We start from the raw sequence: 144,179 nt of genomic DNA on the forward strand, positions 1-144,179 counted from the left end.
TGTGAATCATCCAGATGCAGAAAGAAACGCAATTGATTTTGTTTTTGTCTATTGGCAACTTTTACCTGATTATAAAAACATTTTAAAACTAAATGGTGGCTTTATAATATTTTGCCTGCTGAGGAAAATCTAGGGAAAGTATAGGAAAGTTCATCAAAGTATGTTAACCACCCCCCTCCCCCCCCAACCCTGCTACCCTGAGTGACTTTATTTTTATGTAAAAAGAATAACTTTAGGGCGGGCCACGGTGGCTCAGCAGGCAGAGTTCTCGCTGGCAGACCGGGATTCAATTCCCCATGCCTGCCCATGCGGGGTGGGGGGAAAAAAAGAAGAAAGAAAGAAAAACTTCAACCACTAACTTAGCAGTGCCAGTTCAGGCAACCCTCCCCCAGTTCCTCTGTGAGCAGGTAAGAATCAATTGTTACTCTTAGGCAGACTGTTGGCATGAAAATAAATACAAAACTCTTTGTAAAGGTTTCTTGAGGACATTCTCACTAGCCTGTGAATTTCTTTAATCCCTTGTTTCATAGATGTCCTAAAGGTAAATGTAGTTCAACTCTTATTAAAATAATTTAAAAGTAATGGCTGTACAGATCCCAATATAAGTTCTATTATTTAAAAAACAGGCCTAAAGTTGCCCACTTAATTGGGGTGGAAAGGGTTGGGACCTAACTGCTAGGCCCCCTCTATGTCACCTGTCAACCAATAGGAGGGACATTTAAACTCTCGGAACCTCTTTCCCTTTCTGAAAAATAGAGGGCTCTCGCCTGAGGGTGAAGTACCTGGTGAGCGCTTTAAGATGTGCATGGGCAATGCTCGGTTTGGGGAATTCTCACGCAGTGGGCTCGGGCAGGTGGGGGCTGGGAAGACAGGGGGGTCTTTGGTATTTTCAGAAAGCTCCCCAGGCAGCGATGTGCTGGAACTAGCTTGTACCAACTCCACCCAGCTGTTCAATTTACAGGAATTCTGCGGGCAGGTTGTTTGACACAGCCATTGTTCAAAAATGAAAATACACAAATTTACAATCAAATTACATTAAAAACAAAAGTAGTAAATACTCAAAACTCATCACTTCCTAATTATTTGAATATAACTTTACTGTCCTGTCTGCTCTTGAGGTTATGTCTGTAGCATCTGTGAAGTGAAAATATAAGGCTGTGGTGTGGGAGTATTTGCACTACAGAAATCAGCAAATGCTACTGGTCAGAGTTAGTTTGTTTGTTTATTCCCCTGGGGATCAGGTTGTTAAACATTCCCCAGCACACCACTGTCCCTAGTGCTTGATGTCAGGTTAATTCAGAACAGAGAACAGTGGTCACCGGGCCACTTCTTAATATTTCCACCTCGGGATTAGGCTCTTAGGCTTTGGCTTCCTGAGAAGGTAGCGCCTTCTGGGGGGACTGGCTGTGAAACCCTGCTACAATGTTTCCTTCCTGCACAACTTGCTTTTAAAGGAGAAACATGTTTACTCTGCTCCCTCCTGGCACTGAAGGAGCAGGTGTGTTTGTGCAGGACTTTGAAGTATCCTTAAAGTAAATAGGCTTGATAAAATCTTTTCTTCTCTCTTTCCTCCATTCTTCGTAACTTATATTGATCCAGGTCTTTTCCCCAAGTACTGGGGCCGTGTTTGTACATTTCTGCAAATAGATAATCGTGGAAGCCTGCTGTATAGAAATGGGCTCTATTAGGATGAAGTGTCACCGAGGGGGTGGCCAGCTACTTCCTCTCCTTGGAGATTTTGGTGTTTAGAAGATTTTCACTTAAACTCCTTTCCAGGACTCACCCTTGCTCCTTTTGTTGCCTGGTGTGGAATGCAGTTTAGCTATTATGAAACAGTAAAACCAGAGAGAAATCAATTCCCTCCTTGGCCTTTTATGGGAAGTTCAAGCTTGTCTTGGGTTGGGCAGGCTCTTTTTCAGGTTAGGTATACCTTTTCACTTTTTTTTTTTCTTTCTCTCTTTTTTTTTTTTTTGCCCATTAAAGGGATGAGATTGCCAGGGATGGATTGCGTGTGAAGGGGTGAGTGTTATAAGTCAGCCCTGCGTGTCGCTGAGGTCTTTTAAGATGCCCAGTCAAGGACCTCCTCTTCCCTGCCTAAGTTCTGAACCAACTGAGAAATGAAATAAATGGGAAAGGCCGATGGAGTCCCAAAGATCACCTCTGTTACTATGAAGTCACAGTTGGTGGATGTGGCTTACACCCTTGAGCTAATCAGCTCCTTAATACAGAAGCACAGGTGTGGACACTGGGGGTGTGGAGCCCCCACTCCACCCACAGCCACAGGAGTCTCTCCTTGCTCTTGGTCTCCTCCTTTCCAAGGCCGCTATCAGGAAGGAGGAGAGAAGGATGGGCAGAGAGAGCCAGGGGTTAGGCCAATGGGTTCCAGAAGGAACCATTGGGTGCCCCACCACCACGTTCTCTGGCCCCAACCCACGCTGCTGACACGTGCCTGTCCTCATTTTGGAAAACTCCTTTGTTTGAAAGCCAAGCTCTGCCTGTGTCAGACTGGGTTTGCCGAAGGAAACGGGAAGGCCATGGTCACTCCAGAGTTCCAGAGTGCTTGGGGTGGGGCGGGGGCGACGGGGAGAGGATGTCATCATTAAAGTCGGTTATACCCACAAAGTCAAAGGTTCCGGCATTCTTCACCCTTAAGTTACTAAGGTGAGTTTTGAAAACTAAATGGGAAAGTATGAAATACTCAAAATTCAGGCAGGTTAAGAAACCAAAGCAAAAATCGGGACAAAGAGAAGAACCACACGAGCGTATGATTGGAAGATGGAAGGACAGGGATTTGGTGAGAAATGGGCTTTCAGAGGTTCTGGTCTAAAGATGGTTCTGTGCTGAGAATGACAAGGTCTGTCCGACATGTGATCGTACCTGTGGGGTGCTGGAGACCAGGGGAGTAGATTTTCTTTGGTGAAGAGAAGAAGGAACAGTAAGAGTGGGGTATTGGTCAGGGATGCCATGTCCCATGGTTCACCCTCTATTTAGACCACCCTCTAAAACTCCCAGACCCTGCAGCCTTGGCCAGCCCATTAGCCACCTCCCTGATGGCGGTGATTTGTCAGTGGAAATACCCAGAACCATCTTGGTTGCTGTGAGGTCACCAGGCAGGCCTCGAAGCTTGTTCAGGGCCCTTGTGGCTGCTTTATCTGCATTACACTTGCAGCGGGCAGGGTTTTCTTCCATCCGTCCCCCAGCCCTTCCAGGCTCAGTCTTTGGAGGGAACGAGCTGCTGGCTGAGACTTTGGTTGGGTAGCCACACATCGAAGGAGGGGCTGGAGGGGAGTGCTCTGTGAAGACCCGGCAGCCTCTGTGATTATGGATTATTATCGGTCCCTTTAGCATGTATTTGAGTCCTTCCAGATGCTGGTGCAGAACTGACAGCTCATGAAAGGCTTTGGACAGGTGCTCTGTCCATCTGTCTGTCTTGGAAGAGAGGAGGCTGGGATCTGTGAGCCTGAGCTACAGTTCTTGCTGCACATTTCCAAGTTCATTTTCTAGTGGATGGGAGTACATGTAAAGAGAAGCTTCTGGGTTTGGAAATTTAAAACCCTTTCTTTACGACAGGTCCACCTACCTGTGTGAATGCTGGGTCCATAATGGATAGAGACTAACCAAACATGTGGCAGGCTGCCGTGCTGCCTCATGTAACCTGGTCCTCGTGTGGAGGTGCCAGGCTGAAATTAGGAGACTGACTTTCACCTTGGGCATCAAACTCAGCTGCCAGTCCTGGCCTGGGAGACCCACGTCTGCCTTTGGCTTCTGTTATCCGACTTGCTGACCAATGAGATAGAGGCCATTGATTAGCTTTCCCCCCAAAATGTCTGACTCTGCTGCTAAAAATCTACCATGGTAATTCCCAAGCAGAATATAATCCTTTCTGTGAGTTCTTATCTCTTTTAGTTAAAGGGGAAGCTTTGCATTTTTTGATCCTGCTGTGAAAAGTTTCTTTTTTTTTTTCATTCATTCAGTAGTTTCAGTCAGGTAACAGCATTCAGGCTTCCCATTTCTTACTCCTAACACTTAATTTTGCTTTTCTGAGATTTATAACCTACATATGTACCCACCTCTTTCTTTAAACCAATTGTATTTCCTTGCTTTTGTTTCCTTGCACCCATGTCTCCTGCCCATGATGACTTGTAGGTAGAATCCAATTTATCAACACAGGCTCTGCAGTACGCTGCCTTCCCTTGCCCAGTACATGCCTTTTTTTCTGAATAAAATGTGTCATCTTCTAATATGTCTTTCCTCTGTTCAGAGATGATGTTCATTTTTTTCTATTTCTCAACTTCTGGCAATCAGTTGTAAACAAAGCATATTCTAACTCTCAATAAAGCTATTAGTTTAAAAATTATGTTGTTTTGTTCTAGGTCCACCAGAAAACAGAGTTTGAAGCAAAGGGTTTAGCATTACTTCTATCTTAAGTAGTGAATTCCGGGGCTAGAATAGCACAGTTGCAGCTGGAGTGGATGTCTCTGCTACCGACGGCCAGGCCCTTTGAGCTTGTTACATCCAGAAATGATGGTCTTTCTCCAAGGCCTCTCACAGAGGTCACAAAGAATATTGCAACATTCAACAATGCTTGAGACATACTTTTACTTTAAAAAAATTTGTTGTTTATCTGAAATTCAAATCTAACCCAATGTCCTGTATTTTCTTTGGCAACCCTGTTCCTTGCCAACCTTCAGATACATCTGTACTCACCTCCGGGCCTTTGCACATGCTGTTCCCCCGAGGCTGAGCTGCTCTTCCCCAGCATCATCACCGCTTAAGGCTTCAGGTCTTTGTCCTGACAGCAGCGTCTCAATGAGGCTGTCACTTGCCATCTCTGTGTGGTTTATGCACTTAGCCTGCTATTGTCTGTCTCTCCAACTAGAGGAAGAAGGGAGGACCGGGATTATTTTCCTGTTTTGTTCCCTGTTATATTCCCTGGGCCTTGAGCAGTGCCTGACCCATGTAAGTGCTCAGTAAATACTTGCTGGATGAGTGAATGAGCAGCCCAAACTGGACAACAGAGAAAGGCAAAGGGTGAATAGTTACACTTTTGTGCTTTTGTCTTTGCCACCAGTTTGTTAGCTAAGCTCCCTGCCCACCCCTGTTGTCCCTTTCAGCATTATCAAAATATCTCAGTGTTTTGCTGTCTGTTTGTTTTTCCCCCTACATTTTCTCTTTGGCTGGCCACCCTGTGTGAGCCATGGAATGATCGCCAGTTCTCCACTTTGAGCCGTGTTGTCTTGGGAAGACTGCACAGCAAGGAAATATGCCTCATCTTCTAACATCAACCTGAGTTATGCCCCCAGATCAAATGCCCAGTCTGCAGACTGTCCTGGGGCCTCCCTTTTTATAGACTGTTCTTAGACTTTCTTTGCTTTTCTGACTTTTCTTATCCTGCTTCCCCCTCCAGATTCCTCTAGATTCTCTAATCCTTGGCATTTACTTCTTGGTATTATTTCAGCCACTTATGTGGAAGTTGCCACCCTCTCCTCCTCGGGGCAGGGGATGCGGGGACTCTAAGTGGTTAAATGCATCGAATGCATCGCAGTGAGTGGAGACACGTGCCAGTTTAGTCTCCTCTCTTGGATAGTTGGCCCAAAGAATGGACCTTCACACTTTGGGGGAACCAGGCGTTTGTTGTGAGAATTCAGATTCAGGGAGGTGGCCCTGGAAGGAGCTCAGACATCAAGGCAATTTTAGGGACAGGATCCTTGGCTTTTGTCCCTTCAGCCTGTTGACTCTGTTACTGTTATGCTTTTCTGGCTTCTTCTGTGTTTCCATAGTTTCCATTTGGGTGTAGTTTTGGTCTGTGCTTGAACCATGCGGGTCCCTGGCCTGACGCCACTTGGTGACACGCCCCACCCACCCACCCACTGACCCATCTTCTCCTTTCCTTTTGGGGAGGACAGGGAACCTAACTGCCTGGGGTGCATCCTTCTGTGCCGGCCATAGGTCGTAGGTCACCAACCAGTCTACGGGCTGCCAGCCAAGACCGGGAAGGGGTAGATCCCTTGCTGAAAGATGCGTGTGGCTGTCTACTGAGGACTTTTAGTCAGTTTCCATCCTGAAGGCGGGGCTGTGGGGAGAAGTCACCCTAAACATGTCCAGTATACAAGGAGAAAGATCCTGGATGGCCAAGCTGTATCTCTGCCTAAAATGTAAAACGAGAGAAACGTAACTCTCATCCAGAAGCTTCTCACCCTCTGCCCTCTGGGGTCCTCCGTAGGCTGAGCCCAGGCCAGTCTCACCTTTACTGGCTCTCACCTGCTGCTGCACTTTAATGGAAAAATTCTTGATAATAAAAATCCTTTGATGTCCAAAAAAATGGAGCCATTCTAGTGGTCAGACTGGTCAAGAGGCTGATAACCACACCATGTGGGTGCCTCTTTCATCTTGTAATAAGACTAAGAAGAAAATATGAGAAAGTCACTGTTCTCTCCAGCCTCGTTTCGCTGATTGTGCTGGTTGGAAAGGATGTATGTCCCCTAGAAAAGCCATGTTTTAATCAAAATCTCATTTTGTGAAGGCAGAATAATCCCTGTTCAACACTATATGTTTGAATCTGTAATTGGATCATCTCCCAGGAGATGTGATTTAATCAAGAGTGGTTGTTAAACTGGATTAGGTGATGACATGCTTCCACCCATTTGGGTGGGTCTTGATTACTTTCTTGAGTCCTATAAAAGATGAAACATTTTGGAGAATGAAAGAGATTCAGAGAGAGCAGAGCAGAATGACATAGCCACGAGAAGCAGAGTCCACCAGCCAGCAACCTTTGGAGATGAAGAAGAAAAATGCCTCCCGGGGAGCTTCATGAAACAGGAAGCCAGGAGAAGCTAGCAGATGACGCCGTGTCCACCATATGCCCTTCCAGATGAGAGAGGAACCCTGACTGTGTTCACCATGTGCCTTTCCAGATGAGAGAGAAACTGAGTGTGTTCGCCATGTGCCTTCTCACTTGAGAGAGAAACCCTGGACTTCATCGGCCTTCTTGAACCAAGGTGTCTTTCCCTGGATGCCTTAGATCGGACATTTCTATAGACTTGTTGTAATTGGGACATTTTCTTGGCCTTAGAACTGTAAACTAGCAACTTATTAAATTCCCCTCTTTAAAAGCCATTCTCTTTCTGGTATATTGCATTCCCGTAGCTAGCAGACTAGAACACTGACCAACTGTTAGAATGGTTGTCAGAGGCAACTTTTGAAATGTACTATTGTTTCTACTATAAGGGAAGGATTGAGGATATTGTCACATCGCAAAATGTCCCTTTTATGAGAACGCCGGTGGTAACCCTGTCTGGACTTAGCACTGGCTACTGGGTTGTTCTGTTTCCCCTGAGTTTAAGGACATGAATTGTCTAGGGTTCTCTTTGGCTGTTGGGTGTGAAAAGCTTCAAGTAAACCGGTTTCCTACCCACAACCATTATCTAGTGTTTATGTTTGCTTTCGTTTTTTTACTGTGAACTTAGCTTAATTTTAACTTTCCTACTCTTTTGCTTTTCCTCTTTCACACCTACTTTTTAATTGATGCTACTTGATTACTTTCAAGTATCCCTTTAAGCTTTCTGGATTCAGACAAAGTAAAAATGATGATATTCACCGGCCCCCTATTGTGTATATGGTGTATAAAACTCTGTCCTGGGCCCCAGGGAGACGACCTGGTAGACTAGGAAGTCCCAGGCAGAGAACCTGGATCTCAATAGATCAGTCTTGATAAATGTTGGTTGTTGTGACAAGCTCTTGGTTGCTGTACCATTTAGCTTTTGCTGTGTAACAAACCACTCCAAATCTTCATGGCTTAAAAACAGGAAAAAAAATATGATTTCTCATGATTTTGTGGAGTAATTAAGTAATTTTTCTGGTCTGAGCTGGCTCGCCTGGGTAATGTAAGATGGCTTCTCACATGTGTCTGTGACCTCAGGTGCAAGGCTGGTATGTCTGGGTTGGCTGAAATAGCTGAAGGCCCTCTCCACATGGGCTCTGATCTCTCCAGGAGGCTAGCTTGAACCTGTACATGGTGGCTGAAGGATTCCCAGCTACAAGAGGGGACAAACCCTGATGCATGCACCTTTCAGATCTCTGCTTGGGTCACATTGTCTAATGTCCATTTGGCCAAAGTAAACCACATGGCCATGCCCAGATCAAAAGATGGAGAAATAAATTCCACTTTCTGATGGATCTGCCTGCCATGTTGCATTGCAAAGGTGTGGGTGCAGAGAACAGGGAGAACTGGGGCCATTTATACTCACTGAGCACTAGTCAACTTTACACGTGTTCTTTTATTCGTTCTGCAAGTGTGTCCAATCTCAGTTTAAAGATCAAAACAGAATTTCAGAGAGCATATGGCACTCATCCAAGGTCACACAGTTAATAAATAGCAGAGCTGGAACACAGACCCAGGCCTGTCCACCTCCAAGGCTGATGTGCTTCCTGGTCTGCCCTGCCCACTCTCCCTGGTGCCCAGGATGGACTATATTGTTGGTCAACCTTGAGTTAAATTGGAGGATAGACTCCGCAAAGTAAGAATGGACAATGACAAGGATGAGCACACTGAGCCTTACTCGAGCTCTAAAATCACATGTGACCTCACAACGTACAAGATACCCAGCCTTTTCTAGACCCCAGACTTCAGCTGAACAGTGAAGACCATATTACCTGCCTGGATTTGGGTCTGGAGGAAGAAGGAACACAGAGGAAGTTTCTTTTCTCCTCCATTTTCCCAGCAAAAAAAGCCATCTCAACTCTAATCTTTAAGTCTGATTTTTTTTTTACTGGTCTTGCTGTCTTTTCCTGGCATTCTTTCTTTAAGGAGTCACTTCCCAGGTGTTCTTCTCCTTGCCTCCTTGGAAGGCTTCACCCACTGGCCTGCCCCCTCCCAGACTCTCCCTTCCCCTCACTACTGGACCTTCTGTGGCGTGTATTTCTTCCATGGTGCCCTCTTCACGCCCTTGTTTTTCCTGTTTCCTAATGCCACACTCAGTCCTGGCTTTCTTCTGAGTCTGAACGCCAAGAGGCACCAGCGGTGACCAGCAACAATGAGGCCTAAGAAAACAGGTCATCTGAGCCGAGAGAGACGTCAGCGAAACCATCTCAGCACTCGATTGGCCTTTTGTTAGGAGAAGAGTGACCCTTTAAGCGAGGCCCGAGACAGACACTGGTCTCTTTTTAGAGTGGACAGAGCTGGGGTGGCCTGTACTGAAAGGGCAGTATTCGCAGCTGAAACTGGGGGTGCCGCAAGCCTGGAATTGTTGGGAGGCCAGAAAGACGTCTGTGCAGGAGTGAGCCGGGCGCCAGCCGACAGTCCAGCAGCGGCGGAAAGGATGAGCGGAGGGAGTCCCAGCTGGGAGGACATGATCAGTGGCGAGGCCAAGCGGGGAGACGCCACCGAGGCAGCCTGCAGCAAGCCAGCCGGGGGAAAGTCAAGGGGGACACCTGGGCCAGCGGCTGAATAAGATGCTCAAGAGTGACCCTGGCAGAGCCGTCACATGTATCAGATTCAGCTGTGAAGGCGCCAACACGGTGAGTTGCACTGGTCGTTTGGTAGATTATGTCAGCTTAATGTTATTTTGAAGTTTGAGTCTCCACCAACCATGGAGGGTTAAAATATAATTAGAGTCAGCACCCTACTAGCTGGGAGTAGGGTAAAGAAGGAGTTAAAGATGGAAGAAAGGAAAGAATGAGAACCATCTATACTTCTTTTTTTTTTTTTCTACAATGGTTTGTTTCGTCTTTATTATGTGCAAAGCACTGTTTTAGGTGCCAAGGGCATAGCAGCTCTCACAAATGGACTGTGCTGGTTTGAAAAGAAGTATGCCCCCTAGAAAAGCCACATTTTGATCAAAATCCCATTTCATAAAGGTGGAGTAGTCCCTATTCAATACTGTATGTTTGAAACTGTCATCAGATCATCTCCCTGGAGATGTGATTTAGTCAAGAGTGGCTGTTAAACGAGAACCATCTATACTTCTTAATGAGTAGGTTGTGGTCAATGATTAATTCATCTGTTTGTTTTATTAGGTGACTCTGCCTAAAAACTATGCATATATATGTGTATATACATTCACATATGCTATAAGCATGTCAGTAAAATATATTCCTATTCTTAACTCACTTTGCAGGAAGAGATGGCTTGTGTATATGCGTTTAATTATTGAATACATGGGCTTGGGATAATAATTTGGGGTTACGTAGACTTTGTCTCCATGTAGATTAATGACAAGACCAGTTTCCAAATGAAAGATAAAATCCAATGAGTTTCTGGACCGTGTGGGGTTCTTGGGATGAGTCGCCATAGAAATGCCATTATGTTCTCCAATAAGGAATTCCGGAGAGGCTCGTTCCCAGGGTCAAGGAGGATAGTGGGTGACACTCTCATTTATGTTCCAAAAGCAAGTGGAGTCATTCTACTCCTAGGCAGGCAGCAAAACCAGCCACACACGTGGGCCGACTTCATCACCAGTGCTAGAAAATTCATCCATGAAATCAGGAGGCTTGTTTGTGAGTGTCTGTGTCGCTAAACATTGTGTTTCCTGTGGACAATGTCCCCACTCCTGACTGTCTTTGTTATCAAATACCACACAGAGTAGCAGCACCTGTCTAGGGTTTCGTTCCTTCCCTTTGCCAAAGCATTCGGGAGGTAGCATGAAATCGTTGTGAGGAACATGGCTCTGGGGGCCGTCTCTCTGGACTCAAGCCCCAGCTCTGCCACTGACTAGATACCTGTTATTTGACCTTCCCGTACCTCAGTTTCCTTACCTGTAAAATGGGGATATTGATGGTCCTGCCTTGTGGGGTATTATGGAAGTGAAAATTAGTTAATATAGGTACATTACACAGACTAGCTCCTCGCATATAGTAAAGGCTCAATTAATGTTATTGATTATTATGGGCTGATTATAACGTTTGACATCACTAAGCATCAGGGTAGGTTAGAGTAGCTACAGTAACTAGATCTAAGGGGAAGTCAGAGTAGCTGGATCTAAGGAATAAACAAAGGCGCTCCCGAACTTTGCCTGCTGGCAAATGAGACAGCAATAACCTGCAAAACCAGCATTAATGACCTAGATTCATTTGCAAAAGTAGAAACTTTAATTTTATAAAAAGAGAACATGGTGAAGAGGATTCTATAAGAAATTAAACACGGAGACATAGCTCTAGTTTCTTTTTTAAACTTTTTTTGTTGTTAAATAGATTCAAAGAAAAGAAAGAAAGAAGCAATAGTTTTCAAAGCACTTCAACAAGTAGTTACAGAACAGATCCTAGAGTTGTCATGGGCTACCACTCCACCATCTTGGGTTTTTCCTTCTAGCAGCTCCAAAACACCATAGGCTAGAAGGGATATTAATAGAGTGATTCAGCAGCCATACTCGTTTGTTAAATCCCATGTTCTCTGCTATATCTCCTCCTTCCCCTTTGATCCTTCTTCCAATCCGCAGGGATCTTTGGGCAATGTCCCTTCTGACTTTTTCATGTTGAGAAGGACTGTCGACACTAAAGGATAGGGAGATGTAATCAGTTGATAATCTTGGAGAAGCTAGTCCCTCTGGATTTCAGGATTTATCTGACCTAGGACCCCTCCATGAATTATAGGTTCCAGGAAAGCAAACTTAGTGCCTGAAACCTTTATAGAATTTCAGTCCAAGCCCTAAGTGTTCTTAAGAATAAACAGGAATGGGTGGGCCACGGTGGCTCAGCAGGCAAGAATGCTTGCCTGCCATGCCAGAGGATCCGGATTTGATTCCCGGTGCCTGCCCATGTGAAAAAAAAAAAAAAAGAGAATAAACAGGAGTAACGTTGGTTTCGTTTTTATTCTTAAGGAGAGACAGAAATGTCTGTTTCTCAGTTTGTTCTTACTAACTGTGATTTTTATATTCTAATATTGTTCCTACCAGCAACCAAGGGTGAAGGCATGGGAGAAAAGTAGGGGAGGGAAGTGAAGCAGCAGGAGCTGGGTGGATGCTTAAAAGCCTCTGCCTTTTAAGACATTCATTCCCTGTGTTCTCAGGACATTTATCAGGAATGCAAAAAGAACTTGATCACAGCCTTATCAGTTAAGTTAAATGGAAAAGGTGTTTTTGTGAGTTAAGAAACTTTATTCCCCCCAAATTCTATATTCTGTTGTGTACTTATTGCTCAAAATAATTTCATATGAATAGAATTTTAAGAATTTCAAATAAGGTTATGATTTAAGAATTCATGCAATATACCCCATACCATCATAATATGTGTATTCTTTTCAAAAGCATTGTAGTAGAAAGTAAAACAGATAAAATATGAGAAAAGCTTGCTGATAAATATTTCCTCCTATAATCATTCTCATTAATTATTTTTAAAATTTTAATTCAAACAAAATTAAAATAAGTAAAAATATACATATTCAGTGTTCAGTTCAACAAGATTTGAGAATTGTATATACTTTTTTTTTTTTCCTTTTTAGCATGGGCTGGCTCCGGGAGTTGAACCCGGGTCTCCGGCATGGCAGGTGAGAATTCTGCAACTAAGCAACTGTTGCGCTGCCCAGAATTGTGTATATTTTAATAACCAACATTCAAAACAAGATATTCAACATTTTGGTCACACCAGAAAGTTCTTTCGAGTTCTTTCCAGTCAAACCGCTCTCTTGCCAATCACTTTCCAAGATTTATATCAAGATTATTTTGTCTTTATTTGGATTTCCTATAAATGGAATCAAACTGTATGAATTCTCTTGGGTTTAGTTTCTTTTGCTAGATATAATTTAGTTTTGGACTCTCATCCATATTGTTAGATACATCAGTAGTTTCTTCTTTTTACTGCTAAATAGTATTCCATTGATAGCTATAGCATATCCAGTTGGTCTAGCTATGTTTATTACAAAGACTTCCCTTTCTTCATTGAATTACTTTGACATCTTTGTCGAAAATCAATTGACGGTGTACATTTCGATCCATAGCCTGACTTTACTTCATTCAGTTGATCTATATATCTATCTTTCTGCCAATACCACACTGTCTTGACTACTGTGGCTTTAAAACAGGTCTTGAAAGCAGGCATTGTAGTCCAAATATGTGTCTCTTTTCTTAATATTGTTTTGGATATTCTAGATCCTTTGTATTTCCGTACACATTTTAGAACCCATTCATCTATTTCTTCACAAAAGCCTACTGGCATTTTGATATAGAATCAATAACTAAGTTGGGTAAAATAGATATTGTATAACAATATTAAGTTTTCCAATAGATGAACACGGAATATTCCTCCATTTATTTATGCTGCTTTAATTTCTTTCAGAAATTCTTGTTTTTTTAATGTAAAATTTGCATACATCTTTCACCAGATTTATTCCTTGGTGTTTGATTTTTTTTGATGCCACTGTAAATGGTACTGATTTTCATAATTCTATTTTCAAGAGTTTATTATATGTGTATAGAAATACAGTTGATTTTAACTGAATTGTGCTAAAATGAGCAAGTGCTAAATTCACATTAATTTTAGTGATTTTTGTAGAATTCTTCATGTAAAATAAACAGATTGAGACTGATTAGATAGTAAATACATTAAGAAACGTGGGCGGGCCGCGGTGGCTCAGCGGGCAAAGTGCTTGCCTGCTATGCCGGAGGACCTCGGTTCGATTCCCGGCCCCAGCCCATGTAACGAAAACGGAGAAACAAAATACAATAAAACAAGAAAATGTTTAAAAGATGTTTCCCTTTCTTCCTCTCTTCCTTCCTTCTATCCTTCCTTCCTTCTCTCTGTCTTTCCTTTAAAAAAAAAAAAAAAAAAAAAAAAAAAAGAAATGTAACTGTTATACTTTTAACCACATAGTAGTATTTCTTTGCTTCTAAAGATTTTGTTGCTATGGTGGTGGTTTGGGTGGGGATGATCGGGAGAGAGGAAAGTTCATAAAACAAATCATTTGCCCCAGTTGCAAAATTTCAAAACCATATGTTAAGCTTCTGTATAACAACCAGCCTTAAATTGGCCCCAACACTTTGTAACCATATATAATATACACTCTTGCCTATATGCCTTCTGAAGCTTAGTACATGCAGTCTTGATACCCAGAATATAATTTTTTCTCCAATTCTTAGAGCATATTTTCTCTACGTACTTAGGAGACTCTGTTTTGAAGTGCCCTCCAACTGTGATTTGGTAAACCACAGTCTCAGTTTTGGCTTGGAGCAGAGAGGTGCAAGATTAGAAAAAAAAGTTTGTTTTGAAATATTAACAGCTATCATTTAATGAGCACTTCCTACATTTCAAGAATAGAGCAACTTACATACATGGTCTCCTTCATTTCCTATCAAAGATCTTATGAAGCTAGTACCATCCTTAGACCTATTTTAGAGAGAAGGAACTGAGGCTTGGAAAGATGAGGTTGTTTGCTAGGTCATGCAATTAATAAGTAGCCGAGTGAACATTTGAATCAAAGTTTCTGACGTTGGAGCCCCAGTTTTGACCACTAAGTCAAAGTGTCTTCCAAAGTATCTGTTTAAAAAACAAAGAATTTCTTGCATTTCCTGGGTATAGAAAAGGAATTTAGTCAGGCTTGAAAATTCTTAGGCTGATAAGAAATGACACCAACTTTCATTTATTACCACATAATGGGATAAGGGATGGTTATAAATCTCTTAAGTCAGCCAGTGGTGGTGCTAAGAAGACCAAGCTCTCCCCTCAATCTCTGGTCACTATGGAGACCAAGGTGAGGGAAGCAGGTCTTGGCAGCTGGGGAAACAGCACCAGGCTCAGACTCTGCTGAAGGTGGGGCCTCGGGGTGCCACTTACTGTGGGTTCAATCACCTTCAATTAGAAGGCTGCATGAATGCACCCAGGGGTCCTCTGCCATATGTGAGGAGCTCATTCAGCAACCACACACACAACCCACAGGAGAACCCTGCACAGATTCAGATATACCAGGGCTGAAATTACAAGGCAACCCCCAAACAGAGCAAAACAAATCTAACCAGGGCAGTGAAAGCCTGGGATAATAAGCCCAAAGAGCTTCGGCACCAGAATTGCAAAAAAGGTGCCCCTGTATGCTACAGATGACAGAATCATAAAGAGCACACTTGTAAAATAAAGCCCGTTGTGTTTCAGAACAGGCTGAACTTGGCAATTCCATGGCTATATCTTATTTCAATTAAGGGGGAGGGAGTCCTTAAGAAAAGGGCTTGAGAAGGTTCGGACTCCATTCTTTGTGGATTATTCCCAGTTAAATCTACAGTGATGTTTTTCTGTCATTTAACTTTTCTATATGGTGACCTTTAATCTTCATTCCTTAGAAACATAGGAGTGGGGAAAGTACTTTATAACCCCTGGTGACATTCCAAGAAAATGTCACTCACCGGTACCAGCACTATCCTGGAATTTCCAGTCTGGAGAATGGAATTTGGCAGGGTCCTTGCACATCAATCAGAGCACCTGCTTCTTCAGCTCTAAGAGACATTCCATTCCATTCCAAGAAGCTTCATCTTTTCAGATTGCGGTTGAGCCTGCAGTTCACTCCTTCATAGGCATCTCCCTCCTTCTGCCCGCTGGGACTCTTCCAAACCTACACTCCGCTCTGAGACCAGGGGCCCATAACCTTGGAAGTGTTTCAAATACCGGAGGACATGTTCTCTTGGAGATTTTAATGCTGCCCTGAACACCGCTGACCGTGTTTGTGGGCAAAGAACGTAATACAAAAACCACATTAGCAAACCCTCACATTACACTGTGTGAGCTCTATGTTTCAAGAGTTATAGGTGGAGGTTTTAAAGGCCCTTTGATCAAACAACCTTACTTAATTTTAATTTCACATAGCACAGTTGCTTATATTTTTTCCGACTTGAATTGTTCCTAATCTAAGCCAGTTATATCGTTGTTTTCATAAAGCGACCAAGAATACGTGGCTTTCCATGCAGAGTCAATAAAATACGTCTTAGTTTGCCGGGCAGCTATGGCTAATATCACACAATGGCTTGGCTTAAATTCAAAGCATTTATTGTCTCATGGTTTCAGAGCCTAGAAGTCCAAAATCAAGGCATCAGCAAGTCTATGCTTCCCCCACCCCCAAGGTCTAGAGTTTCGGAGCTGGCTTGCTGCAATCCTTGGGGCTCCTAGGTGACTCTGCCTCCGGTGACCTGGCACTCTCTCTCTTTGGGTCTACTCTTCTGGGTTCTCCCTCTGGCTGTTACTGACTTCTGGCTAGCTCTGGTTTCTCTCTAAAAAGCTTTAGTAATCAGGATTAAAGCCCTCCCTGGTCCAGTTGGACCACACCAAAAAAGGATTTTAGAAGACCCTATTGACAAATGAGTCTACACCTTCACTGATTGCACATCATCAAAGGGTTCTATTTACAAATGAGTTCTTCACACTCACCGGAACATGGAGTAAGATTTAGAACACGTCTTAATGTGCCCCCAAAATACCTGTAAAAAGTCTGCATATTCTCTAAAAGATTTCATTTTTAAAAGTTTGTCTTTTACCATTCTCTCTTTTTTTTTTTACCTTATATTGTAAAAATGTTCAAACATACAGAAAAATGTACAATATGGGATGACAACCACCCTATACTTACGTTCCACATGTAACAATTGTCAGTATTTTGCCATATATATGATGATCTGTCTTTTGTTGTAATTTAAAATCAACGGCAGACATTGCTACAATAAAGTAGTGATACCATTAACATGACTATTTCTGTTGGTAAGCATCTTAAAATTTTTTTCCTTTTCTTTATTAGAGAAATCATGGGTTTATGGAACAAATTATACATGAAGAACCTTTAAAATTTAAGAATGCATTTCTTCATAGGCACACATTGAATTTATTGTTTTCACAGGCAATCTTCTATTCTCTGTTACTTCTAGTACACTGGAAGTTAGATCTTAAGGATTGGTTAATTCAGGTAAAACTTTTTTTTTTTTTTTTTAACCAAGAAGGCTTCACTGCTGATGCTGTTCACTTCATGTTATATCCCATCAATGACAGCCTACCTCAATCTTGGGGGTGCAAAAATGGGCCCATGGGTGGAAAGGGAGCTCACAGCTCTCTCTCTCCATTATAAAGCTTCCTTTTCTATGCTGATGTGCTGGTTTGAATCTGTGGTGGACCCCAGAAAAGCCATGTCATTTAATCCTCAATCCATATTGCTGGCTGGGAGTTTTTTGATTGTTCCCATGGAGATTTGACCCACCCAGTTGTGGGTGGTAACTTTTGATTACATGATTTCCATGGATGTGTGTCTCCACCCATTCAAGGTGGGGTTGCTTACTGGAGTCCTTTAAGAGGGAACAAAATTTTGGAAAAAGCTAAAGAGCCCATGCAGCCAGAGACCTTTGGAGATAAAGAAGGAAACTGCCCCTGGGAGGTTCATGAAACAAGAAGCCGCAAGCGAAAGCTAGCAGACGGTGCCACGTTTGCCATGTGCCTTTCCAGTTAAAAGAGAAACCCTGAATGTTATTGGCCTTCTCGAACCAAGGTGTCTTTCCCTGGATGCCTTAGATTGGACATTTCTATAGCCTTGTTTTAGGTGGGACATTTTCACAGCCTTAAACCGTGGTCTTGCAACTTAATAAATTCCCCCTTTTAGAAGCCTTTCTGATTCTGATATACTGCATTCTGGCAACTTGTAAACTATAACAGCTGGGGACCAGCAAGTCATTTATGGGGCAAAACTCTGGCCGTGGAGTATCAGATTCCTTTGCCTGAGTACTTCTACATTCATTGATGATCCTCGACTGAATTTATTCCACTTAAGGTTACACAATGGAGGTTTTCTAATTCTGTCGTCTTTGGGCACTTATTAATGAAGTTACTTCTCAAAATTGGGGCTGTTTTGTAGCCCCAATGGATAACTTAACACTTCCTCTTTGATTTCTAATTTTTTTAGTAAAAGAAGATGGTTTAAAAGCCGGAAGCTTTTGAAATAAAATAATTCACTGTCTTATGCTATAAATGCCATATTATTTGTAGTTTACTACTAGTAATGCCAATATGCATAATATTAGCTTCATAATGCTAACATAACTTCAGGTCTGTAAATACTAATATAAATTCAACTCTATAATTCCACTCAATGAAGGAAAAAACAAAAGAAAAATAAAAGTGGTTAATTGTAAGTTGATTGGTTACTGGATTCAAATGATGAGTCAATTCCATCAAAATGACTTGTCCAGTCAATTCCATAAAAATCATATAGACACAGCATGTCTGAAATTTATAGGAATAACATGGAGGATATATTTGTTCCAAGGGACTAAGGAGGCCCAACGGGGAGGCCTGGACCAAAGATTGCCTGTGGGGAGTCCCACATTGGTTGGGATTGGCTGGGACCTTCTGCCTCCTTCTGGTGTCTTCATTGAGTGGGGCAAGCCCAAGAAGACCGTGTCCTTGGCTCCAGAGCTGAGTAGACGCTGAAGAAAAAACAGCAAGAGGCTGTTGGGCAGGCACACCCCCATGGCAGGGTAACAAGGGCCTTTCCTGAATCGGGTTCTGAGCAGCATATCCCACATGGGCTACATGTGCAGGTGAGGCCCTTTGGTCCCCTCTGCCTCAGCAGCTTGGCTTCCCACCCCTCGTACTGCATCCTCCCATGCTCCGGCCATGCCCTGCTACCAGCCTGTAGTAGGAAGAAGCATATCCTCCAAAGACATGGCCAAGTCCTAATCCCTGGTCCTGCTGGTGGGAACCCATTTGTAAGTAGGGTCTTTGATGATTCTATTTGGTCGAGGCCTTAATCCATATAACTGGATTTCCTTAAAAGCAGAGCAAATTTGGGGGCAATAAGTAAGAGGCCAGAGGAAAGTGTGATCACCACGTGACAGAGAGCCGAGGTACACCAAGGATGGCTGGTGAGCCGTCGCCAGAGTGCCACATGCTCCAGGATGAAGCAAACCTGCCAGTATGTTGATGTTGGACTTCTAGGCTCCCACGACTATGAGACAACAGATTCCTGTTGCCTAAGCCAACCAGTGTGAGGCATCTGTCATAGCAGCCCTGCCAAACCCAGACCAGGCTGTTAAGTTGGATAAGCTGAGTCCCTGCACAGATTCAAGCTGGAGGCCCCACACCCACCCCAATCCATTCAGTGAACTCTTGTTGGTCCTTCAATATTCAGTTCAAGGGCCCTCTCTTTCTGGAAGCATTTCCTAGTTACTGATTTTTTTCTTTTTTCTTTTTTTTTTGGTCTATCATCTCTACTAGATTGCAAGCAGCCTATGTAAAAAAAGAAATATCTCATTTCCAAATTGCTCTTCCCTGCCATAGAGCTGGCAGAGAGCAAGTGCTAAATAAATGTCCTTTGAATGAAACAAATGGGTGAAAATAATAAGGAATGATTTTAGCTTATGCCTAGGAATGCATTGATTTCCCCCTTCCCCTTCCATAAGCAAAAGGGCTGAACCGATTTCTCTCAAACCACCTCCAGTAAAATACACCTGGGATGGGGGAAAAAGAGCCTGGTCAATTTCAGGCTCAATGGAAGAAAATGTTTCACATGTGAAGAATGGCCCATGAAGATATATATGGGACTAGAAAAGGGAAAGACAGGGGTCCAAATGGAAATTGTTCTCAGTTTACAAAAATGCTTTAACCAAGAGAATCGTAATAAAGAGCTAAGTTATTAAAGCTCGACCAAATAAACAGATCTTTCCACCCCATTCCACTAAATGAAAGTGGTCATGTAATCATGCTATGATTAAGGAATGTCCGTGAGTTAAATGCTTTTCGGAATAGACATAAATCAGCCGATCCCCCTCTTTGGAGGCAGCATTCTTTAATGTCCATTAATCTGTGGTTGTCTCCTCTTGAAGCTTTTGGGTCCCTCTGGGCTTCTCTATCTCTTAATTGAAGCGGTGTGCCTTGGAGAATTATGGCTCTCCTACATCAACCTTCTCTTCCAAGGGTACATTGCAAAACAAATACAGGAAAAGGGAACTGGCTTCAATTTATAGGCCAGAACTTTCTCTGAATACGTCTGTCTGACGTTCCAACCTGACGCAGGGCAGGCTTCTCAGATCAGCGCCCTAATTGTCAGTGAGCGCAAGATGTCAGGCTGTCTTTCTGCGCTGACTTTGAGGAATTATGTATTTGATGAAATCCAGGGCTGTGGATCAGTTCACACAGGGATGAAGACGGGCTCTGGAAAATACAGCGCCAGCATCTTTAATGTACTCCTTTTCCTTTTATCCCAACCTTCACACTCCCAGGAGCTTAAGAATCCGTAAGTCACCCGGGTAGCTGTAAGCACCTCCTTCTTGCTGATGGCAGACAGATGTCTTCCGGCCTTCTTGCTGACGGACATGAGGCCACCAAAATTTATAATCCATCCCAAAGCCAACAAACGGGGCCTGCCGCGGCCAGACCATCACCTGGCCTTTTGAATTAATCCGGAGAGGAAAGTGGAGCCCATGGCAAAAGCGCCACCTCCTTTAGGCTTTGGAGACTTGATTCCATGGGGTGGCAATAGGAAAATACTTTGCACATGGCTGTGCACGCACATTTGGAAGGAATCAAGCCTCGGCCATCTAAATCATTCAAAGAAAGCAGCTGCATGAAGCATCTCATAAATTGTAGGAGCAAGAGCTCAGGCAGAGAGACTGCAGTGACCATGCTGCCCCAGGAGCCACACTAGGGACCAGAGTCACTGCAGAAGACCAGTTTTGCCAAAATGCCACAAAAAAGCTTCAGTAAAAACCACAAAGGAGAAATTTTTTGGTTATGCTGCGATTTGCATTTAGAGTGTTAGATAAAATTGGATCCAAGGTGAAGACCTCTTAAATGCTTAATTTAAAAAATCATATTCATTAGCAAACACTTATAAAGCATTTATAAATTGTGAGCCTAAGGGCTTTGCAGGTATTCTGTCATTTAACCCTTCTAATCATCCTGTGAGGTAGTTATTATTATTTTCTCTCTCTCGGGTACATGATCAAATCATTGGTTGCATTATTGAGCACACAGGATATCTTTGATATGTGTGTTTAAAGCCCTCCAACAAAACCTACTGGCTTGAAGAGCAACCCCCTGTGGTAGATTGATTGTGCACCCCAACAAAGACATGTTCATAATGTGAATCTGTGTTCCTGTGGGTGTGAACCTACTTGCAACTAAAGAGGTTCTCGGTGGGTGACTGTTAGGCATAATTATAAGTGGGCTTAGCTTCTCCTTTGCAGGAATAAGCTTCATAGGGACAAACCCCAAGATCAAGGGCTCAGTCTATTGAATTGGTTGTCCCCACTGCTTGTGAGAATATTAGGAATTCCCCAGGTGCAGAAGTTGACTATTTCCTCCTTTCTCCTCAGTCTCCCAAGGAGACTTTGCACATACTTCTTTATTCTCTGCCCAAATTACTCTGGGATATATTGGGGCATCACATTAACTAGCACAAACCAACAAGATCTCATGCCTTATTCAAGATTCCATGTAATTATGGTGTTCAAGTAAGCTGACTGTACAAGTTAAATTAGATAATGTGCTGCCCAAATACAAATTTTGCCCCAACTAAACATGTCTCCCTCTTCCATCTCATTCAGGAGTTTGGAGTTTTAAAATATGGACCATATCATCCTTTACCCTGTGTTCTGATTTACTTCAATCCTATCCAGATCAGCTTCATTCATATCTCTAGTCAAATTCTGATCACTTTTTCAAGTTTTTTTAACAGTTGCTGTAAGGGGTAATCTGGCTTTCAAATCTTCAGAGCAATAGCTCTGAGTCTCAGCTGTCACATAAATACCCAAAGTTTCAGGGAACAATCAGGTATAAATAGCTCAGTATCTCAGAATTTAGAAATAACAGTTACAACTCTGAATACAGGGAACTGTTGTAATAGCTTACAATCTAGGACCCTTTACAATAGGCTCCAATCAGAGTGGGCTTAATCCGCATTACTGGAAGCCTTAGAAAGAGAAGCCAGAAGCTGGAGGTCAGTAGAAACCAGAAAAGAAACGCATGAGGAGAGCAATGGCATTGCCATGTGACAGGAGACAGAGATGCAAGCCTAAGGAATCCCAAGCACTGCAGCAAGCCAGCTACCAGAGCGCTACAGATTTGAAGGAAGTACGGTCTTAATTATACCTTAATTTTGGACTTTTAGTCTCCAAAACCATGAGGCACCCACATCCTATTGTTTAAGCCAATGCATTGTATGGTATTTGTCATAGCAGCCAGGCAAACTGGGACACCTTCCCCTCCCCCAAATTCATGTCCACCCAGAAACTGTGTATGTGACTCTATTTGGAAATAGGATCTTTTCAGATGCAATCAAGTTAAGATGAGGCTGTACTGGAAAAGAGTGGGCTCTAAATCCAGCATGACTTGTGACCTTATAAAAAGAGAGAAATTCAGACACAGGCATACAGAAAGGAGAACACCATGAGGACAGAGGCAGAGATTAGAGTGATCCCATCAGGCCAAAGAAAGTCAAGGACTTCTAGCAACCAGCAGAAGCTAGGAGAGAGGCATGGAGAGACTCTTCCTCTGAACCCCCAATTAAGACCCAACCCTAATGATGGCACTTATTTCAGACTTTAGGCTCCCAGGACTGAGAAAATAAATTTCTGAAGCTTTAAGCCACCCAGTTCATGATACTTTGCTACGCAGCCTTAGGAAATGCTTACAAATTGGTATAATTATTTCATAACAAATTTCTAACTTATAGTTGTTTGGGTAGTCGGTGATAGAAGAAGGAGTTACTAATTCACTTAGGTTTGATGGACATAAAATGGGCATCCTGGTATGGCAAAAGTTCTCCTGATAACTTCCATAAGACTTCAAGTTTCAATGGTTTTAAAATAATCTTATAGAATCCAACCAGACTAAAAAATTAGTGTAAAAAAGAAAAAAAATTAGAGAAAATCCAGTTCAGAGTTGAAACTGACCATGAGCACTGATGACCAGTGTCTTTAATCAACTCATGGCTGCTTGTGACTCTTCCAAATTCCCTCTGGTCTCGAATGTTCGCAGAGAGAAGGATGAGGGACTTTAGTTTCAGGACCAGCTGTGAAACAAAATACAACCCCACTGAAAGACTCTGCTGTGCTGATTGTGGGAAGAGGCAAACTGTCCATTGTGCCATGATTTCTGGTGACCCAGGGCCCTGCAGTTAATCAGCCCCTCCTGGGGGTTCAGACATTCTTGGGGTGAACTGGAGTTCATCCACTCTGGCTGGTGCATGTATCCTCCCAACTCTGCATTCAATGACAGCAAGCTGGTGGCTTGAAGCCAGTCATGGTGGAGTATTCACACCATGGAAATTGGAAACTCCGCTATCCCACGACCCATCTTACCAGCTGTGCCAGTTTGAAAAGATGTATGTATCCTAGAAAAGTCATGTTTTAATCCTAATCCCACTTTATAAAGACAGCTGTTTCTTCTAATCCTCATTCAGCACTGTATGTTTGAAACTTTAATTAGATCATCCCCTGGAGATGTGACTCAATCAAGAATGGTTGTTAAGCTGGATTAGGTGGAGTTGTGTCTCCACCCATTCCAGGTGGATCTTGATTAGTTTACTGGAATCTTATAAAAGAGGAAACATTTCGGAGAAAAGGAGAGATTCTGAGAGAGCAGAGAATGAGATAACCATGAGAAGCAAAGAGTCCACCAGTTAGTGACCTTTGGAGATTAAGAAGGAAAGTGCCTCCCAGGGAGTGTCATGAAACAAGAAGCCAGGAGAGAAGGCCAGCAGATGACCCTGTGTTCACCATGTGCCCTTTCAGGCAAGAGCGAAACCCTGACTGTGTGCACCATGTGCCTTCTCACTTGAGAGAGCACGTGAATGTCATTGATCTTCTTGAATCAGGGTATCTTTCCCTGGATGCCTTAGATTGGACATTTCTACAGACTTGCTTTAATTGGGACATTTCCACAGGCTAAAAACTGTTAACTTGCAACTTACTAAATTCCCCTTTTTAAAAGCCATTCCATTTCTGGTAATCTTGCATTCTGGCAGCTAGCAAACTGGAACACCAGCAGATCACCAGGAAAAGGTGTCTTAAGAGTTCTAGATTTTTTCCAGCAAGGCAGGGTTACACATTAAAAAAAAAAAAAGAGGCACTGGGCAAAACAGGAAGCACAGTATTCTAAGAGGCTGATTATGAAGAACCACTGGCTCTGGTGTTCAAGCTGGCAATCTTTCAAAAGAACCAACGAGGGAAGATGGCAATCTCAGGCTGGAGTCAGAAGCAACAGAAAGGGGCAGGCAGAGGGGCAAATATTCTTTCCCACCTGCCACTTCAAATCTGTCTGGTGCCTTCTTTTGGACTCGTGCTAGGTGTAGCAACCTCAGATCTAAACCTGACTGTTGCTAGGAGGTGAGTGATTCTGGTAGAACAGCAAAATTAGTTCTTTTGTAACTCATGTCAATCAGAGTAAATAGTTGAGGCAACTGCCTTAGTTCCCCGTGGCTGCTGTAACAAATTACCACAAATTGAGTGGCTTAAAAGAGCATGAATTTATTCTTATAGTTCTATAGGTCAGAAGTCTGTAATAGGTCTCACTGAGCAGGGCTGCATCTCTTCTGGGGGCTCTTGGGGACAATTGTTTCCATGCCCTTTTCCAGCTTCTACAGGCTGCCCACATTCCTTGGCTTATGGACCCTTCCTTCTTTACACACACCCTTTCCATTGTCACTCTGATGCTGACCTTTCTGCCTCTCTCGTCCATGTCTAAAGAACCCTTGTGGTTACACTGGGCCCCATGTATAATTCAGAATAATCTTATTTTAGGGCCAGCTGATTAGCAACCTTAAATCCATCTGCAGCCTTCAATCCTTCTTGCCAGGTAACATACCAGAGTCGCAGGTTCTGGGAATTATGCCATGGACTTCTATGGGAGGGGAGAGGAATGTTTCTGCCTATGACAGCAAAACATATCACCTGGGGTCCTCAGTCAAACACCTCGGAAGTGACTCTGGAATTAAATTTGGAAGGGCATCACCAAAGCAACTTGACCCCAGTCTCTTTTCTCAGCCACAGCCTGAGCTGCATGGGAATGATTTTGGATCCATTATATAGTATACTGGAGGGACTGAACCCCATCTGTTCCAGATATAAGGAGTGGGTTTCCTGGTAGTTCTGCAGACAATTTTGGTAGTTCTGAAGTCTTAAGGGCCCCAAATCCAAGGTGCAATGTGAGGGTTTTCCTCCCCCAAATGTTTACTCCATCCCTTGTCCCAAACTCCTTCAAATTGTGTCCTAAGTTTATGGCCCTTTTTGGCTTAGCCATAACTAGAAGTTCTCCTGCCGTCTTTGCATGCATGTTAAAGTACAGCAGAAAGTGATTATACCTAACCTAAGAAAGCACATACCAGACTTCTTGACACATACTAGATTTCTGTAATGGGAAATTAATATTTGAATGCAAAAGAAGTTAATTTTTTACCTTGGGGGGTATTTCAACACTGACCAGAACGCCTCCTTTAGTGTCCGGCGTTAGCGCTCAGGGCAGAAGCTTTGCAACAGCCTTGCCTTTGGCATTTCTGGGAAAAGGAGTGGAGCTGGTGGGGGAGCAGGGGTGCCATACTTAAGAAGCACAGGCCTTTACATCCTCAAATATTCTTTCTCATCAGGAAGGAGGACATTTCCTCGGCATTTGGGGGGATTGGAACTACACCAATGCCTGTCTCTCGATAACATAATTCAAATATGGCATAATAGTGCCTGGGGGAGAGTGAGTGGGTTTGAGGATTATTGCTTTCACTGGTCTGAAGGAGACTCCAGAGGACAGCATGCGGGGACCCCAACCAGCAAACTGCTGAAACTTTTGGGGTTCACAGGACCCTGTCAAAGGGCTCCAGGGCGTCATCCATACATGGTTCCACTGTCGCAGATGCAGGATTTCCTCCCCTCCTCCGAAAACGTCATGCTAGCCAATATTTTCTAATAACCATTTCCTCCATAAAATCAACAAGGGGAAAAATTCCTCTTCAAGAACATGTCTAGATGATTACATTTCTCTTTGACAGAGAATCATCGGTGACGGCCCCAGGACTCACAAGGCTGTACACATTGTAAAACTCTGATTAATGGGATAAGACACATTGTTGATATTCATGGAATTCCGTAGTCTAACCTCAGACCATGTTTACAGCACATTGACTTGCAGCCTAAAAAAAAAGAAAAAGAACTGCTTTTTATGATTGGTTATGCGGAAAGAGCTCTACAATAAGGAAACCAGGCCAACATGTCTTGCTGGGTAGCCAAACCAGACTGTGTATTTTATGTTTTAAGTTTAAGATTTAAAACTCAAGCAATGCATAGAGATATTCTTGCCCAAAGTCTTTCCTATCTGCAAAGGGATGAAGATGGGCAATTCACTTCCCAGGGCAGAGGCACTTTTCTGGTTCTGACAAGCAGCAGAGCTAACCCATGTATCTTGGGTTGCTAAGGTTTATTTTTTTATGTTGCTTCTTACATTAAAAAATATGTAGGGAGCAAAATGTGGAGTTTTCCCTGAAATGTGAGTTTGCTGAAGAATGATAACATTTCATTCTGAATTTGTATGGCCCCAACGCTGATGCTTATGCGAAGGTGGAAGGTGAGCACGTTCATTTTCCATCATCCTGCTGTGGCTTCGGAATCACGCCGGTTATTGTGGATCCTATTTTGTAGAGAAGGCCAATGACAAGTGGAATGAATAACTTACCTCAAATTACCCATGAAGCCAGGGTTATTATAATTTGCAGCCGAGTGGGTTCACCACAAATCGGCTCTGCCTAGACTAATAAAGGCCGTGCAGAGGGAAAGCCAAGTCTCCCTCCCCCAGCCTCATGGTCTACTCCCAAATCAGGATTGGGGCCAGATGTAATTTGTTCAGAATAGGGAGGGGGAGCCATTTGAATATTTTATAGATAAGGAAGAAAGAACTTCTCTAGAGGGTACTGACAATTATTTTTTAAAGCAAAACTGATGAGGAAATCACAAACACAAGGGGACATGTGGGTTGGAAGCTATCAGCTGTGGGGAATGGGGCCTTATGTTAGGGAAGAAAATGGGTCCTTTTCCCCAAGAATATTCCAGAAGAGTTATCATGATGTTTGTAGAGCCAGAGAGTGGAAATTAATTTGGTAGTTAGCTGAATAATGAGCTGGGACAAGAGTTGTAAAGTGGATGAAGTTTGTTCTCATGCTTTTCCATTCCCATCCCCCATCCCAGGATGTCCCTCTTCTGGTGCAGCCTATTTCCTGCACTTGCATCTTCATGACGCTCATGTCTGCTAAAGGGACACTGTTGGTGGGCAGCGCATCAACCCCATGGAAAGCCCCCCTCTGTGGCACATCACCACCCCCATCAATCACTAACTCTTCCTAGGCCCAGGCCTTTGGAGTCCTCATTTCCATGCTTAATAATGGATGCAGGCAGTTCCAACAGAGAGTGGACCCTTGCAAATGCGTTAGTTAGACAGTATGTCACCCCTCGTGGATAATAGTAACGATGCTGATGATAGTAATAATAATAATAAAAACAATCCTCACTGCATTTTTGTGTCTTAAAGGATATAAGAATATCATGGGAGTAATGCAAAGAAAATGAAAAACAAAATTCAGCTTCTAGTATTCAAAATAGATTTTGCAGCAAAGGAATAAACGCGAAAGTCAGACCTGTTTGAGAGAAAGACGTCTCAATTCTTTCCCATCCCTTTGCACACCAAGAGCCAGGCTTGGAGGACTAGACCATGGAGTGGGTATAAGGCAGGCCCCGGGCAGAAGGGAAGAGGGAGTGGGGTCTTCTCCTTCCACTCCTGGAGGCAGAAGGAGGGGTTAGCTGTGAAGTGTGTAGATCCCAGCATGCTTCTCCTGGCTGAGACCCATGGAGAGAGGAGTGCATTCACTGCGTTGAAGGGAATCCAGAGGGCAGACAGGTTCATGTTCTCTGAGGGACATCAATCTGTTGCATTGTCACTCATCAACACAGGGGACCTCTGATGGAGGGGTACTCTTGGCAAAGGAGTCCAGTGGCACTAGCCTGGGATCCTAGATGGCTAAGCTGGGGACCTGTAAAGAGGCGCAATGTGGTTGGAACAGGGGGACCTAGGGGCAGATGGCAACCATGGCGGAGTCCCAGAGGGTTCCCTGACCCCTCCCAAGACATGGGAAGGGGCCACCTGGTCCTGACAGGTCAAGAAGGAATGACCTTGCATTGGCCAGTTACCCCACAGGTGATAGCCAGTCTCCCTATGAAAGATATTTCCCCCATTGCCAGCAGGGCACACACGTCCCCTTCCTTCTTCCATATGCCCAGATGCCATCTTGGAGGGGGCAATGGGGTTGGGGGAGGAATCTGGCAGATTAAGTGAACTTTTGGGGACTGTTTAAATCAGTAGGACTGGGCCAGATCCTCACATTGTTGCTGGCATGGGATGATGTAAGTACAGAAATTGAGAGGCAGCACTTAGAAACTCTTTGCTTTAGTTTCTTGGCTGCTAAAACCAACACCATGCTATATATGGCTCAACCAATGGGAATTTACGGGCTCACGGTTTTGAGTCTAGGAGAAGTCCAAAATCATGATGTTAGCAAGGTGATGCCTTCTTCCTGAAGACTGCGGCGCTCTGGGGCTGGCTGCCCTCAATCCTCGGTCCTTGGTTTTTCTGTCACATGACAATGCACCTGGTGGCATCTTCTCCTTTCTCTTCCAGGTTCCATTGACTTTCAGCTTCTGGCTGCTCCCCGTGGCTTCTCCTTCCCTGCCCAACTTCCTTTGCTTATAAGGACCTTAGCCATGCTGGATTAAGGCCCACCCACATTCAGTCGGGCACATCTTAACTAATAACATCTTCAAAGGCCCTATTTACAAGTGCGTTCATACCCACAGGCCTTGGGACCTGAACATGCCTTTTGTGGGGGACATGATTTAATCCCCAACTTTCTTATAGCATTCTGACAGAATAATTTCATGTTTATTGAAACTGATCAGAAAAAAAATTAGGCTTGTATTTTGCATGTTTCTTTAAATTTTATTTTCCAGTAATGCATTTTTATAGAATTTTACGAAAGTACCTAAAATAGATTCAAAGTTAAAAACCTAGAATAAGGGAGCTGATTAAGCCCAACAGCACTAATTCACTACAAAAGAAACATTAGTGATTGCCTCTTCCTCTATAAACCCCGACCTAACCAATTCAGTGTTTCCATAACTCCATGTATTATGTACACTCTATAAATGTAAGTGTAATGCACACTCTATAAATGTAAATGTAATGTTCAAGCTATAAATGTAAATGCAATGCTTGTTATGAAAAGTGCAATTTATTGTACATTGTCCCAACAAATGTTTACTTTTATAATTGTTATGAACTTGAATTGAATTAGTATTTTGTTTTCATGTGTGAATGAAACCTTTTAAAATAAACAAGTGTAACCAAGAAGATAAAATAAAACAAAACAAACAAAACAAAAAAGCTTCTCTTACCACAGATAGTTTGATAAGCACACAATTATGGATGAGACTAGGTGTTTCAATTTAAATAAACTTTTTATTTGAAGAAGATTTCAACTATATAGGACAGCTGCAAAAATAATATAAAATCCTTCCAGAGAACTCCAACATACCCCCACCCAGATACCCAGATCTGGCAACTTTTAACATTTTGCCACATTGGCCTTTATCATTCTATCTATCTATCTTTCTATCTATCTATCTATCCGTCAGCTATATATACCTATCTATCACTTATCTTTCTATTCATCTATTTTGAGAGTTGATTGCACACATCATGCTCTTTGGCCACTTAATACTTCTATGTACATTTCTAAGAACAAGGATATTCACTTATGCAACCACCTTAAGTGCAGTTATCAAGTTTAAGAAATGTAACATTGATATAAAGCTTACGGTAGGACTAAGTTTTATACCAAACTCTGCATTTTTCCCTTCTACTCACCAGATAGGAACTTGTAAAGGAAGATCAGCTCAGTTTTGGATAAATTAAGAAGCAATGTTTTCTCTGCACATCTGAAATGTGGCGAGAATGAATATTACCCTCACTACAGCTTTCAACCTTCCCTTCGGACCCAGGATTTATGGTAGTATCAGCCCCTGGGAATTTTGCCATCCCAAGGAGCCCCTCCTGTGGCAGTGCTGAACCCCCAGAGGGTGTATCATCCAAGGGTTAACCAATGTGGGGCTGACAGACAGGCAGGATGGGAAGTTTTATTTAGAAGATGTTAACACTGGTCTGTGTTGGCAGGAATTTTAAAGTGCATTGGTCTGACATCCCATGCCTTGTTGACTCCACAAATCAGAGAATTCTTCACTGACAAACAGACCTATTTCAGGTTTCCTTAGACAGAGCTCTTCCCAAATACAGTCAAGTATCTTTGGAGATCATTACTTTATTTCTCCCAGAAGTGAGGGAAAGTACCACACATAAACAAAATAAGAGCTTCTTCAACTGAAAATCAATCAGAAACAAAGAAAGATTTCTGCCAAAATTAGTGTAGTTCAATGGGAACGCTATCCCATTTACTGAGACAGTCTCAGGAAGACAAAGTGTGCAGAAAGAGTAGACGAGGGAATTTCAGAGTAGCTAGCACCTCCAATGCTCAGGATGTTGCTCTAAGAGTTTTTATATTGCCCACTGACCAGTGTCCCCCCAAATTCATGTCCATGCAGGATGCATGAATGTAACCTTATTTGGACATAGGGTCTTTGCACATGTGAGTGAGTTAAAGTGAGATCATACTGGAGTAGGCAGGTTTTCGAGTTGACTGGTGTCTTCATAAGAAGAGGACATTTGGACATAAGCATACAACACGGAAGGAAGACAGCTTCTCAAAAACAGAGGCAGAGATTGCAATGATGGGGCCACAAGCCAGGGAATGCCTGGAGCCACCAGAACCTGTAAGAGGCAAGGAAAGATTCTCCCGTGGAATCTTCAGAGGGAGCATGGCTCTGCCAATGTGCTGATTTCAAAATTCTGGCCTCCCGAACTGTAAGAGAATATATTTCTCTTGCTCTGAGCCATCTAGTTTGTAGTGATTAGTTACAGCAGCCAGGGACAATGAATTCCTCGTCTTATTTAATATGCATAGTATCAATGGTCGATACATTCTCTGCATGATAGGGAAGAGACTGCAGAGTTGGAGAAGTTAGGAACTTTGCCAAAGGTCACATGCCTGGAAGGGGCACAACCAGATTCCTTAAATTCCGCTTGTGTGACTCAAAAGTCATGCTTTCCCACCACAGGGGAGATCATGAGACCCCAAGAAAAGGTCCTGGATGGGGTGGCCTGCAGGAACGAGGCACTTGAGGGTCCCTGGGCAGTGCCTTGGCTTGTTTACCTGTCACCGGGTAGCCTTCTGGCCCAGTTGTCTCTGACTGGGGTGGGTCTTATACAAATGAATGATTTTCCCACCCATAAAGGAGGTCAGCTTAGCTGGAAAATACAGAAGGGCACACTTTATTAACTGAGGACCCCAGAGGAGCAAACCACTAGTCTCTCTGCTCTGAGAACTGTAAACTGGATGACAAAAGGGTCCCCATGGGGCAAGCTTGTGGCTGCGGCCTCATCAGCCAGCCAATAAACAAGACGGCCATACTCATCAAAGTGCCCTTGGAGGAACAGTGTGATTTGGGGCTGGTGTTTGCAGAGTGACTTTTTGGGGATAGAACTGGATATGCAGGATGAGAAACAGTGAACACGAAACTCCTAAAAAAGTCCTTATCCTAGAGCATTACAGCCAAACTCAGATTTCTGTGCAAAATGGGTCTCGTGGGTGTGTGCCTGGGTACACACACACAAATACAAGCACACCAAACAAGAAAAAATCAGGGGAAGAATCAGCTGTATGTGTTTCATATTTGCAATCTAGGAAGCTTCTTTAAAGCTAAAAATCCTAGGTAAGAGCTACAATTCATAGGGGACCGTCACACACATGCTGACCAGCCTACATTCAGGAGAGAGCACCCATCTGCCATGGTGCTGGCATGAGCTGCCTTTTAGGTCGGTCCAAAAAATTCCTCGTAAACTCAGATATATCCATTACCCCAGTAAGCCCCAGGGACTCCTGTGCTCATTTGGCTTTACAAAACATTGGAAATGCTTCAGTGTTTGAGAAAACGTAAGACCTTGGAACACTTTGCCTGTTTTCTTACAACTTAATAAGACTACATCGTTGATAAGTTCAATTTTGAAGCATAATAATATATCCCGCAGGCCAGGCACATGGAGCCAGCAGGGATCCCCTGGGGACCAGCTCCTTCACTGGGGTCAGAGTAGAGACACACAACAACACGGTCATGTTAGCCCCCACAGCCTCCTCCTTGTGCTTATATTTTCCAGTGATTTCTGGCAAAACCATGGAGGTTTTGGCCTGTTTTATCTTGGGAATTAGTTTGAAACCCCTCCTAATGTATTTCAAATACTAGAAAGACAGTCTTAAAATCCTGAGTGTTAGGCAAAGTCGTAGGCATTCATTCATTGATTTGACAACTATCAATGGGTTGATGGCTGATCACGGGCCAGGCCTCTGGTTGGTCCAGGGGGGGACATTTCATGGAATGTGACAGAGGCTGGTGTGTGTTCTGAGGGAGTCCAACAATTTAGGAAACAGTTCTACAACCCATGAGGAGGTTGGTGAATGCCATTTGTGGCTGTGATTTTGGGGGGATCTTTTCAAGTGGAGAGGGTTGGGAACATAAATGAGATTCCGCAGACGCCCCCAGGTTGCCTCCAGTCTCTTAATGCTATGGAGGTAGGGGCAGAACATAATTGTTATTTATTAAGTGTCTCCTGGATGATAACACCTTCTGCTAAAAAAGCAAACCAACAACACAAGGCTCCACTGCTCTCAAGAACCTTCAAGTGTAGTTGGGGAAGTAAGACATAAAGGGGCCTGGACAGGTTGAAAGTACCTTCTCTAGCTCGGATCTCAGGCTAACCATCCCCTCTGCGTGAACTTGGGCACATTGCTCAGCCTCTCTGTGCCTCAGTTTCCCCATTTATGAAATGACGAGAATGCTAGTATTTGTCTCCTTGGAAGGTTGCGAGGAATCAGTGAGTGAAACGCTCAGAACAAGGTGGAATAGATTTGCAACCAGCACGTACTGGATGTGATCATTTATAGTATCACCCTGCTCCTCTGGACGCCCTTTGTCCCGCCACCCCGCGCGGGTGCCTCTAACCCTGTTTTGCAGCTTCCCGCGTACTAGTCTCTCTCTGGAGGGCGAGTCTGCCTTGCTGGAGTGCCAGGGCCAGGTCCGCTCCAGGGTCAGTCAAGTGTTCCTTGAAGGAATGAATGAGCAGAAGAGGGCGGCGTGGCTGAGTCACTGCAGGGAATGGTGATGCGCCTGCTTTCGGCTTCAGAGTCGGCCGGGCTCTGGATGGGGTGGGCTAGGCTGGGCTGGGCTCCCTTCTTAGTCTCCTGGGGTTGCCACACCAAAGGACCACAAACCCGGTGGCTCAAAACAACAGGAATTGACTCTCTCACAGCTCAGAAGGCTGGAAGCCTGAAATCAGGGTGTGGGCAGGGCCGGAGGCCCTCTGAAGCCCGCCAGGGAGGAGCCTTCTGGCCACTTCCGGCTTCCGGGCCACTTCTGGGCCACTTCCGGCTTCGGGGCCACTTCCTGCTTCTGAGCTGCTTCCGGCTTCCGGGATATGCCCGCCACCCTTGGGGCTCTTAGGTTGGCAGCTTCATCACTCCAAGCCATCTCCTCCATCTTCACAAGGCCTTTCCATTGTGTCTGTATGTCTGTGTCCAAACGTCTTCTTAAAAGGACCAGCCCATGGCTGCCGTGTTCACTATCCACAGTGGATGGAGGTGGCCTAAGGGCTCAGTGACAGGGATGGAAAGGGGAAAATATGGTGTATACATACAACAGACTACTGAGGGGCGGCAGGAGGGAATGAAGGTATGAGATACACACTAGGAGAATGAACCTTGGAGACTGTATGTTGAATGAAATGTCAGACACAAAGAGACAAATATCATACCTCACTCATATGGATTAATTAGAATATACAAACTGTGAACTGAAATCACGAGCATGGGTTATCAGGTTGAGGGCTATTGTGAAAGGTCCTGGATTGTAAGCTATTGTGTATTGGAGTGGCTGGAGGGAAGTACCAGAAACTGTTGAGCTGTGTTCCAGTAGCCTTGATTGTTGAAGATGATTGCATGCTCCTTTTATCCATGGTATGGACAAATGAGTAAAAAAAAATATGGTTAGGGTTCATTTCCTGGACCCTGCATCTCCCCCTCCCCCCCCCAAAATAGATAGCTAAAAACAATAAATAAATAATGGGGGGGGATAAGAGGTCAAATAAATTGGGTAGATGGAAATACTAGTGATCAATGAGAGGGAGGGGTAAGGAGTATGGGATGTATGAGTTTTTTCTTGTTTCTTTTTATTCCTTTTTCTGGAGTGATGCATATGTTCTAAAAAATGATCATGGTGATGAATGCATGACTATGTGATGATATTATGAGCCATTGATTGTACACCATGTATGGACTATATGTGTGTAAAGATTTGCCAATAAAAATACTTTTTTTCAAAAAAGGACCCAGCCCTATTGGATGAAGGCTCACCCTACTCCAGTTTGCCCTCATCTTAATTAAGATCCCATTTCCAAATAGGGTCACACTCTCAGGACCAGGGATTAGGACTGGAGTATAACTTTTGGGGGGACATGATTAGACCCACAGCAGAGTGGGAACACCTTCCTCATGGATGCCTGTTGCCTACAGCTGGCGTCCTGTGTCTAAGGCTAATCAGGGAGAGGATAGAGTTCGGCGGCCCAGCTCCGCCCCTGCTCATCCATCTTGCAGGGCAGGTGTCTGAGCAGGAAGCACCAGGGGATTTCCCTTTCTCTGCTTCTCCTGGCTCCCCACTGCCAAGGAGTGACTCCCTAAGGAGTCACCAAGGTGCGTCCATAGAGGGTATAAGGCTCCATTAGGGAGAGGGATGGAGAGAAGGGTCTCTGGGGTGCTGGGGTGCTGGAGTGGTTGTCAGAGCCCCCAGACAGTGGCCCAGGAGTGGAGACCAAAGAGAAGCTGGCTGGGGGAAACCATAAGTGAACCCACAGGAAGTGAACCCACAGGAAGTGAACCCACAGGAAGTGAACCCACAGGAAGTGAACCCACAGGAAGTGAACCCACAGGAAGCAAACCCTGCCTTGCTGGAGCTGGATGCTGAACACCTTCTTTCTACCCTCATTTTCTCCTTCCTCCCCGCCTCTCACTCTAGGAAACTGGTTATCCATCCAAAGAAGAAGCAGGATGACAGCAGGCCCTGCCCAGTGTCTTCCATCAGTGGGCATGAGGTTTCCCACTGAAGGGTCTTCTGAAGCCCCACCAAGCTTCTGACATGATGCCGTTGTCCCAACTCAACAGCCTCTCGAAGAGTTGGTGCATGTTCACACAGCCAGTAAACTAAGAGCTGCCATTTGTTAAGGTCTGTCGTGTTGAGGCCGTGCTAAGGGCTTGGTGCATCTTACCCCAGCCTGTTCCTGGCTGGTGGGACAGCTAGGTGGACCCCAAGGCTTCGACAGTTTAAGCATCTTGCCCAAGGTCAAGCAGCTGGTGAGAGTCAGAGTCAGAAATCCGCAGACCAGAAACATGTGAGGTTACCATGAGGAGAGGGCTTAAGCAAGGCTTGCGATGGGGAAATCAAGGCCATCATCTTCACAACAGGGACCGCCCTGTTCTGAGAAAAGCCTGACATTCTGACACATCTGTTTTAGAAAATGAAGAGGTCCTTTCCAGTTCAATAAGGTATTTTGTTTGTTTGTGTCTCATTTTGTGGTGGGGATTCAAATTTCATTTATTCACAGGTCAGTAAAAATAGCAGTTTGACCAACAGTAGGGTTGATCTTTTTGGCTCAGATATGAGTCTCAATCCAGTGCAACCATGGATATCTCTACAAGGCCAAAGGGACAGCATCAGGGGCAATAATCTCCAGCACATGTCAGTAGTACCAGATTTATGGAGGGTCAACTTAGCCATTGGAGCCAAACATCAGCTCCCTTTTCCACATGGGACAACTTAGAATAAGGCTGGGGCTTCCAAGAGTCCACTTATCTGCAAGTGTAGGCATGCATCTTTGTAGTTCAAGAGCAATTCTTCTTGTTTAATTAATCTTTTTTAAGCAACACTGTATGTTTTGCCACTGAGAAGAGCCACCACTGACCCCCATGCCTTTCTTTTTACTTGGGAGAATTTTACCTTCTAGTTTTCCTGCATTCAGCTCATGCCAGCAGGCTGCCTGCAAGAAGGCCTTGTGACTCAGTGCCAGCTCCGAAGAATATAATCAGTTGCAAATGTTTCGGGGTGGACGACTGATGAGTGCAGTAACTTTATCACTTCTCCCATTTTTTAATGTTAGCAAACTGTAGAAATCTCACATGAGAGGCACTCTCTCCTTCTTCCTCCCTCTGCTCAACAGTCCTTAAAAAAAAAAAATTCAAACAGCAGCCAAGGACAGGCTGTGTGTAGCTGGTAACTGCCCAGTGTCAGGGCCGAGAGCTGAGCGGTCATCTCTGCGGGAGGACGGAATTGTTGAGCTGAATTGCTGCCTGTCTTGTTGATCTCCAACAGCAAGTGAGCGTTTTGCTTGATGTTATTTTTTCTTTTCGCGTGAAAATGTGTCTTCCTTGGAACAGCCAGCCCAGAGGTCACTCCTGACTCATCTGGGGACTTCTTGAGGGGCTGTTAAAATAGAGCTGATTCAGGGGTGCTTGTCCCACACCCCCAAATTGTATCTCACATCCAGATCAGAGCTCCAACTTCCCTGACGGCTGTGACACTTTTCCTCACTAAACAATGTGCTGGCTATAAGCCAACTACTGTTTATGGCCTTTCTACCCTGTACCAAGCACCCGGCCTGAAACTGGCAACAAAAATGATGCTCGGGGTGTCAAAGGAATTGTGGTCTGAGGAGGGAAGACAGGCGAGAAAAATTGGCAGCTAGGAAATGGTGCTAAGTGTCAAGGTGGTAAGAGCCAATGTCCAGTGGCCGGCTTGCGGTGAGGGTAGGGCTTTGGGCATAATGTTGGTCTGGGGAGCAGCAGAGTCTTGCCTCGGAACCTGCGCCTTCCTCCCAGCATAGGCCGAGGGGTGGTTGGCCTGGCCACCAAGATTTCTGCCGGGACCGTGGCTAGTGACATGTGTGTCTCCCACCTGGTATGGCAGCCAATGCCGACGTAAGAAAGTGAGCAGAGAGAGACTTTTGGGGAATACAAGGAGAGTGGAGTTTAGCAGGGACTGCTGCTCAGGCACTGGAGAAGTTCAGAAGTAAGGACCCAGACCTGCCAAAAGAAGCTGGTGGGCATCAGGGTGATGCAGGGCCCACGGCGAAGACAGAATTGGAGATGGGGCCAGCCAGGTGTACAGGGCAGTGATGGGGCCAGCCCTGGGCAGTCAAACACCATTGTCTGAACTTTCTTGATGCCACCTCAGAGCTGGGTTAGGCCATCCCCCTTTGTACTCCTCTGACTGGGTGGCTCTCAGAAAGCCCTCCATTAGGGTCCCTCCATTTCTCCATCAGTATATAATTTTTAAACCTTTGCCAAGGGGCTCTGATATATGGTAACTATAGAATGAAGTCTACACAAAATCTTTATTTACTTCCACATGGTTATGGGTTGAGTTGTGTCCCTCAGAAAGATATGTTGACGTCCTAACCCTCAGGACCTCAGAATGTGAATGTTCGTGGAAATAGGATCAAGACTGATGGAATTAGGTTAGTTAAAATGAGGCCCTACTGGAGTGGGGGGGGGGTCCTTAATTAAATATGACTAGTGTCCTTCTAAGAAGCAGAGAGAGGAGACACAGACAGACAGAGAAGATGACCAGGTGATGGAGGCAGAGATTGAGTAATGTCAAAGCTAAGGAACGCCAAGGATTGCCAGCTCCCACCAGAAGCTGGAAGAGGCAAAGAAAGACTCTCTCCTACTGATTTCAGAGGGAGCACAGCCTTTCCAACACCTTGTTTTGGGGCTTCTTGCTTCCAGAAAGATAGGACAAGAAAATTCTCTTGTTTCAAGCCACCCAGTTTGTGGTCATTTTGTTACCGCAGCCCCAGCAAACTAAGACACACACTAACAGAGAGAAACAGTTCATTCAACTTTTTGAGTCAGTGAAAGAAGCTAAGTCACCACTGTAACAATGGCCAAATCTCCCATTGCAACCGCAGCATGTCTTTGCAGTCCCAAAGTCACTTGTGAAACACTCAGTATGTCTTCAAAAGAATATTCTCTTTAATCCACTTTCATTTCAATATCAGTTGGTTCCACCTAGTGCTTTGAGGGGCTTTTAGAAAGGTGACATCCTGTAATGAATCAGGCTAAAGGGAAGTTGCCATTTCCAGAAGGCAGCCTTTGAAGGCAGCTAGTTCATTCATTCATTCAGCCATTAGGTCATACTGCCTAATGCCAGGCAGCTTCTGGATGCTGGGGCTGAAGGAGTGAACAGTTCAGGGAAGGATCTCTCAGTAGAGTGTCTGGTCCAGGAGCGAGAGAGACAGTAAGCAATCAGCAATGTACATGGGCTGCTGGGTCACCCAGTGCTTGGGAGATAAAGCATGGAAGCCTGTTATAGTTTTCTAGGGCTGCGGTAACAAAGTATCACAGACTGGAGGGCTGACACAAGAGAAGTTTATTGTCTCACAGTTCAGGAAGCTAGATGTCCAGATTCAAGGGGTGGGCCAGGGTCAGCCTCCCTTTGAAACCTGTAGGGGTGGACAGTTCCCTTCATCTTCTAGCTCCTGGCATTTGCTGGCCATCCTTGGCGTTCCCTGACTTGAAGATGCATCCCTCTGCCTTCTCCATCGTCATGTGGCCTTCTCCACAGTGTCTGTCTGTGTCCAATTCTCCCCTTTCCATCAGGACTTTCAACATATTGACTAAGGGTCCATCCCAGTCCAAATTGACCTCATATTAACTAATCACATCTTCAAGGACTCTCTTTCCAATCAAGGCCCAACAGGTCTTTTTGGGGGGATACAATTCAACCCATAAAAAATTGGGGATGAATGATGGGCCATCACGGCAGGGAAGGACTGTGGGGAGAAAGGTGGAGGGGGATGGCGGGTGGTCCTGGAGAAGGTGACACTTGAGTGAAGCTCAAAGGAGGAGGGGAGGTTCTTACCAACACAGGCGTTAGCCTCCATTCTAGGCACCCTGAGGGGGTAGACTTCCTCTAGGAGCCCCGAACGCCTGGAGCCCCAGCCATTGAGCATTTCAGAGCAACTGGGCTGGTTCATTTGGATTCTCCAAGAACAACTCCTGCTCTTTTCTGCTCAGCCTTGTGGAGAGGCTGATCCCCAGAAATACTCCCTGCCCTGCCCGCCCTGCCTCTGGGAAATGTTTCAGAGGAGATTTGGGGTGCGTAGAAGGCAGCCAGAGGGAAAAATGACTCTCAGGGCCTCGGCAGAGCTCCCCTGGGGAGGCTGCACCCCTGTCAGGCAGTCAGGGTGCCCCCCACCACCCCCTACCCTCTGCAGTCTCGTCCCCGGGAGCCCACACGCTCCGTCTCCTCATCAATTCACTTTTCAACACCAAATACATCTTTCTCCATTTACAGCCTTTTCTTAACACTTCTACCACTTTTGGCTTCAGCAAGAATTTTTGGTAGCTGAGGTGTGGGTGTGTATGGGTGTGAATGTTTGTGAACAGCTGGGAGGATATAGAAGTCTTGCCTGAAGCACACAACCCTGTCTTTCAGTCTCTATTTCTGCTCATGCCCATAGAAATCGTGGCAAGATGGACGAGTAAAAACAGGAAACAAAAATTTAACCCTTGGGGCACAATGGCCCATGATGATTTCAGAACTCCATCCTGTAGACAGGATTGAGCATTTTGATGAGTGATTTCAGAGATTAAAGGAAAGGAGAAAATGCACAGTTCCTCCTCTTAGGGAGCTCACAGCCTAGTGGGGGGGGCAGGTATATAAAAAGATCATCTTTACCCATTGTTTTGCAACCAAAATATGCCCAGGGCATTATGAGAGCCTGGAGAGGGGGCGTGCACTGACATCCAGGGCCGCTGCTGTCAGGGAAGGCCTTTGCTTTGTAGCAAGGGAGCCTCTCATCCCTCTCACGTGTCTCCTTGGAAGGAGGCTCTTTGTTTTCTCCAGGTGCTTCAGCAGAATTTTTTAGTCCCTCCACCTATGGGGTCCCTACACCTATCACCTGACCTCAGGGGCTAATTCATTGCTTCAACACCAGTGTGATCTTCATAACTCCCCCAGGGACCAGCTGGAAGAGGGCAGAAGCAAAGAGGCCTGAGGTTGGGTCAAGGCGATGTTCTGGGCATGCCCCCTCGCAGGGACTAGACCTGGCTGCCCATTGGGCTCCTGTCCCTACCCCTGGAGAAGCCATCAAAGGCTCCAGGCCACCCAGGCCCATTTCCCACACATCTTGGGAGGGCCCTCAGCTCCTCCAGCCTCTGCACTTAGAATGCCTTGGTGAGCTGCTCACGGACTCCCACCTCTGGGGACAAGGCAACTTCTGTTATTCACTTGGTCACGGGATCACAACGGATATTAATGAGTCCTTATCATGTGCCAGATACTGCTACAACACCAGGCAAACAAATCGGACCAGGCTTCCATGGAGCTTATAGCCTGGAGAGGGTCAGACATTCATCACACAATTGCACAAATCATATGAAGATGTTTGTCCCTGCCAAATGCTCGGAGAGAAGGGCCTCAGGACCAGGACAACCTATAAGGAGGAAACGAGACCTACCAGGGAAGTCAAGGGAGTCTTCCTGGAGGAGGTGAAGGGTGAGGAGATAACCAAGCACAGAGGGCAAAGAACAGCATCTGCAGAGGCCCTGTGGTAGAAGGCAGCCTGGCAAAGACGAGGGAGCAGAAAAAAGCCTTGGGAGCTGGAGGTGCAAGTGCCAAGAAAGCGTGGAGGAAGATGAGGATGGAGAGGTGGAAGCAGCGAAGCCTAAGCTCATCTACTTCTGCTGCATCTTCACTCCTCCCTAGAGCAGTGGGAAGCCACTGAGAGTCTTGAGAGTGGGGGGAATTACATGGTCAGGTGGTGTTTCAAAAGATGTGTTAGCTGGATCAGCTGGAGAACTGCTTTATCTGAGGGGCCTAGAAGCAAGGGGCTCACCCTCTGCTGCCATTGATAACTCCTCTATTGGAAGATCTGGGTGAGGGGGAGCAACTTCCCGAGGACACACGCCTGGTGGCAGGGGCAGGTCTAGAACTCGGCTCTTGCAGCCTCTCCAGCAACCCACTGCTACAGGGTCACTTCCATCCCCTACACCCACTCTATTGAGTCCTGCCTGGCCCCAGGGGAGTTGCTCCTGGAGCTGAGTACTCATTAGTGTCAGAGGTTGTAATGGGGACCATCTCGTTAAACTTCCCTCTCCCACAATCATCCATCACGCGGGGATCTGGGAAAGCAGGCTGCCGCCGCGGCCATGTGTTTCTGATTCACTTAATGGCCTGCGGCTCTGCTGAGCCACAGTAGGGTCTGACAGCCTCAGGATACTCTGGAAGGCTGTTTTGGAAGGGTGTGTGTGTGTCTGTGTGTGTGTGAACGTAAATGATTTTTGAAAAGCACTTTTTTTAAAATTAGAATTTTGGTTTATTCTGAGCCTTTGAAAATGTCCTGTATTTCATGATGTTCAAAGACATTATTTTAATTGGGTAGGACACGAATGCATTATAAAATATCAAAGCTGCAAGAGGGTATTGTCTTCATCTCCCTTATAGGACTGGCATGGCAAAGTACCACGACCTGGGGCGGGGGAGCTGCGGCATAGAACAGAAGTTCATTCCCAGTTCAGGAGGCCAGAGTCTGAAATCAAGGTGTCATCAGGGTTGGTTCCTTCCAGAGACTCTGAGGGACCCTCCAGCCCATGCCTCTCTCCTGGCCTTGGGGGCCACCGGCCATCCTGGGTGTTTCTTGGTGAGTGGCCACGTGGCTCCAGCCTCTGCCTCCCTCTCTGCCTTGCCGCTCTCTCCCCGCACATCTGTTTCCGGGTCTCCCCTCCCCTTCTCTTTGAAGGTCCCCAACCACTGGAGTTAGGTTCCCTCTGACCCGGAACGACCTCATGTGAACTTGCTCAAATCTGCAAAGATGCTACTTCCAAATAAGGCCACACGCCCAGGGACCGGGGGCTAGGACCCAATTCAGCCCACCACAGCTGCAAAGTAAAAGGTGAGTCTCTGCCTGAGCCTGGTCCTCCGGCCACACAGCGCCCCTCGCCAGATGCTATCAGCATTAAGCAGTTTCTTGAACGCATTCCCGCGTGTACACCCCAGATGTACCCTATGCTACCAAATTTATGATATTTCAAACATTTTTTCTATTTGAAAAACTGCAGTGTTTGCTTTACTCAAAGGCAATTTTGTAAGGATATTCTACCTTGGAAGATGTTCCTTTTCCCTCAGCACTATTGCTGCTTGGGAGCAGATCATTCTTGGGGGGTGGAGAGGCTGCCCTGTGCATGGTAGGACATGGAGCAGCCTCCAGGGCTCCCATCCACTGGATGCCAGTAGCACCCTCTCCCCCAGACTGTGACAAGCAAGATGTCTCCAGATATTGCCGAATGTCCACGCCAGGGGGCAGGGGCAGGGGCGTGGAGCAAATTCTCCTTCTGATGAAAACGACTGACTTACTGTGATTATTTATGACATACTCTCCATCTCATTAGCAAAAGGGTTTGGGGGCTTTATGAAGATTCAGAACTCAAATAAGATTAACAATAAATGTTTCAAGATTGGCTATGAGCTGAAAATTATCGGAGCTGGGTGATGGATACACAGAAACGCATTATATTGCTCTCAGCATTCTTATGTTTGTTTGAAATTTCTCATAGTAAAGGAGCTTATGTTGAGGGAAGAGTGATGGGGAGGGGGAGGTAAGTACAGGTAGTAACTAGAAGAAGAAAAAAGTATATATGGTAAGATCTCATGCATTCTGCTGTGTTGGATATGAAGCTGAGATTCCTACAGTTGGCACAAGGATATAACATGATCAGTTAGAAACATCGCAGTGTCTAATGATTAAAAAATAAATAAATGAACCAATTGCACAGTTCAAGTTCAACTATTTCTAGAGATGAAGCCCGAAAGAAGCATAAAAGAGCAATTGCCTGGTACAAAGCGTCAGCAGAGGGGCTGTGAAACAGGCAGCTTTCCCAGTCCTCCCGTGGAAATGTTGCATCAGAGTCATGGATGAGGCCTGAGAATTTGTTTTCTTAACAAGCATCCTTTAGAAGTGGGTCCATAAAGTAAGACTAATGTGAAATTTAGTAAAAGTAATTCTGCAAGTAGTAAAAACAATGCACTCCAAGATGCAAGCCTCTGATTTCTGGATTTACCCAATAATCAGTTTCAGAGTAGCTAGAGATTAGTTGGCGGCCTTGACAAAGTTATTTCTCTCAACCTGAAGGGTTACAGTCTCTGACTGTTGCATGGAAGGCAGCTCTTCTGGGAAACTACTTTAGGTGGGTTCCAACGGACGTCAGCTCTTGCAGCTGGAGGGAGAGCTGAGGCCTCTTAGACAAACTGTCCTCAGTGAGGTCTGATGTCTGAAAACGGACGTCCAGTGCCCCTTCCCACCACCCCCTCCTCGCCAGCCTCCCTTCCGGGCTGGGCAGACTTCTCCTGGGGTTGTTCCAGCAGAAGCAAAACTTGACCAGCAAGGCCTCGGTTTGACTTTCCTGGAGCCACCGAAACAGATGACAACAAATTGGTGGTGGCAGGGGGTGGAGCTTTAAAGAACAGGAACACATTGTCTCACAGTTCTGGAGGCCAGAACTCTGAAATCCAGGTATGGGTGAGGCGAGGCTTCCTCTGAAGCCTCTAGAGAAGGATCCTTCCCTATTTCTTCCAGCTTCTGGAGGTGGCTGGCCATCCTCCACGTTCTTTGGCTTATAGTTGCTTTGCTCCAGTCCCTGCCTCCGTCAACACGTGGTCTTCTACTTGTGCCTCTGGGCATCTCTGTGTCCAAAAGGAACGGAACACCAGTAATTGGATTCCGGCCCCCCTGGTTCAGTATGACTTCATCTGAACTTGATTATATCTGCAAAGCCCCTATTCCTAAATAAGCTCACATTTACAGGTACCAGTGAATTAGGACTTGAAGATACTTTTGGGGGGGAGAACACAATCCGACCCACAACAGCCCCCCAATTCTGGGCCATGATCATTTTAATTGCAAAAATGCTGATGTGTTCACTGCAATTATAAAACATCTCAATAAATATCAACAGAGCCCCAACTTCAATAAATGTAGCTTCTGTTGAGACATAGTCGAACACAGAGGGGAGACAGAAAAAAAGTTCAAAAAAAAAAAAAAAAAGATGTTGGGCTGGTTTTTTCTGAATATTTTGGGGGAAAAAATGAGGCTTGAATTATCCAAATCTTTGCAAACTTGGACAGCTTGAGAGAAATGTAGAAAGGGAAATTACACTCCTTCACACACTGCTTAGTCTTCTGGATGGAAAGGAGACTCCATGGCTCCCAAAATACTGCATTTAGCCCCAAAGCCTCAGAGCATACCTAATTTCTGATGAAGAATCTTCCCTCATGTCTACCCGTTCAACCTTCAAATTCTAAGATTTCTAAAAATATTGCATTTGAATCCCTACTTTGTTAAAGAGCCATTCTTAAGACTCTAAAAGCTGAGCAACTCCCTGAGAATGTGCAAAAGGCAATAGTGAGCATGAGAGGGTCCTAAGGGGTAGGGGGAGCCCTGCCTGGCTTCCTTTCCTTCTCTACTTAGGTGTAAAAACTGCCCCCCACCCCCTAGGGTTTGGTGGCCTGGTATGAACCTGGAAAGTTGTTTATTTTTCCATTATCAAAAGCCAAGGACGGGCCATGGTGGTTCAACAGGCAGAGTTCTTGCCTGCCATGCCAGAGACCCGGGTTCAATTCCCGGTGCCAAGCGAACTTATTTTGCTTGGTGTTCACAAATGCTAAGGGGCTGGCATGGCAGTCCCTCCAGCAAGCAGAATACAACTGGCTCCAGCTGCAGTAGCGTGGATTAATAGCAGAGCACATTGTGGTTTTGTGATTAAGTTACTTGCAGAATTACTAAATTTATTGTCCTTTTGTTTTCCCATGGCCAGTCCGCTCATGTCTTACTTCAAAGATGTTCTTACTGTCTTCCCCCCATCATCATATTTCAGCCTGAACGCTGCCCATTCTCTCCAAACTATCCAGCCCCATCCAAGGCTGATTTATAGTCAGGTCAGCCGGAAGGAGTAAAGGTTCATTCTAAAGTCCATGGCATATTTAAATAGAACCTGGAGAAACTTCCTTTTGGCTCACTGGGTGTCTCAGAGTGCACTCCAGAGAGGGGAAATTCCTGTTTGTGGTTAATGCACAGGGAAGTTCAAGCCTCAACTCTGCAGCTCCTCCTAAAGGAAGCGGACAAGTGGTGGGGGCAGGAACAACCTTCCCAGGCCTGGGAGAACTGCTGTCTAGATTTGGGATATGAGCAAGATTTCTAACGTGCCCAGAATCTGGTCAGGCCTGCAGCCTGGATGGGGTCTCGATTCCAGGGAGTTTTGGCTGCCTCCTCCTTCTACACTCAGCCTGTTGGTTCCCTGGCACACTCAGCCAGGAAAGACTGTTGTCCTTAGGGCTGCCTGTCCCTGGTGAGCAGAGAGTCCTGCCCCTGGAGGCCACCATCTGCGCAGCTGGCAGCCAGCAGCACCCTTGTAATGGAAACCAGGGGCAGAGAGAGCCAGAGGCCGATGTGACTCCTGGGTTCTCAGGTGTCATCACTCGGTCCCCAAACTGAAACCTGGCTGCTGGCATCCCAGCCAGAGCAGGTGTGGTTCAGCCTGGCCGGTGGACTCCGTGACACAGCCTCCTGGCTGCAGGCAGCTTGGGGAACCGTGGGTGACTCAGTTTCCTCACCTAGTAGGTGGTCTCTATGATCACATACCATCTTCCCCAATGGCTTTTAAGAGTCAACTGGACATTTAGGCCATAACAAAGGGAAGCACCTTGGGTTTGGGTGGGGGGGTGGGGGGAGACTTCACTTTTCAAAAAGTTTTTATGCATATGAGGTTATTTTCATTCCACACATTTGGAACGGAAGGGAAATACACACACACACACATAAATTACGGCAGAGCTTTTCAGGGTGGGGCCGGGGCCAGATGCTGGAGTTCAAGTTCCAGCTTTACCATCCACTAACTGTGTGACCTTGTGGCCCACTGCCTCAATTTCCTCTTCAGGATCTAACAAGAAGAACCAGGTCATTAGGCAGCTGTGAGAATTATAGAAAATGGTAAAGCATTTATCATAGTGCTGGAGTATGCTCAGTGCTTAATAAGTGCCATTATCAAATAATAACATGTATTAAAGGAACCTAACATCTAGCTAGGCAAAAAGGGGTCTCTTGGGTATCCTCCCTAGAACAACACTCCCCCTCCTGTATCTGCACCTATACCTGTTTCTCCTGTACCTGTCATTGCTCTTATCACCACACACACTTCCTTATTTCTTTGTTTGTTGCCTGTCTCCCCCCAACCAAACGTAGATTCCATGAGGGCAGGGTCACCTCTTGCTTTTTTCACTTGCTGTGTCCCGCTCCCACCCCCCTTACACAGAGCTGGCCCTTAGTAGATGCTCAATAAATACGTTGGGGAAAATGAACGGGAAAACAAATATCAGAAAATGGAGGAGCAGGTGGTTGCTCTCTGAGCCCCCTGGGTTTGGGAATTTGGGCTCCCTCCACGGGAGAAGGCAGCCCAATCCTAGCAGAGGGGTTCCTCCGCCCTCCATGAACCGAAGCATGGGGTGGAGGTGGGGGATGGCGCCCGCCGGGGTGGAGCATCAGCCACACAGGTTGCGCTAATTCCTGTATTTTCTGCACACACCGGAAAGCGAGGATGCAAATGCGTCGCGGGCAGCAGGCCTTGCCTTCTTCGCTGGCTGGCCCTGGCACTGTCTCTGAAAGGAGCAGGACTCCCCGGGGCAGGGACACCTGCAGCCGCGGGAGGGGCCGGGGGCCCAGCGCGGTAATTCCACTCCATGGTCAATTATTGATGCAGCGCGGCGCCGGGGCAATGCGCTCTGCGTGGGCTCGGCCGGCCAGGCGGCCCCTGCGATCCCGGCGCTGCTCGGGGACCAGTGGCGCGAGCCGAGTGAGGAGGGGGCCGATCACAGGAGGCCTGGGGGTCCGAGGAGGGGAAGGAGCGTCCCTGAGCGCATGCTGCGGACGCGACCCGACGCAGCCATGAGCCGGTGTGAAGCCGCCCGGGAGGGGTGAGTGAGTTGGGGGCAGGCGAGGGTTTTCTTTTATTCCAGCCTCCCTTAAGAATGGGGTCTGGTTCAGGGTAACCCCAGATTCGCTCAGACACCGAGGGTTCCTCAGTAAGGAGCTTGTGCTGTGTAAGAGCCCGCTCTCCTGCTGTCCAGTTGCAGGAGGTGTCAGTGAATCAGACAGAACCAGGGAAGTTCACGGTCTTTATCTTCATTGCGAGGTGCGTGTGTCTGGAATTCTGTTTGAAGTGGGGGGGGTCTTAGTCCCCCAAATTTTTCCAGGTAGGGGGATGGGCTGTGAGAGGCATTTGTTCATATGCCTTAGAGAGGCTGCAGCTAACTCTCAAATGGTACACACCACACACACACACACAATTCTATTACTATGTATAGAGAAGATCACAAAAGAGGTATACTATACATCTTAAGACAAAATAAACTGGAATCAACACTATTAAAACAAAACCAAAGAAAGACACAGGCCCAAACAATCCCTCAACACAGAACCTATAGGCTATTCTACTCCACATTTGGGAAACCTCTTTTTAAGGTTTTCTCTAGAAAACCTTTGTATTTTGTGTAAAAATTCTATGAACATAACTTTCTACTGTATTGACTCTTAGTGATAAAAATGCTTTCAAAGTTCTGAGTAAAGACAAAGTTTATTTCTCCAGATAAGGCAGCATGCTTCCTTTTATTAGACAAAGAGCACTATAGAACTCACCTTTCCCTTTTTGCTTTTGCTGCTAGGAAGCTCAGAGATAAGTTCTTTGCTTGCGATAGATGCAAGTTCCTTTAAGGTTAGAATTTGGTTATGGTCTTTCCCAACTTTTTGTTACTTTGACACTTATTCCCTCCACCCACTTTTCAATAGTTTTCTTATAGCTGTGGCTTTTATTGCAGGTCATTTCAAATCTCTTTGAAAAAGAATATGGTAGAGATGAAAGTGCAGAGCTTGAAACAAGATGAGCCCTCAACAATTACTAGATTGACTGACTCAAAGTGGGAAGGAGCGTCCTTTGTATGGGGGAAAACTGACAAACTCTTGACTTCCATGCTTGCTTTGCTAATCGGCCCACTTGTAGTTGCCCTTCTTTCCATAACTGGCACCACCATTTGCTTACACCAGAAATCTAGTAGTCACCCTTGATGTCCCTTTTTTCTTAACCCTATCATCTGACCCATTGGCAGAGCCTGTCAAGCCTGTCTCCAAAGTGCACTTAGAATCTGTCCACTTCTCTCACTCTTCAACATCATTGTCTTAGTCTAAGGAATTTATTTTTCAGTTGAACGACTGCAATAGCTCCTACCCTTGTCCACCTCCAATCAGTTTGCACAGAGCTACCAGAGTGATTTTTTTAAACATAAGTCGAATCGTGTCCACCCCCAGCTTAAAACAATTTAGCGGCCTCCCGTTACTTAGAATAAATGTGCAGTGGCTCTGAGGTCTGGCCTGAGGCTACCTCTCCAACTGCACCCGGAGTCATTCTCCCCCCACCCAAGCTGGGCCAGCCCCCCTGTCCTCTTCTTCAGTCCTGAACACACCAGGCTCTTATTTCCTTCATGCCATTTCTATGCTGGAACCTCTCCTCTCGCCATCCCTTAAGGGACTCCCTCCTTCCCCTCCTTTAAGATTTCATTGAAAGCCACTTCCCTGGAAACATTCTTCTCAAACCCCCACTTCTCTCAGTATACCCTGTTTATTTCCTTTATGGAGCAAATCAACTTTAATTATACATATATTCAGATTTAGATGTGTATATATAAATACACACACACATACTTTTTTTATTTACTTGTTTCATTGCCTGCATCTCCCACTAGACCTGGAACATCATGAAGGCAAAGACCTTGGCTGATTGATTCACAAATATATATTCGCATCTGGCACAGTGTCTGACACAGGGTGGATGCTCACAAATATTTTTAAATAAATGATTCAAACATCATTCTCAGCATCCCTGAAATTGATGTCAGTCTGGCCAACAGTTCGGCCTGGGGCCAATGTCAGGTGCCTGGTTCAGAAAATGCGCAATTAGAAGCAAGCCCTGTGCAGTGGGCAGGCCTGGAACAGCCCTCCATGTGATTCTGGAACAGTGCCTCCTCACTGCTCTTATCTCTGCAGTACCTGCATCCGGGTATCTCCACCATTCCAGAAAGAGCTCCATGAATGTCTCAGAACCAGCAAAGCTGCAAAGCTGCAACAAACCTGTACACTTAGATTATGGAAATCAATAGGTTTTAACAAAGGTGGCTTTAGTTTGAGATAGTTCAAGAACTGCAGCATCCCAGTTCTAACACATGTGTCTTGCTGGACCACGGAAGAGGCAGCCAGGCCTAGCAGTCCCAAGGAAATGAACGCAACAGCGCAGGGAGGGAAGGGCAGCATTCGCCTCTCCCACCGCGGTTGAACTTTGGCCAGCGCCCCCCTGTGAAATCCTGTCCCTCCCCTCGGACAGTCCCATGACCTGCCCAGAGGGTGTTTTAGGGGCGGAAGTGCAGCGTGGTTGTTACTTTTCCCTTTTTCTGGCAAAGTTTCATGAATGTTCTTTGAAAATCATTTGTATATGCCGCAACCACTTGACTTGTTTGGGGTGTGCTCGAGATTCCCAAAAAAATGACTTTACCATCAGGTTTAAGCAGTTTGTCATTTGTTTGTTTGTTCTGTGGATGCATGGTCTGGGAATCAAACTCGGGTCATTCTACTACTGAAGCACCTGTGCACCCTACCATCAAGTTTAATACATCTTTGGTTGATTTATTTCATAAGCATTAGACTTTTGTTTATCTTCCCAGCTTGCTGTGAAAATTTTCAAACATACGGCAAAGTTCAAAGAATAATGCAACAAACTACGCCTGGGTGTAACAATTGTTAGCCTTTTGTCACATTTGTTCTCTCTCTCTCTATATATATATTTTTTATATATTGTTTTGTTTTTCCTTAACTATTTGAAAGTAAATTATAAATATCATGACCCTTCACCATAGAAATTTCAGTAAGCAAGACATTCTCCTGTGTATCCAGAATAACACTGTCACACCTAATAAAATGAACTTTAATATCATTTATTGTCCAGGCCATAATCAGATTTTCCCAGTTGTACTAAAGATGTCTCCTGTAAGCATTTCTTTTTTTATTTTTAAACCAGGATCCCATCAAATGTCAACATGTTGGTTGTTATGTCTCTTTATCCCTCTTTTAATCTAGAACCGTCTCCCAGCCTTTTTTGTTATGACTTTGACTTTTTGAAGTGCCTGGCACAGTTGTCTTAGAGAAAAAACCACATTCTGCCTTTGCCCTGGCTGTGGATTTGTTTTCAGTTAAGCAGGGTTTCAACCAAGGAAAGAAACTGCCTCTGTCAATGATCAATTTCCTCAAGATATGTCTTCTCCTAAAAAAGATATGTCTTCTCCTTAAAAGTTGAGGCTATTCACAATAATAGAAAGTCTGCTGAATGAAAGAGGAGATGTTTATAACTTGTGAAAGGATGGTTGGGTAGGAGGGAAGGGGAAAATATGCTATAAACATATATTAATGTGATTGGTGACCTAAACATAAAATTTAACTCTGAGCTTTCTAAATGCCAAGCCAAAATGAAAAGTTTTAAAATATTGCTATCTAGTACAAAGAAACACACAATTTCTCTAGGAAATATGAGCTTTGCTGGCACCAGAATTACAGAAATAATTTGTCCCGTGGATCTGCAGATAAATTTATCAAACAAAACAATGAACAACTTCTTGAACAGCTTCATAGGTGACTCAGGGCCAAAGATGCAACATTAAAATGTGATTCAGAGAAGTCATTTTTTTTAATGAGTCCTGCTGGTAAGTCGAGGTAAGAGGGCATGGCACGCCCTGAGAGTGATCCTGGCCTTAAACCTCCCGCACCATCACTCATTGCCTCTGCTGACCTCCCCTGGATGGGTCCTTGGCAGCAGGCAGATCCTCGGTGAAACGTGGACAAGAGCCTGGGGGCAGAAAAAGGGTGGGCATAAGGCTGACCCTCGGTGACCAAGCAGGGGAGCCCGAGCAGTGGACGCCTCAGAGCAGAGAGCTCTCCACCTTGGCACAAAGGTGCACACACAGCTGTACTTGCAAGCTCGGTCAGCGTTTTCAGATCAGTTTTCTTCTGTCTGCAAAAGTGCTAAAACAGAGCTTTAAACAACACAGCAGTGCCACTCCCACCCCCGAAAATGTTCAGAGGCAGTAGTACAGTAAGGACTGATTCCCATTCTCCCATTCTCCAGGAGCCATCGGTCTTGCTCCTTTAATGCTGTCCCACCTCCAGCCAGGCCTGCCAGGGCGAGGAAGCTGCAAAGCAAACCTCACTGCCCTGCCGTATGTAGGGCACCCACTAGAGCTTAAGGGCGTGTCTGCCAAAATGACAAAATTCATGTTCGTTCTGATAAAGACTTTGTGAATTGTATATTATGCATCAGGTTGTAGAAATTTGAGGCAATGGGGGAAAAAAAGCTCCCCATAATCCCATGTCTCCAGCAAATCAGCCAATGCATGTTTTTGGATTCCTTTCCAGTCTTTAAAAAATATTTTTGCATATTTATCTTCATAATCTGTAGGCAACTTTGTATAGTACTTTTTCTTACTTTGTTTTGTTTCCTAAGTTTTATCCCATCGCTGCCTGGTCTTTACAAAGTCTTTTTTTTTTTTTTTTAACTGATGAATGATTTTCCATCGAGTCAATGTTTTGTACTTAAGTTAACCGCTTTCCTATTCTTGGACAGAGTATATTGTTTCCACCCCTCGTTTCACCTCTGCATAAATCACACTTCCGTGGCGTAATTACACCATAAGATCAATGGCTTGCTGCTACCCTTCCTGCCTTGGATGCTTAAATTATCCCGGAGGAAGACGATTGTATTTCCTCTTACCGGGGCTGGGAAATGCGCCTCTAGCTCATCTGAAAGTTGCATCTTTTTATTGGACTATAAGTGCCGAGAACGGAGCTCAGGTACTGGCCTCTCTTGCACGGCATGCAGCTCACACCCGCCCTTGTCATAACGTGACTCAGAGCTGAGTGGCCTCGTGCAGACGGGACAACGAGGCAGGTGGGGTCCGATGCCTCAGAGGCTGCTTGCTTCTTGAGTAGGACGTTGGGCAGAGAAGGCCAGGACTGGGCTTTGTCGAGAAGGAGGCTGTGCATCTTCTTGGTGGGACGGCGCTGTGGCTATTTGGTCACCCCCAGCCTCTCTCTAATGCATTTCCCCCCAAAGCACATTGCACAGTGTACGGAAGCGTGCTTGCAGGATCTCTTGTTCTCAGCCACGTGGAAAGCCGTGGCGCTGTAAATTGCCTTGGGGGCATATGTTTTTATCGTCCTTGAGTTGTCAAAGAGCTTTGAAGCCCACTGTCATGCTCTCGTCCCCATGCTGGGTTCCCCTGCGCCTCTGGCCTCACCCTTTCCACCTTTTTCACATCCAGCCTTGTGTTTTGTGCAGGTGCCGCACTCCCAGGATTCTCCAAAAGCCGGGACTATGTTTTTCAAATTGTTGGGTCATCAATATAATTTCCATTAATATAAAATTATTAATTCCCTCTAATGGCGCGGACGTTTCTAAAAGAGAAGTGAAGAAACTCCTCACTCTGATAAACTGAATGGTTTCTATTTCTCTGTGGTCCCGGCATGTGTGTACCTGTCAGGCTTTGCCGATGTATGACACAAGCGGTGATTCTGCCTTGGATTCTGTTTTCTATGTTTTCTCTGTTAATCCAATCGTATTCCTCATATTGGTCCAGTAGCTACGTAACCATCATTTTTGATGACTCTGGCGTTGTCCGGAGGACGGATGGGCCGTAATTTTAACCCCCAACTCTCCTCTTACTTCTGGATGTGGAAGCTGAGTCCCCGGGTTAGCTGTGAGCATCTCGAGGCACGTGGAGTATCTGGCCCGTTGAAGGTCTCATAGATGGGGTTGAGTGTGTTCAACATTCAGTAGCTCCGAGGCTCAGCCATATGGGTCCTAAGGGGTGTGGGCATTGGAGCTCCTTTCCTACTGCCTGCAAACAGAGCGGGCTCAGCCCATTCTGAGCACCCCTGACCCCCTCTCTCCAGCTGGACTCTGGAGCCCCATTCCTTCTTCCCACACTTACCAAGGAAAGGTGCAGCCAGATGTGCAGATCTGCCTGAGCCAAGCCCTGCTCAATTACCCACCGCCCCTCTGAATGTGTTTTCCCTACAGTTCACGACTACGCTCTGGAATTTCAGATCATGCTGAATCTACTTGTTTTATGGCTAGGAATTTCAAAAAAGTAGCACCCCAGATGTTACATGCGCGTACCTCTGGGTGCTAGTAAAATAAGCCTTGATCCAACAGGGGTGTCGTGACTCAAAGAGTTAGATCGTCCTTAGTACGCTATGTCACTCACCAGTACAGATGTTGTACAAGTTGAGTCATTTGGTAGCATAGTAACTTTATACAGTCACAGAACCAGCTGTGGATATTTAAGGGGGGAAAGAACTATTTTTTTTTTCTAGGCAAATATATTATTGCTCACAGCTTAAGTATTTTCTTTTGTCAAAATAGTGATTCCTCTTTTCATCACATTATCCAAAGCAGCTTTTTGTTTTTCCTTCCCTTGTGTTTCTATTTTTCCTAGCCTTTTGTTTTTCACACCCACCAAACTCTAATGAGAGGTTCTGTGAGTTTTTCAAATTAGAATCTCACTGTTGAGATATGTTCAAAGCACATTTTTAAGACTAGCATTCTGTCCCATGGATAACCACCCCCACCCCCAGTATTTCTGTGACATAATAGTATTTCTGAGGGCTTGGGAAATCTCTGATTCTGGACGAGGATGCCGGGATTCTCTGAGTTTGGCTTATTTCACGGTTACCTGGGGTCTCTCAGGTAGAGCTGAAATTACTGGCTGCCCACCGAATGCTCTTTTTAGTTTGTGTCCCTCAAGCATCGTTTTTAATAGATTGTACCCTTTTCAAAGCAAATACGTTCTGCTGTGGGTCAAATGAATTTTTTTGAAAAAAATTTTAATGTAGTTTTTCATAGTTGCCTGGAAAATGTAAAGGAAGCAATGACTTTTCCATGAATTATTTTTTAAGTACTCCTTCCTGTGGCTATAAACAGAAAAAAAACCCTGAGAAACCCACATTTCCTCATTTGTAAAATAGGGGAATTAGACTAGATGAACTCTAGGTTTTATGGATCAGTAATTCCATTTTCCCAGAATCCATTTGACTTTGAAATACCCACACTAGACGCGTACAGACATAATGTAATATCCTTAAGGACCATGTGTTATAATGAAAAGTAAATAGATACTTGATTAAATTTTTAAAAATATTTTAATTACCTAATATACTGAATATATACTCCTGAATTTAAAAAAATAAACATTACAGAAAAATACAGAAGTCTATTCTGACCCCATACCCCCAATCCTAATTTCGCTCTCCTCCCCTAGAGACTGTTACTGGTTTGAGGTATATACATCCCAAGCTTTTAAAAATGCATTTACATACTAGCGGTCAGTGAGAGGGAAGGGTAAGGGGTATGGTATATATGAGTTCTTTCTTTTTTCTTTTTATTGTTTTTCTGGAGTGATGCAAACGTTCTAAAAAATGATCATGGTGACGAATACACAACTATGTGATGATATTGTGAGCCATTGATTGTACACCATGTATGAAATGTTTGTATGTTAAGAATGTATGTGCTTGTATGTTGTTTTATCAATAAAATTTTTTTAAATGCATTTACAGACACATATATGTGTTCCTAAAATATATATATAGCAATGGTTTTAGTGTTGTGTTATTTAACATGATTTGTTTCACACCCTTCCCATTGGTGAAATTTGTTTCACATTTCTTTTTTAGTCAACCATATATCTTAGAGCTCTTTCCATATTAGTTTTCATAGATGTACCCCTTATTTGTTTTTGGTGTTTTTTTTTTTTAATTTGGACTGTTTGAAGAGTTGCATTTGGTCTCCAACCTCCCCACTCCAGACCATCCTCCTTGCCCGACTAGATGCATCTAAAACATAAACTCCTCAGCTGTCTGAAGTGTCACCTCTTTTCTAACATATAAGTAGTCACCACCTTCCCTGCAAAGCTTTCTCTACCCCCTTCCTCTGTCAGAACTCATTATTCCCTCCACTATTTCTGCACCCTACACGTATATCACTTAACACTTGAATTTCACTTAATTATATTTTATTATCCCATGGCTTTTCTTTTTTTATTTTCACTTGTTCATACAGCTGTTCCCTCCATGGGACTACCTCAAGAAGAAAGAGACCATGATTGTATTTACTGGGCTGCCCTACACCCTGGTGCAGAGCTGGTGTATAGTAGGTGCTCAGTAAAGATTGGTTGGCTGCCCACAGATGGGCACGTGGACTTGTCTGAGGAAACTGCTGCATAAGGATGAGGGCGGAAGTCCTGATCTGCAGAGAGCCTTCAGAAAGTTAAACCATCTGACCTGGCCATTCCACTTCTATATATACCCCCAAAAGAATTGAAAACAAGACTCAAACATGCCTGCACCCAGTGTCCCTAGCAGCACCATTCACAGTGGCCCAAGGAGGGCAGCAACTCAAGCGTCCATCGACAGATGAGTGGATAAATGCAATGAGAGCTATCTGTAAAATTGAATATTATTCAGCCATGAAAAAGGAATGCAGTTCTGAGACATGCAATAACATGAATGAACCTTGAAGATATGCTGAGTGAAAGAAGCCAGACACAAAAGAACAAAGGTGATACCACCTGTATGAAATATCTAGAACGGGCAGATGCCCAGAGACAGAAGTGGATTAGACATTACCAGGGGCTGGGAGGGTAGAGAGGAAGGCATGTTACTGCTCAATAGGTGTAGAGTTTCTGCTTAAGGTGATGGAAAGGTTTGGTAATGGGTAGTGATGGTGGTAGCCCAGCATTGTGAGCGTTGTGTGTGGTGAGTTTGACTAGCCCTACTGAACATTTGAAATGGTACATTTGAAAATGGTAAAAATGGGATAATTATATATATATATATATATATATCCACAATAAAATTTTTTTCTTAATTAAAAAAAATTAACTAACACAACATTTAGAAATCATTCCATTCTACATATGCAATCAGTAATTGTTAATATCATCACATAGATGTATGATCATCATTTCTTAGTACATTTGCATCGATTTAGAAAAAGAAATAGCAAGACAACAGAAGAAGAAATAAAATGATAATATAGAGGAAAAAATAAAAATAAAAAATACAAAAAAATATATAAAAAACAAACAAACAAACAAAAAAACTAGAGCTCAGATGCAGCTTCATTCAGTGTTTTAACATAATTACATTACAATTAGGTAATATTGTGCTGTCCATTTTTGAGTTTTTGTACAGTCCTGTTGCACAGTCTGTATCCCTTCAGCTCCAATTACCCATTATCTTACCCTGTTTCTAACTCCTGATGGTCTCTGTTACCAATGACATATTCCAAGTTTATTCTCTAATGTCAGTTCACATCAGTGGGACCATACAGTATTTGTCCTTTAGTTTTTGGCTAGTCTCACTCAGCATAATGTTCTCTAGGTCCATCCATGTTATTACATGCTTCATAAGTTTATTCTGTCTTAAAGCTGCATAATATTCCATCGTATGTATATACCACAGTTTGTTTAGCCACTCGTCTGTTGATGGACATTTTGGCTATTTCCATCTCTTTGCAATTGTAGATAATGCTGCTATAAACATTGGTGTGCAAATGTCCGTTTGTGTCTTTGCCCTTAAGTCCTTTGAGTAGATACCTAGCAATGGTATTGCTGGGTCGTATGGCAATTCTATATTCAGTTTTTTGAGGAACTGCCAAACTGCCTTCCACAGTGGTTGCACCATTTGACATTCCCACCAACAGTGGATAAGTGTGCCTCTTTCTCCGCATCCTCTCCAGCACTTGTCATTTTCTGTTTTGTTGATAATGGCCATTCTGGTGGGTTTGAGATGATATCTCATTGTGGTTTTGATTTGCATTTCTCTAATGGCCAGGGACATTGAGCATCTCTTCATGTGCCTCTTGGCCATTCGTATTTCCTCTTCTGATAGGTGTCTGTTCAAGTCTTTTTCCCATTTTATAATTGGATTGGCTGTCTTTTTGTTGTTGAGTTGAACAATCTCTTTATAAATTCTGGATACTAGACCTTCATCTGATATGTCGTTTCCAAATATTGTCTCCCATTGTGTAGGCTGTCTTTCTACTTTCTTGATGAAGTTCTTTGATGCACAAAAGTGTTTAATTTTGAGGAGCTCCCATTTATTTATTTCCTTCTTCAGTGCTCTTGCTTTAGGTTTAAGGTCCATAAAACTGCCTCCAATTGTAAGTTTCATAAGATATCTCCCTACATTTTCCTCTAACTGTTTTATGGTCTTAGACCTAATGTTTAGATGATTGATCCATTTTGAGTTAACTTTTGTATAAGGTGTGAGATGCGGGTCTTCTTTCATTCTTGTACATATGGATATCCAGTTCTCTAGGCACCATTTATTGAAGAGACTGTTCTGTCCCAGGTGAGTTGGCTTGACTGCCTTATCAAAGATCAAATGTCCATAGATGAGAGGGTCTATATCTGAGCACTCTATTCGATTCCATTGGTCGATATATCTATCTTTATGCCAATACCATGCTGTTTTGACCACTGTGGCTTCATAATATGCCTTAAAGTCCGGCAGCATGAGACCTCCAGCTTCGTTTTTTTCCCTCAAGATACTTTTAGCAATTCGGGGCACCCTGCCCTTCCAGATAAATTTGCTTATTGGTTTTTCTGTTTCTGAAAAATAAGTTGTTGGGATTTTGATTGGTATTCCATTGAATCTGTAAATCAATTTGGGTAGGATTGACATCTTAACTATATTTAGTCTTCTAATCCATGAACACAGTATGCCCTTCCATCTATTTAGGTCTTCTGTGATATCTTTTAACAGTTTTTTGTAGTTTTCTTTGTATAGGTCTTTTGTCTCTTTAGTTAAATTTATTCCTAAGTACTTTATTCTTTTAGTTGCAATTGTAAATGGAATTCGCTTCTTGATTCCCCCTCAGCTTCTTCATTGCTAGTGTATAGAAACGCTACAGATTTTTGAATGTTGATCTTGTTAATCAACAATTAATTAATTAATTTAATTTAATTTTAAATTAATTAAAAATTAAAAATTTTGATTAAAATAAAAGTCCCAGCCTGAGAGAAGGCAGAGGTGCTGCCGACCAGCTTGAGGGGGGGATTCCTTTTCTCATTAAGGAAGTTCTGGGTTCCTGGCAGAGGGTACACAGGGGCTAAAACGGAATCTGGAAATCAGCTTCCCACAGTGCCTCTACCCCAGTTAAAAATAAACCAAATTCTATCTGTGAGGGTTTAAAAATATATATAAAGAAAATACTCCACTCCACTCCTACACCTGCCTTTGCGCTAAAACCTGCTGCACAGATTTAATCTTTAACTGAAATGCAGGGTGATGCATAAGGTAATAATGGAAATGCTAACCTTTTTAATCATCCTATCAAAACCCACTTGGGTTTTGCTCACTTGGGTATGTGTAATGCTGAGTCCGTGAGAGTGTAAGATAGAGAGAGAACCAAAGCAGGCATGCCAGCTCTGGCATTTGCAAAATATAAAAACTACCCAGCAATATTTTGCTCTTTATAATACAGTTTCTACATGTATTGCACAGGTCAGGTAATGCTAATATTTAAGACTAACAAATGGAGAAGAAACAAGGAAAATATTGCAGGGAAATTTCTGTATTTCATATGACAGGTGATGCTAATTTTTTAGACTAACAGATATAAGTAAGCACATGGGAAAGTACTGTGCAAACATTTCCATAGTGGCTCAGTCCTGGAACCTCACACATGTCTTACCAGTGAAGAGAGTGATCTGACTTTTTTCACCTGTAGGGGAGTTGGGAAGAGAGAGAAAGAAAAAAATCAAGCTGTGTACTCTATGCACTAGAAGCCACCATCAAATCTAAATACAGATAAGGGAAAGGTTTTTTTAATTCAAGAAAAACTTTTGTATGAAAAGATACTCTGTCTTGCCTATATGTTTCTGCTCATATTATTTGTAATTCTAGAAAGGAAGAAGCATTTCTTCCTAGCCAAAACAGCTGTCTGGATGAATACAAATGAGTTTATAAAAGGCTTGAGTTACTAACAGGGTAAACTCCGGGCAGGTGACCGTCTTTGTGTTGTTGTTGACAGCTGCTTGCCGCAGCCTGGCCTGCTTTCTCCTTGGGTCCAGGGGTGGAGGGTCATGGCCAGGTTGCAGCTCGCCCCGCTGCAGACTCTGCCTGAAGGGGAAATGGAGGGTGCTGGGAAAGAAAAGCTGCTTCCAGAACCTTCTGTAGCTTCCAGAATTTTCCATGGCCTCCAGTGGGCAGATTCTTTCACAGAGCACAAAGACTTTGCCAGCAGCCAGCCTGGGGCCCAAGGTGAAACACACTATCTCTAGGACTGGACGTCCCCTACAGGGAGATCTTCAGGGACCTGCTTTCTTCCGGATCAACCAACTGAGAAAGGGACTCCTGCCCATTTCTTTTACTCTGTTCTCCTGTGGGAACTGGGCAGGCTGAGACCCACTCCCTGGCCAGAAGAGCAGAAACTGGGAGATAAACTGCTCCCCTTCTTTCTGAGAAAGGGAAGGCTGGAACATTCCGGAAAGAAAATGCACAGAGTTTGAACCTGGCAGATGACCTGGGCAGGTTATTTTTCCTCTCCACATGCCTCACTTTCCTTAACTGGAGGGTAATAATAATGATGACACTTGTCGCAAAGGGTGGAAGTCGTAGTTACATGGCACCACGTGTGGAAGACTCTTCGCATGCTGCCTGTCACATACGAAGGGCTGAATAAACATAACTATTTGTAATTTATGGATCGCGCTATCATTACTACTTACTCATCCGTAACAATATAGGAGGAGGGTGGATAGCTAAGTAAATTTTCTTAGCTGAGATCAAACAGAGAAGTTGAAATACAAGGGGGATTTTATAGTATTGATGCCATTGTGTCAAATACTGAAGAGCAATACCCACTATTTTTAAAAGTAAAAAATTCTAAGCTCATTTCAAACAAGAATTGAGTACGTCTCAGCCAGTCTAGATGATCAAATTGGATTTTTGGAGCAGAAAAAAGGGACATCTAAGGGATGTGAACAAAACCAAGGTGTCTGAGGGCGTTTCCTAAAACTTGAGCTTAAATTTTTTATGCATCCAAAATAAGGTGGTTTTTTTTTTCCCCTCCCCGGAATAACAGAAGACTAAGCAATAAGGAAAACAAAAAGAAATTAGGAAGTTAAATTCAGCTAGCCGGTGAGTGCCTTAGCAATGATGACTCTCATTTCCTGCCAAACACTGGGGAACTGTCGTGTCTCCTGTTTTCTCCCCAGAGAGTTAAGAAATCACTGCATAATAAGTCATTTATCTTTAATGCAGGTACAATCAGGATATAATCACATATTACCCAAAATGGGGAATTCGCGCCACATTATTTTCCATTGGTGAGTAATAGACAGGAAATGGGAAATGTCACTACAAGACTGGCTGGCCATCTGGTAAAAGCCCCTCTTTGAATACAGCAGCTGATCTACATTGAAATATTAAAGCAACAAAGTCTGAAGCTGTTTTGGTTCTCCAGGGAACTTCGGTTCATGCATGGAAGGAAGGCAATAAAGTCCAATTATTCCGAATGCGGCTACACAAGGCATATGAAAATTATCTCATGTAGAGTAACTCGAAAGCTAAGTATTTTTTAAAGTATCCATCAGTCACTCCAGGTAGCAAAAATCAAACAAACTGATCAATCTGAAAGGAACTACCCATTAATCAAAAGATGGTGGTGAGATGTTGGCAATTTTTCATTATTCCAAGTATAATATTTTAAATCTGACATGCTGACAGGGTGGCCCAAATATATGAAATTATCACGTCTGAGAGGAAGAGCAATTATGCATGGGCCACGGTACAATACCTATTTATCGCTGATCCCCAAGCTTTCCCTTCGAAGGTGTTTGCTTTCATCTTATTTGGGGTGGGGTGGGGGGCAGGTACATGGAGTTGAAAGTCACAATAATAAGAGCTTGGCTCTTACTGCTGAGACCAAAACTTTGGGGAGCCCAGTGCTTTTCCTGTGGTCCCAACCAAACTGTTGCCCACCTGGGCCCCACCTGTCAGGAGGTCAGCATATTGAACACACCGCACAGAGAGGAGGCATGTGTGTGCGCTCACAGCGTTGCTCACACTCATGCCAAGAGGCTGACTGAAGTAGTGAGATGGATTGTGCTACTTAGCAGGCGATGTGAAGGCCCAGAGGGAAGATTAATCATAATTAAACAGGAGTGAAATTGGTCTCAGGCATTACAACCAGGGCCAACTCATGAGTGCGAGGAGCCAGTGCTTGCCTGGTGAACTTTTCAGACTACTTCCATGAATGTAGCTTGAGGGAGAAGAAGAAAAAGGAGACGATGGATGAGGAGGAGAAGGACGGTGAGAAGGGGTAGGAAAAAAAAAAGAGAACCAGCAAGTTCTCCTGGACTTTGAGATCTCGACATCAATAGGATTCAGTCTTTCCTGGAACTTGTCAGAAGGAAGAAGCCACGCGTATGGTAAAAAGCAACCTTAGCTTAGGAGCTGTACCCTGACTTCTGGTTCTGGCTCAGGTTAGCTGTGTAGCGTTGGCCAATCAGTGCCTCTCTCTGAGACTCAGCGTCGCCATCTGTAAAATGGGAATGTTGCATCAGCTCAGGGATTGGCAAAACTTGATGTGTGGGCCAAATCCTGCCCACCACCTGTGTCTGTTAATAAAGTTTTATTGGAACACAGCCACACCACTCATGTCCATACTATCTACAGCTGTTTTCATGCTGGCAGAGTTGAGTAGTTGTGACAGGGGCCACGTAGGCCACAAAGCTAAAAAGATTTACTCTCTGGCCCTTTATAGGAAGTGTTTGTAGACTCCTGGAATAGCTGATTCCCATAGTTTCCTTTGAGCTCCAAAAAATACGAGTCTGAGGAAAAGGAAGAGCTTGCAGTCTTTGGGCATCTGAGGGGAAAGGACAGCATCGAGGTGGAGAAAGGGTTGAAGGGGAGGCTAGGGGGACCAAAATAATCATGACTTCTTCCCTCACAGGTGGCTTCACTCTGGTCCAGGAACCACAGTGGAAAGTGTGGTGGCAGGAAGAGGGGCTCCAGCTCAAGGGTTTAGAGACACAACAGCACTTTGGGCAGCAGGTGACATCCAGTAGGGCAGTCGATGATGCTCAGTGGCTCCACCGGGGGGGTTCTGACTCCCGGACATGTCCCCCTGGAGAGACCATGAGGCGCTCGTGGAGTCACATGGATGATGGGCTGCTTGTTCTGGCAGAGGCTCTGCCTGAAGAACGGGGCTTAGAGGCTCATTCTTGCCCTCTCACATGTGCCCACCAGACTTTTCACCCACCTTGTCCAGGCTGTCACTCTCCTGCTCAGAGAGCCGCCATCTGGAAGCCTCTGCCGAGTTTCCAAAACTCCCCCTCAGTTCGGCCTCACTTATCCCTCAGCCTCATGCTCTGATCCTCTGTTGCCTGCATCTGCCACCTTGGCGAGCCCCTCCCTGTCCTCTGACCCCACAGTCTCCCCCTTCCTGTCCTCTGTGCTCTTCCCCTGGCCCAGAACTTTCTCTCTCTCCTTGGCACCAACTTTGATCCTCTTTACCTTTTGAGACTCAGCTCACTGATCACCTCTCCAGTGAAACCTTCTGGTCTCAAACTCCTCCAGCATGTTTCAGCGCACTGACACCTACTCCTTCTGGCAACTTCCCTTCTGGCTCTGTGTCAGACCACAGGTTCCTTGGTGTCAAGGACTCTGTCTTATACTTTTTTGAGGTCACAGAATTGAAATCAGTGCTTACCTGACTATTGAGTGGTTGGCCAAGCCTTCTGAATAAGGCCTTGGTATTTATTCTTAATGACAGCAAATTGACTGGAACATTTTTCATCTAACAGATGGGTGAAGGGCCTGTCTCAGCTCTATAAAGGTCCACAGAGAACCTTCCATGAGCAGCAGGAGATGGAGAAGACTCTCCAAGGGCCTGGAACTCCAAAGGCATGAATCAAGGTTAACCAGCAGCCTAGAGTAGGACAAAGTAGAAGGCTCCTGTGTCTCTGTATCGCCTCCGCCATAGATACCACTATGATCTGAGAAACAAAGTGCATCCTGGTCTTCACATCCTCATTCGCAAGCCCAGTCCCACCACATGCCACTACTGGTGCCATAGGACCTTTGATAGAACAACTCCATATGGCTCCTGTCTCTCACCTACTTGTCCTTCTGGAAATCCACCAGTGGCTGTCTCCGAATTTAACATTTAATACCACATGGCGGCACTGGACCTGGCGAGCCCATGTCCAGCAGCTTCCGGACATATAATCCTGCCTATTACATCGTGCCCACACTGACCGTTCCCCTAAACGCTGCACAGGGGCTCTGCATCTGCCTCGCTTGAAAGGTCGTTGGGTGGGGGCGGGGGGGGTTCATTTCTCTCCATTAATGATGCCTGCATTTCTGATGCTGGTTATAGTTAGAGGCAGATGGACACTGCTTGCAGCACCTACAGCTTAGGGGACAGATCTACAAGAGGGCTTCTTCTGCTCACAGAGGGCAATCTGGTCCTGGGATCAAGGTCGCATGTGTCCCCATTCTGTCTGGGACAAGAGCAGAAGAGCAGGCCTGAACTGATAATGTCTGCTCTGCTGTTCTGCAGTTAACACTCCAGAGCCTAGTGGGATGGGAGCATGCTGGAGCAGGCAGTGAAGTCATGGGGACCTCCCTCCCGTGTGATGTTTGGAATGACTCCTAATCCACTTTCTGCCAAACTGGGAAACTTCCCAGATTATTTTTATAAGAATAACAGTTTACGTCCTGAGTGCAATCCCTTGTTTGCAAACGTTTAGGTGAACACAAATCAATGGAACTTAAGAATGTTCTTTCTGTCTCGGTGTCTCTCTGTCTCTCTCCCTCTCTCTCTGTCTCTCTCTCTCTCTCACATACAACAGTTATCTATGTCCAGATGGAGTTTCAAGAAGAGAAGGATCAATGCGTTCTAACACCTGGGACAGCCAGAGCAAGATATGTAGAATGCCAGGGTATCGTTGGAAGCTGTCTGTTTGCTCAGTAGAAATGCACTGGAAAGGAGACACACACAAAGGGTGACCAGAACTTCAGTCTTATGTCTGTGGGGTTCCTGGGTGCACTTGGGTGCCTGCATGCTCTCTGGAGCAGGGACGGGTGCAAGCATGGGGATAAGGAGTGTGCATTCAGGACAATGAGAGACACCAGACAGAGCTCGGGCAGTGTAGGCGAAGGGGACGGTCCAGATGGCATGTCCTCTTAGTCTCAGGTTTAGTCTCGGCAATGACACAAATGTCTGCCTGCCCCTGTACAGACCATCTCCTGTCCCCCTGCACCTTAGCACACTCTGTCTGCTCCCAGAAAAGTCCCAGGCCAAGAACATTCTTCATGTGTGGCTGGTCCATGCTAGAGCTTGGTGACACATCCTCGCTGCTCGTGACTTAGTCACAGAGACAGAGATACTCAAGGTCATGAGTTAATCATCGCACAGCAGATGATTAAAATAGAATGGAAGAAGCCATCTTGGAGTAAAAGCTACAACTCCTTTGAAACTGAACTTGAGTTGAAAAGGCCAACTTTTGAGAAAGAAAGAACTATCAATACTCTCCTTGAAATGCAAATTGTGGTTTTTAATTTATGTGTGAAACACCCCAGGGACAGAAGCATCTTCTTGCAACATTCTCAGGTTACCTCCCCCAGCATCCGCCTCTTGTCTCGGGGAGGACACCATCCATCAAAGGTCCCTCCAAAGACAGTCCTGGGAGTGTGTTACAACGAGGGCAGGGGGACAGGTGGCCGGCTGCACTGCCCCTCTCCAAAGCGGGCAGGTGGGGCTCGGGAAGGGATTTAAGGAGGCTCTGTGCTCGGGCTTGGAGAAGTTGCAATGTTTGCTGGGCTCTGGGCAGGAACGGTGGCCAACCCCCAGAGCCCGCTGGGGACATTTCAGTGTCTCCCAAGTTTTCGTAGGTGAGGACAAGGAAAAATACACATGCCAAGTCAGGACACCCAGTTGGGGTTGAGCCACTCCCCTGTGCTCCCCATGTGATTCAAGGCAGGCTCCAAGCCCACTATGGGTAATTACTTGTGTTCTCATATAAAAAAGGGTGTGGGATTGGGGAAAGGAAGGCCAGGAAGCTGAGGGGAGAGGGATGCGGCTGCCATGATGATACTGGATCTGAGAAGCATAGGGATTTTATCATTAGCCTAAGCGCCAGGGAGCCCGCTATTATCTCGGTTTGAGAATCAGTTTAATACACAAAGAGAAGCCCCGAATTTTTGGCTTGGAGGTGCAGGATTTTAAAGTTAAAGCATTAAGAAACTTCACACAATAACTTGTTAGGAATTTTTAGCCCACATTTTGCCATTGGTAGAAACTTCTAGAACCTATGGGCATTATACTGCCTCTGGTCTTTTCAGTAACGCACTAAAATATTCTCCTAATAGGGTTTTCAGTTGAGAAGTCCTTGAGGGGTGACGGGCATGGAGCAGGCCCTCACCCCACTGCTGTCCCGTTGCTAGCGTGGGGGACCCCTGGCCAGTACCGTCTCTACAACAGGGCCACTGTGTCCTCTCCTGAACGCATGCAACCCCCAGTCCCAGCAGTGACCGCCAGCTTTGCCTGATGACACCCACTCACAGAGATGCCCCTCCGATGCCTAGAATATTATTTCCCTGGCTTAAAAAAAATTTTTTTAATGTCCAAGCCATCTACAGGACTCAATTCCAGGATTTTCTTGGAATGTTATGAAAATATTTTTTTTGCCATGGGAACATTCAGAAATAGAGGTTTGCATGACTCCAGTTACAAGATGGTGTGTCTGAAGCTATATTTTGGTACTAAGTGGACATCAGCAGGCCACTTCACTCTCTTGCTGTGCATCGGTGAGCCCAGGAAAGGATGGGAACTCCCTTCATGAGATGTTCCTAGGCAATGCCTACCTTTCTTCTCCTTTCCCCTTTTCCATTCCTCTGCAAGTGGATCCCAGAGTGAGCTATGTGATGCCAGAATTGGGACCGGGCAAACTTCAGTGTGGGTAACCAGACACGGCCAGGAGCCCGCTGGAAGTCTCAAGGGTTTAAGAAGCTGTTCAGATATTTTGCACTTTCAGGCATTTTGTGATCATAGCCAAGTTTTAAAATCTTTGATATTCAATGCCTATCAAAAAAAAGGGATTTTCTTCCTTTGTGAAATGATGGCTTTTCGAGAAAGTCTGGCTTTCCCCCAAGCCACTGCCATTTCAGGAGTCTGCTCAGCACACCTCACAAATTGAAGAGAGCAGCTGCTCAGGCTTCAGCATCCTACCTTCTCGAATATCCCCACGAGACTCCCCTCTGTAAAGCAGGAACCCATTCACAGGGAAAGCTGGAAGGAGGACAGTGTGTCCAGAGACAGGCTGACTTGCTCAGTGACTGACTTACTGAGCTTGTTTCACATTCCCTGCCCAGGTAGGCTGGACAGCTTCTCTGTGATGGGACTTGGGTGCACACATATGGACGGAGGGTGGAGCTGGACAGGACTTGGGAAGAAATTAGGTTTTCCTTGGGGTCATGTGGCTCTTGTGGATTATTTAGAAGTATAGAGCTGCCCTCTCTGAGGTCCACGACTCTACAGATAAGAACTGAACTGGGTGGCTGAAAATAGTGGAGATGTTGTTTCAGTGAATTATACTGACATCAGCAGGTTCCCCTCCTTGGGGGCAAGCCAGAGACTTGACTGTACAAAAGGCTTTTGTTGTTATGAGGAATGAGATGAGGAAATGAGAACGGATGTATCAGGAGAAGTCTTCCCTCTATTTCCCGTCTATTATATGGCCTATCTCTTCCTCAATGAGGATGTGATGAGGCAGTTACTTTCTGTTACTAAAAAGTAATATAAGAAAGTTCAGCAGCTGAACTAGGTGAGCTTCTCATGGGGTGCAGTGTGGGATTTGAGAGCTCAGAAGATGAACCCACGGCTTGCCTCTTACAGGACCTGGGTAGGAAAACAGAGAAGCTGAAGGTTTGCACTGATCCTGATTGGAAGATTATCTGAAAAGGAAAAAGAAAATTAGGTTTTGCCAGTCCCTGAGCTGTTGATTGGAGTTCTCATCTTCTCCTAGGAGAAGCGTGTCCTGATTTGTACCTCTCTAGAAGGCCTTATTGGTGTTGGCCTAGGATTCACATGAATTGTGTGGCTGTCAGTCTCCTCTAAGTTTTGGGTTTCTTGAGACAGAAAGCACATCTTATCCTTCCAACTGTGTCTACCAAATGTGTGAACTGGAGTCCAGTGCACATTTGTTGACTGGGACTCTACCTTTGTTGGTTAAACTCCTAGGTGCAGGACCGTAAAAGCTTTGTATCATTTGTTGAGATCACAAAGAGGTGAAATTTGCAAAGCACAGGAATAGGTAGACTAAGAGCCAATTTCAGATCAGAAATGGAAACACTTGGGTAATAGTCTGGGTCACAGCTTCTCAATGGGTGGGCCATGGGTGTTTTAGGGCAGAACGATTGTCCATTGTGCAGGACAGTCTCATGCGTTGCTGATGTTTAACATCCTCAGTTTCTTGTGCCTGCATGGTGGCCCCTGTAATTGTGGCAGTGGGCACACATTTCCAATTACCTTTGGCTGGAGAACCAAAGATCTATATTGCCTGATTCTGCAGTAATGTTTTTAAAAAGTTGGCACCATCAAACTGAAAGGAGGTCTTCCTCAGGTCTTGATGTCCAGGCATCACCTGGATATGGTCCTTGTCTGTTCCGGGGCCTGGAAAGCTTTTCTGTAAAGTGCCAGATGGTAAGTATTTTAGACTTTTGGCACATGGTCTCTGTCAGAACAACTCCACTCTGCAGTGGCAGCATGAGAACAGCCACGGGTGATACAGGAATGAATGAATGTGGCTGTGTTCTAATAAACCTTTATTTATGGGCACTGAAATTTGAATTTCATATTGTCTTCACACATCATGAAATAGTATTCTTCTTTTGACTTTTTTCCAACCATTTAAAAATGTAAAAGCTGTTCTTAGCTCATAGGCCAAACTAAACCAGACAGCTATAGTCTGCCAGCCTAGTCAGGTGGGCTTACAGACTCACATACCCAAACCTTCTCACAGCTTAAACCCACATCTGATTAAAACAGCTACGGAGGTGTATCTGTTTGCAATTGCAAAAAAGGGAACCCAAATAACAGTAAGAATCAAGTTAGGATTTACTGTCTTCTCTCTAACAAGAAATCTGGAAGAGCACTTCAGGGCTGGGGCAGTGGCCCCAAGGTGTCTTCAGGAACCAGAATCCGTATGTTTTTTGAGGTCTGCCATCTTTAGTGCATGCTTGCCACAGATGGCTGTTCTACCACCAGTACAGCACCCGCATTCCAAGCAGGAAGAGGGGAAGGGCAAATGGCAAAGGGCAGTGTCTGCAATTCTGCTCCCTTCTAAAGGGTTTTCTTGGAATCACAAACTAGGAGCTTTTCTTCAACTAATTCACCATAACTGGGTTACATTGCCATTGCTAGGAAGCTTGGAAAAGAAGGGGAACAAATAAAACAAGCAGACCAGCTACCAGGCACCTTGCTATCCAAACAAGATTAGGGTCCTGTTGGTAAAGAGGAAGAAGCCAATGGGTGTTAAGACAAGCAACCGCAGCATCTGCCTCAGTGAACCTATATCTCCACCCACAACTTGATCATCTCAGCCGGACTCCAGAGTATGGAGTGTTTCATCTGCAGTGTGGGGAGAGGAGCTTGCGGGGTACCCTTTCTGCCCAGGGTCTGTTAGACCATTCGGACAGCTCACGGCGGGCCTCAGAAAGAACCCAGATCCCACCAGTGAAGATCATCAGGGGCTTTTCAATAGGATAAAGCCAGTTGCCTTTTCGTTTATACCACAGGGATGAAATTTATGCAAGAACAATCTTTTTGGGTATGCCTACAAAGAGACACCCACTTGGCTTCAGAAGACTCTCATTGCTGAGGAAATCATTTTCACTTCCTTCTAGCTCCAGGCTGTCTTCCCAGCACATGTGGGACCCCTCACTAGTGCCCCTCCCATCAAGTTTTAACTTTCTACTCCCCTTCTATTCAGTTCTCAGTCTAACCTCCCCAACCCCTATCTCGCACAACCAGAGATGGCATATTACTCTCTGACCAAGTAAGGACCCAATGGGACCCCTTCTCAAATAAGATTTTTTCTGAAGCCTAGTGCCAATCTTAATTTTACTCCCCTGGATCCCAGCCTCCAAGAACTCACTATGTGTCCAGTTAACAATTGAAGCAATGCTTCAATATATGTGTTCACTGAATTAAATTCAAATAGGGTCCTTAATACAGTGCCTTTTAAAACATTTTTTTTAACCAGCAGACACTTTTTGATACTCGAGTCTTATAGAAACCCCAGTGTAAGAAACAAATGTATTTATTAGTAAAGTTTAATTTTATAAGTTCAGATTTGCACTTTTTATGTTTTGAAGAATACAGAAATCAAAGTGAAAGTTCCAGATGATTTAAACTGATCCAGATGCTTGAAAGAGGAAAGAGAGAGGTTTCTGTCCTGAAGCAGAACCATCAGCAATGTCTAACAATATTTTATATTCTAATTCACAACTATAAAAGCTAGATAAGGAACATCAAGAATCACAATAAATGATAACTATGACACCATGATCGGTGTGTCACAAATTGTTTTTATACTACCTGGTTATGTAGAAATTCACTGTGATGACAGCATGTTATAGCCATGCGCTCACAATTTTGTGCGAATGGATAAAAACAAGTCTGCCTTTTTAAAAAATCAATGCAGTAGGTACAAAATCCCTAACCACTGGCATATTTGCAAGAAATGCAAATCTCTCACAGAGACACTGGGAGAAGCTTGATTCCCAGGTGGGCCCAAAGAGCAAGTCAAAGGGAAGCCCAGTGTGACACACAGGTGGCCTCTGGTGTATTAGCAGTTAGTGTATTTTTTAAATGTGCATGTTTATTGCCAACAAGTTCTTGAAAATCTATAATTATAATTATATGGCTCATCTAATTAGCTATTGGCCATTTTCCTGCAAACTGGGATCCTACTAGAATAAAAGGGAAGGGTTTTGTACCTATAATCAGCTCTTCTATTTTCTACTCTATTCACACTCTCATAAAAGGGCTGAAGTAAAGATATTAATAATCTGTAATAAATTTCAATTTGCATACATCCTTACTTTTTTTCCTGATTGCACTCTTTTTTTTATTGCTGCTTTGTTTACTTTGGGGCAGGTCTGTTTAGTTTTTTAACTGCAAATTTTATAGAGATATTTTCATATACCATATAATTACCCAAAGTATACAATTAGTGTCTCATAATATCATCTAGTCATGCAATCATCATCACATTGAATTTTAGACCATTTTCATTGCTCCAAAAAGAAAAATAACAAATAGACATTTAAAAAAAGAAAATCCAAAACACCCCATATCCCTTATCCCCCCATTATTGACCTCTAGTATTGGTGTGGTCCATTTGTTACTGTCGATGAAAGAATATTAAGATATTTCTGTTAACTATAGTCCATTTAGTGTATTTTTGTGTTTGTGCTGTTTTTTTAAGTTTTTCAATAGTTAGAAAGAAACTAGTGGGGTTTGAGTTGAGCATTTACAACCCTTGAAACGCCTTAGCGTTACTTTTAGAGCTCTGTAGATCTATTTGAAAACCTAGGCTTGGCTTTTTTATGCTCTTTTGGGAGTTAAATTTTAAGAATAAGCCTTCCTTGACTTAACTCTAAGAAGCAAGTGAGTTTTCAAGCTGGAGGTCAGACCAGTGAAGGAAACAGAAATAGCTCAGTGTTGGGAACATTGCTCAGAGCCCATATATAAACCATCTTTCCATACAACCAGGAACATAAGAAATCCCATTCCCTCTCCATTTCCCTTTTCCTTCCACCTGCCGTCTATTTCATACATACACACGTGCACACATACACGTGAAGCAAGACTGCATTTCTCAGTTCTTCTCCAAGGGGCCCAACTCCAACATAATGCAAGAGATTATCATGTTCAAAACCATCATCACCTCTGGTGATATTCATGGTGCATCCTGGGAACATCTGCAGTAGGCTTTCTCCCAGCCCTCACATCTTGCAGACCATTTGCTGTGACTCTGGACACTGCTGTAGCCTGGCTATGGGGCTCTGCTCAGCATAGCCCCTGCAGTGCCCCACCCCCACCCCACCCCAAGGCTCTGCAAGGCTGCAGTTCTGCTTAGGGCAGCCGCTGTCCAAACTCCAGACTCACCCAGCTTTGGAAAGCTGCTAATGTTCTCCTTTTGCCCTCCACCTTGAAAGCTGTGGTGATTTCTACTCCAAGGGAAGAAACCTTTCCTTCCAAATACACTTTAGGTATGATGGCTCTTTTGGCATCCCAAGTGCAGCTCCCACCTCTTTTAGGAACTTGTATCAAATACAAGGGCCAGACTGAGGGACCACTTGCCTGATACCTTCCTACCTCACACTTACAGTCCCACGAACCACCCAGAGGCCAGGAGAATGAGTGTCCCTATCTCAGCCTGCACCTCTGCCTCCCCATGGCTCCCTCTTTCCTCCCAACCACACAGGGTTCAGGATTCCTTCTTTGTTTTAGACTATGTTCTAGTTTCCAGCAGTATGTCCCTTGAGGCCCAAAGTTCTCCTCAGATGCGCCCGAAGAGTTTGAGGATTAACAATTAAACAGGGCTCCTCATGACTGATTAAGATGTGTTGGGTTGCGAGTAACAGATAATTCCACCTTGACTGGCTTAAACCAAAGAAAAATGTTTTCTCTCCCAGGAGCAGAAGACCTGCAGTAGGGCAGCAACAGGGTGGGTTGACTCAGGGGCTCAAGAACATCTGCAAGGATTCAAGTTTTTCTGTCTTTCTATTACAGCTTGGCTTGTGGGCCTCAGGCCAACTCCCTCATGCACTGAGATGGCTGCCACATTCCAGGAACCCCTGAGCAGGAGAGGAGCTCTGTCTTCCTCACAGCACTTGGAAAAGCAAAGAGACTTTACCCAGCATCCCCCTGGGCAGACTTCCACTCATATCTCATTTTCCTGGTTATATCACATGACCAAGCTCAGTGGGAACAGAGGGGATGGGACCACCATGCTTTTGTTCTCTCAGGTATCTCCTGAGGTAGAAGACTGTGTGGAAATGGGAGAGTCCCTTAGAAAACTTGGACTTCTGTAAACAAGCAGAAAGAGGTGAAAGTTTCAGAGTTTGAGAGGCAGGTATTGATCAGACCTCCACACTTAACCTGAAGTGCACCTCTGGAATCTATTGTGTACTTATCCTTGTGTTATTTTTTCATTAATCCCTTTTCTTTTTATTTTAAGTAATATATATTTTCTTGTTCTGATTCACTCAATACATAAGTATATGGAGTAAAAAATGAAAGGTCCCCTTTGCCACACTCCTAATCTTCCTTCACTCCCCAAAAGGAAGTTCTGTTCCTATTTTGATGTGGCCTTTATGGGTCATCTGGTCACCTTTATGCATCTTCCAACACACATATTGTTCCAGTTTGCTAGCTGCTGGAATGCAACACACCAGGGATGGATTGGTTTTTAATAAAAGGGGGTTTATTTTGTTAAAAACGTATAGTTCTTCAGAGGAAAGGTAGCTAACTTTCAACTGAGGTTCTTTCTTATATGGGAAAGCACAGGGTGATCTCTGCTGGCCTTCTCTCCAGGCCTCTGGGTTCCAACAACTTTCCCTGGGGTGAATTATTTCTGCATCTCCAAAGGCCTGGGCTAAGCTGCGAGTGCTGAGATGAGGTATGCTGAGCTGCCTGGGCTGTGCTACATTGAGCTCTCTCATTTAAGCACCAGCCAATTAAATCAAACATCATTCACTGCCGCAGGCACACCTCCTAGCCAACTGCAGATGTAATCAGCAACAGATGAGCTTCACATGCCACTGGCTCACGTCCACAGCAACAAAACTAAGCATCTTCACCTGGCCAAGCTGACACCTAAACCTAACTACCACACATATGTTCATACTGTTTCAGTTTCTTAAAGCTGCCAGAATGTAATATATCAGAAATGGATTGGTTTTTTCAATGGGGTTTTATTAGGTTACAAATTTATATTTCTAAGTCCATGAAAATGTCCAAATTAAGGCATCAAGAAGAAGATACCTTCCTGAGGAAAAGCCACTGGCATCTGGGATTCTTCTGTCACATGGGAAGGCACATAGTGAAGTCTGCTGGATCTTCTCTCCTGGTTTTGGTTTCAATGGCTGTCTCCAAATGTCTCTGGGCTTTTCTCTGTAAATTCTCTGGGTTTTTACTGTTTTTATCATTTTCTCAAAGCACTCCAGTGAAAGATTAAGACTCACCTTGAATGGGCGGTGTCACATCTCAATTGAAATAGCTTAACCAAAAGGTCCCATCCATAGAACGTCTGCCCCCACAAGAATGGATTAAAAGGACATAATCTTTTCTGGGGCACATAACAGATTCAAACCAACACATACGCCTACACATGCTTTGCTTTAATATTTACATGGATGGTATCCTGTTTGGCTACTAGCCTTTTGACCACTTAATCTCAGTTCGTGTACTCCACATCATTCACTTTAATGGCTGAATAGCATTCCACAGGGGGAATATTCCGTTGCCTTGCATCTTCAACTAGTTTTTCAATCTTGTGCCTTATCTCCCTTAACCAGATCATAAACATCCTAAAGGCATATTCTTCTATCTCTAAGCACTTGGTATAATATCCTCTTACCAAGTGAAAGTCAATTAAAAATTATTAATGGACGCTTCCCCCTTGCCACATAAAAGTTGTCTTAGCATTTCTGACTGCTTTCAGATGGAGCCCTCTGACAGCCAAGTTCATATAGGTCTTTAGTCTATAGAAAGACAGTCAATCTACTAGCAAGGGAGAATTTTTAATTTTTTCACTGTTGCTCTGGCAAAGTTTTCTGGCTTCGGGATGGCACATGATCTCAGTCTTCCTGCGCAGGCAATCTACCCAGAGCACTTGGTTATTCAACAAAATCATACATTATCTCTGTCCAGTTCACATGGAAGCATCTGGGCAGAGTCATTAACAGCCAGCATTTCCTAGAGAACAATTTCAAGGGCCACTAATGGTGTTTGCAGACTGTGAAGCTGGAATACTTATCCATATGCCTAGACACACATTCTCAACAGGCTTTTCCAGGTTTCTTTGCAGCAGTCACAAACTTTGACTACATAAAACAGGTTACAACTCCAACTATTCTCTACCCTTTTTGGGGGGGAGGGGAGAAATTACTTCAATATGAGGCTGTCACCTCAAAACAGATCAACCGAATTTGGGAACTGGGATAAGCTTCTTAGGGCAACCACTTCTCAAGCAGATGGTGGCATTCAGACCTGCTGATAGCATCACTGAGTATCATCTCCAGTCCTCGGTTCTGCTCCTTGTACTCCTGAATCTGCCGAGCTTCCTGTAGTAGGTGAAAATATAACCATTGTGCAGGAGTAAAGAAAAGAAACACATGGCTCACAGATGTGCTCCTTGCATTGAAGAGGACTCTGGAAATGTGGATCTTAACAGGACATTTGGAACCATGGAACAAAATCAAGCAGAGGAATGATCCTGAAGTTAGTTTTTGTCCCTTGGCTGATGACACCCAAACAGAAACATTTGAGCCATGATTTTCATTAATAGTAATTATGAAAACTCTGGTCCTTGCTATGAAGAAGTCTACTATTAAATTGGGGGAATAGGGCATCCATACATGAAATGATGGACAAAAACACAAGGCAATTCATATCAGGACCAAGTAAATGCTTGCACTGGGTTCAGAGGGAAAGACCATTGAAATAGCAAGGCTATGCCCCTGAAAAGGGTTGTTAATCTGCCTTGACACATCCTGGAAGAAGCCTGCTTGACAATGCCTACTCACTTATAAAAAATGTGAGTAATTATATCTGGAAACCCAGCCTGGATTGCCTTTGCTGACGTATGCCTCTAAGTGAGTCTATTTGGTGGGGTTGGAGGGTTTCCAACCCACATCCCTTTGTGCGTCTACCACTTTCCTTACCTTGTAATAGCCATGACCAATGAAAAGCTTGATTACCAAACATCTCCCCTTCTCTCTTTACCTATATCTACCACTCCACCCCAATTTGTTGAGAAAAGTATTCCTGGCAGATAGGATGGAATCAGGGGAAAATCTAGATATCTCTTGTCAAAAGTAGTTAAGAAGATTCGTAATAAATAGGTCAGGACCTGACTTGGAGGACTTGGTTATCATACAAGTTCCAGCCCCCTTCCTGGGTACTGGTGTCCTGATACCCTGTGTAGGTATTTCTGTAGACAAAATATTTTTCCAGCCCAACATTGGATTATATGGCTGCAGACCATGGGATTCAAAAGGGAAAGATGAAACCTTCACAGCAACTTGGGGTTTTCTTTTAAGGGGAGGTTTGTTTTCAGAATGTTTTGCTTTAACTGGTAATTAAAGGTGGAAAAAACACTCCTGGAAAAATGGGTTTTCTTCCCCTCCAAGTCTGCCCCTCCAAGACAAACAGGCACAGGCAGGTCCACAGGGTGCTGCCCTCCTAACCTGAGCCAACTGTTCCAATGGTTTATTGTTTGGTCCACTTCAGTTTCTCATGTGTTACTTTTCTAGGGGCTGCAAGGCCCAGCAATCTGGACACAGGCCAAGAAGTCAAGAACTGTTGAAGTTGCAGTCTCCACTCTCCTACTGACACCAGCGACCACCCAGCCCAGTCAAACCATATGGCCTCTTGGTTTCCTGATGTATGAGGTGGGTAGAATGCTTTCCCCCAAAGAGGACTCCAAGGGATTAATTAGTTAAAAAGTTGTAAATGTGTATCATGATAATTATTATTCCAGTTTCTAGTCAAAACTGAACTGGCCAAAAGGAGAGAAAATACTGACGCAATGCCTCTGAGGGCAACTGCCTCTGCTTTTCCAGTATTTCCAGTCTGGCTGCTGGGAGAAAGTTCAGGGAAGCTCAAAGCTTGCTTGGCCTGCACCAGGTGACGTGTCCAGCACATTTGAGCATGAGGAAGCAAAGAAATTAGTTAAGCCCTGGATTTAAGTGGGCTCTGGGTGTTTATGTCCTCAGTCTGATTTAGCAAAGGCTGGCCATCTCCCAATCAGGCCCAAGGGGTCACTGCATATCTAGAGTATGGAGCTGAAATTTTAAGGTTTTTTGAGATTGTCAAAAATCCCCAGATTATGTAAGTGGTCAGCAAATAGACTCATGTCAACCTAAGTGTTAATCTAAAACCAATGCCTCTGAGGAAGTAACTACTGCTTTCCTCCAAAAAAGAAAACCTAGACATCTGAGGTTGTTAAGAAGAATCCATATAAGACAAGCAGCACCACCTCTCAAAAGTGACTCTGACCCCACCGTATTTATCATCATCCCCCAAAAGATGCCTCCATCAGCTCACCACAGGTCCCATTCTCTGGGTGCTGAAAAACTCCGTTCTCACCCCAACTCTTGCTTCCATGTGGCAAGCACCACCCCCAAACATCTACTCTCCTATGAATTCAGCCCAAAATAAGATAAAGGGCCACTTTCTGTTTCCACTCCCACGACCACATTTTGAGCGCAAACTTTCTGCCTCCTCCCAAGATGGCTGACTCCGGAAGTGCTTGACACCGGAAATGCCTGACTCCGGAAGTGCCAGGGGCCGGAAGTGGAAGCGGGAAGGGGGGCTGGTCTCTCCCTACAGAGCGAGGGTCTATTCCACACAAGAAAATCGAGAGGCAGCAAAATGAGCATGACTATAGTGCCTAGCGCCAGGTGAAGACAGGGTAATCATCTGACACAATTTAAACGGGTGCTTTATAAATATTTGTTCACTGTTTACTTAGAAGAAAGGCTGAGTGCTCTAAATAAATAAAGAGCCCAGCAGGAAGAAGGCTCCGGGGGAAGCAGCCTTAGACTTCCTTTTGTCCGGAGAATACATCTTTGGCCCTAAATTTGCAGCCCCTCTAAAGGAAACAAAACTTCACAGTTGAGGGAACCCAGCCATCCCAGAAGGCATTCCCTGAGGTGGCTAACCCTCACCAGCGGCCAGTGTTCAAGTATTCCTTGTAGCACCCACGCTGTTTACCCTGGGAGGAGTTCTAGAAAAAACCCATCATTTCTGCATCTTTTCAGTGATACAGGCGCAGCCGGCTCACCTCGGCTGAAAGGAGATGCAGTTTCTTGTGGTGTGCGCTGGAAGACCAGAGGGCTCTGGTGTTTTTGTAGCTGGTGGCTTTCCCCGTGTGTGTCCCCTGCCCTCCCCAAATCTGTCAGATACGCCATGGCATAGCAGGCCCCCCTATGTTGAGAACTGCTCTTTGGGTCCTCATAAGCATAATTCTGGCTTCCTATCTTGACACTCCTTCAAATCCCCTCGATCATCTCTCCGAGACTTGCAGAGATGTTTATGATGCCTGGTATAATTGTGAAGGACTTCCACCTCTCCCTCCTGGCCCGCCAAACTTCGTGCTCTGCTTCCTCCACCATTTCCATGAGGTCACTTGGAGTGGCCTGAAAATCGGCTCTTTGACACCCAGCGTGATATTTTTCCTTTGTTTCTTTGAGACAAGTTCCAGAGTGATCTCTTGCACACCTTTTACCCACCACTATGGGTTGCAACTGTTCCCTCAGACAAACAATACTGGGCAGAAAGTAAGACAAAGGCGGAGTAAGCAAGATGCTTTACCAAACACACTCAACTTGGAACAGCGGTTGAAAGTACTCATTGGCTGGGAGTGTTTGTAGTATGATGTGCTCTGCTGAGTGCCCCAGAGTGAACAGGACAGTTTCCCTCCCCAGCTCTCATAGGCTGAAAGTACAGAAGTGCTCAGAGTGTGAGATATACGTGGTGAGTAACAATATACAACATAAGTATACTCACCATATACAACTTTTAAGAAAAATATTTCTGAGATCAGCGGTGTCATAATGAATAAGCACTGTGCACAATGGCATTAAACAGGAAACATGTGTCCCATTTGTAAAAGTTAACAGCACTGCTGCTAGCCAAGTCACTCCCTATGTTTATGCAACAAGGCCAGGCAAGCATTTTTTATTTAAGTAACCAATCCCAATCTCCTAACCACCCATTCCATTTCCACATAGTAATTAAATACTCAGAGAGCTATTTCTGGGTTTTTCACCTAGTAATGGCCATGTTTCCTGAAATCCTTGGGTGTCCTGCCACAGATTCTTCTGAGTTTTATGGGGTCCTCCAGGAGAGGCTGGTATTGCTGGTTACTAAAAGTAACCAGGACTTTTGTGTCCCCCTGTCCCAGGCATCACCATCTCTTAGCCTTTAGGGCACGACTATTTTATGAGACCCCTTGTATCGAGTTATATCTTTGACTGACTCATATTTTTGTCATTTCTTGTAGTTCTTAATATTGTGCCATAGGCACCTTGTTCCCTATTGAATTAATACATATTTCTATTTTTTTTAATTATCAGGCAGTAAGGAAGAGTGTGATGTTAAAAATGAAAGTCCTTCTCCTCAACCTTGACTCTTAGCTCCATTTCCCAGAGGTGACTGTTGTGTACAGCTTCTTGTACATCTTTTTTTTGTTTGTTTTTGCGTGGGCAGGCACTGGGAAGCGAACCTGGTCTCTAGCATGGCAGGTAAGAAACTCTGCCTGCTGAGCCACTGTGGCCCACTCTTCTTGTACATCTTTTAGAAGGGCTCTGTGCATGTTCAAACTGCATATGCTGCTTCTTCGCACATACCATGTGATCATACTGTACCCACTGAACTTCAGCTAGCTTCTTTTACTTAAAAATGTATCTTGGAAATCCTTCCATATTAGTGCCTAAAGGAACATTTTAATCTTTCTTTAAACTGCACATACAGTTCCATTGCATGGATTCCATTACACAACTTATTTAACCAGTCTTTTATTGAAGGATTAGTTTTGTTCAGTTTTTTCCTCTCATGATGAGTTGATAAATAGTGAATATTTTGTGTGTCTCGTCTTTGCTTACTCTACAACTGCAGGATGGGTTTCTAACAGAAATTCCTGGGGTAAAGTGTACTCACAGTTCACATTTTGATGGCTATTTACCAAATTGTTTTCCAAAAAAGGCACCAATAGTATGATGGGGTAACAGGCATTTTTTTTAGAGAAGCAAAATAACCAAATCACAGTTACCCATAAATGGAACTCCACAGTGCTTTAAGCTTCCATTCCCTCAAAGCCTGCTGCTTTTGGTTGAATCAAACTATAAAAAAGTTTAGCTATGGACCCCTCTGCCTTTCTGTTCTTAAGCTAAGTATAAGACTTGGAAAATTCTGAGTGGTTGTGCATTTTCTTTACACTGTAGCCACCTGAGTTCCTTGTGCTTCGAGGTCAATTTTAGGCTTGTTGTTGGGTAGGTGCATCAGGCAGGGAGAGCATGTGGGAGGGGGTGACAGAGCCAGTGGATCCAGGGGAGGTGCTCAGTGGCTGGGGCTCCCAGGTGTAACGTACTTGGAATTTCCTTTCACCTCCTCAGCTATCCAGGCCTTCACAAAGTGCCCCTCTCTTCGGCCCTTTTCCATCTCTGCTATCCATGAGAAAATGCCCAAGAGGTTTACTTGTCCTCATTTTGGGGTTCCTTCTCTGGCAGCTCAGGTGGACTTTGGCAGTGCTTTGCAGACTACCTGCGGCGATGCTCCACTTGAAAAAAAATGCAAATCCATCATGTGCCAATAATTTTGTAAAATGTTAGAAAATGGAAGTAAAAAAATAAAGCTATTCAAAATACAAACTCAAGTTCTCTTTATTATTATATTTAACAGACCCAAAATAAGTTTGTCTATTTGCTATAAAAGTTTTGAAATGCTTACTCTCAATTTCTGTCCTCATCTCATAGGAGATAGGAACAGAGATCATTTAAAAATACTGCATTTCATAGATTATAACATTCCCATTTTTTCCTGCTTTAACCTATCTGAAATTGGGGTGTGGCTTACAATGGATGGCATATCATAGTTTAACGGACAGTTTTTGCTTTATCAGTGATATTTCATCTTACACTTGATGGCATCTTAGTGTGGTCAAAATAATGATTTTTCCTTGGAGATTGGCTCTAAGCTCAGCGCCAGAATCTCCTGTGGGCTCCCATCATTTTGCTGGGAGATCCGTTCTCATCCAACAAGGAAGGACTTCCAGGTTTTCAGGCTTGGAGGCCCTCCATCAATTCCCAGGCACTGGGTTTAGGATTAAGCTCGGGTCCTGTCCCATTGGTCCCGGTTCCGCTTTCCACCCAGCTTTTTCCTGCCTTGGTGAGCAGTGACTCAAGCGTGCAGGAAGCCATGGTCTGCTGTTTTCAGATTGGAAGACATCATATTCTTTCCTAAAAGTTTTACCTTTGATTTGATTTGATTTGATGACTTGACTTAAAAACTTCAACCTTGTATCGTTGTTGCCATCTCTTCTCTGTAACTCACTGCAGACTACGCAGGGGATACAAGCGCAACTGAAATCCAGGAGCGTTCAGTGTTGGAGGGAAGTAGTAGTTTTCCATCGAGCCATCGAAATTTTTCAATTTCAATCTTTTTTTTTTTTGCATGGCAGGCTCTGAGAATCAAACCTGGGTCTCCAGGCTCAGCGAGCAAGAATTCTTGCCACTGAGCCACCGTGTACCACCCTCAATTCACTTTTAAAATATTTTGACACTTTGTGAGATATTTTGGAAAAGTGCTAACAAAAGGGAAACAACAAGCAACAACTCCACAAAGGAAGAGATTGAGTCTCTTGTCTATAAAAGAGGGATGCTTTCGATTTTAAATAGAAAAAAATAAGTTTTCTGACTTCCTTTCGGAACCCGAAGTAGTAGAGCACAGTGACATCTAGTGGAAATCCTTGGTAACAGTTGGCGTCAACTAGGCAGAAAAAATAATTTTAAAATATGGTATTTCATTGATTATAAGCCTTATATTTTACCTGTTTTATTTTTAGTTTTTTTGGAACTATGGAGCATCTTATAAAGGCTGGGATTTCATAATTTGATTTTTTTTATCAGTGAAACTTCATCTTAAAATTGATGGCATCTTAGGTTTAGATGCGACTTTTTGTACGAAACTTTATAGGATGCTGTTCAGTCGCTCTTTCTTTCAGTCCTATTTACTATTTTGGATCTGGAGCTTACTGATTTGGATGTATTATACTCTTGCATATATTTTAGTTGTTTTGTATTCAAAACTTCTGACCGTCATGCATAATGTAGATGGTTCCTGTTTTATGATGCATTTAATGAAATGATAATGACCACACCCAACTCCGTGGTATGATCGTTTATTAAAAATCCATTATTGCCTAGACCCAGCCAGTATTCCTCAACCCTTGCTGCGCGCTAGAACGACCTGTGGAGTTTTATAAATTGTCACTGCCCCAGACAGCACCTCTCAGAGGTCTGGTTTAACTGGTCTGGGGTGAGACCCAATTGTTAGGAATGATTTCTTAAGGCTCTCCACGTGATTCTGTCGTGCAGTCTGGGTTAACACCCTTGTCCTTCATTTAAGTCAGAGATACCCATGAACAGCTAGATATTCAATGTGCGAGAATTACTTGGAATATTTTGTTTTGTAGCAGAGAACTCTAATTTCTAATGGCTATCATTCTATGGATGCAAAGAAACTCTTCCTAGTAAAGCAGTAATGGAGAATACTGAAACTGTGATATGCAAGGAGATAATTCCTAAAGACATCCGTGTGAAATAATATACAATTTCATTTAATCCCAGCACTTCCACTCACACAATACTATTTGAAGTGAACCCCTCAATAAGATCAGGAATGTCGATAAAGTGTAAAACAGTAGCTATAAAATTTACAAGATGCCACAGTGCTATATCTTTAACATACCATATCCCTCTCAAGTAATGTCTATGCACTACGGAAAAAAAAAAAATCTCAGATATCGTTTCCTTGGCTGAAAGCGGACCCTGCTAATTCCAGGAGTGACCCCCGGGGCATGCTGTAGGGGCGGCATAATTGCTCTTGACCTTCTGGCTAGTGCAGTAGTAAAATGTGATACCCCATCAGACCACAGCAGGGATAAGAATAGCATTTCACAGGAGCCAGCTCGGAGAAGAAAGGACCCAGTTCATTCCTGGGCCCTCCCCCTTGCTAACTTTGTAACCCTGGACAAGTTCCTGAATTTGTCTTACCTCTTACCCCCTCCCCCTCCATATGCAAACTTGGGATAATAATAGCAACATTGGCTCTTGTGGGTATCTGAGTTGCCATGTGGGAAGCATGTGACACAGACTGGGTAGCAAATACAATAATAATTACGGTTACTCCTGGTGGTTTCTTCTCACTGCGTTGAGCCCAATTCAAAAAAAACATGAGAAGACAGCATGGTTTCCAGCATATTTAAGACAGGACAGCACCATTAACCCCTCCCAGCCTGCCTTGCCCGGTTGTTTGCAAACCGTGGTGTGCAGGGCACCCGGTATGGAATCCATGTTTAAACAATAGCTTAGACCCTTTTACCTGGTTTTGGCCAATAAATGGACTTGTAAATTAATAAGACTTTGTTTTTATCCAATGATCTCTTATGACTGAGTGACAAAGTCCTAAGATATATTCACTTCCAATCTCCATCCTTCCACCAAAATCAACCCCGTCAGGTGACTGTCAGGGCAGGCTGGGGGGCATGAGATGTGGCCCTTGAAGTAAAGAAAACCGTGTGTCCTATAATTAAGGTCCAGGCTGCTGAGGGGAGAGGCTCACACGGTGATTATGGGGCATGACTTTGCTGTCACCCTCGGATGCAATGGTGACTTTGTTAGGAGAGCATCACGTGGCATCTATTTGAAACCGGAGACTAAACATCAAGAGGAGTAGACTTTTGGGTAGAATAGCTGGGCATCCTTGGGTCTGCTCCCCAAAGCCCATAAGTTCCAGTTCAGCTTCTCTGGTCTCAGCACCAAATGTCTTGCTGATTTCAGTGTGGGAAGGCCCAGCCAGGGCACCTGGTCTCTGCTCTCAGACTCCATCCAATACCTCTGGACGTGACCCCATCCCCCCCAGGTTAGATAACAGTGGCCATACCCCAAAGGTCTTGACGGCATTTCAACTGGATTTTAATCCGTTTCTACCACCCACTCAGGTGTATCCCCATCAAGCCTTCACTTTTGTACAAAAAAGAAATGCACTATGGACATAAATTCCCTTCCACAGCGTTTTTGATGTCTGCAGATATGTCACTAGAAACTGGTGACTTTCTTTGCTCTTCATTTTGCTAATATAAACTGGGCGGGTATGCCTGATGCAAACCGGGCCTACTCATAGATGAAATATTTCGGCCCTCCGAAAAGCCTTTATTGGTTCTTAATTCAAGGCAAAGGAATAAAGTCGGGGTGGAATTCGAAGGGTTCAGAACATGGAAGGTCATCATTCCATGCAGGCAGTGAGCAGTCACTCTGCTGGGAAGATGATGTGGTGCTAAATTGCAATCCCTGCTCCACCATTTATTAGTGTTCTTGAGCTCCTCACCCTACTTCTCTGAGTTTGCGTTCTCATTGGTGAAAGCGATCTAATGATACCTGCGACCTAGAGTTTTGTGTGGATTAAATGAAACCATGGGAATGCAGCAGTACAGTGATAGCAGGTGCTAGTAGAGCATCACATGGCATCTATTTGAAATTTGAGACTAAACATCAAGAAGGGCTAGCAATTTACTACTGGAAGTTAGTTTAATTTTTTTTTTTAAAAAAGAAAATATATGAGCAAATTAGGAGCTTAAAAAAAAAAAGGAATATATTCCTCCCTGGGAAAGAATCTTGTTTCCCATTCAGAACTGCCAGGGGTCAGGCTGGAGCTGGGCTTGCAGACAGTCCCCAGGCACCCCTCCGGGCTGCAGTAACTGACCTAACTTCAGATTCGCTCCAGGCTGAGAGGGTGGGTATGGGGTGCAGGGAACCCCAGTTCAGCTCTCCCAACATTTCATTTCTTTTGCCCGCCCCCTGCTTTCTGTGAGGCCGGGTGGTAGGCTCCTGGGTATGGGGCCCTGCACTGACTTGCAGCACAGAGACTAAAAAGGGGAAACTTTGCAGCTAAGCCAAGTCAAACATCACTGTGAAAACCTACCCTGAGTTGCCCTGAGGTGTTTCCAAAAGCAAAGCAAACATCATAAACGAACAACACGCTGTAATTCTCCATCTCAGGGACTGCCAGCCTGGGGAGACAGGGAAACACTGTATCTGGCAGGCTGTAGGCTTCTGGACTGAAACCTGCCCTGGGAGGGTCACTCTGGCGACCCCCAGCTTCTCCCTGCTGGCCCTTGACTTTGGGAGAATGTTGCTCTGCATGGAGATGGCAGCTCTTGCCTGGGGGCAGTCACAAGACTGCCAAGCCAGAAACGTGACTGATCACCTAGGAAGCAATAAATCATTTTTGGCTCTGCTCCAGCTGGCTCTAGGGGCTATAATAAGCCATCGATGCTGTCTTCTGCTCTGATAGCTCACCTAGAATCAATATTTAATGTCTGCGTAGCTAGATCAGTGGTTCTCAACTTTGCATATCATCTGGATGGTGGAGGGAGATGACATAAAAACAGAAATTCTACTTTGTTAAATCCAGGTTTGGGCCTGGAATCTACATTTTAACAAGTGGCCATGCTTGCTAAAGGTGGCAAGCCTCGGTACACCTTTAGAAGTCTGAACATGAATATAGCTACTCTTTTCTAACACTGGGCATTGTTCTTATTAATATGCAAAATTGACTCAATCCTTAATAGGCAATTCTCTGTAGGCTTGTAAGGCAAAATGGCTGTATTCATGCAAATTCTAAGGGAAAATTTATGGAATGTTCTCGGTTCCTCGATTGTGCCGTAGGGGCAAAAGCACGAGGTCATGGTCCTGGCCTCCAAAGAGCTTAAAGTCTTGTGGGTGAGAAGACGCGTCAGTGAACCACTGTGGTTCAGGGATGGAGGGTCTCAACCATGTCAACGCTGTTGGGATCTGGAAAAGAAGGGTTTCAGTGTAGCCTGGAAAAGGTCTCCTAGAACCCAATTTCACCAGATTAGCAGGAACTGAGATCTACTGTATGCCCAGCACAGAAGCCCAATGGACAGAAGTCGAGCAGGCTCGACTGAAGAGGAGAAGAAGTGCAATCCCACCAGAATATGGTGGCCAGAAAGAGAAGGGCAGAAGCTGGGAGGACGGTGCGTAGGAAACACATGGGATGGTAGGATGACACATATTGTGGCAGGGCTGAAAATTCAGATGTAGGAGCGTCTTCATTTTCTTGAGCTACCATGACAAATACCACGTGGTAGGTTGACTTCAACAACCTACATTTATGGGCTCATGGTTTTGAGGTTAGGAGAAGTCCAAAGTCAAGACATCAGCAAGTTGATACTTTCTCCCTAAAGTCTGTAACTTTGGGGTGCTGGCTGTCAATGATCCTTGGGGCTTCTTGGCATGTATACCTGCCTCACTCACTTGGTGATGTCCTCTCCTTTCTCTTCCCAGTTCTATTGACTTCTGGCTTCTGGCTTCTCCCTGTGGTTGTCTTTGACGATATTGGAATTTCTTCTGCTTATAAGGGACTCCATAATCCATATTAAGACTCATCTGCATTCAGTTGGGCCACACCACACCTTGACTAAAAATTACATTCTCAAGAGGTCCTGTTTGCAATGGATTCACACCCTCAGGATTGCAGATTCAGTTTAAGAGATGTCTAAATTTGGGTAAATAATTCAGTCCACCCAGAGAGTTTTGATGCAGTTAAATAAGCAAAGCACTAATGGATGACTCTATAAGAGCAAATATTAATAGAAGAGCACCTTCTCCTGGAACAGAAGAGCAGGCTGCTGGGATAGGGATAGAGATGGAGTGGGATGGGTGGCCAGGAGCTCCCAAGGGTGATTTTATCATCAGTGGAGAGTGGGTCCTAAGGAAGCAAAGAAGGTTGAGGACCGGTCCGTAGAAAGTGAAGGACGGCAGGGCAGTGACAGAGTCCACTGAGGCCAACCCAGAGCTCCTGTATTCTTCCTACAAAAGCATCCACTGGGTGACAAAACCCTGGGAGGAAAGTGGAACGAGAAGCCAAGGGCATGGCTGCTCCTGCCAGCTCTGTACCCTCCGTCCATCTTTTTATTCCCTCTCTACTTACTTCCTAAACAGATATCCCAGTAGCCTCATACTCAGTAAAGGCTCCTAAGCCTCTTCAGGAAATTAAAGGATTTTTCTGGTTATTAAATGTGTACGGAATGATTGTTGAGAGTGGGCCTTTTTTTTCCATTTAGGTACTGGGTAGTTTCAAAGACAGAGCACAATGCTCCCATTTTCCTCACTAAATTACAGCCCCGGACTTCCCCTATAAATTGAAAATTGGAAAAGGCTGAAGGCAGAACGGCACCATTCACGTGAAAGCTCTGAAGGCTCGTTTCCCATGAGGCGGAGGTGGGGGGTGGGGGGAGGGGGTGGGGGCTCGCTGCCTGCCCCGCCCCCAACGCCGAGTGCAGAGTGCATTGGGTTGCTTGCTTCTTGGTGCATGCCAACATCAACCTCAATCCTCCCAACGAAATCTCCTAAGAGCTGCGGCACAGATATTGCCCTTCTGTCATTATCGGGACATGAATTTACGTGGAACCCTTGTGCAGATAAGGTGGGGGAAGAGAAAGTGCAGTCTCCAGGTGGATGACTTGGCAAAAGACAACCCCCTCTGCGTGGCCAAATTGCCAAAAGTGCCTCAACCATGTAGAGGCACCATGTAAAGGCAAAGTACACGGTCCCTTTGGTAGGGGACAGGGGGGACAGGTGTACCCTGAGCTGGATTTCAGCTTCCGGGGAGGGTCCCCTCATGGCCACCTCAGCATGGGGCACATGCTGGTCCGAATCCAGGAAGGAGATCCATTTTATGGTCTTTTTATTTGAGCTGAAGGATCCAGGTAAGGGGTGCTGTCATCTTACCAAAAGGCCACCTTTGGTGGAAAAAAGCTTGGCCACCCTCCCCTTTGTTCTCCCCCCTCCCCCTCCCCCCATGGGTGCTCATTACATAGCACATACTTACAGCATCTTTGTCGAATGTAATTCCACATCTCCAGTATGAGACTGGAAATCTCTTATTTTATGCAACCAACCTGCCCCCATACAAGTATTTTTCCCACTAGGTGTTCTTCTACTGATCTTTAACAGGTAAAGAAATATAAAATAAAACTCTGTGGATAAATTAAAAGTCAGTTTTTAGTCTTCCAGGACCAGAAAAAAAAGGCCTTTTCCTTTCTTTATGTATTTTAGTTGGTTCCTTCTTTCTCCTCTCACAATTCTCCCAGCTCCCCAAGGCATCACCTCCATGGCAACCACTTGGCTCCGTGCCTCCTCCCCCTACTTCCTCCAGCTGAGATGTGCCCCCTGGTGATGGAGACAGGATTTGCCACCTTCGAGAAGCTTCGATTCCCCCCCATTTCCTTCTGTGCAACCAGGAAAGCAGCAAAGGAGGTTAAAGCCCACCCCACCCACCCTCCCGGCGTGTAATTCACCCCATCGAGGGTGCAAACGCAGCTGTCTCCAAGGTGGGTGAGCCCGGGTGGGGGGCGCTGAGGGCGGCAGCCGTGACCCGTGCAGGGGAGCAGTGCCTCCGCGTAAGGGCGATGAAATCAGGAGTGGTTTCTGGACCTCGTTCCCGCTTTCCTGGGCTAGGGGCGGACCTTCACGGTGATGTGTGCGAAACCTTTGAAGTTCTGTGTTTTCACAACTCAGGCGGGGCCTGCTTGAGTTTGCCGAAAGATAAGAGTTATTGGAGATATGAAGGATCCATTTGAAAGGAAGAGAAAAGAAAACAGGCTCTGAGCCGCTTCCTGTTGGAAAGCTAAGGAAGGGTGCATGCCCTGCTGTCTTTTCTCCTTCCTTCCTCGGCTCTCTTCTGGGTGGGGTTGGAAGGGGGCCTGAGAGATTCGTAGGCCCTCACTCATAGGGGTCAGGGTTGGTTGGTTTGAACCAGGAGTGGGGAATCGAGGGTTGGAAGCTCCATGGAGATGTCCTGAGTCTCTGCTTCCCTCCATTCCCTGCCCGACATTACATTTGGAGGAATTTGCCTTCAGGAGAAAGGCATCTCTGTCGTCTTAGAAAGGGCGCAGTCCTTCAGAACTTTAATTTTTATAACTTAATTACAAAAATCACCTCTGCTTCTTAATCTGAGGCCCGCCCCAGCCTCAAGCCCCAAGCTGTCAAGCAGATGCTGCTTCTGCAGCTCCTCTGTCAACACCAGTGTCTGCATTTGCGAAGTGGGTAGAGGAACACCCAGTTTTTTGATGAAGTCAGATGATGTTCAAGCTATGGCTGATTTCCTCAGGCCACCGAATTCAGATGTGCAAAAACTTGTGATTTTTATTTTTCCATAATTAAACATGTTTTCTGTCTTTCATCCCACATGCTAATGGAGTTCTTAAACCCAACAATTCAACAGATCTCAGTCAAGTCAGGATAAAAAATTATCAACCCAATCAGGACTTGCCCCTTTTCCCTTCTGTGGATCCGGCTGACTTCCTAAGCCCTGGGAACCTATGTGTCATAGTGTCCTAGGAATTGCAGTAGCAAATGACCTCAAACTGGGGGCTTAAAACGACAGAAATTTGTTCTTTCACAGTTCTAGAGGTCAGAAGTCTGAAACCCAGGGTTTGGCAGGCTCCCTCTGCAGGCTCTGTGGAAGACGCCCTCCTTGCCTCTTCCAGCTTCTGGTGGTGGGCAGCTACCCTCAGCATTCCTTGGCTTGTAGACACGTCACTCTGATCTCTGCTTCATTTTCACATGGTACTGTGTGATCCTGTGCATCCTCTCCTCTTCTATACAGGACACGAGTCCACCTCAATCTAGTATGACCTCATCTTAACTGATTACACTTGCAAAGACCGTATTTCCAAACAAGGTCACACTCACAGGCTCCTGTGGATATGGACTTGGGGAGACGCTCTGCACCCCAAAGCACAGCCTAGCAGCAGGAATCAGCAGGAAGCCAGGCAACGTCCAGTCCTGCTCGGCACGCGTGTCTGCTGTGATGCACCGCCCCACAGATCTTCCAGCACAGTCTTCCATGCCAGGGTGGCGAAAGCACAGATTCCCACTGTGCGGGCATGCAGAGACCTTGCGCCTTACTGGTTCTCTTCCTGTGTGACCATCTCCCATGGATAACAGAGGAGGACTTCAACAAGGCAGTGAATTCAAGCTCCATCTCCTCTGGTTGAAACAATCTCCCTTGAGGTGAAATGGGCTCTACTAAGTAAATATTCAAGTAACTCAACTCTTCATGAGTGCTGTTTCTCTGCTACCATTCTCCTTTCCAAGATGGAAACTGATGTGAGGGTCCCCGTGGGGGAAAGGACAGGTCTCCTGCTCTTGTTCCTATCCCCACACTGGCTACTTCTGCAAAGCAGCTGTGCTAGTCCCCGGGTGAGTGCTAGCAGGTATCCACTGAGGCAAGGTTGGTCTGGTCCCGCCTTTTGGGTGCCCAGCTGGTGTCACTGCTGAAGTTTGAAACTAGGGACAGAGGGTCTGGGTCTGGGAGCTTTCCCATGTGACTTGATCTCACCTTGGTGTCCCCAAGGTTTGGTAGGATGCCCATCCATCCTTGGCCAAGGTGGGCTCCTTGCAGCCATTGGCTCCAGAGCCACTGACACCATGCTGCAGAAGCTTCTCGGACTGGCTTCCAGCCCAAGTCTTGGCTCCATGCTGTGCCCGCTTTGGGGACATGTGAGAAGTCCCACCATGTCATGGAGGAGATGGAGGCTATTGGAGATCCCACTCCAGTTCATCCACCCCAAGCTCCGTCTCACTACACCCACCTGTTGCCATGTGGGGATGAGCAGAATGCAAGGATTCCAACCAGGGCACAGAACAAAAGCCCATTTTCTTTTGGCTCTCCCTTGAGGATTTTGGATTTGGGGGAGATCGAGACCAACGTGCCTGAGGCCTGGCTTCCCCTTCCTCCCCCTTCCTTCTCCTTCTCACCCTCCGAGCTGGAAGAGTTGTGCTTCCCCATCCCTGTGGCAGAAACTCGAATGAAATGTACTGAGTTCCCTGGACTCCGGGGACCTCAAGGATCAAATCCTCCAGGCCTGGATCTTTATAATCGGAGCTAAAGGAAATTTTTAAATCATCTCTTGCCAATGCCCGGCTTTGAAGAACAGTGTCTTGCTGAGAATATAAAACCTCTATCAGTCATCAGAAGCCAAAAAACAAGTCTTTCTTTCTATTTCTCTTCCCATGTGCTGGCTCCCAGAGCAACCAGTTGGCTCTCAGACTCCCAGCTCAGACGGGGTTTCTGTACTGAACCCTCCCGTCCACAGAGCTAGCACCGAGATGGGGGACAGGAACGGGGGGCCCTTCTCAAAGCTTCTCAGCAGCTGCTCACTCTCAGGCTACCTCTTCCTACCACCAGTGCCAGTGCAGGAAAACAGATACAAACAAAAACAGCTGGCCCTACAGTGTTCTTTCAAGATCATCTCTGTCTCATCTGGACCTCAACTCCTACCTTGAAGACTAAGAACTTGATGTAGTTCTTCAGGATCCTAATATGACATCCCCTCACCAAGGAGAGCCACAAAGGGGTCTCCTCACTTGCTGCTTCACAAGTGTCCTCACTCCACCAAGAAGACCCCCCAGCACTGCCTGTGGGTGCTCCAGAAGAGAATGCACCCTTTTCTCCTTGTGCATTGCAGATCCTTTTCTCTTGAGTTCTCCCATCCCCTCCTCCCAAGGTGCACCATATTTATTTGAAAACCGTGTGTGTTTTCTTAACAATCTTGTACATGCTTTTCAGAAGTCATCAGTTCCTGCAAACACTGGTTGCAGCCTTTGCTCCAGGCACACTGACAACCCCCGCTTCTGAAATAGCTCTACCCCTTTGCCAGATCTTTTAGGACGATTTGCCTATTTGTTTCTACCCCTTCTCATTCCAGAAAGAATTCCAGGCCGATGGTTTTCATTACCAGGTTAAATGAGCACAGCGAGGTCCTATAGCAAATACAGATTTCTCCAAGAGTATAAATTTCCATGAAGCCCATGCAAAAAAAAAAAGAAAAGAACCCAAAAGCACTTGGAAACTTGGAAATTAAAATGATTGTGTTAAATTTGACATTGGGCTCTCTTTCTTATGCTCATCAGCTGAAATTCAGTCCATCCCTTGCTGTTCAGCATTTTTGTATGTTGGTTCTTATTTTCTGTTAGCCTTTTTTTTTTTGGAGGAGGAGGTCTCTAGCTGAGGAGGGCGAGTCCTGATTATCCAGAGCTGAAGAGGCTGGTTGAGTGCCGCATTTGGGGGCATCAGTCTTAGAAAGGAGGTGCTGTGGGTGGCGCCCATCAGCGCCCTGGAGACCCACTCCTGAACCAGATGTAACCAGTTTAACTTCCACGCGTATGGGCTTATGGCGGCATTGACTGCTATCTTGAACTGAAAATGGTGAGGTATATGCAACTCCCTAATTTAACATGATGGAAAAGAAGGCCTGTCTCTCCAGCTTGAAGTTATTTGAGCTTGAAGTTATTGTTTGGCTCAAAGTTATTCTCCTTTTAACCTTATTTACAAAGGAATTAGAAAGAGTTGGCTTTGCTCCTGCCAAAAGTTCTTTCAAGAGAAAATGCGTGTGGGAGTGGAGTGTGTGTCTGTGTGTTTCCATGGGTGTGCATGTGCGGGGAGATGTGTGTGCATGTGTTTTATATGCATGTGTGTGGGCATGTGTGGGCATGTGTGTGTGAAGGAGAGAGGGGCAGGGGCAGGGAGCAGAGCACAGACAGACCTCTTCCCCTGCTTATGAAATTGAATATTCAGAGTTTTCCTCTCCCTCAGGAGCAGTACCTGTTGGTATCAGAGTCTTCCGTGACCTGTGATCCTTAGTGATAGAGATGTTTTGAAGGGGTTTCAAATGAAATCTAGCAAAGACTTTGCTTTAGTTTGCTAAAGTTGCCAAGATACCATATACCAGAAACAGCACGGCATTTATTAAGTTGCAAGTTTACAGTTCTAAGGCCGTGAAAATGTCCAAACTAAGGCACCAACAAGAGGTTACCTTCACTCAAGAAAGGCTGACACCATCTGGACCACCTCTGTCAGCTGGGAAAGCACATGGTGACATCTACTAGCTTTCTCTCCTGGCTTCTCATTTTATAAGGATTCCCTGAGGGTGTTTTCCTTCTGCATCTACAAATACCTCCGGCTGTGTTGGTTCTGAAGCTTTCTCCAAAATGGTTCTCTCTTATAGGACTCCAGTAAGGAACCCTACCATAAATGGGTGGAGATACATCTCCATGGAGATCACCTAATCAAAAGGTCCCATCCACAACTGGGTAGGTCATATCTCCATGAAAGTAATCAAAAAGGTCCCACCCAGGTAGTGGAGAAGCTTAGCCTACTTATAGGTATGCCTAAGAGTCACCTCTGAAAGATCTCTTTGTTGCTCAGATGTGACCTTTCTCTCTCTCTCTAAGCCCAACTCTGCAAGTGAAACATTGCCCTCCCCCCTACGTGGGACATGACATCCAGGGGTGAAAGTCTCCCTCGCAGTATGGGAGATGATTCCCAGGGATGAGTCTGGCCCTGGCACCATGGGATCAAAAATGCCATCCTGACAAAAAGGATGAAAAGCAGTGTAACAAATAAGGTATCAGTGGCTGAGAGGGTTCAAATAATGTTGAGAGGCTACACTGGAGGTCATTCTTACACATGCTTCTGTTAGACATTTCTACCTATCATAACTTGCCAACCCCCAACCAAAACCATTCCAGCCAATCCTAAAGAATATCTAGGCAATTATATAAGATTCTACAAAGGTTCCATGCACTAGGGTAACTTTCCAGAAACGTACAACCTCCAGATGGGCTCCTAGGTTAGATAAATCCTGAAAATGCAGAGGGGCCAGCTTTTCCAGAGCATCAACTAGTTTCATCCCCTATCCCACATTATCAACAACACCTTCCAATATGAAAAAGTTAGAATGGGCATAGCCCAAATACCCCTAAAGAGTGAGAGAAAGATCAAAGGTGATGGTAGAGTTATACAGAGAAGGTCAGGTTTAACAAATGAGTATGAGTGCTGAATCATTATACTGATATTTCTTTTAATCTCCAGTGCCTTAGAGCAGCTAGAAATAAAAATCTGAAATTGTGGAATTGTAACCCATACCAAACTCTGAAGTCTGTTCTACAACTCATTGTTGTGATGTACTTTGAAATTTATTGCTTTTATGCATATATGTTATTTAAAGAGAAGGAGGAGTATAACAGAGAAGATAGGATTTAACAATTGAGTATGACTGCTGAATCATTATAGTGATACTTCTGTTGGTCTCCAGTGTCTTGCAGCAGCTAGAAGGAAAAATCTAAAATTGTGGAACTGTAACCCATCCCAAACTTTAGAACCTGTTCTATAACTACCTGTTTAAATGTGCTTGGAAATTTATTGCTTTTTTGTATATATGTTATATGAGCACCTCCCAAAAAAGTCCTGGATGAGGATTAAAGAACACGGCTTTTCTGGGGTACGCAACAGTTTGAAATGCGCACCATCCTCCCAGTCCCTCAGCCGTGATGGACAGAACCTGGGACTGGAGTGGAGAAAAGGATCCCTTAGAAGACTATGCCGAAGGCCCATGTTCACTCAGTCCATGAATCTTTTCCCCGGGGCTTCTGGCCTGCATGTGAGCTCCATCTCACGCTCACTTGCTGACAGCAACCCCTGCCTTCCATGACACCTGGGGACAGGCAGGCTGTAGAGCTGAGCCCCCAGGCAAGGGTCGGGTCTTCCGATGGCAGCTGTGAGGACTTGACGAGATGCCTGGGGTTGGGGACAGCTGCCTCGCAGAGCCACTGGGATGACTAAGGGGTCCCTGCTGCAGACGTCACATTCTGTGTCATTCAAGCCCCCAGCACGTTAAAGGAGCAGCAGTTCGGTCGAGTCTGGGATGGGTTTGGCGTTTGTCCAGAATGACAGGGGTGACCCGGCCATCCTGCTCGGCCCCACCTGAAGCTGACGCTGCCCACCGGGCCTGCAGGTGACTACGATTCCGCTTCTGGAGTGGTACCCGGCCTGCCCACACGCAGCTCCGAGAGCCAGGCGCAGGCATGTCCTCGAGGAAAGGAGGACTTGCTGCAGTGAGCAGGCTGTTTAATGACATTAAATCCCCCGACAGTCGCCCTTTATCCCAGGGTAGGCAGGTTCTAAATGTGGGATCTGTCTCTTAAAATAGTTGCTTTGATTAATGTCTGAGAACACTTATTTCGACCAAGCTTTTTACCTGTGCACTGAGACCCCTTTGATGAGGCACTCCAGTCCTAAATGGCCACTACTAGGCCAGCCTGTACACTTTATATTTTTAAGGCATCATCTTCCTCTTCTTTGGACATGACTTCTCATCAGATGGTCCCTGGGCACCCTCGCAGAGAAGTACTGGTATTTGTCTCAGGCAAAAGGTTAAGTCTTCCAGTGTCCAGAGTACAAAAAAAGCAACTAGCAAATGCAGGGTTACGTTGAAATGTCTGTTGTCGGCTAAATTATGGACACCAGGCAAATAAAAGTGAGTTCCTCTTAACAAATGTGTTTGAATTTCATAAATATTCCATTTCATACCAACAGGCCAGCATTAGCCAACATATTTATGCTCTGCTAGAGCCAAAGAAGCCCCAGCCTGAACTAATAGCCTTTGAAGATAGATGCACAAAATAGGAGACAAATTAACTCATTGCCCCATGGATCTTCCTTATTAAGCACATTTGCCATTGATCAATTTTTCTATTCTTTACTTGGAAATGGCCTTCTAAACAAAATTCTACCTGACTCACTTTCTAAGTCGAATATGAAGCACTGTTAACTCTACTTATTTATGAAGGATGAGTTCAGAAAACAATAAAATATCATAATTCATATGCGATGAAAACAAGGGCTTCTCCCACAGCAGAGTGAGTGGTTTCTGGATGACCCTTGGTTTGCCTTTAGGGATGAGGCAGTACCCCGAGGCAGCCAATGGGTCCATGCTTCAGAAAGCAAAGCGAAACATAGGATGAGAAAGCATCTTGCTTTTGCTTTGCATTTGGCAATGAACCCTCCGCCTGTAATTACTGACATAACACCTTTCACTCTATGGATATTGTATTGCCGGCAGCAAGTGGGAATTCATTGGGTCTACCCACTTCACTCCACGTAATAAGTAACTGGTGAGCCACAGACATCGCTGGTTAAGTTTCAGGGCTATTTATGTGGTGGAAAAGTGGTAATCCTGTAAGTCTGAATTTGAAATCCAACCCTTGTGTCAGAAATTGCAATCTTAAACACAGAATCCAACAACCAGTCATACAAAAATAAAGTGAGAGTTTCCTTCCCTTTTCCTACCTCACTTGGCCTTTTGGAGAGTACCACGGTATTTTCCTAAAGAAAATATCTTTTTATCAAAACAGCCCTGGTGTCCATGATTCTAAATCCAAAATGACCCTGAGAATGGATGACCTACTTTGTCCCTTGCTACCCTCCAGTCTCATTGGGCAATAAGTCCTGGTCCTTCTCAGTGAGGAGAAAAGACTTTCCATCTCTGCAGTGGATGGTACCTGTCCCCACCTCCCTTGGGTGGGTTCAAGGGCCAGATGGCTTTGTGAGTCGTTCTTTCTCTGTTTATTGCAATTAGGCTGGTTCTAGCTTGTCATCCTGCCTAAGTCAACAGCAGGCGGGGAAGTAGAGTCCTCCAACCAGATGGTCAACTCCAAGGTATCAGCATCAGCAATGCCAGCAATTCAAAGGGCCCCAAACCCCAATCCAGCACATAGCAACCTTCTCCACAAGAGGTGGTTTAAACTTCCCTTTGGTGAGACCTAAGATGGACAAGGGACAGAGCCAGCCACTTTACATCAACTCATTTAACTATATCCTTACCCAGCCTGAGCTCACTTGTTCTCTCTCTCTCTCTCTTTTTTTTTTTGCATGGGCAGGCACCAGGAATCAAACCCGGGTCTCTGGCATGGCAGACAAGAACTCTGCCTGCTGAACCACGTGGCCCACCCTCACTTGTTCTCTTAACCAAAGAGAGAAGATCCCTTTCCATGGCTGACTCGTACTCCCCAGGGGAACAGGTGCTCCTTCACTGAGTGGCTCCACTGAGGTCTCAGAAGGGTTAGCTGAAAAGTCCACGCCTGGGGGTTACCTGCTTTCTGAAGATGGCTCCCATTGAGCTTTGCTCTGTGCACTCACATGCCCACTAGGACCTGTTGAATACAGAGGAAGGGTCAAGAGCACGCCAAGGCCCAGCCCGGCCGTTCCTGCTAAGCTTCTGCTAAGATGGAGTGATGCTTTGTGCTCATGGTTCATCCCTTCAGATCCCATGCTTGGCTGAGGGTGATGAGACGTGAAACAGATACATGATGCAGCTCTGCACAAATCCTTTGAGCCCACCTGAGACAGAGGCATACAAATAGACAGGAGGACAGACTCTGAGTTCAAATCCTGGCTCCAGCACCAGTAGTTGCAGGAATTTTTTAGCAGGTTTTTTAACTTCTTGGGAGTCTCTGTTTCTCCTTCCATCAAATGGGATTAATAGCATTTGATGGGTCATTTTAAGGATTGTTCTAGTTTGCTAGCTGCCGGAATGCAATATACCAGAAACTGAATGACTTTTTTAAACCATGGAATTTAATAAGTTTCTAGTTTACAGTTCTAAGGCTGAGAAAGTGCCCCAATTAAAGCAAGTCTATAGAAATGTCCAATCTAAGGCATCCAGGGAAAGCTACCTTGATTTAAGAAGGCTGATGAAATTCAGGGTTTCTCTCTCAAGTGGAAAGGCATATGGCGAACACAGTTAGGGTTTCTCTCTCAGCTGGAAGGGCACATGACGAACACGGTGTCATCTGCTAGCTTCCTCTCCAGCCCTCCTGCTCCATGAAGCTCCCCAGAAGGCGTTTTCCTCCTTCATCTCCAAAAGCCACTGGCTGGTGGACTCTCTGCTTCGTGGTTCTGTGGTGTTCTCTGTTGTGACCTTCTCGTGGCTCTGTGGCTCTGTGGCTCTGCTCTCTCGGAATCTCATGGTTTGCTCTAGTCACTCTCTAGCTTTTTCCAAAGTGCTTCTTCTTTTAAAGAATTCCAGTAAAGTCAATCACGACCCACCTGAATGGGTGGAGACATGTCTCCATCTAATCAAGTTTAATACTCACTCTTTTTGAAAATAATCTAATTAAAGTTTCCAATATACAATACTGAATAGGGATTAGAAGAAATGGCTGTCTTTACAAAATGGGATTAAGATTAAAACATGGCTTTTCTGGGGTACACATATCCTTTCAAATTGGCACAAGGATTAAAATAGTAAAAGCATACAGCATACTTAAAACAACGACGTGCTCATGTCCTGTTCCATTGTTAGTCTTAATTTGAGGACTACACCAAAGTCAGACGTCCACACGAGTCACCTGTAACCTTGAACAAAGGTTTCATGGAAGTCTACTGGCTTTAATAGGATGGGCTGTTGAGATGTTGAACAAGGTCAAGTTTTACAATGACCTTCACCCCATCAAATTAGCTAAGCATCGCTAATCCCGGTTGCCTGTGTGTATATTGCTCAAATTGAAGGGAACCCCAAACAGCAACCCCAGATCATGGGCCCCTCTGGATACATAACCTTTGTAACATTAATTTGTTCATTCAACAAACATTTACCAACTTCCTAGTGGCTGTCAGACCTAGTCCAGGCTTTCTGGAGAATCAGAAAATGAAATCAGACTTCAAAGACTGGTTGTGATCAGAACAAAGGGACTCTATTGACCCATCCCTCAAGCCATCCTTCCCTCCCTCCTTCCCTCCATCCTGAGATATCTGACAGCTTCCATCATACCCATAAGGACAAAGGTTACTCTAACTCAATGGAATGCTTTTAGGGGTGTTGGGTAAGTGCTCACGTCTCCCCTCTCCCAACCTTCCTTTACCCTCTGATTGGTATTTGAAATTTCACTTTTAAATCTTTGCCCCTTAGACTTAAAAATACCTCCTGGGAAGAATATCATATTAAGCTGTTGTGAGTCATTTATGCCTTAGAATTTAAAAAAAAATCCAAGGGGTGACAGTTAAGAGGAGAGGGGTGCAGGGGGGTTGGTTTAGGAGAGGGGTACTAGAGCCACCCGGACAAACCCTTCTTACTTCCTGGTTTTCCCCAGCATGGCCAGCTTGGTGGATACCTGTGAACCTGCACTTAGCAGGAAGGTCAGCAAACTGTCATGTTTTACAAGCATCCTATTGCCCACACATGCTGGAACTCAATTAATATTTGAATGAATAAAAAATGAACGAATCCCTTTATGCTTAGAGTCATAGAATGTTCCAGTGTCTTCACCCTCTGGCTCAAGAAAGACTGTTTTATCCATCAGGAGCCACAGTTCCGGGACTGTGAGCGTGGGAGCTTTCATACTTCAGCTCCAGAACAGAATGAATTGGTGCCAAAGAAAATCAAGATTAATAAAGGTTCAGTGAAACGTCTACAAAACATAACATTACATCCATCTCATTCAGCGTTAAATTTAGAATTCCCAAAAATGTCATAATATTTTATAATAATTTGGCAATTGTACTCTCTCACTCTGAAGTATTCCCCAAGAACACACAAGGAGGACCAAGAAATCAAAGCCAATTTAAAACTCCATGTATTACTTGTAGCCAAGACTAATTTCGGAAAAGGTCCAGTGTAGACTTATATATGACGTAGGCACATTTTGCTGTATCCAATATAATATGAAGCCTCTAAGTGTAAGAAGCTATGAGTCTCATGCAGGACACTGAGCTAAAGGTGTTTCGTTTATGACTGTTACTTCTTGAAAAGAAACTAAAAGAGTAATGCAAATTTGGGTTGTGGGTCAATCATCAACTCATGATATTTATCAGACACTTTGGAACTCTTGTCCCAAGCGGGATGGTAAGCCAGCTACTGCCCTTCTGTCCATTGCCAGCCCTTGCCAGGAACACGAATTCCATGCTGGGGGCCATCTGCCCACACAGGAGTTCCTAACTGTGTTTTGTTTTAAGCACCAAACAAAGCCATTGCTTTGGTGTATGGGACACACAAAGAAACCAGAGTCCCGTTGACCTTGTTCTCAATGAAGAACAGAGAGAAGTGTGCATAATATTAAGCCAGTGGTTCTCTGCACACCTCGGAATTTCAGAATTGCTGGCAGTGCACCCAGAGGGGTTGGATGCATTCGCAGCACGACCCAGTTTCCTCAACTACCCTGGGGTGCTGCATTGAACTTGTAGCAGAACATTCCCCATCCCCACTGGGCTGCCAGGCAAACTTCTTGCACATCCCAATCAAGGCACCTTCTCCCTTCGGTGCTGGCTTAACATTTCCCCATGCTTTTGCAGCTCCAACGGGCAGCAAATTGGCCCTCCTTTCACACTGTGCCCCATCACCCAGATAGTTCCACTTTCTTCCAACAGGCATCACCCGAACCACCCATATCTGCAGTTGTGGCAAAATAAATACATTTAAAAATGCACACTGCTCAAAATTCACCGGTGCGTGTCCAGAGCCCATAGCAACCTGCAGGCTGAGAACGTCTGAGCTGCTCCACCTAAGAAAAGTCCACCACCGTGTGATGATAACTGCTGGGCAGATGGCTCAGGGGGCACGGTTGCTGCGGCTGAGAACTTGGAGCTACAGAACGCAGTTAGCCTTGGGTCTGTACTGATAGCCAGGGATTGGGCTGAGAGGCCGGGACCCACGAGCAAGGGTGCAGAGGAGGGCGTGAGAACAGCAGTCAACCCAGGACAGGGAGAGGGACAGGTGGGTTGGCTGGGCTCTGGAAAGCTGCGACATCGGGCTGGCTTCCAGCCACGGTGAGTCGCTGGGGTGGGGGGTGGGGCAGTATTCTAGAAAGGAGATGGCTATCTTCAGACACATCAGCCATTCTTTTGCCAAAGTTCAGAAATGACATTTCTGGTTGGTCTTGAATGTCTGCCCGGGCCAGCCGCCTCGTACGCATGCTTGGGTAGTGAAGCATCTAACAAATGACACGTGTGCCCACGCCTGCCATCCTCAGGGGATCGTGATGCTTGTTTTCATTATTGTCTCTTAAACACCCAGGCTTTGAGAGCTTCCAGGCGGTGGAAGGAAGAAGCCCAGAGGCAGCAGCCTCCCAGCCCCGTCTCTGTTTCACACGCTGCAGCCAGGACCTGCAAGGGGTTGAGAGAGCGGATGGGACACCCGTTATTTTGCATGTGAGTTGGGGGTGAAGGGACGAGTTGGGAGGGATCGGGGCTGACAGCCATTTTACTTGGAAGGCAAGTGTCCGGCTGCCCAGGGGTGAGGTCCCCGCCCGTCCCCTGGGGCCCTGGACAGCAGGTAGGTGGGTGGGCAAGGCTGGAAGACAGACTGGCCAGGGGTGGGAGGGCCACCTCCAGGTGGGGTGGTCGCTCTCCCTCTGCAGGGAAGAAAACTGGGGGCTGAGCCTGCCGCGCCCCAGAGGGTCCTGAGCGTCTGGGGTGGGTTCCTAAGCAGCCTCGGGGCTCCTAATGAGCCTGGAAGGACAGGACCTCCGCTCCTAAGCGTGTGGGCAGGACCCTTTCCACTGCCAGAGTGCGTGTCAGCTTGAGGGGCTCAGCATTTCCCCTTCTACTCGTCGCGACTGCCTCGGTTTTCCTACTAAGAACCTGAGGAGGGGTGTGCACAGTTTCCAGACTTGGGAGTATTATCTACCCCCCATCCCATCCCTATCTTCTCACCACTCCCTCCCAAAGCACACGTGTTGGCATGGGAGAAGGGCCTGGCAAGTTATAGGTCCCTCTTAATCAGGGTAAAAAAATAAAAGTCACCAAAGGAGGAAATCCCAAGTAATCTGATATGTGAGCTAACCCTTCAACTACCTTGAACCCCACTTCCCCAAGCTGCCACGGTCTTCCTAGGATGGGCAGGAGTGCCGCAGCCTGCTGGGGGCGGGGGGGGGGGGGGAGCCCCACAGGCAAAGCAGAAAGGGAAACGGGATGAGAGCCCTAACGGGGTCCCCAAAGCTTGGAGCACAGCTGAGATCCGCAGGGAGTCACTCAGGACACCAGCTCTGGGCCGCCGCACTTTCCCAGCAAGAGATTCAACTTCCACGTTTTTCAGGACCCTAAAGCTCTTCTCCACATGGGCTGAGCATGACGGCCCGGCCACCGTGCTCTCCCAGGGTCGCAGCTCTTAGTCTGGGTCCAGCCTGGGCTCAGCGCATGGTCAGTGTGTCCGGAGTCAGGTCAGCTTGATCTGCAATGGTGATAATCTTCTGTAGCACACCCTTGTGTTTGTAGGGTGTCCTTCCTTAAAGGGCTTTCAGATTTTTACACATATTATCTTGGCATCTTCTAGCCGGCTCTGGGAAGCAGCTATTAGCATGCAGCCAGCCAGGTGAGTCATATAAGGTGATGGCTGGTCAGACTTGAATCCAACCTCCTCTCTTATCTGGCTCCATAGCTTTGCAGATCTCTTAAGTTTGCTGCGTTCTAGTTTGCAAGCTACCAGAACGCAAAATACCAGAAACAGAATGGCTTTTAAAAAGGGGAATTTATTAAGTTGCAAGTTTACAGTTCTAAGACCATGAAAATGTCCAAATTAATGCAAGGCTATAAAAAGTATCCAATCTAAGGCATCCAGGGTAAGATACCTTGGTTCAAAAAGGCAAATCATGTTCAGGGTTTCTCTCTTACCTGAAAAGACACATGGCGAGATCTGCTAGCTTTCTCTTCAATGGCTTCCCCAAGGTTCTGTCAGTTCTGTTGGCTCTAAAGCTTTTTCCAAAGTGGTTCCCTCTTATAGGACTCCAGTAGGCAACCCCACCTTGAATGGGTGGAGACACATCTCCATGGAAACCATCTAATCAAAATTACCACTCACAACTGGGTGGGTCACATCTCCAAGGAAACGAGCAGAAAGGTCCCACCTAGCAATATTGAATGGGGATTAAAGGACATGGCTTTTCTGGGGTACATAATAACTTCAAACCAGCACACTTCATTACCCAGCCAACAACGGGATGAAACAGCCCCTTCTAAGGGCATTTACAGAGAAATCTGTAGAAAGGAAGAAACACAGATTCTTCCTGTGGTGCTATAGAAATATCACCAATAATATTTCCTCTGTTTTCGTTTGTTTTCTGTTTTGTTTTGGTAGGTGAACACCAAGAAATAGCTCTGTTTCCAAAAGAAAATCCTTGGTAGATATTTCTAGTCTTCTGGGCTATACTAAAATGAATTTAAAAATATATACAATTATATATTTTTTTATTCTGCAGGATGCTGTAAAATGTCCCCTATGCCTTTCAACATCCAAAACAGATGTAGTCATCCATTTAAGGGGAGGAAAAATCCCAGTATCCAAACCCCATGTATACCCACATGGGCAGTGCTGGCTTCTCAGGGCTACAGGGGAGGGTGCTTAGAAGGTCACGCCCCCAGAAAGTCATGCCCCCAGAAGATCACTCCCCCAGAAGGTCATGCCCCCAGAAGGGCCCCACCTCTTGTATTAACACTGCACCTTCCTGTCTTGAATCCTTTATAAGTTTTGAATAAGAAGCTCCAGGTTTACATTCTGCACTGGGACCCCCAAATCATTGGCTCCCGAAGACAGGTAAAGGTGCCCAGGATGCTTGAAAGAAAATGCACAACGTGGTTGCGGTGGGCTGAATTGTACACCCCAGTTTGGACATGGTCTCGGTCTTGGCCTGCCTTCTGATGGGTGTGGACACATTGGAAACAGGATCTCTTGAAGATGTTACTACAGTGAAGGTATGGCCCAACTGAATTAGCTTAGGCTTCAATCTGAATTACTGGAGTCCCTTCTAAGCAGAATAAAATTCAGGTATGGAGAGAGAAAGTCACAGAAAGAAGCCTGAAGTCAGTGGAACCAGAGGAGAGAAGAGAAGACGTCACCATGTGCATTGCCATCTGATGGAAAAGCCAAGGGCCAAGGGATCATGGCATCCAGTCCCACAGCACCTCAGTCTTTGGGGAGGAAGCATCACTCCTAGTTTCAAAACCATGAGCCAGTAAATCCCTGTTGTTTAAGCCAGCCCATTGCATGGTATTTGCTTTAGCAGTCAGGAAACTAAGGCACTGGTCATCATGCATATGTCTGAAGACTGAGCTAGAAACCCCATCAATTATTTTCTCTCCAAGGCCTTTGATTTTACAAGGACCAATGCAGTCTGAAATCTCCTACCTGATCCAACTTTAAACTTCTCAAAAGTTAAAAAATATATAAGCATCAAGGTGTCACTGGCCCTCCCCAAAGACTGACAAGCATATTCTTACAATCAAAAGTTTCACTCCTTGGAGGTCAAGGAGGAGTTTTATCTTCAAGGCCGCCCATGAAATAGAAATGTCCATGGGGTACCTTCACAGCCAAGATGGACAAACGAAGTTCCCAAAAAGAGGGACCTGGAAGGGTGAAAAGCAGATGGCAGAGGGTTGAATGGAGAATTCCCTTTCTAGACACTTGGCTGTCAAAGAAGGTCTATGGGGTGACCAGGGGTCAAGGACGAGTGGAGAGTATGTGGGAATTGAGCACAGGTAGGAACAGTAGATGGAGGGGGACATCTGAAGCAGTGGGAAGGATGCGAGTGGGGCCTTGTGGGGAGGATGGACAGCCCCCAGAGACCTCAGAAGACCAGGCTGGACACAAATGTCCCCATCTCGGAGAGCCCAGCAGGAGGGCATAGCAGAACAGACATCATACAATGACCTTTTGTTAAAGGTTCACACCTTGTTTAAGGTCCCAAGAGGACCCGGCTACCCATTATGATCAACCCCCCATGCTGGACCACATCCCCATCAGCAAATCAGACTCTCGGGTTGGGCCAGGGCATCAGTACCTTGTTAAAGCTCCCCATGTGGACTGACATATTGGGAGGTTGGAGAGGGGGAGCCAGCAGAGGGTGGAACCAGCCCAGGCCAGCCACCTACCCCCAACACACATGGGGTTGCTCCCTTTCCCCAGCGAGACCTGCCCTGTAAGATAAAGTGAAAGAGGAGAATGAGAAAAGCCAGGAAACTAAATCACCATTTATTTGGTCTGTCGAAGTCCCTGGGGCCACACACAAAAGCCTGCAATCTATGTGTCTTCCTGCTCATTTTAAATATAATTTCTTCAATCCTGTCCTCAAAAGTAGAAATTGACCGTTCATTATTACCCTCTAGCTTTATATAACAGAGCAGGGTGTCAGATAGCTGGGAGAAGGGATCAAGAAAAAAAAGAAATTGCAGACAATTCTAGGCACAACGTGTTTTCCACATGGGAGTCCTTTGTATACAAAACTTAAAGAGCAGGACAAAGGCTGGTGCCAGGCATTAAGACCATGACTGCGGGAGTTAGATTTGGTTGTCAACTTGGCCAAGTGAAGGCACCTAGTTCTGTTGCTGTGGACATGAGCCAATGGTACGTGAACCTCATCTGTTGCTAATTACATCTGCAGTCAGCTAGGAAGCGTGCCTGCTGCAATGAATGATGTTTGACTTAATCCGTTGGTGCTTAAATGAGAGAGCACAAGGTAGTACAGCCCAAGCAGCTCAGCATACCTCATCTCAGCACTTGCGGCTCAGCCCAGGCCTTTGGAGATGCAGAAAGAAATCACCCCAGGGAAAGTTGTTGGAACCCAGAGGCCTGGAGAGAAGGCCAGCAGAGACCATCCTGTGCCTTCCCACGTAAGAAAGAACCTCAGTGGAAAGTTAGCTGCCTTTCCTCTGAAGAACTAACAAAATAAATCTCCTTTTATTAAAAGCCAACCCATCTCTGGTGTGTCGCATTCCAGCAGCTAACAAACCAGAACAATAACTTTCTCAGAAGCAAGCAGGGTACCCTTCTCTCTCTTTCCCTTACTTTTATAGTTAGAATTTTAAGATGATGATCAGGAAAATGCAACCTCCCCAACAGTGGGTGAAACAATTTATTCCAAGTCCTTCAGGTGGATCATCAGCCTCTGGGTGGTCCTTCCCATCAGCTCCCCACACCTCTCCTCCATGGTCTTCCTTCCGCCTTCCCCGCAGTCTTGCTTTATTTCTGCTTGTCGCAACACCTTTGTGGTCACAGTTGCAAGTAGCCCGTTCTCCAGTCAATCTCTTCCAGCTCATTCCTCCGGGTAGCCAGACCCCAATATCCTCCAACCTCACTGGAACCTGCAATCTGCCAATCCCAGTACCCTTTCACTGTCTTCACCCACTTCACACCCCCACTTCTCTCCTTCCCAACTCCCACGTATGGTCCATCGTTATTTTCACTCCTTCCTGTACTCAGGCATCTCCCCAGCCCTGCTCACCTCTCATTGTTCTCTCCTAGAACAACCTCAGACCTACACCCAGCCCTTTCCCCACTCAGGACTGCCCCTGTGCAGCTGGGGGTGGCTGGAGAAGGCTGCCCAGCCGCAGATGGTCTAATTTTACCCTCCTGTCCACTCGCCTCACAGGGCAGCATCTGACTGCCTTGTCTTCTTCCCCCCAGATGACCATGCTCTCCCTCTCTCCATTCAAACCTTCAACACCTCCTCTCCCATCTTCATTCTCTGCAAACCTTCTTGCTTCTATTTCTTGGAGAAGATTCATGCAATCCAAGCAGGTGCATGAGTTCCCACTCATCCCCAAACTCCCTAGTCTGCCTGCCCTCCTGTTCTAGATTGAACCTTCTGAATCTTTGTCTGAGTCAGACTCCCTCCTCTCGCCTTCCCAAGGCCATTTCTTCGGCATCATCGATTTTTCCCTTCCTACCAGATCATTTCTAGAGGTTTATGTCTCAGTTTCCTAGAGCTGCCATAACAAAGTACCACCAACTGGATGGCTGCAAACAACCGAATTTTATTCTCTCCAATTCTTGAGGCCAGAAGTTCAAAATTAAGGTATTGGCTGGCCATGCTTCATTTGAAGTCCATAGAGGAGAATCCATTCCATGCTTCTTCAAGCTTATGATGATGGCTTGCTGGCAAGCCTTGGCCTTCTCCCTTCTGTTTCTGTCTGTTTGTCTGTGTCCAAATTTCCTCTTCATAAAAGAATGCCAATTGTATTGAATTAGGGACCCACCTAATCCAGTTTGGTTTCATCTTAACTAGTAACATCGTCAGAGATCCAAATTCCAAATAGGGTCACTTTCACGGGATCAGGCGTTAGGACCCGAATATATCTTTTGCAGTGACAATTCAATTTATAACAGCTTACAACCATGTGCCAATTCCTCTTATCTTAAAAACAACAACAAAGCAAAACAAAAATCCTCTCTTGATTGCACACCCCACAACAGAGGTTCTTAAATATTTTGCTTTTTGCTATTGAGATTGTTGTTGTTGTTGTTTAGGAAATTGTCTGTTTCTGTGCTTGTTTTTCCTGGATCCCTTTGGCAACCTGATGAAGCCTTATGTGCCCTGTTCTAGTTTGCTAGCTGCCGGAATGCAATATACCAGAAATGGAATGGCTTTTAAAAAGGGGAATTTAATAAGTTGCAAGTTTACAATTCTAAGGCCAGGAAAACGTCCCACTTAAAACAAGTCTATAGAAATGTCCAATCTAAGGCATCCCTGGAAAGATACCTTGGTTCAAGGAGGCTGATGAAGTTGAGGGTTTCTGTCTCAAGTGAGAAGGCATATGCTGAACATGGTCAGGGTTTCTCTCTCATCTGGAAAGGCACGTGGCAAACACGGCGTCATCTGCTACCTTTCTCTCCTGGCTTCCTGTTTTCATGAAGCTCCCTGGGAGGAGTTTTCCTTCTTTATCTCCAAAGGTCGCTGGCTGGTGAACTCTCTGCTTCTCTTAGCTATGTCATTCTCTGCTCTCTCAGAATCTCCTGCTTTCTCCAAGTTTCCTCTTTAATAGCATTCCAGTAAAGTAGCCAAGACCCACCATGAATGGGTAGAGACACGTCTCCACATAATCCAGCTTAACAACCACTCTTGATTGAGTCACATCTCCAGGGAAATGATCTGATTAAACTTTCAAACATGCAATATTGAATAGGATTAGAAGAAACGGCTGCCTTTACAAAATGGGATTAGGATTAAAACATGGCTTTTCTAAGGTACATACATCCTTTCAAACCAGCACAACCCCCTCTCAGAACAAAGCTTTTAAATGTATAAAATAATACACATGATTCTAAAGGAAAGCAATTACTTTGAAATACTATTATCAACATTGAAAAACAAATTCAATTATACTAATTTATGTGCTTCCTTATTAATGCCTTACAATACAAGCTCTAGCAGGGATCATATAACTACCATAAGTTTGAAATAGCGATGATCATAAATGGTCTTTTTGGATATCTCAACACCTGTAATGTGATAAGAATCATTGGTGATTTCTATTGGTGATAAAGTCACAGAGAATGGTCAGGTTGCTGTGGGCGGCCGCCTACGTTCATAATTGAAGGAAATGCTCCTTTTCAGTGAGAGGTTAGTGAAATAAAGGATGCAACTGCCTTCTCACCGAGTTCACAGAAACTGAGTGCTATGAGCCCGGGACCCCAGATTAAGAACCCATGTCCTGCCGCTACTGCCTCAGTTCCCGGCTCCCCTGACAGCCCAGGCCCGTAAGAGACTTGCCTGGGCTCACCCTCTCTGGAACTCTGTTCCGATTCTCGCTTACTCCATTGAAACTGCACTCATCAGCATCTCCAATTTCCTACCTGTTTCAAAATCCAATGATCATTTCTGAGTGCCCGGATTGCTGGTTTTCCTGATTACTTGACTTGACCCAGGGGATCACTCTCCAACTTGGAACTCCATCCGGTCGTCACTCACCACTCTCCCTCGTGCCCACTTATTCCCATAGTGGGCTCTTCCATGTCACCCCTATCTCTGATGATGTTGGGGGCCTCCTGGAATGGCTCCTCAGGCCCCTGCAGCCCTCTCTCTGCACTCGCTCCCTAGCAGCTCTCACACAATCTCATGGTTTCCAACCCCACCTCTTTGTCGTTCGTCCCAAAGATACTTCTCCAGCTCAGCCTTCTCCCTGAGCTCTGCACTTGTACTTTCAACCTTGGCTACCCCCAACTAATAGTCATCTCCAACCCCGTATGTCCAAAACAAAGCTCACATTTTCTGCCCTTCACCCCTCAAACCCAGATCCCCCCTGGTTTTTATCATCTCAATCAATGGCAACTCTATTCCTCCACTTGCCCAGGACAAAAAGTCTTGAGGCCGTGTTTGACACGGCCTCTAAACCATCAGAAACCCATCCCAGCCTCCCCTGCAAAATTTATCTGGGAACTGACCTCTTTTCAGACCCCAGCTCTGTCTCTATCACCCTGACCCCATGGACCAGAGTCTCGTCTCTGGATAATCGCAGGTGTTTCCTATGTTGTCTCCCTGATTCAGCCCAAGTGTGACCTTGGACAAGCTACATTGCCCAGTTACCCCACCTGCAAATGATGATAACAACATGTCGATTGTAGACTCATTGTGAGGATTACATGAAAGCACTTAGCACAAGCTGAGCCCATAGTAGACGCTCAGTAAATCTAGCTGTGATTGTTTTTACTCTTATCATTACTAACCAGCAGCTTCTCAGCACCTGGGCTCCAAAGGCAACATTTACAGAGTATTAAACCTCATTTGTCATTTTATTCATCAACTTTTGCCTCATGTTCTCATTGGACACCTCCTTTTTTAATCGTGGCAATGTATTCCCAGCTCAGTACACGAATAAGTAACGTTCACAGGCTTACAAAAATTCACAAAATAGTTATCTTAGTCATGGAGGCTTCCAGGCCAGCTGTGGCAATGTCTCATTGCTTCTTTTTTTTTTTTTTTTAAAGGAAAGACAGAGAGAAGGAAGGAAGGAAGGAAGGAAGAAAGGGAAACATTTTTAAACATTTTCTTGTTTTATTGTATTCTGTTTCTCCGTTTTTGTTACATGGGCTGGGGCCGGGAATCGAACCGAGGTCCTCCGGCATAGCAGGCAAGCACTTTGCCCGCTGAGCCACCGCGGCCCGCCCTCATTGCTTCTTTTTATTTCTGTTTTGATGTGAGTCCTGGAGGGGAGGCCCTGCTGAGCTCTGCTGGGCGTCCAAGATAATGGGTGGACAGTTTTCTGTACTGCCTTACCCAAACTTGGCCTGCACCCCAAATTTAGGTTTCCATGGTCTATGAAACCAAGGCATGTTGACTTAAGAAAACCAGACAGCCAACCTGTAAGGGCAGCCCCCTCCCTGGCTACAGCCCAGCCCCTCATGTATATCCTGGAGAACTGGGTCCCCAGAACTCTTTGTGGAACAGGTGGAGTCAAATGCTTTTCTAATTGGCAGAAGCTGAGTTGTTTGATCACTTACTCTAATTGTTACTAGCTCTTAAATTTTAAAAACTATAGAGGCCTTCCAAATTCTGCCCTTTCCATGTCCTCTACCTCCTTCCTAGACTCTGCTCTCACACTTTGGTTCATGAAGCCAACCCGGGATCTGTGTTTTTCAATGGCAGGTGTGAAACCACATCTGAACAGGAATTGAAGGGATGCATCGCTTGTATTCAGAAAGGAGTGGTTTCTACCTGTAACTTCCAGTGTTGTCTTTCAGCTAGATCCCTGTGTAAACCTTCCCCATAGGCCGTTTTAACTATTAGTTATTTAATATCATTTAACAACTTAGAAATGATCTTTATGGCCACTTGTTTTCCTTTTTTTAATTTTCTAATATCTTCTTATATGGCAAGGTTTTGTTTTGTCACCTGTACCTTGAAAAATAAAAAACAACAAACTAGCAAACTCACACAAGCATCTAGTAGGAAAAATACCTAGTGGAAAGGCACCGATGTATTGTGTTAAGTGAATTCAATACTTTCATCTTCAAGGATCAATCTATTGCATTTTTAATGAATTCTAATGAAACTTGTGAGTTGAAATTAGAGAGATAATACCCTCTGGAAAATGGTTTTGAATTTTTATGATCATGATGACTTAAGCTTATAATTTGCATTAAGCCAAGAGATGTTCTCTTTTTGCTAAAGTGAAAATGGCCTTTTAATTTATATTAACCCAGGCTTTTTTCCCAAACCCATTCTTGTTTTGAAAGTAGATTTTTCTTTACTCATTCAAAAGAGAGGGGAAAACCTTAAGCTGTAAATTGTCATTTCTCACACTGGTTTTCCAGGGTAACAATAATAAGTGCTAACTCTACACTGGCACTAATAGTTAGTGACACAATACTCTCATTCTCCACTCACAGGAGGACTGTAATTCTTCCATACTCTGTGTGGATCGTGGGCAAAGTCCTCATAAATTTAAAACACAGATGCCTGCCAGCTGAAAAATAGCCCAAAGAAAGTTTGGAATAGTGATGAAGGAAACTTGGTATTTGAGGTAAAAACAAAAACCAAAAACCACAGTGTCTCTCATCTTAAATGAATAGGAAATGGTTTTTCCAAGGCATCTTGATCACTTTCTTATAAATCTTATATTTGTGTAACAAGAAGTGCTAAATTAGGACCTCTGGAGTACACTCAAGCTTCTAGAGAGAAGATCTGTTTGCTTTGTACATTATTGAAAAGCACAGTGTTAAAGAAGTCCTTAGGGAGTCGTAGTTGAAGTGATTTATTTTTATATGAACATAATATTAATATATATTCCTATTTTATAAGTCATTTTCTTTTTGCAACTTGGATAGTTTTGCTGATTTATATTGTTTAGGTGAACACAAATCTCCCTTGAGTTTATTTTTCATTCCCAAATCCTAGCATTTATGAAATGATGCTCAACAATGATGAAGAGGCAGTTTGGTTGGGGAGAATGGTAAGAGAAATTATTTTTTGATCCAGATATTTTCTTAAATTGCTTAACATTAAAGTCAAAGCAACTGTGCCTTCTTTCGAGGTTCAGTTGAGAATAATGTTCATTGAAAGGTAGCTCTTCATTTTTCCCGGTAAAGCTACAGCAAGCAGATAAAGTTTGAAGCTTGCTCTATCATGGGTCCAACACCATGTCAGAGGTGTTTGGGGACAGATATCTGTATGGTCGCTCACTCCCAAACATTCAAAGCCCAAAAATGACAGTTGAAACGAGGAAAGAGTAGCCAAGTCATCCAACTCTTCACCCCGAAAGGAGTACCTGGGTTGGTCCTAGATAGAGAGACTTTTAACATGGCAGGCTCATGTCTGGCTTCCCTGTAGACGACTCCCACGGCTCCTGTCATGGGGCTGGATTTCACAGAAAATGCTGCACACAAGACCTTTTCTCGGCAATTCAGAATGCACGTTGGCATCTTACGTGACAGACATGGGTGGACAAGACAAAGGAGGAACGTGTGTCCACAGGACAGTGATTCACAATGGGGGCTGATTTTGAGAGGGATGAGGCCACAGCTGCAAGTCACCCAAGATGAGATTTCTGAGGGACAGAAGAGAATGCAAATCAAACGATTCTACTCTCCCAGTCTCTGCAAGCCGCCAGCAAAACTGGAAGGGCGGAGAGGCCTGCACACGCTCGGAGGGAGAGAACGCTCATCAGAGCCAGATGTGCCCAGGGATGCTGGACAGTTCAAAAGACGAGATGCGCCTGTCACTTGGTCACCAGGCCATGTCCGCTGGCCACTGTGACGGAAATGATGCTTAATTTGAAGACAGATCTCCAGAGATGACACCACTTGGGTAACTGGCAGCCCAGGAGGTGAGCAAAACAGAGAAATCCATTAGGACTGGCTTCCTGCTTTTTGTTGTTGTTGTGTTTAATTCTTCTTTTGAACGAATAGCTCACAGACAACCAAGGAAGGAGACAAAAAAAGTTTATATGGGAAAATAAAACCTTTGCCTTTTGGATCTGATGCTCGCCAAACCAGATCCACCTTGAGCAGTGCTTGTTGCTCTGGTGCTTGTTGCAGCTGCCCTTCACCGACTGTCACTGATTTACACCTCTGTGTTTTCTGATACTCTGCAGAAAGCAAATTATAGTGCATCCTGCTGGCTGTCTTTTTTTGTGCTCACTCACCCTTCCAAAAATCAAATTACCTTTATTATTTTTTAATCAACCCTGTCTTCCCCTCACCTCCACTGAACTTCCAAGGAACTTAAACCTTCTAGTCCATTTGCCAAAGTGTTCCCTTGAAGCCGTTCCCCCGAAGGGGTAGGAGAGGTCTTTAATAAAATAAGTTTAGAAAATGCTGCACCCAAGACCTTTTCTCAGCAATTCAGCATGCACGTTGGCATCTTACGAGCTATGAGAAGCCCCAGCTTTCCTTCAGCATACTCAACACTGATGTCCTTAGAACAGAACACCCTGCAAATGCAGCTTTACAAGAACCATTCGTGGGAAAACATGGCCTTAAACCCTATCACTCATGCAACTAAGCCACATGTGAACCCCACCCCCACCTCCACTCCCAGGATTATTGGACTTCCGAGATTTTTGAACCGAAATGCAAAGACCTAGAACATGTCACCATCCACCCAGACTGTCGCAGTCTTTTTGGAACTTGATTCTTGGACCCGTGTTTGTTTTGGACCCACACCTCTCTAGCAGTGCTCCACGGGCACCCCCGCACCGGCAGGGAGGGGGCAGTCCATAGGCCAAGCTGACTATGGGCCCTGGCCTCGGCCCTGCCACCCCGCCCCTTGCTAATGGATCGAATTTGGGCAAGTTTCTTCTCATAGGAGCAGCCCTGCAGGCACATTGGGGATGAGTTTTATGTGGTTTCCAGGGAGATGAGTTCGTTTAAAGTTATTTTTTCCATCAAATGGCCCCAAATGAAATGAAAAGTGGTTGCAGGGAAGTTGATTTAGCACCTTAAACCAGTAGCAGCTGCGGGCAACTAGAAGGCGGGGGTGGGTGGGTAGGGCAGGGATGGGGGATGGGGGAAGCCCTGTGCCAGGGAGTTAGGGGCTCATTAACACTCACTTCTTAAATTAGCAAATCCTTAAAGCACAGGTTTAAAAATAGCCACTTAATGGTTTCTAAAATTAGCAGTCATTGCTCTCCATAAATACTTAGAGCTCGGTTAACTCCTGCTCCACTCCCTAGACTAAGGGGGGCAGCAGGCTAGGTTTCTGCCACATTCCTTAGCATCAGTATACCTGATGACCGACCTTGACAAACAGGTGCCCTGAGAAGCCCTGAATACCCCTGGACCAGGGCACTGGGCCAACCTCCAGCAGGGCTGGCAGGGATCTCGGAGGCCCCTGTGAGAAGCCAGCACCCCTGGGTTACCTCGAGGAGCCCACCGTCCTGGTCAGCTTTGCACTCTCCTGGCTTCAGCACTGAGAATCCCATGTCCCTGGCAAAATTGTAGTTCCTGGCAAGCCAGGATGGGTCACACCGGCTACCTAACCCTCTGCAAAGGCTCAAGGCCACTGCTTGGGACGTCCTTGGGGAAGGAGGTTCAACTCCCCAAAATGTGTTCTTTGCACCACCCCTGAGCCCTCTTGCTGGCTTCTGTCCTATTTGATTGACCAAGGAAGTGTTTAAAGGAGGAGGTAAATGAAGGACAGCACTAGCCACGCCAGGTATCAGATGCCCGCCCACCGCACTTATAAGTGGGGCCTGCCGGAGCTAGGGCCCATGCAGGAAACAGAGTGGAAAATCCACGTCCACACTCCACGCTGTGGCAGGCATAGCTTAGACCGGAAGCTAAAGAGAAGTTGCAGCTGCCAGTGTTGGCTCCGGGAGGGGTGCACCGTTTATTAATAGAGGCTGATCTCGTCTTAGGATGCTTTGCTTTACGGTACTGCACAGATATTGCATTTTTTACAACTTGTAGGTTTTTGGCAACCTTGCATCAAGCAAGGCTTTGGTGCCGTTTTTTCCCAAAAGCATGTGCTCGCTTTGTGGCACTTTTTTGGGGGGGAGGGGGAGGGGAGGCAGGGGGAGAGTGCACAGTCCAGGAATCGAACCTGGGTCTCCTGCATGAAAGGCGAGCATCCTACCACTAAACCACCCGTGCGCCCTATGGCACATTTTAATTAAGGTGTGTACATTTTTTTAGACGTGATCCTATGGCACACTCAATAGGCCACAATCCAGTGTAAATATACCTTTTACACGATAATAACCCATGTGACTTGCTTTATTTCGATATCTGCTTCATTGCGGTGGCCTGGAGCCGGGCCTGCACCACCTCCGAGGTATGCCCGTGGCTCCCAGCCGCCTTGGCGTTGGTGCTGGCACCAGAAGCAGCCCTTTTCTGCGCCCCCCACCCCCTTTGAAAGCAGTGACCACGGGACACCAAGGACATCTTGGTGGCAGAGACTGTGACTGTCTCCCCAGTACCCGGCCTGGCCCCTGGATGGAGCAGGATCTTGCCAAGAGGAGAGGGGAAGGGCCCAAAGACAGCCAGCTGCCTGCCAGGATTCACGTGGCAATCAAATACGTGATGTGTGCGCGTGAAGAAAACGGGGCCATGAGCAAGTAATCACTGAAAATGTCCCCTAAAAATCTCAGCTCAGCACTAATCCAGCCGGCCTGTCCTGGGAGCCCTGCCTTGTTTTGTTTTTAATCTGTGTTTTGTGCGTTTTTTTCAACCAGGACAATTGTATTTGGCCAGACACTAATGATTACCTCCTTCAATGCTAAGAAATTTGAACCCAGCGTTGTTTATAAAAACCTAGCAAGATGATAAGACAGGCCCCCAGTGGAAGCATCAGAGTGATCTGTTACTAACCAAATCCTTTATCACGATTTACATCTCGAGGGGGGTTGCTGAATAACGTCCCATGGCTTAAAGACACTGCCCCCTGCGCCCACCAGTGCCGTGTCTCCCACAGCCTTCCCTTGCTGCCCCGCAGAACGTGCGCGACTCTATGAAAGAAGGAAGGAGCTTATTTTGCCTACCCAGTTCTTCACGGATTTGGGGCTCTAAAAAAACATCCATCGGCACTCGGCAGAGAAGCTTCCCTTTTCTCCCTTCAGAACCGAAAGGCACTTTCAGACCATGTAGTCTAACTCCTTTTTGTTAAAAGCGGAGGAGGGGTGTAAGCCTGCATGCAGGAGACGCGGGTTCGATTCCAGCCCCATGCACTTCCAAAAAAAAAAAACCAAGAAATAACAAACAAACAAAAATTCAACACATGGTGCTGCACTAACAAGATACACACAAGGAAAAAAGAATGAAATATGACCCCCACCATACAGCATATAAAAATAAATAAATACAGCATTCTGGTCTGCCATGCCCTAGACCCGGGTTCCATTTCTGGTGCCTGCCCACACAAATAAATAAAGAGAGAGAAAGAGGGGGTGGGGAGGAAGGAAGGAAGGGGGGAAGCAAGCAAGCAGAGGAAGCTGAACCCCAGAGACAGAGAGACCCCAGGTCCCAGCGGTGTGGGTGGGGCAGTGCCAGAATGGGGGTCCCGTGGGTCCCAGTGCTGTCCTTTGTTCTTTAGGCTGCCAGGCAGGAGAGAAGACCTGTTGATGTCTGCTCTGGTTATTCCTTTTTCCCCTCTCTCTCATCCTCTCTTCTCTCCCTTCCTTTCTTGCATCCTTCTCACCTTACTTTCATCCTTTCCTTTCTTGTTGCCTCCATTTTTCCTTCTTTCCTTCCTCCCTCCCTCCTCCTTCCCTTCCCCCTTCCCTAATTTTCTGAGTGTTCCCATGTACATAGCACTACACCTGTGCTAGGTCCTTGACCCTTTGCTCGTGCACTGTTTAGAATTATTTTAAAACCCTTTGCACGTGGGCGGGCCGCGGTGGCTCAGCGGGCAAAGTGCTTGCCTGCTATGCCGGAGGACCTCGGTTCGATTCCCGGCCCCAGCCCATGTAACAAAAACGGAGAAACAGAACACAATAAAACAAGAAAATGTTTAAAAATGTTTCCCTTTCTTCCTTCCTTCCTTCCTTCTCTCTGTCTTTCCTTAAAAAAAAAAAAAAAAAAACCCTTTGCACGTGCACTGTTTAGAATTATTTTAAAACCTTTTGAAATAGCTCCACTTTTCTATATCTCCAGTCACCAGTCAGCCACTGCCTTTGAATCAAGCCCAGCCCCTCCGCAGAGCTTCCCTAATTGCAGTCAGGCTGGGGTGCAGGAAGCAGGGGGCCACGAGGGGCAGACAGGCCGTGCTCCCAGAAGATGCGACGCTGGCACACCGGGTCCAGGCCACAGCAAGCTAAGGTGATCTTGGGGATTGCTGCCCCTTGGCGTCAGCAGACAACCTCTAAGGTCACAGCTATCTGGAATTCTGGAAGGCAGAGTCTGGCCTACTGAGGAGTGCTAAAGCCTCCCCTACCTGAGCAGGTAAGGTGGTTGTCCACTTTTGGAAAACCTTACATTATGACAGATGGTCAAAAGTGACTCTCGAAGTCACAGCCATTGCATGTTGCAACACTTCTTAGTCCGCTTAGCCATGAAGAATATTTGTTGATTTAGCAACAGAGTGATTACCTACCCAACAAAAGGTCATGGGATTCCAATGCAGCAGGAGTGCTTGAGGGTAGACATCAGGCAGAACTTCCACCACGAGGCTGTCACTGAGTGTGAGAGAAATCAGAAATGAGGCCTCCGGAGTGCCATTCCCTGAGGTCCTTGGGAAGGGAGCAAGCAGTGAGGGCAGGATTTCTGCACCGCAGGCAGTAAGGGCACCCCCACCCCCACCCCACTTATTCTCTCACCCACGGCTTTAAAAAAAAAAAAATCTGTTAGTGGGCGCACTAGCTGCCTATGGAAAACTCAGCGTGGGGGACAGAAATAAAGGCATCGAGATAATATTTAACCCGTTTCCTTTCTCTCCCTGCCCCCCGCCCCTCGCCGCTTTATTAGGACTCGAGCCGGCACCTGAGCGCGAGCAGCCGCCGAGCCCGGGCGGCAGAGGGGGGGCCAGGTCATGGCCAGCGCAGCCGTCCAGCTCCTGGGCTTCCTGCTCAGCTTCCTGGGCCTGCTGGGCACGCTCATCGCCACCATCCTGCCGCACTGGCGCAGGACGGCGCACGTGGGCACCAACATCCTGACGGCCGTGTCCTACCTGAAGGGGCTGTGGATGGAGTGCGTGTGGCACAGCACGGGCATCTACCAGTGCCAGCTCTACCGCTCGCTGCTGGCGCTGCCCCGCGACCTGCAGGCGGCGCGCGCCCTCATGGTCATCTCCTGCCTGCTCTCGGGCCTGGCGAGCGCCTGCGCCGTCGTGGGCATGAAGTGCACGCAGTGTGCCAAGGGCACGCCCGCCAAGGCCGCCCTCGCCGTGCTCGGGGGCGCCCTCTTCCTCCTGGCCGGCCTCCTGTGCATGGTGGCCGTCTCCTGGACCACCAACGACGTGGTGCAGAACTTCTACAACCCGCTGCTGCCCAGCGGCATGAAGTTTGAGATCGGGCAGGCCCTGTACCTCGGCTTCATCGCCTCGGCCCTGTCGCTGATCGGGGGCACGTTGCTGTGCCTCTCCTGCCAGGACGAGGCGCCCTACAGGCCCCGCCAGGCCCAGCCCGGGGCCCCCGCGCCCGCCTACCGGCCGCCGGCCGCCTACAAGGACAACCGGGCCCCCTCGGTGACCTCGGCGTCGCGCAGCGGGTACAGGCTGAACGACTACGTGTGAGGCCCCCGCGAGGGGCCCCGCTGCCCCCGCCTGGACAGCACCCTCCCCCCTTCTCCCACCACCTTCCCTTCCGGCCTGTTTTTATATCCAGGGAAATAATGTGACCGTGAGCCAGGTGCTTAGAAAACAGGGAAGGAGGGGGAAATGGGAAGAGAGAGGGGAAAGCTTCATATACCAAAGACTGAAAAAAAAATCAAAAAGCCCACCTTTCCGTTTTTGTATTTATTGTATGTATTTATGTGGGTGATTTAATAACAGTTTGGGCAATGAGTCAGTGTTGGGGGGTAGGGGTGGGGAGGGATGTTTGCATTTTCAGGAATAAACCCTTTGGGCGTGGCTTACTAAACGGGCAGTGTGAGTTTCTGTTTCCAGAGCGGACCCTGCCTGCTTGCTGCTGATGGTCTCAGCCAGTGCCCGGGCAGTCTTAGCGCCATCACGGGGGCGTATGGGAGCGTGGGGGGGTGGGGGGCTCGCCTTCGCCCAAAAGATGCTGGAGCAACCCCCACAGAAAACAGTCCCCGCATCTGGGCTCTATTTCAGAGAGCAGGAGGTAAAGGGCTTCCTTGGGACACAGCAACTGACATACATCGCAAAATAAGGACAGTGGCGATTTCTACCAGCAGGCAATAGGCCCCCACGGGTAAGGAAACCGAAGGAAGAAGAAAAAAAGACAAAGCAAAAATGTGCATGGTGGGTTGGCTCTCTAGGTTTTGGGCAGGGGTCCGGTTAGGAGCGCTGCCCCCTGCTACCCCTCCCTCCCTCACCCCTCCTCCCTCACTCCCCACCCAGGGCCCAGCAGGACTTCTCTGGCTTCTCTATGGTAGCGGTGGCAGAGCTGGTCCCAGGGTGTGCTACCTGCTCGCTGGGAGGCCCGGTGAGAACGACAGCGTTGCGAACCCAAGACCTCCCTGCCTGTGAGCTGCATCACAGGACTAAGAGCTGAAAATGGCGCCCCCCACCACACCCCTTTGTCCAGGGAGCCTGGATGGAGCCCGCTCTCTGTCCACATGGGCTCATATTGCCCTGGGGACCTTCCCTCGTCTCCACTCAGCCCTCCATCCCCAACCTAAAGCTCTGGCGTGGAAGAGCTGGGCTCTATTCCAGGGAGTACCCTGGGCTGTGGAAGAGGCTAGCCCAGGACCCACACCAGGCTTTCAGGGCCAGCCTTGTCTCCAGCCATCACCGCAGGCAGGGAAAATAAACCCACACGGGCCAGGGGCAGAGCCAGCTGGCTGGCTGGGGTAGCGTGATGAGGCCCTCGCCACAGCCGCTGGGATGGAAGGGGAGAGTACCGGGCACGAGGCGGGGGTGTGCAAACAGGTGCTGGAAAGCAGGGACAGGCGGGTGACAACACCCCTGGGTCCACCAAGGCCGAGTCAGGCTCACACACCCCTGACCTCATGCCTCCCTGAGTCCCGGCTGTAAATGTAAAGGCAGGAAACCCAGGAGCATTTACTTCTGCCTGCAGAGGCTCTCCCCAGTAACATATGCCAGGGTTTAAGGAACAGTCCTACAAAACTTTCGTATTTCTTCTCTATTTTGTGCATACCACTTGTACGAGTCAGGGTTCTCTAAAGAAACAGAACCAACAGGCAATAACTGTAAATATAAGATTTATAAAAGTGTCTCATGCAACCATGGGATGCAAGAGTCCAAAATCAGTAGGTCAGGCCACGAGGCTGGCAACTCCGTGAAGTTCCTTGACAAATCCTCCAGGAGAGGCTGGCTGGCTGAAGAAGAGGTGAAAATTCTCTCTTCTTCCTTAAAAGCTCTGAACTGATTGGTTTAAATGCAGCTGATTGGGTTCTCTCATATGTGGAAGACACACCCTTAGTTGATCATAGATGTAATCAGTCAGAGATGCAAGCCACTGACTGATGATTTGATAAACCAGTCTTCTGGTTTACCAACCAGCTAAGAAATATCCTTGCAACAACGGTCAAGCCAGTGCTTGCCTGACCAGAAACCTGGCTCCGGTACCTGGCCAGGTTGACAATGGAACCCCACCAGCACACCGCTAGATCCCGGGCCACGACAGATGCCTCTGTTCAGGGTGGGGGTGGGGGGCAGAGGGGCTTTATCTGACGACAGAGATACTAGGAAAACTCAGCTCTGCCATCCCGATTAGATTAGAGATTCAGATGGGAACAGTTATTTATTTATTTTTTTTAAAAAAGCATTTTAATCTATTCTTTCAGTTACTAAAACCATATAAACCTGAATCAATAAAGAAAAGAAGTGATGTCTTCTAAAAATGGTCTGGTATGGTGTCAGTCTCTAAGCAGGTGTTCACGATCTAGAATGTGCTTCATGAAATTATTCTAGCTCATAAGTTGTTAATTACAAATTAAAGAACAAATAAAGTAACTTTTTTCAAACTCTTTCTCCAAAGTCACTACCAAAATAGAAATACGTCCATTCCAAGCCTAGGTGCATATTCCAAAAGAACTGAAAACTGGTACTCAAGCAAATTAAGTTCAGCTTTCTCGATAGCTGCACTATTCACAATCACCAAAAGGTGGGAAGAACTCAAATGCCCAGTAATGAATGGAATAAACTTGTGCGTGTATATCCACTCAATGGAATATTACTCGGCCATGAAAAGGAATGGAGAACTAACACATGCTACCATGTGGATGGATTGCGAAAGCATTTGTCTAAGTGTAAGAAGCCAGACACAAATGATTGATTGTTGCGAGGTTCTTTTTGAATGAAATGTCCCAAATAGGAAAGTTCATAGACACAGAAAGCAGATTGTGGGTGGCGAGAGGCTGGAGGAGGAGGGAAGGAGCAAATAGGGAGCAATTGCTTAATGGGTTTCCTTTTGGGCTGATGAAAATGTTTTGAAACTAGAAAGAAGAGGTGGTTACACAACATTGTGAATGTGCTAAATACCACTGAATAATTCACTTAAAATGATTAACTGTGGGGTGCATGTGTGGTTCAGTGGTTGAATACTCACCTTCCATGTGGGAGACCTGGGTTCGATTCCTGGACCATGTACCCTCCCCCAAAAAAAGATTAACTGCATGTTATTGACTTTTATCTCAATAAACAAACCACAAAATAGATGATAGATAGATTAGATAGATAGATAGATAGACAGGTAGATAGATAGAGAGACAGACAGACAGACAGGCAGACAGATAGATAGATAGACAGATAGATAATGATGGCATGCCCCGCTCCCTGCTCAGGTAAGAGACCAATAATAATAGTGATTACAGTTTCCTGAGCACATATTTTGTACCAGCATCCTTTTCATTGACTAACTTAATTCTCATAAGAGGCCAAACTAGAGTTGGGTGGGCCCTAATCCAGTATGACTGTTGTCTTTTCAAAAGGAGGAGAGGGGACCCATGCAGAGACAGAGGAGGCCACATGAAGGCAGAGGCAGAGAATGAAAGGCTGTAGCTACAAGGAATGCCAGGTGTTGCTTGCCACCACCAGACGCTGGAAGAGGCAAGGAAGACTCAGGGAGCATGGCCATACCAACACCTTGATTTTAGATTTCTAGCCTCCAGAACCATGAGAGAATAAGTGTCTGTTGTTTTAAGCCACCTACTTTGTGGTCATTTGCTGCAGCAGCCCCAGGAAACCAAGACAGAGAGCTAGAAAAGATCACGTTGGAAGTGACTATCAATGAGAAAACAGAGTCCAAGGGCTGAGGTCTGGAGCATTTCACAGTTAGAGGCTGGGAAGATGAAGGAGCTCCAGCACAGGAGCCTGCTGAGGAACGGGCAGTGGGCAAGGAGAGCCAAAAGAGGAATGTTCTGGAAGCCAAGGGCCAAACACGTTTCACAGAGGAGGAAGCCATCCGCAGTGTCAAATGAACTCCTTCAGTCTTCACAGTATCTTAAGAATAGGTACTATCGCCATCTTCATTTCCCAAATGAGGGAACTGGAGCAGAGAAAAGTCAGGTCACATGCCCAAGTGACCTAAAGATGTGCTTACAGCCGGCTCCCCATGAAAAGACTCTCATGTAACTGGAAAATCAAACTGTCTTCTGCACACAACTGACAGTCCGTTAAAATAATCCTTAAGAACTTCCTGGGGACCCAAGGAAGTGTGTGTGTGTGTGTGTGTGTGTGTGTGTGTGTGTGTGTGTGCTCATACCTGGGTGTGGGGGGTGGGTCTCAAAGCAGCTGGGCAGAGCCGAGTACCTTTCCTGGAGACAGCAAAAGCCTGGGTCCATCATTCATTCTCACAGTTCCCCTTCTCAATTTGTTCAATGACCGTAATTAGCCTAAGAGGTGGTTTGGCATGCGTGCCCAAGAAGGGCCATCCCTGTGCTTTCAGAGGGTTGAACTCCAATCTCCTCAAAGGCTGTTCTTTACATCTCTTATGGACTGGACAGGTTGCTCCTTGTGGTGGCCTGAGAAGCACCTGGCCTCAGATACTTAAGTCAGGACTTTCAGGCCAGAACCCACCAGCTGCCAGGGGCAGTTAGGAAGGAAGAGAAAGGACGGGGAGTCCCTGGGAGGGGCCAAAAGCCAAGGCAAGCCAATTTGTCATTTCTTGAGAAATGAAGCTGGACAGCCTCGGGGAAATCATGACCATAACCAACGGCTGGTGCCATGAGGGTTTTTGACATAGTCACAGGAAAGAATTTAAGGACTAGTCAGTGTGAACAGCCAAATAGTTTAATAAGCTCGAAGTCAGAGAGCCCCAGGAGTTCTCAGAGAAATCAGGGTCTGATGCTGTGAAGGTTCTTGATTCAGCTGCAGGGAAGAACTCAAGGACAAGTCAATGTGTGCAGCCAAAGAATCCAAAGACTAACCAGTATGTACAGCTCAAAACTTTTATACTTGAGGATAGTATGTTGAATGAAATGACAGAAAAGAAAAGACAAATATTATAACACCTCACTAATATTGACTGACTATAATGTGCAAACTCTGGGAATTGAATTCGAGAGCACAAGTAATTAGGTTGGGGCCTATTGCAAAGGTTCCTAGTTCATAAGCTCTTACAGCAATCACTCTGTTCCAGAGTTGCAACTGTTTTCTAAATTCTGAGATGCTGAACTCTTTGAATATAACCTGGTCATTCCTGGAACTTCAGGTATCTGTTATGGCACTTGAGAATCAGAGCTAGAATTCTGTAGCTATGAAAGCCAGCATTACCCCATACAGCAACTGTTAAAAACACTGAAAAAGTGACCAGACTTCAATTAGAGATATTAGTGAAGCTGATCTGGGTAGGACTAAGGTAAAACAGACTAAAGTATAAAGGATGATAGTGACTGTATTTTAAAACTTCAACTTCTGTGTGAGACCAAAGGGAGAGATGTTTATTTGGTGCAAAATTTATTTTCAATAGCACACTCTCTAATCTAACTTATATGGTCAGCTTATTTGAACACCATAATTAAATGGAAACTTGAAGAAGGTATGAGATGGTGTTGGTTTGTGTACAGATCAGTGTGATGCTCTCATGCATCCCAGAGATATCTGGGCAGAAGATTAAAAAGTATTTGCAAAGTGCCCTTGAAGGACTGGGGGAAAATGTGGAAATATTAAACTTCCCCACCTGGGGAAGACCTGATGTTCTCACAAACATTGGATACTGACAATTTGATAAACCAGGCCCTCAATCTTAGGGTTTGCCCTTGTGAAACTTATTCCTACAAAGGAGAAGCTAAGCCTACTTATGACTGTACCTAAGAGTCACCCCCAGAGAACCTCTTTTGTTGCTCAGACGTGGCCTCTCTCTAAGCCAGCTCCACGGGTGAACTCACTGTCGTCTCCCAATGTTTGTGGCAATGTGGGACAGGACTCCAGCGGACAAGCCTGGCCTTGGCATCTTGGGACTGAGAAAGCCTTCTTGACCAAAAGAGGGAAGAGGAATGAAGCAAAATAAAGTTTCAATGTCTGAGAGATTTCAAATAGAGTCAAGACGTCATTCTGGAGGTTATTCTTATGCAGGATATAGATGTCCCTTTTCCGTTTTTGGTTTATTGGAGTAGCTAGGGGGAAATACCTGAAACTGTTTGAACTGTGATCCTATAGCCTTGATTCTTGAAGATAATTGACTATCTATAGAGCTTTTAAGGTGTGATTGTGCCATTGTGAAAACCTTGTGACTGACACTCTCTTAATCCATGAACAAATGAGTAAATAAAGAAAAAAGACAAAAATAAATACATTTTAGTGGGGAGAGGGGGTATGGGATATTTTGGGTATTCTTTTTCACTTTTATTTTTGCTTTCATTTTTATTTTGGGGAGTAATGAAAATGTTCAAGAATCTATTGTGATGATGAATGCGCAGCTCTATGATAATACTGTGAACCACTGATTGTACAATTTGGATGATTTTATGGTATGTTAATATATACCTCAATAAAATTGCATTAAAAAAAAAAACTTCAATGCAAAGCAAAAATACATGCTCAGAGTACACGGGTAGTTCAGTGGTTAGAATACCCACCTTCCATGCAGGAGATCCGGGTTCAATTCCCAGACCATGCACCCCCCAAAAAAAGTATTCAAAAGAAGATGATTGCATGTGTTCTCCAAAGGAGAAGAAGCAGTCTGAGGTGGGGTCCTCACATTATAAGTACTTGGAGACACCGTTCCCCCTCTGTTATGCTAATAAGGGATTGATAAGCTGTACTTTTCATTGGTTCTTTTCAGGTGAGGCACTTTTTGTGATGGGTCTTAGGGTCACTACCCCCTCCCTTCCTCCTTCTAGCCTGAGCCAGGAGCACCGATTTTAGACTAGAGAAATTAGAAGTGAATATGCTCTGTAGCTTAACAGTAGCTGTGGAGAGAGGAATGAGAGACGAGAAAAACCCCAGGGGGCAAGACCAGAGAGTAAAACGGATTTCACCAGGACGTGGAGGATTTCAAAGAAACAAACAAAAATGCTGCCCCACATCTCCTTTCATAATATTCTCATCCCTTTCTCACCTAAGAAGAGATACAGGTGTGTGTGTGTGTGTTTGTGTGTGTGTGTGTGTGTGAGAGAGAGAGAATCTGAGTTCTGGTGTATTTTAACCTGTGTCTTGAATCAAAAAACACAAAGCCAGTTATTCGGCAACTATCCAAAGGAAAACATAGAAACTTTGTTCTAGTAAATTATTTTACAAGAATACCAATGGGCTTTTGTGGGTGTGGAGGGATGGGGGTGGGGGGTGGGTGGGAAAGCATTGCAAACAGCCCATTCCCTGCCTGGGAAAGACCACCGGAAGTCCCCCCATAAATCAGGGAGGCTGATCGCCTGCATCTTCCTAACCTCACCGCTTGCTCCAGCCACCTTCACCCCAGGAAAGCCCCATGCAATGTGCACTTCAGTGCCTCTCTCCTTCGGGACTTTCTATGTAAAAGCTTAGTCCCCTCCCCCTCCCTCCTGGGTAAATGATTGACCAGTTCAAGCTTTCCAGGCTGTCAGGGCAGGGGACTTTCTATGTAAAAGCTTAGTCCCCTCCCCCTCCCTCCTGGGTAAATGATTGACCAGTTCAAGCTTTCCAGGCTGTCAGGGCAGCCTACGGCTCCTGCCAGGAGCATCAGCTGCCTCTGGTTCTGGGGAGGTCTGGGTTTTGTGGGGCTCTTTTTGTTTTTATTTCAGTTATCCCGGGCATTTTCACAAAATAAAGCATTTGCATAGGTTTCCCATTCAGCATAATAAATAGCAAGAAGGCAGGATTTCAGATCCAGGAGAACATAGGACAGTTTTGGTCCAGTGACTTCTCCAGGCGTTGGGGGAAGCTGGTGGCTGCCTTGTGACTTTGGGGCAGGGGTTGGAGGTCGCTGGTTCCACAGAGGCCTCTACTTCTGGCATTTGGGAGGTTCTTGGGGTAATGCCAACTTTCTGCTCCCCCCCTGGCAAAAGGCAAACCTCCTTTTCAACAAGCCTTGCTTACACTCCGCCAGTCCCTGGTCTCCATGCCTCCTCATGCACCAGAGAATTCTCACACATTTAAGAAAAGCCTGCAGCATGAATGAGAGAGAAAGATAAACAAATAGGGAAAGCTGACACTAGAGGAAACAGTTCAGGGGAGAGAAGGGAATGTTTTAAAATCTAGACTCATTATTCTCAGAGAAATTCAAGGTCTTATCACATCTATAAAATAAGAATAGAAAGCAATGAAAAAAAGATCAGGAAAGAGAAAAAGGTCTGATATTAAAATTTTAAAATAGAATATCTTTGTCTTAAATAAAATAAACAAAATGTATTTTTAAAGTACGGGAAAGTAGAGCGGTAGATTGACTTGTATACCCCCAAAAGACACGTTCTCAATCTTAAACCACATTCCTGTGGTGTGAACCCACTTTGTAATTAGGACCTTCTGAATATGCCATTTTTAACTAAGGTGTGACCCAATTGAATCACGGTGAGCCTTAATCATATTACTGGAGTCCTTTCAAAGCAGAAGGAATTGGACACAGCTCATCAGAGAAGGCCAGAGGAGGCAGAAGTCAGCGGAAACTACAAGGGCAGACCCAGGAGGGAAAAAGATTCACATCAGAGGCAGCAGAGATGCAGGCCAAGGAGCCTCAAGACTGCAGCAAGTCAACCCCAGAACGATTCAAACTCCTGGGAGAAAGCTTCGCCTTGCCGATGCCTTGACTTTGGACTTCTAGCCTTCCAAACTGTGAGATAATAAATGCTTATTTAAGCAAATGCATTGGGTGGCGTTTGTCACAGCAGGTCTAGAAAACTAAAATAGATAGAGAAAATACTAAAACACATAGAAAAACTAGAAGATAAAAGACATCGAGGACCATAGCAGGAGATCAAACATTGGAAAAAAATATTTATTCCTCAAAGAAAAAAGTAGAGAAAATGAGCATAAATGACCTAAAAAGTGATGAAATAGAAATTTCCAGAAATGAGTGGCGTAATGACTTTTCCAACTCAAACTGTGTGGCAAGTGCCAAAAAGAGCAGATGACCACAGATCTAAGAACTAAGATATGTTCTTGTGAAATTTCAGAACATCAATGAAAAACAAAGCGTCCTAAAAAACATCCAGAGAGAAAGCATGATATTATATAGAAAATTTAACGAACCCCTTGTCATCCAAAGTAGCCCCCACATTCCTGCTAGACTCTATGTGAATAAATATGTCTCCTTCCTGCATTTCTCAGAATCTGTCATTGTTTTCTTCATTTGTACATACATTTTTTTCTGACCCCTCCATAGGACTCAATTGTCCCCGGGCGCAGGTCCCAGTCATTCCCTGTTGTGCATGCAGGAGCTGGTAGAGCTCTGAGTAAATGAAAGGGCTGTGGTTTAATTGGAGGGGAGGCAGGGAACAAGGATGGCAGGTAGGCAGGCAGGAAGCACAAGTTCTTCCTAGGAAAGCTAGTAAACCAGCTGTGACTCACACCAAGGTATAAGCTGCTGATACCTCAGAAAGTCCAGGAGTCTAGGGGTGGAGGAAAAAGGGCCCCGAAAAGGAAAACCAGGGGCCTCAAGACTGAGCTCAGTCTTACACCAGCTGGCAGCCTGCACAACTAAAGGACATTCTAGTTTCTCAGCCTAGAAGCTCCTTTGAGGCTTAGGTTAACTCGAAAGTTCACCTGGATTGCTGTGGCAGGGAAGGTTGGGATAAATCATGTGGGGAGGTTCAGAAGAAGGGTCAGACTTGGGGAGCCCAGGAGCAGCGAGCTGGCTCCCAGCCTGCCCATTCGGTCCAGACTCCACCCTGCTGCTTAGGCACCATTCTGCTCAAGCTCAACTCGAGTTCAGAGTTACCCATTGTGTTTGTTTCCTAGAGCTGCTGTAAGAAATTACCACCAGCTAGATTGATGTTAAACAACAGAAATCTATTCTCTCCCTGTTTGAGAGGCTAGAAGTCTGAAATCAAGGTGTCGATAGAGCCGGCTCCCTCTGAAGGCGCTAGGGAAGAACCTTTCCTGCCACATCTGGCTTCTGGGGGTTGCCAGCAGCCTTGGTGTTCCTTGGCTTGTAGACACATCTCTCCAGTCTCTGCCTCTGACTTCACATGGCTTCCCTTCTCCCTCTGTGCGTCTCTCTCTGAATCCGAATTTCCCTCCTCTTAGAAGGATACAATGATTGAATTCAGAGGTCACCTTTATCCAGTATAACCCTATTCAAACTAGTTACATCTGCAAAGACCCTATTTCCAAATGAGGTCCCATTCGGAGGTTCTGGGTGGACATGAAGTACGGGGGCTGGAGGATGCTATTCAACTCTGCACACCAGTAGACACCCTGGTCACACCCTCTGCCTGAGCCCTAGTGCCGCAGGCCTTAGGACTGACCCTCCCCTCCCTTGTGATGTGTCCTGGATCATGGAGCAAGAGCCCCACCCCCAGGCAGGTAGTTGAGTCTCCAGTGGCAGCTAAGACACAACAGCTTGATCCCATCTCACTCACACTTCCTCGTTGACCCCAGCCACCTTGGCAGAGCAACCTCCTTTTTTATTTACTCTTTCCATTTCAGCCGCCTACTTTTTCCACTCCTGAAATACCAAGCTGCAAAACCAGAGCTGTGTGTGAGCGCCGAGGTCTTACAGGATTAAGAAACCCCGATGACACACACCTCAGAGTCTGCCGTTGGTTCTGTGGAAGCATCTCAAGTAAGTGAGACCTGAGAACCGAGAAAGTGTTAAATGATGGCTACAAATCCTCTAGGAAGCCACAAAAAGTGACCTCACCAACTCTTTTTGAAGCGTAGAGATCCCTCACATTGAAAGGTGATAATATATGGTTCTCCAAGGGGTGATCAGGAAGGAAAAGTGACGCTCACAGCCTGTGGCTGCAACTCGGAAGGAAAGCAAAGGGGCTTGAATAACACAGCTGCCTTTTCACTGTAGCTCACAGAGAAAGGGAAATCTCCAAGGTGCAGATAGAGGGGTCATCAAGGGAACAAAACATCTCATAAGGATTTTTCAGTTGTCTATAATGAAGGACAAGATAGAACTCCCTCCTCCATTTCCCTTTCAAACTTCCAGTAAAATCTGTGATGCTCACCAATGCTTCACTCAAGGGATCTTTCCCTGCTGTTCCCCCTACCTGGAATGCTCTTTCCTTAGACCTTCAAATGGCTTATTCATTCCGTTCACTCATGCCTCTTCTCAAAGCCGAACACCTCAGAGAGACCCTCTTTTCTAAACGGGAAGATCCGGAGGCTGCAAACCAGCGGTGACTCTTGGATAAAAATAAATAAATAAGCGTTAAATCAGCAGAGGGATGGGGAACAACTGCTTCATGGACACGGGATTTCATTTAAGAGAGATGAAGATGTTCTGGAAGTAGATAGAGGCAGTGAGTTTTAGTTTCCTCACTGCTAAAGTAAACACCATGCCATGATTGGCTTAAGCAATGGGAATTTATCGGCTTATGGCTTTGAGGCAAGAAGAAATCCAAATCAAGGTGTCATCAAGGTGGTGCTTCCACCCAAGAGTATGGCTTCCTGGGGCAGCCACCAGTGATCCTTGGTCCTTGGCTTCTCTGCCACATGGCAGTGCACATGGTGGCGTCTCTTGGCTTCTCCATTCTCTTCCGGGTTCCATTGACTTTCAGCTTGTGGCTGCTTCCTCGGGCTTCCTCTCTCTCTGGGACCTTCCCTATCAGGACTTGAGAAATAGGATTCAGACCCCCATGAATCATTAAAGGAAAAAATGGATAACTTGAACTTTGTCAAAATCAGACATTTGCTCTTTGAAAATCACCATTAAGAAAATGAAAAGGCAATCCAGAAACTGGAAGAAAATATTCAGAACACATGTATCAGACAAAAGACTTGTATCCAGAGCATATATATAAAACAGAATTGTTATACTCATAACAAGAAGATAAAAAAACCCAATAAGGAAATGGGCAAAAAGATTTGAAAGCAGACATTTTACAAAAACAAAGTTATATGAATTGGTATCTCACAATAGACACGTGAAAAGATGTGCAAGATCATTTGTCATCAGGGAAATGTGAATCAAAGCCACCATGAGCTACCACTACACACAGGTTAGAAAGGCTAAAATTATAACAAAAACAAAAAAGTGACCATACAAAGGGTCAGCAAGACTGATGCAACCAGCTCTCTCTCCTACGTTGCTGGTGAGACTCTAAAATGTTGTTATGATCAGGAACGTGAATGCTCATAGGAGCTTCGTTTGTGAAAGCCCCAAACTGGAAACAACCCAAATATCTAGCAGTAGATGAACTGGGGTTATGGATTGAACTGTGTCCCCGAAAAAGGTACTTTCAAATCCTAACCCGCAGTTTGATGAATTTGATCCTACCTGGAAATAGTCTCTTTGACGATGTTATTGGTAAAGAGGCCAAACTGGACTAAGTTTGACCCTCTTGCAATATGATCAGTGTCTTTATAAGGAGAGGAAATATGGACACAGAGAGTGACGACAGCCACGTGACAGAGTCAGAGACTGAGCTATGCCACAAGCCAAAGAGCGCCGTGGATCCAGCCAGCCGCTGTCAGAACCCACGCTTACAGGAAGTTAGAACCCACCAACACCTAGATTCAAACTTCTAGGCTCCAGAACTGTGAAAAATAAACTTCCATTGTTTAAAGCCACTCTTTTGTGGTACTTTGCTCCAGCTGCCCTGGGATACAAAGGCAATGTATAAACAAATTGTGGCGTATCCTTACAATGGTAATTTAAAGGAATAACTATTGGTACAAACAATGACATGAGGGGATCTCTGAGTCATTATGCTGAGCAAAGGAAGCCAGCGGAGAAGAACACACACTGTATGGCTCATTTATAGAAAACACAAACAGGAGTGACAGAAAGCAGAAGAATAGTTACCCGGAGCGGAGGTATGCGCAGGGAGAGGGAAGGATTCCAAGGGGCAAGAGCAAACTTTTAGGGGTTTGGAAGTGTTTGTTATCTTAATCACAGTGATGGTTTCATAGAAATGTGTGTGTGTGTATACATAAAGTGAACAAATGGTACACATTATATATGTGTAATTTAGTGTACTTAAATTACACTTCAACAAAATTGAAGAAAATCTACTTGATGATGTAATCCTTTTGAGGGATAAAATAAAAACAAATAACTGAAGCAGGGAAGCCATGGGATGAAAATCAGCATTAAGCACCAAATCTATTAAACATAAATTACATCCAAATAATGCAGAGATTCTACTAACAAGAACACAATTGTTGCAATTCCTAATAAAGGGGGATCTACTTATTTATTGTTAACTGACCACGATACAAAGTACTACAAAAACTCCAGGACAAGCAAGTAAAATCAGGGAAGGGGAATAGGTGGCCCAAGATTATTAGCTTTCTTGACTTAAAAGAAAGCTTTTAATATAAATATATATTATGGGATATAAATATATAAATATGGGACAACCAAGAAAGATGGTTTTCTTGTCCCTGATGCTCCCTTTATCTAGGGTATGGACAGATGAGTGAAAAATATGCATTAAAAAATAAAAAATGAGTCAAGAGGTTATCCTGGAGGTTATTCTCATGCATTAAGTAGATATCACCTTGTTATTCAAGATGTAGTGGAGAGGCTGGAGGGAACTGTCTGAAAATGGAGAGCTGTGTTCCAGTAGCCATGTTTCTTGAAGATGATTGAATAATGATATAGCTTTCACAATGAGACTCTGTGAATGTGAAAACCTTATGTCTGATGCTTCTTTTAGCTACTATATCAACAGAAGAGTAGAACATATGGAATAAAAATAAATAATAGGGGGAACAAATGTTAAAATAAATTTAGATTGAAATGCTAGTGATCAATGAAAGGGAGGGGTGAGGGGTATGATACATATGAATTTTTTTCTGTTGTCTTTTTATTTCTTTTTCTGAATTGATGCAAATGTTCTAAGAAATGATCATAATGATGAATACGCAACTATGTGATGATATTGTGAATTACTGGTTATATATGTAGAACGGAATGATCATATGTTAAGAATGTTTGTGCTTGTTTGTTGTTACTTTTTCTAAAAATTAAAAATTTAATAAAAAAATTAGGGCAAGGAAGGAAGAGAAGAAAAAATAAACATAATGGGGGAACAAAGGTTAAAATAAATTGGGTAGATGGAAATACTAGTGGTTAATGAGAGGGAGGGGTAAGGGGTATGGGATGTATGAGTTTTTCCTTTCTTCTTTTTATTTCTTTTTCTAGCATGATGCAAATGTTCTAAAAAATGATCATGATGATGAATACACAACTCTGTGATGATATTGTGAGCCACTGATTGTACACCAAGGATGAATGTTTGTATGTTAAGAATATTTGTGTTTGTATGTTGTTTTATCAATAAAAATACTAACAAAAAAAAAGAAAGGATGGTTTTGTTACCAAACGTGACACAAGTGAACTATGGACCTAAGCACCCTATTTAAAGTTATAAGGGTGCGATAGTTTGGAGTTGTACATCCCCTCACCACCAAAATTTTTTCTTATTCTTAGTCCATTCCTGTGGGCGTTTTGATGAGGTTGCCTTGGTTAAAGTATCACTGGAAGCCTCACAGGGAAGACTGCAGAGAGAGGAGCCACAGAGAGCAGCCAGAAGCTGGAAGTCAATGGAAGCCAGAAGAGAAAGGACAAGACTTTCCCTGCACATGGCAATGTACAAGATGCTGCCATGTGCATTGCCATGCGGAGGAAAAGCCAAGTAAGCCCAAGGATTGCCAGCCAGCCAGAACCAGAACACTGCAGGGGGAAGCATTTTCAGGGAGAAAATATCACTTGGCTGACATCCTTGGTTTTGGACTTCTGTCCTCAAAACCATGAGCCAAAAAAATCCCCATTGTTTTACCCAACCCATTGTAAGATATTTGTTTTAGCAGCTAGGAAACTAAAACAAGAGATTATTGTTAGCTGAACCCTTCTCAAAGGAGAAAACAATGGTGAATATAGCAAAAGATAGAAACAGCAAAGTGTTAAAATCACATACCAAAACATATGCTTTCATATTTATAACAATTGGTATTATAATGTTATAATAATAAAATCAGATAAACTTAATAAAAAGCAAAAATTCACACTAAAAGGCAAAAATTCTAATACTAGATTTTAAAAAATCTAAATATATGCTGATATACTGAAACAAAATGACTCAGAAAGGTTGAAAAGAAAATTACAAGCAAAATGTTAGGTAAGTTACAGATAAATTTTTTTAAAAAGCAAGGGAGAATGTGTAATATATTAATATTTTATTATATTGTTTATATCAGAGAAAGTTGAATTCAAGGAAAACACATTGCTATTCACAAGTGTCACTTCATCATGATGAACCTTTTAACCCACAGGGAAAAGATGTCTCTCATTACTGGGGGAAAATGACAGAAATACATAAATAGTTAACTATATTTTAATTCACTGCTTTCAATCCCTATCATCAAGTAAAGAAAAAAAATGATAGATATAGATGGATGTTCTAAATAATAGAACAAACAAGGTTGCTCTTATAATGTATATCTAATTCTGTGTCCTGAAAAGAAAAAGAAAATATAGCATGTCTCCTTTTCAAAAATAGTAGATTTACATGGTTTTAAAATAGATGAGATCACAGAGAAAAAAAACCTCAGTAAATATAAAAAAGTGAAATAGAATCCACATTCTCAAGCTGTAATAAAACTAAAAATAATAAACTTAGTAAAGAAATATGAATACCCAATCTATTGGTAACATAAAAAAAAATCTTGTTTTTCCTTGTTTCAAAAAGGAAATCAAACTGCGACTGCAGTCTATCTAGGAAATTACAATAATGAGGATATTAAACATCAAAACCCCAGGGGCAGGGTCAAAACTAAAGGCAAAGCAATAATCATATCCTTGAACACTTCATGGAATGCAAAAACCAATCAAGAATCTTGGAAACAAACAAGGAAAACTAATGCAATAACTTAAAGAAAAGAGAAGTGGGGGAAAACCCCAGAAGAGTCAATAATGAACTCAAGATCTATTTCTTTTTGAAAAAACAAAGTAGAAAAAAAACACAAAGTAGCTTAATCACTGTTCTAGTTTGCAAGCTGCCAGAATGCAATGTATGAGAAATGGAATGGCTGCTAGAGAGGAAAAAACTAGCAAAAAGTTGCTGGTTTATAGTTCTAAGGCCATGACAATGTCCAAATTAAAGGAAGTCTATAAAAACGTCCAATCCAAGGCATCAGGGAAAGATACCTCCTTGGTTCAAGAAGGCCAATGATGTTCAAGGTTTCTCCCTCAGCTGAAAGGGCACATGGAGACATCTGCTAGCTTTCTTTCCAGACTTCTTGTTTCACGAAGCTACCCAGGGGGCATCGTCCTTCTTCATCTCTAAAGATCTCCGGCTGTGCGGGCTCTCGTGATTCTAAAGCATTTTCCAAAATGGCTGCCTCTTAAAGGGCTCCAGTAAGCAACCTACCTTGAATGGGGGGGACACATTCCAATAGAAACCATCTACTCAAAAGTTACCACCCATAATTGGGCAGATCACATCTCCATGGATAATCAAAACCTCCCACTCAGGGCGGGCCACGATGGCTCAGCACAGAGTTCTCACCTGCCATGCCAAAGATTGGGGTTCAATTCCCAGTGCCTGCCCAGGAAAAGGAAAAAGAAAAAAGAAAAAAAAAAATGCTCCCACTCAGCAATATTGAACGAGGATTAAAGGATATGGCTTTTCTGGAGTACACAAAAGATTCAAACTGGCACAGTCACTTTTTTAAAAAGGCAGGGCTGGGGAGCACAAATATATAAAATCAGAATTAACTAAGGGAAATCATCATAAGATTGATCTTTCAGGCAACTCTGTGCTTGTTAATGTGTCCTAGGAAAATGTTTATCTTACTAAAATTGACGGAAGCAAAAATGGAAAGGCTAAAGAGATCAATAGTCCAATAAAAAATTTAAAAGCTGTCATGAACTATTAAAAAAAAAAAGCCTCATGCTCAGATGGGTTAATCATAATTCTTTCAGCTTTCAAAGAACTGACACTTTCTCTGCTGTTCAAACTATTCCAGGGCACAGAGAAAGAAAGAAAGCTTCCTGAGTCTTACATACGCTGGTTATTTGCCTCTCAGTTCTAAAATTACCCCTCTGTAGTCAGTGAGATGTTGGGACAATAGAGGGAGTTTAAAGGATGGGTTGAAAGGGAGAAGAGATTGTCTTCCTTTTTTTTTCTTTTCTATACCTATAAAGTATGGCTGCAATAGATTCACCCAGTTCCAACCTCTAGTTTCTTTTGGGACTCCCTGAACACACTGCATCCCTTCTGGGGTACACTCAGAAACTGGGCAGTGCTTCTCCCCCGAGGTCCCTTCATGTTCCTAGGTTCCCCTTTTATTTCTTCAGCCCTGAGGATGAAAACAGCTTCCTGAATTTATTTCCTCGGGGTTACCTTTCTGTCCCCTCTTTGTTCTTTCAGCTTTTCAATGCCAGTGTAAAAACTCCCACTAGGAAATCCCTTCTGGCCAGCATACTTTATATGGTTTCTACTTTCCCATCAGGACCCCAACTAATCCAAACACTGATATCAAAGCCAGCTGAAAATATGCATGCATACACACAACAACAACACACAGACCAATCTCAGTTATGAATATTGATACAAATGCTTAATAGAAACTAGAATGCAAATATTAACACAATAAAACACACTAGGTCAAAGGAGAAAAAATATGACTGTCACAAGACGAACCATTAAGGCATCGAATAAATTTCAACTGCCTTTGAGGAGGATAAGAAAAGGAAATTTAAAAATATTTATTAAAGAGATATATCTCTGAAAAGACACACAAGTAACAGATAATTTTAGTTGCCTCTGGAAAAGGAGACCTGGGGACAAGAAAAGGAATAAGAGTTTGTACACCTTTGTTATGACCTTTTTGTTTTTCATTTTCTTAACGTCTCTTATTGTTAAATATATTTATATACAAAGAAAAGAAAGAAAAAGCAATGATTTTCAAAAGCACACTTCAACAAGTAATTATAGATCAGGTTTCAAAGTTTGTTACCATTCCATTATTTCAGATTTTTCCTTCTAGTTGCTCCAAAACACGGGAGGTTAGAAGAATTTTTTTCTTTTTGTGAAGAGTGTTTTGTACCTTTAGAATTTTGAACCCTGGGAATGTATGAAATATTCAAAAATAATAAATTTAAGGTTAAAAATTTTTTTTAATTTACAAGTTGAAAAATACTTAAGTGAAATAAGATTAGGTTAAGATCTTTAAATGGTAATATCTTTCATATACATATGTGAGCATGTACACATAGATTGGGAATTAAAGAAGGGCACCCACCTCCTCTGTCATTGAACATTATTTTGAAAATATCGGATGTTATTGAACAAGGGAATCCATAAGAGAGCTAAATAGTTGACAATGGGGAGGAAAATTCTATTCATTTATTGGTAAAATGGTTGTATGCCTGTAAAAACTAGTTCAATAAGATGTCTGCTTAAAAATTGATTGATTAATTAGATGGTTTTAAAACTTCCACGTAACAAGTGTTAACCACTATATCAGGATTAGGCAGAATCTGGATAGGAAAATGGAAACTACAGAAGTTGTTTTAATAGAGAGTAGTTAATATAAAAATAATTGGGTTCAATGCAGGAGACGCAGGTACGATTCCCAGCCCATGCACTTCTCAAAAACAAACAAACAAAAATTCAACAAATGGTACTGCAGTATGGGATACTCACATGGAAAAAGAATGAAATGTGAACCCTGCCATGTACCCATACAAAAATAATAATAATAATAATTGGGTTCAGCAGGCACCAGAGAACTGAGAGAGTGGAAAGGGCCGGAGGCAGGCAGAGCAATGGCCCTCAAAAGGCATCCCCATCCTAGTCTCTGGGGCTCATGAATAGGTAAGTTTCCGTACCTGGCATGGGGAATCAAGGATGCAGATGGAATTGAGATTCCTAACCAACTGACTACAAAATAAGGAGGTGACCCTGGATTATCTGGGTGGGCCCAGTGTCATCCCTGTGAGTGGAGGAGAACAGCAGAAGGGAGAGAAGCTGAAAAAGGACAGTATGAGAAGGGATCAGCCAGCATTGCTGGCTTTGAAGATGGAGGAAGAGGCCATGAGCCAAGGAATGTGAGTGGCTTCTAGGAGCTGGAAAATGTAAGGAGACAGATTCTCCCCAAGAGCCTCCAGAAGGAACACAACCCTACCAACACCTTGATTTTCTCTCAGTGAGACCCGGGTCAGACTTCTAACCTCCAAGACTGGATGATAGTAACTACTGATTGTTTTGAGCTACTAAGTATGTGGTATTTTCAGTAGCCACTGGAAACTGATATGGGGACACTGAGTTGACACAGGGTAATGATTGCAGGAAGCAAAGGAGGAGGATGAGAGGCTGGGTGAGCTGAATACACATGGTCAGAGGACGGGCCTTTGGGGCTGGGCCCAGACCTTGGAGGAAGGGAACTGTCAGCGGGAGCTAGTACCTAAGGCGCACAAGGAGGCTGGTTCAGGGAGTGCAGCCTGAAACCAACTGCCCCTGCCAACATGAAGGGCCATAGCTAGGCAAGGCCAACAGGAGCAGCGAGCAAGGACAGCATGAGTCCTTCCACCCTCCTCCTGCCCTGCAGTCTCCCTGGTGAACAGCCAGCCAGCCAGAAAGGAAAGTCATTTCCAGGATTCCAGCCTCAGCATTGCAAAGCTATTGAAAGATGGGTTCAGTGCTAAGAGACAGCAGTGAATAACTACTGGCTTAGTAACTTAGAAATTATTGTTAAATTAAATGTTCATTTATATTATGAAATATCTATACTAAAAAACAAACAAATAAATTTGAGACTCATACAGGACTTTGGAGTGAGTTTCTACACAGTTCATCCTGGGAACACAGCTCAGGCACAATGAGACTTTTAGCAAATGACTGCTTTATTACTTACACAGCACAAAGGCTCCAAAAGAGTAGGGGAAGAGGTCCCAGTGTGGCTGGTCCTCTGGGGAGGCTGACTGCTCAGGTTGGGGTCATTGGATGGCAGCTCCCCAAGCCCCATTTCGCGTCAGAGATGAGGGACACTTGGGCTGTCCCCAAGATGGATTTTTATACACCTCAGGGGGAGGGGGTCCTGCCAATGAGCAAGAAGCACTCATGGAGCAACCTTTGTGCCTTGGCAAGCAGTTGGGGCTGGTTGAGATTCAACATCTCCCCTGGGATGACCGGGGTCTTTTGTGTAATGAAAACATACCAAATACCTACAGCAAACAAGCAAAAATGGAAACACATGGAACACCACCACACACAGGCAAGAGAGGTAAAGGATTGGGTAGGCAAGGCCTGAGAGACGGTCCCTGAGTGTACCTGTGACTACTTCCCCAGCAAGGAAAAATATGACATTTTTTTTAACTCTCCAGAGAGAAATTAAAGTAGACTTGAGTACATAGAGAATTACCCCTTATTTGGGGGTGGGATGACTCAATATGCTTGATAGAATAAGGCTATCCTTCTTCCCCAATATCAATCTATACTTTTAACGCAATCTAATAAAAGAGCTCTTTTTAAAAAAAAATAGAAAATATTGTTTTTAAATGTTAACATAACAGAATGGCCAGGAAATTTCTGGAATGAAGAGAAGCAAGAGGATATGAGATATTAACATTTATTTGCATGTGGGAGACACCTCTTGCTCTGACCACCCAGCACTCACTCCTGGTCTGGCAATTCTCCCCACTTCTTCATGGGAAACTCAGCCCAGGTTTGTTGGGTAAAGTCAACTCCATCCCTGGCAGTGCCTCAGTCTTGGCCAGAGCCACATTCTCTGGCCACTATAAGTGGTCTAGGAATATGCCTATGATCTGGTCCATGCTGCTGGGAGTCAGTGGGACCAGCTGCAGCCAGAGAGGCTTGCTGGACACGAACCTGAGTTTAGACACATCTGCAGTCACTGGCTCAGGCTGAGAGCAAGTTGAATGTTGGAAAAATAAAGGGTCCAAAAGACTTTTAGCCCTCCCTTTCTTTCCAGTTGCCTGAGTCAATATAGTCTCTGTTGTTTAATTCAGTTTAATATAGAAGTTTCCATCACTGGCAAGAGAATGAGTCCGAACTGCTACATAAAGCTACAGTAATTAAAATGGTATGGTACTGGCACAGCAATAGACAGGTTTGTGGATAAATTCACCACTATAACGAAATTTATTAAATAATAAAAGTGCCATTTCAAATCAATTGGGGAAAGACAAATTACTCAAGAAATGGTGTTGGAAACAGCTGGCCAATCATTTGGAAAATAAACCTTGGCTTCTATCTTATTTCTGACACCAAAATAAATTCCACACAAATCAGACATTCAATCCTTAAAAAGAAATTGTAAAACCTAAAAGAAAAAGAGGTGAATATCTTTCCAATCCTGGTGTGATGCAGTCCTTTCTAAACAGAAAGGAAAAACAAGTAATTTAACTACATAATAGATATAAAATTTAAAGATGGCAAAAAAACCATTAGAAATCAAAAGAGAAACGATGAACTATTTAAAAAATGTAGTACATATATAAAGGAACGCTGATAAATCACAAGAAAAAAGTGAACTGAAAAGAAAAATGAGGAAAAGGTATGAATGCAAATAGCCAATGAAATAAAAAAAATTGAAGAAATGTGAATGAAAACAAGATGTTTTCCAACTTTGAAATTACTAAAGCTTTAAAAGATTGCCAGAATAGTAAAATCGATATTCACATGCCCTGTTCGTGGGTATGTGAGTTAGTATATCCCTTTAGTAGACATTCGACAATAAGTATCACAATCTAACATATGCATACCTCTTGACACAACAACTTCTCTTCTAGGCCTTAGCCAGAAGAAGTACTTTCACATGTTAGCAAGAATATTTGCCTGAGATATTCATTGTAGCATTGTTTTCACTAGCAAGAAATTAAAAAAGAAGAAAAGATAAAAGAAATAACTCAAGTGTCCATCATTAGAGGAATGGTTAAATGAAGTCTGCTAAATCCACTAGTCAGCTGTGTGGGTTTGAAAGGATTTATGTACTCTAAAAAAGCAATGTTTTAATGCTAAACAATCTTGTGAGAGCAACAGTTTCTTCTAAATCCCTATTCAGTACTGTATGTTGGAAACTTTAACTAGATTATCTCCATGGATAATTAAGTATGGGTATTAAACTTGATTAGGTGGAGACATGTCTCCACCCATTCCAGGTGGGTCTTGATTAGTTCACTGGAATTCTTTAAAAGAGGAAGCATTTTAGAGAAAACTTCAGAACACCACAGAACCACAAAGAAGAGAGCCAGTGACCTTTGGAGATGAAGAAGGGAAATGCCTCCTGGGTTGCTTCATGAAACAAGAAGCCTGGAGAGAAAACTAGCAGTCTTCGTCGTGTGCCCTTCCAGCTGAGAGAGAAACCCTGGACGTCATCGGTCTTCCCGAATCAAAGTATCTTTTCCTGGATGTCTTAGGTCGGACATTTCTATAGACTTGCTTTAATTGGGACATTTTCATGGCCTTAGAACTGTAAACTTGTAGCTTTTTAAATTCCCCTTTTTAAAAGCCATTCCATTTCTGGTGTATTGCGTTCCAGTAGCTAGCAAACTAGAACATCAGCTATTAAAAGCTCCTAATGGAGTCACAAATGGCCCATATTTTGTTAAAGCCACTGGTCAGTGTTCTGTTCTCATCTTCCTGAGCAGCCACGTTGCGTGGTGACACCTTCCTCGTGGGCCTCTTCCTTAGGCTCTGGTTCTCCTCCCCTTCTCTAGGACTCTGGCATAGCACTTTTATTAGCCCTCCCCTCCCAGGCCCAGACCCTTGACTTTCTCTACTTCTTGCACGGGGATTTCACCCAGTCCGTGACTTAAAAATACCATCTTTATGCTGCTTTTGTTACTGGACAAAGACTGTGGGTTCTTTTGCCTGACACACTCAATGGGTTCATTCCTGAGACTCCGGGGTTTCAAAGAGAGAAAGTGTTTATTACTGGGCACGTAGTAGGAGAGCAGATGGCCTAGCAGCCTAAAATCTGTCTCCTTCAACTGCAGTCATTCTGATAGTTTTATTAGAGAAAAAGTAGGAAGGGTTTAGGTTAATGAGCACAGTGGCCCCAGATAATGTAATCAGAGATGATCTAATTATTGGTCCTGTGCAGATTGATTACATGCTTAGTCACAGAACATGTGTAAGAAAATGGTGGAATGAGGTACAGGTGACTTGCAGGTTAAAGTCTAAACTACTGCACATGTCAGGGGGGCCCACGTTGGTTAGATCCAGTCTCGGTTATCAAGATAACTTTAGACTTGGAGTGGGTTAGTTCTGGGCTGACCCAAGACTCTTCATTAATAAACATTAGGGGCTGTTTTTAGCGATTACAAGACTCTAAAGTTGAAAAACAGGATAAATGGGTTCAAATGAAGGTTAGTGACAGGGTTTTTATAATCACTGGAGCAGAAGATAAAGGCTGTACAATCATTATCAGAGATCAAGGTAGCAAGATTACAATTTAGAGATTTCAGGTATTTCCCTCTGTCTACTCCAATATACAAGAAAGCAAAAAGGAATATCTGTATAATGATTCAGTAATCAGAATCATCTCTTAAATCCTGATTTCTTGGTTACATTTTTACTCAAATCTGTTTCTCCCCAGAGCTTCAGGTATGCATATTTCTCTGCCTCTTCGATGTCCCTCTCAAAGTTAATATGGCCAAAAGAGAAGTTTTGATTTCCCCAAACCTCAAGTCCATTTCTCTCCCACATCTCAGTAAATGGTACCATTAACCCCTGGGTTTCTCAAGCCTAGAACCTAGGTGTCATACTGTTTCTCTCTCCCCCAACATCTTACAACAATTAGGCAGTAAGACATGGAGCAGACACTACTTATTGGTAGCTCTGTCATCCTTTCCGTAAGTCTTTCTTACTAACTGAACTCCAGATTTGTTGGGGGTACTAGTGTGCCCAGCTAAAGATGTTTGTGTTTCCCAGCTTTCTTTATAGCTATATTTGGGCCAGTGTGATAAAAGTGGAGTTGTTAGGAAGTCATTTTAACAGTGCCTGGAACACAGATATGATGCCAGAGGTAGGCAGCCACTTTGTAACCATGAAGCAATACACATGAGGGTTGATTTTTGTATTCAAATCTTTTAACTATCTGATAATTACTGCAGTAATTATATAATGAGGTGCCCCCCTCCCTTTTTTAAGCAACAATCTTACGTTTACTTGATCAGTTATCACTTGTCCAGTAGACCACAATTAGCTATCCCTGTTACTGCCTTACAACTCTAGCTTTGGGCTCCTTCCCCATTACCTACAAACAAACTTATAGGTGTTTCCAAAGCTCAGCAAGCTGTGGACTCCTCTCTTGTACCCTTTACCTGCCCAAATGCTAAGCTGCTGCAGAGTTAAGTGATTCTAAAAAGGGGAAAAGAAAATTCATAAGTCTAGAAGCTGCCCCCACCTTCCCACCATTGGCATCTCTGATTCCCAAGCTGGAAAGTGGGGAGCCAATAACCGATCATGCAAGAGAAACTGCACCTGCAATTGGTTATGAACCTCACAAACACACACACACATCAAAGCCCCAGTGAGGTTGTTGGCCTTTCGGAATGTAGTTGCAAATGGAACCCAGTTGTAAAAACATTCTATCCCATGGAGCATTTGCATTGCCAGAAGGGGTGTCTCAGCCAATCCATAACAAGGGAACCAAAAAAAGGGTCCTTTCAAATCAGCATTTTTTATTGACTTTTAACACATGCTGGCCACTGCCCTTTGGGTTTTCTGCATTTCCACTGTTATTTCCTTTCTTTAGCCCCTTTTTCTCTCCAAAGGTACAGTTTTTTTCGAAGGTGACCAAATAAGCCTCTGAAAGGCTGAATCTGTAACAGGATATATGGGACACAGGGGCACGGCACGTGTACTTGCCAGGAGCCCATAAAGCAATTTCTCTTTTGAGGTGTGCTTTTGAATTCGGAAATAGCCTCAGTTTGTCCGGCAAAAGAATAACATTCAGCAGCCCCAGCTGGAGGTTTTGATGCAGACACAGGTCCCAACAGGTCAGCCTAGAAGGTGGTGGTGATGCATTGAGAGGGGGCAGGGAAAGCCTAGGGTTATGCTTTACTCTCTAATACCAGGGCCAGTCGGGGCCTTGAAGCCACCTGGCTAATCTTGGAAAACCAGCTCTCCTGAAGCAGGGCTCTGGCTTCCATTTGACCATGGGCCCATTCCAGAAGGAGCCATCAGGGATAAGAAAAACTCTGTACAAGTTAAAGCCCCATTGCCACTAAAGTGATGTATCCAACAGATGTCAGCATCCTTGAAGACACAAAGAAAACATCTAGTTTATTCCCAGTGCATCATTACTTGTGCATGGTACTCTTTCTAGTCTGAAAGAGCATGGCGGCAAGGGATGTTACCAGACAAAGGCTGTGGATTCTATGCCTGATGCACTCAATAACCAATTCCTGAGACACCGGGGTTTCAAAGAGAAATAGTTTATTACTAGGTACATAGTAAGGGGAGCAGATGGCGTAGTGGCCCAAAATCTGTCTCCCTGAACTGCAGTAATTCAGATAGTTTTATTAGAGAAAAGGATGGGCAGGGTTTAAGATAATGAGCACAGTGGCCCCAGATGATGTAATTAGAGGTGATCTAATTATTGAGTATGTGCAGATTGATTACATGCTGAGTCACAGGTAAGAAAATGGCAGAGTAGTATAATAAGGTTTAGGTGACTTATAGGTTAAAGTCTAAGCTACTGTACATGTCAGGGGGGCCCATTTTGGTTAGATCCAGTCTTGGTCATCAAGATACCTTTGCACTTGGGGTGGGTTAGTTCTGGACTAACCCAAGACCTTCATTAGTAAACATCAGGGGCTGTCTTAAGTGATTACAAGACTCTAAAGTTGAAAGACAGGATAAATGGGTACAAATGAAGGTTAGTCACAAGGTTTTCGTAATCTCAGGGGCAGAAGATAAAGGCTATACAGTCATGATCAGAAATCAAGGCAGCTGGATTACAGTTTAGAGATTTCAGGTATTTCCCTCTGTCTATTCCAATATACCAGAAAGCAAAAAGGAGTATCTATATGATGATTCAATAATCAAAATTATCCCTTATGAATGTCAATACTGTAGGGTGTTGAAAATAGATGGTAATTAATGTTTTAAAACTTTAACTTATGTGTGAGATTAAAGCAAAAAAATGTTTATTTGGTACAAAATTTATATTTTGACTATTGCATTTCCTAATATAACTTATGTGGACAGCTTAATTGAACACCATAAGTACATGGAACCTTAAGTAGGGCATGAGATTTTGTAGGTTTGTCCAGACTGATGCCTCGATAAATCCCAGAAAGATTTGAACAGTGAATAAAAAAGTATTTGCAAAGTCCCCTTCAGGGAATGGTGAGAAAGGGGGAAAATTCAACTTCCCCAAGTGGAGAATTCCTGATATTCTCACAAGCAGTGGGGACAACCAAAGCAATACGCTGAGCCCTCAATCTTGGGGTTTGTTCATGTGAAACTTAACCCCACAGAGGATAGGCTAAGCCTACTTAAAATTATGCCTAAGAGTCACCCCCAGAGAACCTCTTTTGTTGCTCAGATGTGGCCTCTCTCTCCAGCCAACACGACAAGCAAGCTCACTGCCCTCCCCCTCTCTATGTGGGA

At 44.8% G+C, this 144,179-nt stretch overlaps 1 protein-coding gene and 1 long non-coding RNA gene across 2 annotated transcripts; both read left to right on the top strand.

Annotated features, from left to right (window-relative positions):
• The first annotated feature begins 9,030 nt into the window (after nt 1–9,030).
• Nucleotides 9,031–100,438, top strand: LOC143648110 (uncharacterized). The gene is made up of 3 exons (XR_013158372.1): nt 9,031–9,516; nt 75,889–76,026; nt 100,293–100,438. It is a non-coding gene; the product is annotated as an uncharacterized LOC143648110 (long non-coding RNA).
• A 15,641-nt stretch (nt 100,439–116,079) lies between these two features.
• CLDN14 (claudin 14) lies at nt 116,080–117,648 on the top strand. The gene is made up of 2 exons (XM_077117686.1): nt 116,080–116,360; nt 116,883–117,648. The coding sequence occupies exon 2, from the start codon at nt 116,947–116,949 to the stop codon at nt 117,646–117,648; it is 702 nt and encodes a 233-aa protein (XP_076973801.1). The 5' UTR covers nt 116,080–116,360; nt 116,883–116,946.
• The last annotated feature ends 26,531 nt before the right edge of the window (nt 117,649–144,179 follow it).

Source organism: Tamandua tetradactyla, chromosome 10, assembly GCF_023851605.1.
Source record: "Tamandua tetradactyla isolate mTamTet1 chromosome 10, mTamTet1.pri, whole genome shotgun sequence".
Taxonomy (NCBI): Eukaryota; Metazoa; Chordata; class Mammalia; order Pilosa; family Myrmecophagidae; genus Tamandua; species Tamandua tetradactyla.

Coding starts and splice junctions, on each gene's coding strand:
- CLDN14 (XM_077117686.1), top strand. CDS start 116,947: ATGGCCAGCGCAGCCGTCCAGCTCCTGGGCTTCCTGCTCAGCTTCCTG.